General features: G+C 38.3%; 4 protein-coding genes and 2 long non-coding RNA genes across 12 annotated transcripts; 4 read left to right on the forward strand and 2 right to left on the reverse strand.

The window, feature by feature from the left end:
• Window positions 1-826: 826 nt before the first annotated feature.
• Window positions 827-21,834, reverse strand: ago1 (argonaute RISC component 1). Of its 2 annotated transcripts, XM_007553827.2 has the most exons (19): window positions 21,679-21,825; window positions 16,903-17,089; window positions 13,868-13,988; window positions 13,281-13,462; window positions 12,226-12,362; window positions 11,806-11,940; window positions 11,028-11,115; window positions 10,370-10,517; window positions 10,130-10,249; window positions 9,894-10,016; window positions 9,643-9,776; window positions 8,995-9,179; window positions 8,252-8,411; window positions 7,826-7,916; window positions 5,637-5,831; window positions 5,391-5,525; window positions 5,205-5,306; window positions 4,862-5,061; window positions 827-3,525 (listed from the first exon to the last, which is right to left on the reverse strand). In XM_007553827.2, exons 1-19 carry the CDS (start codon window positions 21,701-21,703, stop codon window positions 3,417-3,419), a joined length of 2,577 nt encoding a protein of 858 aa, XP_007553889.1. In that variant the 5' UTR covers window positions 21,704-21,825; the 3' UTR covers window positions 827-3,416. The 2 variants fall into 2 exon arrangements, with proteins under 2 accessions (XP_007553889.1, XP_016527848.1); XM_016672362.1 differs by having other exon boundaries at window positions 9,643-10,016; window positions 21,679-21,834.
• Window positions 21,835-26,071: 4,237 nt separating this feature from the next.
• Window positions 26,072-34,347, forward strand: dhdds (dehydrodolichyl diphosphate synthase). Its single transcript, XM_007553828.2, has 9 exons — window positions 26,072-26,207; window positions 26,465-26,545; window positions 28,320-28,436; window positions 28,535-28,677; window positions 29,754-29,870; window positions 29,961-30,062; window positions 30,185-30,299; window positions 32,429-32,536; window positions 33,832-34,347. Exons 2-9 carry the CDS (start codon window positions 26,483-26,485, stop codon window positions 34,072-34,074), a joined length of 1,008 nt encoding a protein of 335 aa, XP_007553890.1. The 5' UTR covers window positions 26,072-26,207; window positions 26,465-26,482; the 3' UTR covers window positions 34,075-34,347.
• Window positions 34,348-35,654: 1,307 nt separating this feature from the next.
• Window positions 35,655-38,749, forward strand: LOC103139285 (uncharacterized). Its single transcript, XR_476388.2, has 6 exons — window positions 35,655-35,855; window positions 37,163-37,180; window positions 37,328-37,357; window positions 37,563-37,610; window positions 37,741-37,797; window positions 38,064-38,749. It is a non-coding gene; the product is annotated as an uncharacterized LOC103139285 (long non-coding RNA).
• Window positions 38,750-41,278: 2,529 nt separating this feature from the next.
• LOC103139286 (uncharacterized) lies at window positions 41,279-50,556 on the forward strand. 3 transcript variants are annotated; one of them, XR_001662336.1, is made up of 5 exons: window positions 41,279-41,509; window positions 43,703-43,761; window positions 45,305-46,568; window positions 47,537-47,633; window positions 50,169-50,556. It is a non-coding gene; the product is annotated as an uncharacterized LOC103139286 (long non-coding RNA). The 3 variants fall into 3 exon arrangements; XR_001662337.1 differs by lacking the exon at window positions 45,305-46,568 and having other exon boundaries at window positions 41,316-41,509; XR_476389.2 differs by lacking the exons at window positions 43,703-43,761; window positions 45,305-46,568 and having other exon boundaries at window positions 41,341-41,509.
• A 14,149-nt stretch (window positions 50,557-64,705) lies between these two features.
• On the forward strand, window positions 64,706-69,330 carry LOC103139287 (testis development-related protein). Of its 3 annotated transcripts, none has more exons than XM_007553829.2 (6): window positions 64,706-64,887; window positions 65,059-65,192; window positions 65,345-65,927; window positions 67,320-67,397; window positions 67,602-67,708; window positions 68,062-69,330. In XM_007553829.2, exons 3-6 carry the CDS (start codon window positions 65,847-65,849, stop codon window positions 68,414-68,416), a joined length of 621 nt encoding a protein of 206 aa, XP_007553891.1. In that variant the 5' UTR covers window positions 64,706-64,887; window positions 65,059-65,192; window positions 65,345-65,846; the 3' UTR covers window positions 68,417-69,330. The 3 variants fall into 3 exon arrangements, with proteins under 3 accessions (XP_007553891.1, XP_007553892.1, XP_007553894.1); XM_007553830.2 differs by having other exon boundaries at window positions 65,360-65,927; XM_007553832.2 differs by having other exon boundaries at window positions 65,720-65,927.
• A 17,576-nt stretch (window positions 69,331-86,906) lies between these two features.
• fam110d (family with sequence similarity 110 member D) lies at window positions 86,907-106,218 on the reverse strand. 2 transcript variants are annotated; one of them, XR_001662351.1, is made up of 3 exons: window positions 106,080-106,218; window positions 87,970-91,284; window positions 86,907-87,928 (listed from the first exon to the last, which is right to left on the reverse strand). XR_001662351.1 is itself a non-coding variant. In XM_007553833.2 (2 exons), exon 2 carries the CDS (start codon window positions 90,576-90,578, stop codon window positions 89,253-89,255), a length of 1,326 nt encoding a protein of 441 aa, XP_007553895.1. In that variant the 5' UTR covers window positions 90,579-91,284; window positions 106,080-106,218; the 3' UTR covers window positions 86,907-89,252. The 2 variants fall into 2 exon arrangements, 1 of the variants encoding a protein (XP_007553895.1); XM_007553833.2 differs by having other exon boundaries at window positions 86,907-91,284.
• Window positions 106,219-123,322: the final 17,104 nt, after the last annotated feature.

A 123,322-nucleotide genomic window follows, 5' to 3' on the forward strand; every position in this document is an offset into this window, starting at 1 on the left:
TGCACGAAGTATTAAAGAGACTATTGGTCAGTGGAAATCAAACTCCCAGAGTCTATAGAAAAGATTTGACTGGAGCTGGTCTGCTGCAATATCAAGTTCAGTCAGTACAGTTGTGTATTAGGACATTTTAATACATTTGCCGTTTCCCTCCGTTGACAAACTTTATGGAAATGCTGATTTTATAGAAAAATGTGGCCGCTGTCCACACTGTCAAAAATACAAATGTTTAATTCTCCAGCAACCGTTCTTATTTTAAAGGGCATGCCATAATTCATTCAAAGAGGAGCACCAACCATGTTTCAGTGCATACATGAACAAACCTTTCACTGGCTGACATTTCTGTTCTAAATATGACTGTCATCTAATATAAAAATTTTTTGAGTGACTGAATTCATTATTTTATTAGCGATAATTCATAAAAATGAACACCAGAAATATTTCAGCTTGTGTGCCAAGTCTTTAAAATATAAATCTCCCATTTTTGAACTGAATTACTAAAATGAAATACATGTCCAATCAGTAAGATGTCAGACAAAATCATCCAGGAAAATTTAGGTGCAACTGAAGTGACTTCTTTTGCCGTAACATTGAAATCAAGGAGATTTCTTTTGGATTAATGTGGGGAAAATGTGTGGGGGTGAAATAGTGGATTGAGATTCACCCGACTAGAGTGAGAAATTGAGGAAAATGTTTGAGTCTCACTCGTGAAGAGTGATAATGACGACTGCAATACATTAGAATAAAAAGTAAAACTTTCCCAGCAAAAATGAAGAAATCTATTTACCTTTTTGTCTAAATTAAAATAAAGACATCAAATCACAAAACATTAAAAAAACAAATTTTATTTTCATTAAAAAATAACCCTCCCCAACAGAGTTCCAATACTATCACACACAGAGCCAAAATAATATGCTTCCATGTCATTTCATTCATATCTATTGGGAAGTGCTATGAGAAGGACTGTTCTTGATCAGTGGCTTCAATATTGCTTTGACAGACCGTGAGGCTGTGTGGAGAGGAACGGACTCTCCTGTGTCCACGATACATTTCTAGGGTGACTGCAAATTTTTGTGTCTCCCCTTTGCAAGGTGCTTTTGTGGCTTCGGCAAGTGAAGAACTGCATCTGGATTTAGTGGTGCCCGGGAAATATCCCCAGGCTGGTATTTGTCGAGTACAGAACAAGCAGTAAAACACTGGCCTCAAGAGTGAAAAGGCCCCACATGTGTTGGGCCAAAATATAACATGTAAATATTATATATTTATATATACAAATCACCTTGGACACAATGAAGGATCAGTAAAACGGCGTACAAAGGCATTCTGATTACGCAAGTTCATAAATACGATTTTAAAATCAAACTTGTCTGATCTCTTTTCTCACAATCCCTTTCGACGTCAAGAGGGCTCTGACCATCAGACAAGATTTGAGGCGTTTTAAGGGCAGCTGAGGTGGAATTTTGAGACCGTCTCCACAGTGCCCTCTTGAGGAAACACTGACAATAGTCACAATATTCATAATGACAAAAAATAGCAGTCTTTATAACCACTACACAATCGAGGCAAAACAATTAACAGGCAGTGGCGAGCACAAGGCTCCTACCTCTAAGAAAACCAAAGTAAGGTGGCTCAGAATATCCAGTCAATAAAAAATAATAATTACATGCATTTTTCCCCCCCTATAAATCCAGAGAACTACACGATGTAAAAGGCAGGGCATATTAAGTAGTAGTAATAGAGGCCCACCCTGTCCAATGAGCAATTCCCCGTCTGTGCCGCCCATGCACACAGAGCACCAATAGAAATTTGGCAAACACAGACTAGGGGACTGGGGCAGAGGATGCTGAATGTCTATAACGCCAAACAATTGGCAAGGAAGGAGTGACGGAAGAGGCCAATGCAGTGATAGTTTGGCCTGAATGGGACATGAGACAAGTGCATTGGCTTAGTTTTTTCTCTACAGGCCGAGACAGAAACCAAGAGCTCAGATATGTGTGCTTTTGTTTTCCAGGCAATGATATGTAAATGCCTGCAGTGGGAAGAGCAGGACAAATGGAAGATAGGTGTGTACAGGTATGACAAGAATGTTGTGATCCAAAGTGTTAGAATGCACTGTGTGGCTTCACTACCACCGATACGAGTAGGAATGATGATGTGCAGAACGATCAGAGCAAGGCCCCTGGCTGAAGGCGTGTTCAGCTTTGCAGCACTTGAGTGATCACAGACTTTGTTTGCCTGCTTTCAAATGTCCAGGATAGTTCAACATGCCAGGATAGTTGGCCTTGCATCTTGCCTTTGTTCTGAAAGCAATGAAAGTGTTGGAGTGAAAGTTTAAAGTAGTTTGTCAAGTTTCTAAGTTCATTTTGTAAAATAAAATCAGTAAGTAAACAAAAGTGCCTCATAAATCCTTAAAGAGCATTGAATACAGAAGTAAAAGATTATCTTCCTGTTTAAGTGCCCCTTTTTCATTGGTTGGCATCACTTTTGGCTGGTTAATAATGCTGGTTTAGGTGCATGGGGTGCAAGTATATTTGATACACTCTATGCAAATGGTCCCTCTAGTGTTACGCTACGCTTGCGTCTATAGGCTAAATCTCTAGGGACTAGCCAATCAGGACTGAGAGTGCAGCAGCATCTCTCTCCTGCATCTACAGTCGCTACACCCGCTCCTTCTGTTGGTGCCAATACAAAGACCAGAGGGCTAGCATCGCATGACTACCAAACTCTTTATGTGCAGGACTGGTGGCACCTACATGCTAACACTAAGTGCTAATGTACCATACTTCAGACTCTTCAAGGCCGTTTTTTTTAAACAATAAACATCATTTAAGAAAAAAAAAATCTAAAACATGAATGCAAGTCATGAAATAGTTAAAAATTATATGTGTGTGTGTGCATGCTCAGTACCGCCCAACTGGAGGATCCCCACTCTCAGGGGCTTGGAACACTGGCATCCGTCTTTCGGATGGGTAGAGGCAGCATTGTGGCGGTAGATAAAAAAAACAAAACAAAACAAAAAAGTTTAACCATTTTTTTTTGCCCTTCCTAGAGCCTATTTTTCCTCCCATCTCTATTGCATACTTACATTGATAGGAGTGTGAAGGTAGCGTACAATACAAATACATAATATCCACTTAAAAAAAATTCAACATAAAAAAAAAGCAACTGTCCTGATAACGTAAAAACAACAAAATGATATTCAAAACCTATCGAGTGCATGAGGCTGCAGACTCAGCCCGTAATTACAGGAGGACGTTGTGTTTTTTTGGATTGAAGAAGACTGGCTGGCAGGTCTGTGGAAGTGTGTGTAGTGGGTAGTTGCCAGGAGTAAGGGATGGGGATGAGGTGGGAGTGGGCTTTCCGCCCGCTCAGGTAAAAATGAGGTGGAAGGGAACAACGGTGACGATGGCTGGTGAAGCTCAGGCAAAGTACATGGTCCTCAGAGTGTCGTGGTGAATCTGAACAGCTTTGGCCAGCGCCTGGGGGTCCCGGCCATTACTCTGACCCGATACATGGCTGCCCTCCCCACTGCAAGGAGACAGAAAAGGAGAGAAGATGCAGCAAACAAACTAGCAACATGTGTACCTCAAAAAATAGTAGAAAAAGGTTGATTCTGTTATTCAATTAAAAAAGTGTGATATTTTCCAAGAATCTATTTCTTTTCATTTGAATCATTATGGCTTCCAGCTAATAAAAAGCCAACCTTCAGATTCTCTGAAAATTAAAAGATTACATAAGACCAATAAAAAAATATATTTTTTTATTTCAGAAATAGGATGGCTATTTTCAGCTTACAACTACTACTGATTTGAAAGATGTCCAGTAGTCGGCCACAGGCAGAGTAAGCCACAAAAGGTCACTGCTTAAGAAGCTAAAGCGCCATCTCCAGGCACATCACTGAAAGCTTAGTGGAAGAGAAATATTTGGTAGGAATGGCTGCACAAGCAAGTAAAATTTGCATTTAATTTGAAAATCAAGTTTCCAATGGCGAGAGGGGTGGAGAAGCTAAGTTGTTTGAGACCCAGTGTGATGTTTGAGAGGGAGTTATGAATTAGGGAACTATGTCATCTGATGTTGGTTCACTGTATTTAATCAAGCCCAAAGTCTACTAGCAGATTTAAAAACACTTGTTGCTTCAATCTTCAGTCAAACTTTACAGAGATTCTAATTTAATTTTGCCTACACTGCCAAGACTACCAAGAACTGGTTTAATTGTCATTATAACATTGTGTATGATTGAACAGCACAGATAATCTATTTAGTTTTATTAAAAAGAAAAAGACAACAGATGAGCTAAAATTAACTGTTAAAAGTAACCTGGACCTCAGCAGGGCCACAGGCTGATGGCCTCCATGCTACACTACAACAATGAGATCATACAAAAACCTCCCCAAGTAGTGCATGCATTTACTGTACAGCTCATTGACATACTTTTCAGTAAGTTGACATTTCCGTATTAAATTTTATTTTTTATTTCAAATTGGCCTTATATAATTTTCCAATGTCCAGAGAAACTAAATGCTTTACACTAGTTGTTAGCTATAATGATAAAAATAACAGAAATACACAATATTTGTTTTTAAACTATATAAGTTTTTCATTTTGAAACAAATAACTGAAGTTTACTTTTCAATGATATTGTAGTTTACCGAGATGTCCTCACTAAACTACAGATGCCTTTTCATTAAAATAAAAAGGCAACTAGATAATGCCCCAGTTTGATTTCCATCATAAGCAAAAAAATATGCCAAATATCTTTTTGATGTTGAACTGTACATAGTACATATATGATGAAGGAAATCTCTTTAGATATCCCATTGGTCTTCCCAAACTGAAATATGTCGTGCTCGCGTTACACACGAACCTGTCATGTTCTTTGTCCACCAGATGATAGCGGGCACGGAAGGCCACAAGCCGGGCATAGTAGGCCGGCGCAGGGATGGAGACTGAACGGGTACAACGAACGTACGTGTGGCACAACTGGTAGGTTAGAATCTGCAACTCATCTGCCGTGAAACGATTGTCGTCCCATAAGACGTAGTAATGAGACGGCCGGCTGGTGCCCTGGTGACACAGAGGAAACAGGAAATCAACTCAACATCTATGTTGTTTAAAAATGAGAGAGAAAAACAATTGGAAAATTCAAAAAGGGTTCAAAGAAGCTGAGGAAGTCAAAACGGGTAGAAAATATTTCTGCTAATCTTGACCTGTATGCCTGCGTGGCTGCACAGGTAGAAATCGAACTCAAAGGGATGAGTGATGCTGGTGTCCACTGTAGTCCCTGCAGGTATATTGCCACTCTTCCCAATCTGAGGCGGAAATCAGTAATTAATTATTTCTAAACAATAAATAAAACATTAAACTTTTTTTTGCCTAGAAAATGAAGAGCTCACTCTTTCAGATTTGTCAGCACAGAAGAGGCGTGTGTGGTGGCGTTTCTGGACCACGATGTAGGTGATACCAGGCTGGTAATCCTTCTCCAGCTTTATGCATGCGTCTCTGATGGCCAGGAGCTCATAGTGAAGAATCTGAACAGAAGGTACTTAATTAGGTCTAAAGTCGAAGAAAAAAAAAAATGAAATAATCATATAAAGTTAATCAAAAGAGAGTGGCTTCATGTCAAGCTGTTTTTTTTTAACCTGTGGCAGCTGTCCCTCTGGAACCCCGTCTCTGTAGAAAATAATCCTGGTGGGCTTGAAGCGCGTCGACTTGTAGAACTGGATGAGCAGCTCCCGCACCATGTAAGACAAATCTTCAATGATTTCCTGCCGGGGTCTCTGGACACGCACCGTGGCACAGTACCTGCTGGGATGGGCGTCCATACTGCCTACCACCTGGAAGAGGGAGCAGCAGGAGGAATAAAGACAGCTGCATGAGCCGTTATGAGGCACATTGTATCAACTCATCTATTAAGGAGAATATGAAGAGTGAAATTGATGTTAACTGAATAACGTGTTCAAATGTTCTCAAAAGGATTAAATGTTTAGTTATTTGAGAATGTAAGCATTTGTCTGCATTTCTAGACAATACAGAAAAATTCTTAAAACAAGTTTCCCTTTATTGAAAGCATTCATACAGCTTCAGTCCTGCTGTACTGAGTCATTTTTCCTTTTCCTTCCTATTTGCAATTGTATTTCTGAACATAAGCCTCCCCTAAAGGCCACACCTGGAATATGCAAGAGGCTCAGAATTAAACGTCATTTTCTATTGGCCAACGTTTACATCATAGTGATCCGTTTCTACAAGTTGTCTCCTTCTGCCGGATCACTCGGACGTACCCACTCACCTCTCCAATGTGCCGTCTGTGTGACTCAATCATTTGTCATTATTGCTAGGCAACAACCCAGCCAACCACAGCTGAGATGAGGTCAAGTGTGGACGAGGGTTGACGTCATTTCCTATGAACGTGAGTCAATGATGAGCCATTCGTTTCCCAGCTCCGCCCTTACTACTTTTTGCCTCCTTTTGTCAAAGATTACACAAAAACTCAGATTCATCTTAGACGATTGTCATGACATGGACAATAAAGTAAGTTTAACCATTTAATAGATCTAAAGATAACATTTTTCCTTTCTTTTTAAAATAAGCTAAAAGTGACCTTCATAATTCTATGATTAAGTTTTCAATGTAACAGCTAAGAAAAAAAAAATATTTTCTTTGTCTTGTAGACTAAAGGTACTGCAGCTGTTTTTACCTTTTAAAGCTGTTCTGCTCCAAACTGAGATACAGAGCGAAACAGCCATCTATAGTGTCACAGTTACCAAGCAACCACAATCGTGCGAGTTTTCATAGAGATCCTTAAGTCCTTTGCATGATTTGCATGTCCTTCCTACTTTTGTTTGACTATAAAAGAATCACTCTGGCATTACTGAAGCCAACACAGGACAAAGGAGGAACTTTGCAATGTGCTGGAAAACATTTAGAAATCATTAAACGTGACATTAGCTAAATTTATGGAACTGTGGCTATAAAATGCACATAAAACTAATTCAATGCTACAAATCTTTCAAATTGTTGGCTGCAGTCAGTTTCTTTTGTATCCAGCATTACATCGTTTTCCAACTTAAAACAATTCAAACTAAGTAATAAGTAGTAATAAATTTAGATGTTGGACAGTTACTTGTATCGGGGTCTCCCAAGGTTATCAAAAATGATGGTTTCTCGTTATAGCATTTCTACAATTTAAAGTCTCTTAAATAATATTCTAGAGTTTTCTTCAGCTGTAGGGAACAAAAAAAACAACGCTGCCCTCCTCCACCTGTTGCTGCACATTGCTGCTAGCTAATATATATATATATATATATATTTTTTTTTTTTTTTTTTCCCATTTGGACAGACAGTTATAGTGTAAAAAGCAAAGGAGCACCATCTATTGTACCTGGCAAGCCAAGTGCAGCATGTATGTTAACCTGCAGTCTCTTAATATTTACTTTGCCTGTAAAACAAAAACCTACTGCCAATTAATGAGCAAGTCTATCTTTTAAAATAGAAATGAATCTATGTTAACTGTAATGAATATATTATCATAATGGCAGTAGGCATAATGGTAAATTTATTAGACTTTACCATTATGCTATAATGGTAAAGTAAACCATTATATAATGGTAAAGTCATTATTATATTATATATTTTTGTTTTAGATTTGGATTTCAATATCATGAGACTGTAAAACACAGTTGTTATACTGGCTCAAGTCAACCAGTTACCAGAGCTTAACCAGAAAAGTTCACCCAAAGATGGGTTTAGCTCGCAGATTTCATGGAGAGCTTGGTTTTCCTTCTTTTTCTAGAGAAAATGTAAAAATCCCAACCAATATCCAGGGACTTACAGCAGTAATAGACGGCTTCTTGCCATCTCCAGCTGGAGGATGCGTGACATCTGCTCCCAGGAAGATAACCGGCTGCTGAAACACGGCAGACCTGCCGATGCACATGGGAGAGCAGATGCAAATTACGACTGCTAATCGAGGAAGGACGGGTTTGCTTTTTAGAGTTATTTCATAGGAGAAAACAGAAAAAAAATCTAACTTTCAAAAGATTTATACAGAGAAATCAACATTACATTTTATGAAATATGTAGACAATGATTTTATTTTCTTGATAGAAGAGGCAGACTATGCCCCAAGTAAGCTAATGTCCTGTGTAAACTATGGCAGCAGTAATACAAACATGAGTTGTTCACAGCAGATCTTAAGTTTTACTCATCTAATGCACCAAATGTAAACGTATAAAAACACACTCAAACAGAAGCTCACCTTTGGTGAGGAACCAGGATGTTGTTTATTCCTCCCAGCTTCACGTTGATCTTTAGGCAGAGGTTGGAGAGAGTCTGAGGCGATGTTTTTACGACATTTTTCACCTGGACACACTGCGTGGCCATGCCGAGCAGAGTGTCTCCCACACGCTTCACCTCCGCTAGAGAAGACAAGAGTTTGAACATTAGAAAGTCATTGCTGTGCTTGAAGAATGTGGGAACATCCTTTTGATGCATGCACTTAGTAATCTGATGCGTTTACAGCCTTTGGTGACTGCTGCTGCCCTGCTCCTTTAAATTAAGGGACATAAGTATTTACTCCATTACCGTTAGCCAGGTTGTCTTTCCCAGGAAAAAAAAAAATCATAAAAAGGGGTTTAAAGTGGAAAATAAAACTGAGTTATATTATATATATGCTGCTCCATATGTAAAGAAATATGTCCATGTTTAGAATAACATCCCATCATTTTTGCTCTTAAAAGCAGAATTTGAAAATTAAAACAGTGAATTTATTTCCTAACATTTTCCAGAGCCTCCTTTGTTCTATTTTTGCCTGTCATAATGAGTCAAATGTCCTGAGTGGGTGCTGAACAGGAGGCAGCTGGCTCTTTTCTTGGCTACTAACTTACTTGCCTTTGTAAAAATGAGAACACGATTTCACAACAACAGAGTGCACAAACATAAAAAAAAAGAAAAAAAAAAGGAACACAACAAAAGAGAAACAACCTGTCAGAAATGACATACCATAAACGGGAGTTTTCCCAGGTAGGATGACAATGATGAGCTGAAGTCCAGAATAGGTGTTTTTCAGGTGTCTGAACATGGGTTCCACGCTGTCGGCTCCCTGGGCGTACTTACAGAAACACGGCTGGCCCTGAATCGGCATCCCAGCATCCTTTGAGATCTTACGCAGCTGGTCTGTGAAGTTCCTGAGTTAAATCCAAAGTTTGGTTAGGAAAAAATTCAAAATAAAAACAGTGAAGGCAGATTACAGCAGCAGTGCTTTACAGTGGTATTCACCCACTTTTTATACATTTTGTAACGCTTCAACCGAAATAATGTTATTTTCCATGTACCTGCCCATAAGTATATTACAATGAAATAAAAACTGTGTGACATGCATTCGTTTTCAGCTCCCTTGACTGAGATGTGTTTTGCCAAAGATCTAAAGTTTAGAGTTTCTTTTCAACAGATATTATCGTCCTTAGCTTATGATGCCTTCACAGAAACATATTTATACTGAGTTTAAACTACACACGGTTGGACTTTATTTACTAACTAAATTGATTTTTTTTTTTTATCCAAGGTGATTTTCAGACGTTTGCTTGTCAAAAATTTGGAAAGCTACATATCCATGACTCATTTCACTTCGCACTGGAATAGTGCACTTACTTGAGCACCTCCTCTCTGCACTGCTTCTGGGGGGCAAAGCAGGCGATCGCCCAGACTTTGATCTCAATGCCGTTGTAAAACTGCTTCCCCCTCATGTCCCAAACTCCCTGGTTGGGAGTCGCGATAGCCCGGTTCTGTGGAAAAGAAGAAGAAAAAAAAAAACAAACAGCAGTCAACCAGGATTTAGTTTGTTGCATTTGGAAAACATCACCAAACGGTTGCATGGTTACTGATAAATGGGCTGCGTTTACCCGTCCGCCATACTGTAGAATGGGAGCTGGCAGCACCCTGCCTGTCACTTCAGCCATGTCGTCCTTCACCTTGATCCCAAACTCCTGGATGTATGGGTCTAGGTTGAAGTTAGCGTTCTTCATCTGTGGAGAGTGAAGGACATGCATCACATTTCACTGCCTGCACCACAAATCACTGAGACGCATTATCTCAGGTCACAAGCATTGGCCTCCACGAAGCGTTCTCCAGAACTCACCAGCCTGCTGATCTCCTCCTGCCTGTCGGGCGCAGAGCGAGCTGTGGCTTTAATCATAGTGGAGGTCTGATTATCCGTCAGCTTTTTAATGCACCGCTGACCCGCTACAATGTTACACACCTAGAAAGAGCAAATGCATAGAGTCAGTAAAACAACTTAAAAGTTTGCTGATGATTCACAAAAAGTACTAAAATATCATAATTTTATCCTTCAACCGGTCAGATTTCCATAAAGATTTACCTCCAGGGGCAGGTAGGTGTGTTTTTGCTCCTGCCCAACTTGTAAACAAGGTAGGTGGGGGTATTTAAGCTGCAAGTTGTACTTCTGCTTGAAGTACTGGGCCACTGTACATTCTACCGTCTGCCCACTTTCAAGCTGAAGGGGAAACCTAGACGTGAAAAGATTTGAATCAGTATTGCACCTGTATTGACAATTACTATTAAAAAAATGTGTGAAATTGTTTAAATCCATTTGGAAATTTTCCTTAAACATTAATGCATCTGACATCTCATTTTCTCAATTGTTTGCATCTGTTATAGCCATTTAGATGAAAATTGACAAAAATTTGTCAATAAATGTTATTTATTTTAAAGAATAATTTTATTCTTTTTAATTTACAAAAACATGTTAATCCCTTATAAAGCAGGTATACCATTTCCCAAGTAGAACTATGAGTTTAACTTTAGAGTTTCATAACACCACCATTCTTTATAATAAATCTAAATATACTTCAAAATCATGACACTCCAAAGTGGCTCTGTGCCAATTTAATTACCAAGATAAATTGATGATGTTGGAGTCATTAAAAGACAACAGATTCATCTACTTTGTTGTGGTTAACACTGGGGGCACAGAAGATAATGAGGTTGCAGGAGTAATGGGTCTAAAGAGCATTTACGTTTGATGGCTGGCAGGACGTCTGGTGACATTGCATACACGATATTTTCTCTTCATTTGCCCACAGTGCGTCACCTCGACCTTCAGGCCTACAAACAAAAAGGTTTGAGAACCACCGACATGAACAGACAACTAGGAGTAAAAAGAAATCAAATATAACATACATGTACATACCGCATCATTTCAAGGCCAAAGTTTCACATTTCTTAGATTATCTTTGTCATTTAACTATATCTAAGCCATAAACATAAAAAAACTTAAACATAAAAGCCAAAGTATTTTTTTTTTCGGTTCAAATTTCAAATTTTAAAACCACCTTATTATAAATTTGACCTTTAGTAAAAGTACATAAAAGGCATGAATAGAATATAAAATAAAAAAAGAATTTCAGTTAGAAGCAAATAGTAAAACTTTAGTCTGACCTGATTATTTTTAAGAATGTCAGATTTTTATCTTCAAGAAAAATGGGAGAGAGATACAACCTTGAAATAAATGAATGTTTATCAAAATTATTTAAACATAGAAATGACTATAATCAAGTTATATATTTCTCCAGACTTTAAAACTGTTTAGGAACCTTAAATGAAGGAAGGAAAATAAAACTAAAAGATAAAAAAAAAAAAAAAATCACACAGAAGTATTTTTGCAGTACATATTACCAACCACACAACATGGCCTCTAGGTTTTCCTACAATTAAATGGAGTCCTGAAATAATAAAGGTGAGAAAGTTTATTCCTTTATGATTTCTATTATGTTTTGGAGGTTCTTTCTCTCTCACCTTTAATTTCCTTTGTGAAGCGAACCCTCTGTGAGTCTGTGAGGGTCTTGGGCTGCTCATCAATGTTGCGAATGTCCAAAACCTCACACATGAACTCAATTACAGGCTGGGCTTTGTAGAAGGCCGTGGCAGACACTAGAGGGAGACAAAGAGCAACAAACATAAAATACTACCTGGAACATTTAAAGGCCTTTATCCAAGTATTTTGAATATCATTTTTTTAACAGAGAGAGAGAAGAAATGTAGACTTCACAAATAATGTTATGAACTGTTTAATGTTTTTCTCTCAGAGTGCATATTACATTTCTGTGACAGAGCAACTAGTCATGGCAGTGTTAGTAAAAGCCACTTAGAACACTGAATGGCAACACACACACACCTACACACACACACACACGAATGTTGTTGTCAGTGACTCACCATCAATGTTAAGCATCATCTTCCACATGGCGGGACGCACAGACTGATGGAAGCCAAACCAGACCTCCCTCCCCCCACCAAGTGGGTGGTAGTATCCTTCAGGTGGGGAGAAGAAGGACCGACCCACTGGAGTGTACCTAGTTGGAGGAGAAAATGATGAGTGTGCATATTTAGGCCATGAATACATCATGAGCTCATGTCCAGGAAAGGGGTTACTTCAGAGTGAGATAAGGCTTTCCAAAGAAAAACGGAGCAAACATGAACCGATCTTTGCCACAAAATCTGTTGTATCTAACTTAACTACAGTGTCTTGTAAACGTATTCATGCTTTTTTTTTTTTTACTTGTTCACATTTTGTAACATTACAACCACCGAGAGGTCAGACCACCACAAAATAGCATGAAACCAGATAAATGTTCTCACTAAGTTTTCTGGTATTTAGCAAATAGAATGTCGGTCATTCTAACTAACCTAAAACAAGATAAATTTGGTTTGATTTAACTTTAAGAAAAAAATGAGTATATGCATTTTCAGTATATCATACGTCTCTTCTAGCTTTGCACATTTAGAAAAATTCAAGCCCATTCTTCTGTGCTAAACAGCTAAATCTCACTCAGATTAACTCCAAACATCAGTTTAATACTTACCACAGACTCTCATTTGAATTTTGACTGAATCATTCTATTCAGTTTACATCTTGAAGTCAGCTATTTCATTGATCAGAATTGTTAAATACTTGTTAGGCAGTTTCAAAAAGATGAAGGCTAACTTTGTTGATTCAGGTCTAAAGCATGATTAACACAGAAGTCCACACACTGAGCCTGAACACATCTTAACTGTACTTTAGGTCATCAAAATAAAAAGCACAAAAAAAATAAGTACAATTTACAGTAAATCTGTAAAATTTACAACTAGTTAAACTACAGATGTACTTTCTAAAACATAAAAATACAAAAATAATTTCTAACTGATAATCTGACTGGACAGACGGACACCCCATGCATGTTTGGATCCGTTCCTTCCAACTGGAAGACAGAGGGTTTGCTATGGCGTACCTCATAGAGGCCAAGTGGCGCATGGCCACATCCAAGGCTTGAACTGAGTCGAGGGGGACTTGCAGTCGACCACTGACGAGAGTTTCCTGTAGCAGCCGCCATGACACTTTGGCCAACCAGCGGATGGAAACCTTAAAGATTCGATCTTTCCCCTCACCAGGGATAGTTACCTCAAAATCCACCTGGAATAGCAACGAGGTGGGGAGAACATGATTCATTAAAAAATATATATATATCACAGTTAAAGCTGCAGTATATAACTTTGTGACACTATGGTATGGAACAAAAAAAAAGGACTACTTTGCTTTCTCCCAGTGCCAACTAGAAACAACCAATCAGAGTTAAGAGGAGGTCCTTAGCGCTGTCAATCCTGCTGCCATCTCCTCCTCTCCAACTATATTGGTGGATAAACAGTTTTTCTATAAAAGTAAGTTGTTTCTCTGCCTTTAGTACACCGAGCAGCTTGTACACAAGCATGTTTGACAGCGCTAAACACCTGAAATTCCATCCAAACAAAATTAAAGATAAATTTAACAGATTCGTGAGAAGCTGATGGTAGTGGCATGGTAAAACAAAACTTAACTTACCTTTTCACTCCCAATAGGAAGTGCTAAGACGGTGTAAATATTCTTCTTGCCATCATACACTGGCTTCCTGTCACCAAAGAGCTGGGGCTTGAAATGTTGAACCATGTACTCCACCACCTCTCTGTAGGAATTAAGAATCATAGAATGAGCTTAAGAAGCAACAGAACACATAATAATCATATATTATTATGATATACAACTATATATCATAATAATATGATAACATCATCCCAGTGTGCCAGCAACCTCAACAAGAGGCTTCATTGTCACAGAGAGAGACAGTTCACAATGTGATCACGGTATTGATCAAACAGGATACAGCTGCTGGGTGCAACATGGTGGTCATTGGGGGGCAGCGGCAAGACAAAGAGTGAGAGAGTGCAGGTGGCAGTGGGGGGGCAATGTTCAACGCATTGGTTTTCATTATGAAGTGGGGGGCGAGGAGATATTCCTAAAAAGAAAAGGTCAAAGGCCTCAACCTTTGCATGCCTTCTTGGTTCCTTTGTGTTTCCTCTTCCAAAGAGACTAAACCAAGTTCTTTGGAAATTCGGAAGTGAATTTTATAGAATGTGCAGTTTCTAGGGATTATTCTACCAAAATTTAAGGGTTTTGAAGTGTCAAATATGATGTCTTCTTTAAAACCTACTTAATGGTTTAAATCTCTGCAAAAATATTACAGCTGGCAGATTTATACAATTCATTCATACGGAAGCTGTTATTCCGTTAAATAAACACAAGATATTGAAATCCTTTAAAGTGTAAAAGTAAATAACTTTCCATTTTTGCAAACATACATGTGATGTCAAACAGGCAAAACATTATCTCTGGCATTCCTCTAAGATAGTCTAAATGTATATTAGTAATTATCCAGAGCCCTGAGGCAATGATCAGAACACAGAGAATGAGACTCCGTCACAGCTCTGGGGTTAGCGCCAAACTGAATAAACAAGGTTATTGTATTTCTGCTAATAGCCAGCGCTGACACATGAGACAACTGGGAAGCTTGACAGACAATCAGATGGTGTCGACAGCCACCAAGCTTAGTTACAAGCATGATATAATTTCAGAGTGGTCACAAAAGTAAAGGATCATGAGCTAAAAAGAGACATCTTTCTATGACGGGTGAAGCGTCTTAGATCAAACATGAAGTAATGCCAGGCTGCCAATTGCACTGCACTGAAAAGCAGATGTCACATTTGTTTTTTTTTTTTAAGTTCACTCTCCAGAGAGATTCTTGTTCCCTTTACTCTCACAACTTTAATATTTATTTTTATTCCATACAGCAAAGTGATTAAAGTTTCATATGTGAAAAACGGTGAACATGGCAGGTCTTTTTCTTCCATTTTGTTTCTTAATGTGCTTTGGCAGGAAAAGAGTGCCGAGTCATTATAAATTATCATTACAGTAAAGGTCTGAGTGAAGTCTGTAAGAGTGGAACTGTTAAAAATAAAAAAGATGTATGCAGAAAATAGATAAACTGATTCAGTTACTAACCAACGATGTCAATCTCACACATATTAAGGGAAGAAAGTAATGATAAATCAAATACTGATGATGGTAAATGTGTCATTTAGTAACGTGTTCATCATAAAGACAAAAACATTTGGTAATGAGCAAAATTAAATTTTAATTTCTATTTTTTTTTTCTTTTGAGGTGGAAGCGAGGTTGCAAGTCAATCTTCCACCTCTGTGTTGTTATTTTATTCTAACCGACTTCTAATTTACACCTGTAAACAAACCATTTGGTATCCATGCATCCAAAGTATTCTTAATTTTGTTTTTTAGCAAAGCACTTTCATGAATTATGGAGACAGTCAATCATATAATTTTGATATCCGTGTTACTTTCTGAACATCTGTAAGACATTTGGGTTTTATTGATTTTGTTTCTGGCCCATGTTTGACTCAGATTACGGCCCCTCGTTAATGTGAAGTTATTTTGTTCCTGAAAAACTTTGCTGCTGGAAATCTACTTTATTGATTTGGTTTTATGGTTGTTTTCAGACCTTTGCAACCTCTGCACTCAGGTGGAGCCAGCTGATGAAAGCTCCCTGGAGCAGTGACAGGATTTTATAGTAATCCTATGAAGTCAATAAGAAACAAACTCTGCTAACCATTCCCTAAACAGTAGGCTAAACTTAGCAAGTAGGAGGGTTTTTTTCCAGTGTCTTGGGGGAAAAAAATCTCATCACATTACAACCATAAACCTCAGTGTATTTATTTAACTATAAATTAAAAGATTGTTTTCTCAATGTCTCATTTTCAGTTTACTTTACAGTTTTGGAGCACTTTTTGTTGGTCTACAACATAAGATCTTATTTTTGAAAAAGCATTTCTTAAGGCTAATAATAATGTAATAATGTTAAGGCCTATAAATAATGCAGCAAGTTACTTGCATCCAGTTCAGATGTTAAAAGTTAGTATTTTATTGATAAATTACAAAACTGTTAAAACAAACACCAACCAAAGTGAAACAATCCCATATGTTTGGACACATTTTTGAGTCTAGCATCCAGTTCAGCTGGTTGGACCCAGCAGCACAGGAACAGCAGTTTAATATTAAAGAAGCTCTTGCAGAAATATATCATTTTTATCCTTTCATTAAGCCAAACCCAAAGACACCAATGTTGATTTCAAAGCATAAAATCTTCCATTATTAAACATGGTATCCAGAATATGATTAAATATGGACTATTTGATAAAAGTTCTACACAAACCAGAAGTCACATTAGAATTTAGTAGAACAGATTTTCCCTCACATGATGCATTATGTTTTGCCTGCTAATAAAGTCAAGGTAAAGAACTGGATGGTGAGGAATCTTTTTCTGCCTCAGTTTTTATAAATTAACAGTTTTTATGCTTAATTTGCATAATTCACTGCTTTTTGAAAGACTGGAAACACAGGTAGGTATCCAATATTCAGTTTTAAGCATTACAACACAGCAAGTGTTTGCTTCTTGACATAAGACTTGAGAAGCAAGCTATAAAACGTGTATGAAAAAATACTTTGTAACCAGTCATTAGTTCTCCTATTACCTGTTGACTCGCCGTGGGCACTTGTCAGGCTTAATGTCCACCTCATAGTGATAGACGTCCATCTTTGGGATTTCCACTTCAAAGTAGTTGGCCAGCAGCTTAATGGGCTTGCCCACGGTGCCCATGCCCGGCCGCCGGGGGGCATGAAACACCTGCTGCAGGGGTGGGGGGAAGGCCCCCAAGGGCACTGGACAGACACATTACAGGGAGGCATCCACAAGAGCAGGAAACAGATAGAAAGAAGGTTAAAAACGAAAACAGACCGTGGAGAAAGTAGAAATTCACAGTAAGAAAATATTGGAGTTAATTAAATAAATGAGGAAAGCAGATCCACGAGCGGAAAAGGAGAGGAAGTTGCAACAAAAACGGTTAAAACAGAGAAAAGGGCAAACAGGACCACAAAAGTAGGTGTAAGGCAGGAAGGAAGCGTAGGCAGGGGCCAAAGTGAAATGATTAGTGGGCATGAGTCCCAGCAGCCGGGACAGGAAGGCAGGGAGAGGGACGATAGGAGAGACAAGAAACAATGTGAAAGAAAAAGTTACATCACAAATGAGTCAGAGTGAGGCAAGTTGTAAAATAAGAGGTAAACAAGGAAGATTTGATAACACATAAAGGACAAAACAAAGATTCAAGGGGGAGAAGAAGGGAAAGAAAAGAAAAGACAGAGGGAAGGGAAACAAATGATATTGTTTAGCAAAATATTTTTTAGATCAGAATTACAACAATTCTAATATATAAAGGTTTATTATTGAAGAAGTAGCATGACAAAAAACGTATCAAAAGAAAGCTAGGAACACATATAGGTGCAACTCAACAATTTAGAAAAGGTATATTGAACTAGGGAGACATCAAACAGTTACAGGAAGCCACCACTTAAGGACGGGAGTTGAATAACTCTGGTTTAGAGAATTAAAAAGTTTTGTTTTTTTCCTCTCTGCAAATGCTAAAGTGAAATTTATGGAGCTCAGTTAAAGCCAGATTCACCAGCCTGTACCTAAAGAGTTGATTTCTGGATATTTTTGATGATTATGGCTTAGCTAAAACAATTGAAATCCTTATAGTCTGCTTCTCAGAAATTTTAAACATTTCATCTGCATCCTATTCCTAGCAAATTATTGGAAGGTTAAGTGGAAGGAAAAAGTGTAGTTCAAAAAAGGTGCACAAGCCACAGGGACTACAGCATTAGCAGGATTGTGAAGCGAAGACCATTTAAAAGTTTGGGGGGAAATTCACAAAGCGTGGAGTGGACTCCAGCTGGAGTCAGGGTTTCGAAGCACACACCACTGTAATGTCATGGGGTTTCTGAACAAGATAACATCAGAAGCATCTTATGAGCTAAAAGTAAAAAAACTGGACTGCTGTTCAATGATCCAAAGTAATCTTTTCAGATGAAAAAAAACAACAAAAAAACCAAACAAGTTTACACTTCATTTGAAAATCAAGGTCAGGGTGTGGAGGAGGAGTAAAGAAGCAGAGAATCAAGGCTGCCTGGGGTCTAATGTGATGTTTCTAGTCGGTGATGACTTTTGTTGATGCCGATTTTATTTTCAAGCATGACGTGACACCAGTTCACACCGCCAAAAGTACCAGCATCTGGTTCACACTGCCAAAAAGTACAAGCATCTGGTTTCATGAGAGTTTTGTTACTGTGCATTATCCAGTACATCTGACCCACACGCCAACAGAGAAACTTAAAGTCACTATAGAGCAACCCGAGTTTCTTCAACATCTCAGCAGAGCTAAAAGCTTGTACCTGCCATCCAATCCTCCACTTATCTAGCACTTCATGTAAAAGTAGCCCCGACCAAAAACATATGCTGCACACTTTCAGCAGATTATAGATTTTATGCTTTATTAGATTTCTTTTTGTAGAAGTTCAACTTTGGGTTTTCATTAGTTTTACGCTATAATCATCCAAAATAACAAAAATAAACACAGATTTTAATATATTTATACAAAATGAGTTTCAGATTTTGATGAAACAACAAAGCTTTTCATTTATACTTTTGTTCGAATTTATGTTTTAAGGATATCACCCAAAAATAAAATAGTACATACATTTACAAATAGAGAACAGAGAACAAAAAACACAGCCTGGAAACCCATATAATTTTCAGATAACAGGGAATAATAAAGTCAAACTCTATAATTTTCAACACATCACTTTGTTTTACCTCCTAAAGAGAGAAAGTTGGTTTGAGTTAAGGTTTGGTTTGGAGGGGGGCCTGTGGGGGCTATAGGGGGGCATCCAAGACTGGGTCCTTGGTGTGAAGTTAGCTCTGACTCCTGCCTGAGAGGGGCCCACTGCCGTAACCTCTGGGTCCCCAGAGAGCAGCCCTCCTCCATCACAACAAAGACCCCAGCTGCCCTGCTCCTCCATCTCACACACAGAGATACAGGGCAGCATGACGGAGGGAGAGCGCTTGCTACTATGAACACACACACACACTCACACACACAGGAGGAACCTCCCCCCCCACCCTCCTCCCCTCTCCTACATTCCCAGCCTCACCATGGAGACACCACAGCAACACAGTATTGTCATGGATATCAGGGGACCTGTGTGTGTTCATGTGCAAGGCTGCTGGAAAAAATGTGGGAGGAGGCAGGGTGCCACTGTGATCACGCAGAAAAGACCTTGGCCTTTTTGGTCCCTCTGCATTAGCCTATTCCAAACTAGAAAAGCCCGACTTAAAATAGCTGCTATAGAAACGCTTGGTTTAAAAATACCACTTAATGTTTCGTTCACAAAGCCGCGAGTCAGGAAGAGTAGTAGTCCTAACGTGAAGAAGGATGCTCTGCCTACAGAGAGTGCACGTGTGTAGCATCACACGTCGAACAAACGCAGTAAACACAGATCCAAGACATGTGGTGAAGCGCGCAAACTCGGAGCTGGAGAGGATACATGTGTGTAAATGTGCGAGCACGTTGTGATTGCTGCCCACTAAGCGCACAAAGACGCACACTTCTCCCTCGTGCCAGTGAAGGCAGATGGTGAGAAGTGGAGCCAGTGCTCTCACATATCCCAACACAATAGCAGACTCTCCCGGGCGGCGAGACTTAAACCGGAGCCTCACAACACGAAGACGCTCGCCGCTTATTGTCTTTACAATGACGTAATGAGCAGCAAGACGGAGACACATTAGGACCGCTAATTTCAAGCCAGATCCTGCCATGTATCTGAGGATTTCTGAACTTTCCTCTAGTTCTTTGCTGCTCATTTGGTGAAGTAGCTTGCTGATGTTTTTGTTCAGACTGAATGAATTTATGAACTTTACATAATTTTTTTTTAAAAGTATTAAATTAAATACTGTTTTACATATTTGCATGTAGTTAAAATTTAAATAAATCTTATGAAAATGTAGAGAATCTGGGTAGTACTTTTCAAAATGTACCTCAGTCGGGATTTGAACCAATTTTTTTCTTGAGTAGCGATAAGCAGATAAAACACTAAATTTAAAAAAAATAAAATCTGATTTTTCTCTTGATTCATTAAATGTTTCAAAACTAAAAACTCCCACAATCACCACTCCATAAACTCATCAACAGACATTATGTAATATATATACATTTGACAGAGGTTGGGATAGACGGGACTAATAGGGTATTTTCAGCAGCATAATTTTTTCACCTTTTACATCTAATATTAACTTAGGGAACAAAACACAGTCCAAATAGGAATCAACAGTATAAGACAAGTTTGAGCAAACCAGTTCATTCTTGAGCCAGATAAAAACTTGTCTGACCAATCTGGGAAGACTGACAAATTGAATTGTCACACTTCAAACACAAAAGCAGAATATGAAATGGGGAGCCTTAGGGACCCTCCCCCCATTCTACAAATTAGCTCAAACTTAAAACAAGCTAAATTAGCTATAAGGACCAACTGTGTGTTCTTTATTTCTTTGATCTGGAAGCAGAAATAAACCCAGTTTTAAGTTATTTAAAGACAATTCCGAATAAGCAGTAAAACCCAAGTCATAAAATAAGTTACGAACTCAGACTAAGGAGTCAGCAGATTTAAAATTGGATTGATAGGTGCAGAGTGAACTATTTTCAATAATAAAACAAGCATTCGGAATGTCAGCTTCTTCCTATTTCTGTTTAATAGGAAACAAAAACAATCAATATTTAAATGTCTCCAAATAAAGACAGTTCCTATCATTCGTGAACACTGATTGCAAATCTGAAATATGCTATGTCAACGCCAGCATATACAAATCACAATTGTGTATTATTTTGGGATCTACGTTCATGAATAATTCACCCTTTGCTGCAGACGGTGGGCCTGAGTTGCTCTATAATGTTGCATACGAGTTGCTGGTGTTTAAACACCGTTTAAGAAAGCCACTTATGACGTGAGGAAGAAGTAGTGAGAAGGGTAGGCTGCTGTGTTGTGGATAAGCCTGCAAGAAGCAGCCAGCTGCTGCTGAAGGCGGGCTTCACCTCATTCCTCCTCACCACAGATTTCCCACGACCTCCATGCCCCCGCGCATGGCTCAGTGTTTTGTCAGCACTCGATAACACTTGTATTAAAATCTAAATTAACAGAAAACGTTATCTTGCTAGGCTGCAATATCTAAATCTCAGCGTCTCCTCTCTAAGCTACGGTGCAACGATGGAGGGGTTGTCACACCAAGCCTCCTTGTACATCCTCCCCCCCCTCCTAAAGCTGGGTCGGCTGCGGCGCCCAGCTTTTCCAACTGAAATGTGTATCTGCAGCTATTACTCTTACAGTCAAAGTGTATTTAATGTTAATGTAAAAATTCCACCTACCAGCGCCAGACGGTCCCGGCTCCATCCCATTCACTTCATTCACTTAGCCGCGAAGGTACAAGCTAGCTAGTCCGGGGCTGCTGTGGCCAAACCGCCGGCCCCTTCAGGCTGGAGGCGTCTCAGTCTTCCAGCCCCCTCCTCTCGGCGTGTCGTCTTCTGCTTGCTCGGTGTACCCCCGCCCCCTACCCCTTACGAGGAACCCCCCTCCAGATTCGTACGGGACTTAAGGCTAACGGTGATAGCCGCTGGCAGATGCTGCTTTGGCCGTTAACCTCGGACCTGCTGCTAACGGTGGAGCAGGAGGAAGATAACTTCTTGGTCCTAACGGCTTTTCTTCCACAGTTCCTCGTCAGTCCCTCCGTGCTGTGATTCGGGCGAAGAACCCACACCACAGTGATTTATCGTCCTCTCGCTGTTAGAGCAGGATTCTCCAGCGGAACAAAAAGGCCAGCACCTCAGCCCCCAAAGATCCAAAACTTCTTCAGTGCCATTAAAAAAAGTGCAAGCGAATTGATGATAAACCTGCTGTCACACCCCAGAGGCTGAAGGAGGAACTGCACTGCAGGTATGCTAATCACTGTCAGACTGAGACCAGCATTTCTCAAACTTTCATGCCAACTACCATCTTTAATAACATCACCATTCCAATTACCACCATTATGATGGATAATAATATAAATTACGCATACAAAGTAATATTCATATATGCTAAACGAGAAATCTGTCCAGACCACCTTTGTATGAATACACTATTTCATGTTTTATGTTCATTTTGCTTGTATCACTTTTCTTTTACAACTTTATCTAAAGTAAATAAAAGTTCCTTGAAAATAAGTGCAGCTTGGGTAACAATCATACATTCCTGCTGTTATATGGTATTATATAACAGCATATGACAGTTGTTTTATGCTGCTATATGCTGCATATATTGCTGTTATATATGCAATATATAACAGCATATAATAGCATATAACAGAACTTCTTTACAAGAAGTTTTACCACTTCTTGTAAATAATATGTTGCCTTTCATGCACATATATGCATATTTTGAAATTATTCACCCCCTTGGGTGCTTTACCCACTTTATTGCTTTTACAAATCAGCTTTTCTTGACAGAAAAAAAGATACCATAAAACCCTTCAATGTTTAAGTAAATTAATTTACTTACTTGATTTATACATAAGGGCAATTGAATAAGAAAAAAATAACATAACTCAAATGATTCCATAATTATTCACTCCCTTTAAAGTAACTGACATAATTCAGCAGAGGTCCAGCCAAGTCACACAGTGAGTGTAATGCAGTGCTTCTCATTTCCAGTCCTCAGGCCCCCCTGCTCTGCATGTTTTAGATGTGCCTCTATACCAGAACAGCTGATTCAAACAATTGCATGACCATCAAGTACTGCAGAAGCCTGTTAGTCACCCACATATTCAATCCAGATGTGTGAAAGAAGGGAAACACCTAAAACATGCAGGGCACGGGGGCCTGAGGACCAGAATTGAGAAACACTGGTGTAATGGAAATCACCTGAGTACAGTGCCTGTCTCTCAATGAACAGTTCAAGACACCTGTGTCTGGCAGCCATACAGCAAGAAGACAAAAGAAGATTCTCCTCAAATCAGAAAGAAAATGTTATTGAAAATGTTGTTGGGTTTTATTGTGGGTAAATTTTTTGCAATAATTGTAAAATATAGACATTTTAAATTAATACAAGTAAAGAATATATTACAAAACTTTAAAAAAATAAACAATTTTCCAAATATATATTTTTTTCCTCATAAAACTTGTGAAACTAATACTAAATATATAGATAATGATACAAAAGACTCAGCAGAGAGAGAGAAAACCATTAGAACAACAGAGGTTTTGTACAGGTCACATTTTTTTTCAAAACTGCGGGTGTGTATCTGCATCAGGTGCATTTTTGGTCAAAATGTGTTTGTTCTTTATTCAGTGAAGATGCTTGCAGTGGGTTGAATATCTGGAAATGTCACTCAAGTGGGAGTAGTAATACATCATAATCATATTTCTCAAATAAAAATATAGTATTATAAAACTTCTAAATGTTTTTTTAAGTCCCTGAAGTAAATGTAAATGGTTTCTATACACCTCTGCTCAAGACCTGTACTCTGTATCTAGCTTGACTTTTTTAGTGAACAAAACAATTAACATATTTAGTAAACCCTTAAATGTCAAAAAAATAAATAAAATCTGTTGTCATTCAAGCAAAATATACTGCAAGTAGTCTTGAACTACAAATTAACTTCACAACACACATTAAAAGAATTTAAAGTTGCTTATTTGATTTAGACCTCAATCCATTTTTGAATATCTTAGTTATGATTCTGAGAAAGAGTTGTGAAAATTTCATGCCATGATAATTTTGAGTCACTGTGAACATAAACAGTCAGTATAAATGTGCATAAAAAAACAGGCAACTGACTGTCACACTAGATAAAACATTTCTGTTAGTCACATTTAAGTTTTCAGATTACTTTGAAGTCTGTCAGATGAAACCAATAAAACCAATAATGTAAATTAAATTAACCCAACTTTAAATTGTAAATAATGTTGTTACTTTATACAAGAACTTTATATAAGATTTCTAAATTTTAAAATGTGTATTGTAAAATTTAAATATATTTAGCTTTGAAAAATTATTCAGGATTCAACCATCTATCTGGGTGTTGACAACACGTTTGTTTGCAAGTAACTTAATAGAGTTCAGCGTAAACTGCCCCCTACTGGCCAACAAGTCTAAGCTTACCAAAAACAGCTGGTGGGCAGTCAGTCTGACAGAAAATACATATCTACAATATGAGATCCTCACGTGTAGAAAGTAATAACATCAAATAATAACAAAAAGTAGAATAATTTAAGTTTTAACGTTTTGGTTTTTATCTTAGAAGAAAATTACAGTGAATTATCTGTCTAGTATTATCATCAATTGCTCTCATTTTAAAAATATTTCTACAGTACTTAATTGCTACTTACAATCTTTGCAACCAAAATAATAGTTTATGCTGATTAGTTGATCTATGTTTTAATTAATAGTGTTATTTTTTTTAAGGCTGCAGTGCAGTAAATGATAGCAAAGTGGAGTTTGTTTAGGTCAAATGAGGATGCCAGTGCATAGACGTTTCTCTTTAAAAAAGGATTGGGAAATACTAGATGAATGATGATGGAGCTGGGGAGGAAGACAGCCAAGGATGTTGACATAACTAAATTAGTTGAAGAAGCTGAGGATTTGCCACCTACCAAATTCCATGACAAAAGAAAGCAACTATTTTATAGGTGCAAAGAATCAGCTTCATTGTGCTGACTTGATTTTGTTAATTGTTCTGGCAGAATTTTATAACAAATTTTATGTATCATCACCAAGATCATTGATGATTCTTTATTCCACAAAGCACTGTGCAATAGAACTGCATCCAGTACCCATAGTATTTTCATCTTTTGGAAGGATGGAGCACTATTCTACGTTCAAGGTTAGGTCAGCCCAATTAAAAGTTACAACACTGATTAACTGTATCAGAAATGTTAGTTCTCAGACTCCCTCTGAGAAACCTTAGTGATAAGACTCAGAAAAGTAGGTAGAAGGTCTAGTAACAAGAGGTAGATTGAACAGACACTGAGCTGATCTCATATGTCTGCTTGCAAGAATTAATAAAGTGCTGTTTAAGTGAAATTCACAAATCTCTGCCTGGTCACTAAAAGTGAGAGTTCATTAGGGGAAAGTCTTTTTTTTATTTAATATTTTCTCTATTGTCAATGCTTTAACAAAAACAACTCTCAACTTTTTAATTACGCATAATCACTGTATAGCAAACATTAACATGGTGATATATTTGAGACAATTTAATGTAGACATTACAAAAAAAATGCTTATTAACGAGTTATTGCTTTTTAATCTTTGGATAATTTATTTTTGTAACTCTAATCACTCAACAAATGTGTTTATTGCATCTTTTGTCAGACAAAATTTCCGCCTTAACTTTGTTTATTTATCTCCCTTTAAGTGTAATACTGACTACACCCGGAAGTTCCAGTCAAAAATAACCACCGCGATATTGTCAAATGAGGGTGGTTAATGTGAAATTTCACATTCCTGCTCTTTTATTTAATTTAATATTGTTAAATGTTAAATAAAAAAAATCGTGCCTAAAAAGAAGTGCTACGTTGGAGGAAAACCTTTTTCATCTTATGGTAGTCAAAATTTTCAAGTTCAATTTTCACCCGTGTCGTTTTTTTGCTCATTATGTTTTATTCCGACTAGTCTGTCTTTTCGCTCATCTTTTTTTCACCCCCACAAAAGTCACGTGCTTACTGGGTCCATGCCCATATTCTGAAAATCTCCTACCGCGTGACAGGAAGTCGTCATTGAACTTCAGTGCGGAAGTGGTCGTCATCGTAAGAGCTTGTGAGTTGGAGGCTGAGCTGAGAAATGTGAGGAAACGGCCGCAGCTTTGGCAAAAGAACAACTTGTGCTTCGGATGTTTGAATGAAAGAAGGTGTCTCCACTAACGGTGAGTGCTTTCTGAAGGATATAGTCTGTATTTGTGCTTTTTTTAGCCCCTGTGCAGCTCAAATCATTGCATCTCCCCGGAGCTTGGCTGGCAGTTGACGGTCTGAAATCAAATCAGTGTCTGCATATGAAATATAATATCACAGTAAATTTGGTTCCTATATACGGTTCCTTAGTGACGTATTTTTAGCAGATTGAGCGGATTATATTTTGTTGATTCATTAATTGTTGAAAATGTTTTTATATTTAAATTTTCAGATCGTTTGAAACCTAAAAATGTCGTGGATACGAGAAGGTGAATTAAATCTCCTTGAAAAGATTTCTGCTAATATCCTCATGGTAAGTGTGTGTGCATCTGCTCAGTCTATGATTGTAACTCTCACACATTTTTCTCGTTTTTAATTTTTTTGAATAAAGTAAGCATAACCTACTTGCTTTATTCTAAAAGATTACACAGTCCTTTAGGGATCCCTGAAGATGTATATAATCCCTAATGAATTTTGGAAAACGTCTCGCGTTATGTTGTTTTACTTTGTTGAAGCTAGAAATGTCATGATTCACATACAAGTTTGGTAATCTAGAATAGAAATAATTGATCTAACTGTCCAGTATTTACTCCAGAATTAACATTGAATAAAGTTTATAGGGGGAAAAAAACTCCATACATTTTTAATTTTGCAATTCTCTTTTGAACATGAGACACTTTGAATGATTTTAAGTTACAAAACATGTGCAGACCATGACTACTGCTAGTACAGCTTTAGGGAAGAGATGTAATTTAATCTTTTGGTATCTTTACAATGACACGTTTGTTTTTACACAAAATGTGCTTTTGTCAGTCCAAGGAAAAGTCAGTAATTTAAACCAATTAGTTGCTATGGTATTCTCTCTCTGATCCATAAAATGGCAACAGCAAATATGTGTAACCCTGACTGAAGTATGAAAACACTTGTAGTAATAGCCTGGTAATGTCCAGGGCACATCATAAATAATGTAGGAAAGATTTAAAACTATTTCATTCAACAATTCTAAATACTTTGGTCACTACTAAGAGTATGGTTAAAATAGTTTCTTTTCCCTGTTTTCCCCCTTTTCTCTCTGCTTTTTGGTTCTGCCCTACATCCATGAAGCCTCTATTATAGGAATCTTTAGGAATTTGGGGTCATAGTTCAAGTGTTGTGCCAATCAGCAGCATCAGTTGTAAAATGAATATCCTGTTGCCATTATAACAACTGTCTAGAGATAAAAAGAAAAGAGTATTAAAAGAACATTTCATGCTGCACAGTATCCAAAATCAAAGGGAATAATTGTTCAAACATGCAACGACAAAAAGAACAAATCAAAACTAACATAGCAGAGTTACCCCAACATGCTGCCACCATGGGTGGTGCAATGCTATTAACTTAAATATATATTTCAATAATAGAATATAATAAGGTGAATTGAAGATGTCTTTTTTAAAATTTATTCATTTTTAGTTTTGCTTTTTCTTTATGAAAACCGTTTGTGTTTGCTTAATTTCCTTTTTTTTTTAACCAATTAGCCATTTCACATATTGCAATACTATGCAGGCTCGTATAGTTTGCCTTTGCTCCAGTAACACATTCTGCAAGACCTATCCCTAAGGACCTTTTGAACTTTGTGCAATATCTGTTTAAAAAAACAACAACAGATATTTCTGTCATAGTTAGAACAGACCCTCAACCTCAGAGCATTACTGAAATGAAAGGATTGGTTCATCCAAATGTCTAAATATCTCTGGGACCGTTTTTTTCCTTTTCTTTTTTAAGATTCTAAGATATCTAAGAAGGAACTCTTATTGAACTTTGTGACATTGGATTAAAAGTTTAGTTTTGTTTCATGTTTTTGGGTCAACAAAGAAAAATAACTTCCAGTTCAGTCAGTTCATATTTTTGCCAAATTAGATACTGATTTTTGCAAGTGTCAGGCAATTAACTCAAAAAAAAAAAAGAAAAAAAAAAATCATATTAGGCCATGAATAGACACTTGGTCCACATGAAATGTTCCTGGGGAAATTGGCTTATTTTCTACGGCAATGTGAATAAAATAGCAACGTTAAAATGATTCCACTGTTCCTCGTTGTGTTCCCCAGGCAGGACCAATGCCCAAACACGTGGCCTTCATTATGGACGGTAATCGACGTTTTGCACTTAAGAAAAAGCTGGAACGCCACGATGGCCATATGCAGGGATTCAACAAGCTGGCAGAGGTGGGTTTTTGTAGTTTATTTCAGAACGCACATTGCGTCAGCACATATTTAAATTGTTCATGCAAGTTTTACTCATTGCCAGTTATTTTCTGAACCAGACCTTACGTTGGTGCAAACACCTCAACATCCCAGAAGTGACGGTGTACGCCTTCAGCATCGAGAACTTCAAACGCTCTAAAGAGGAGGTGGATGGGCTGCTGGATCTGGCCAGACAGAAGTTCGAGAGGCTGTTGGAAGAACAGTGAGATGAAAACGAAACATTTCCACCGTGCTGTTAGTGACAGAGTGACATTAGGACATCATATGATTCACAGCTTCCTCAAAATACACTTAGATCAGTAGTGTGTCTTTTCAACCAAAGATTTTTCTGCTGTGTGTGTATTGTAATGCTCTCAGCCAAAATAAACTGGGTTAAATTAAATGAAATTCTAAGCGCTGAAATGGATTTGGATAAAAACGTGTTTCTCTGAAGCCAGAACTCACTCCTGCTGTGGGTGTTTCACAAGCTGAGGACTAATGTCAGGATGACCAAGACAAATATAGCTTGACTGAACATGGGGGCTGTTGTTGCCATTCACAGATATTGACTCTCACGTTGTTGCCAAATGCCAGAATGAGGGTTTGACCATTTTTCTAGCCTTTAGTCACTATAGATGGTTCATTTTTCATATTTCTCACTCTTTCAAAAAGCAGACCTTTTTATTCACTTCTATGATTCTTGTTAAATGTATTCATTTGTTCATTTTTTTATCAGCTTAGATGTTTTTCTTAAAGATCTTTGCATTTGTTCAGCAGAACATGAGTATCGTTTTAGAAATTAGTTCAATTAGCAATTGGAGAAATTAAAAACAATATTTGATATTTTGACTGCAGTCTTATGACAATAAAATTGGAAATACACCCATTATGGTGTGTGGAAAATTTCTATTCTTTCTTTTTTAATTATAATTATTTAATGGTTGGAACTGAAAATATGTTGCTAATAGTTTTGGTGCAAACTACTATTTGCATTGTAAATTGATTAATATTTCCTAGACCCACTGGCGTGTGTTTAGAGGGGCTTGTAGGTTGAAAAGTTTTAAGACATCTGATGTATTTTTTTACATTATGCTGATGTACCCTTTCTCTGACATTGTTCATTTTTATAATAATTTTATCAGCATTTTAAAAAATACCTACATAAAATTAACCAGCTTTTCACACGCGACATGTGACTGTGATATCCAGCCAGCCATTTCTGCTCTTTGTTTTAATCTTCTTGCTTCCTTTTTTTTTTTGTATCTTTCTCTCCTCTCAATGCCTCTTTTTGTCTTCCAGGGAAAATCTGGAAAAACACGGTGTTTGTATCCGGGTGCTGGGTGACTTGAATATGCTGCCGTTAGACCTTCAAGAAGTTATTGCCAAAGCTGTGGTAATGACAAAGAACCACAATAAGTATGCCTCAACTATTTCTACTTTATTATTAAATAACACTTTGTTAAAATGCTATAAATGACTTTGACAAATGACACTTTTGTTTTCCAGATGTTTTCTCAACGTGTGCTTTGCATATACGTCAAGATATGAAATCACCAATGCGGTCAGGGAAATGGCTTGGGGAGTGGAGCAGGGCCTGATCAAAGCAAGGTGAGCAATGCACCAGACACTTGTGGGTTAATCTTGTCAATACTACATGTTTAATAGCATTTGGAAAGATAATCCACGAAGCTGTGGCTTTAACAAGCTGCTTTTGTTTCTGTCATACTCAGCGATGTTTCGGAGGCGTTGCTAAGCGAGTGCCTGTACAGCAGTAACTCTCCCAATCCCGATTTGCTCATCCGCACCTCAGGAGAGGTGCGCCTCAGCGACTTCCTCCTGTGGCAGGTATGGGACAAAAGTGATCAGTATTCTATGGGTTTTTAGAAATTACGCAAGACACCTGAAATGACATGACGTAATTTAATCAATCAATCAATCAATCAATCAAATTTTATTTGCATAGCAAATTTCGGCAGCAAGGCATTTCAAAGTGCTTTATATAATTAAAGAAAAGAAAAAAAAATGAAGAACAGCCTTAACAAACTTAACAAAAAACTTAACAAAACTTAACAAACTTAACAAAAAACTTTTTTGTTAACAAACTTAACAAAAAACTGTACTGTTTATTGGTGCTGCTGAGTGAGAAAGTTGTAACCAGCAGTTAACAAACTTAACAAAAAACTGTACTGTTTATTGGTGCTGCTGAGTGAGAAAGTTGTAACCAGCAGTTAGGCATGTATTTCAGGTTCTGTAGCTGAAAACCTGTCTTCACAGGCAAACAAAATACAACATGAAGCGGCTGTTGCGTTCTGAATCAGACCTACTATTTTTTAAAGAGCTAAAATTAAAACATTTGTATAACATTTGGTGCCGGTGAGAAGTCATCATGGGCATAGTTATTTTATTTTGGATTTAAACACATATCTGAACCATTTTAGGGTGATTATACAACTACATGGAATTTAAAAAAAACTAGAATTAAACAAATTTGAATATATTGCGAACTTTCTTTAACCTCAACGGACAAAATTAAAAATGTCTATGATATGCATATTGCATAACATCCACTAAAATTTACTTAAAAGTCCTTCTGTAAGTTGTACCTCAACCTAATGCTTCTAGTAGCCATCAGGAAAAACTCTTGTTTGGGTTCCAGGAACAACACCAGCTTTTAGACATCGTCCAGAAACTTTCATTTGTTTTGAGAAGAATATTCCATAAACTTAATTGTAGCTTCCTTTTTTTTTTTTAAATCCATTCTTAAACACATTTTGGAAACATTTTTATGAGACAAACTTGAACAATTTAATGGTAGTCCAGGTTCTTTTTATTCAAAACAGCCCTGTAGCATGATGCTAACACCTCCCTTCTTCACAGTTGGTAGAATGTCCTCAGGTCTTAAAGTCTTATTTCGACTCCTCCAAATAGATTTCTTGTCATTTCGGGCAAACAGATTAATCTCTGTCTCATCTTACAATTAAACCTTTGTTTTGAAGACATATGCCTTGTTCATTTAGCCAGCTGCAAAATTCCAGTCCTATATAAAGATTTTGTTTTTGGAGAAGGTTCTAACTGCTTAGTCGATTTGTTTCCATTGAGATGATAAAATCGCCTCGTGGTGTGCAGATACACTTGTGTTGAAGCTTTTTCTAGTTTATGATATTGAACCTTGGTGGTTCCTGAATTGTTACTAATGATTCTTGTCAATTTCTTTTAATTGAGAATAACAGTTTAATTGATAATAACAGTTAAATCAATGTCTAAAACTTGGACACAATTGGGTAGTTCAATAAACAATTACAAATGATCTGGTCTAAACACATTTTAAATGGGGCTTTGTTGTTTGGTGGCTTCAGAATGTGTTATTCAGGTGACAAATATTAGAGGGTTTGTATTAACATGGTGATAAAGAGCAGGAATGTTATTTTGAGCTCCTAAGTATAATTCTGCATTGATTTGAGAAAATCCACAATAAATTAAAATCTCTTCAGTCATTTAAGTTGTTTTGTAATCATTACACCCTAAACATAGAGCAGTTCAGATGATCTTCAAAAGCTCTTAGTGAAATCAAAACCCATACAGCAATGGTGCAGTATGTTTTAAAAATATTTACTATGTTCAGGTAAGAGGTTTAGGCTTTATTATTTCTGAAGATGTAAATTAGTTGCCTTATTTAACGCTAGAAACATTTGAAACGCATTCAACTGAAACTGATTTTTTTTTTAACTACTCTTTAAATATAACCTGGAAAATCACCCAGGAAAGCAGTTTAAGGAATGTTACTCAACATCTTTAGATAGCAACAGTGAATGCTTTCTGTGCTGTATTGAAAGCATTCATTTCAGTTTAATGCTGCAAGCAAGCTTAGGTTTCATACCAAACGCCAAACAATATAACTTTTGAAACTGAGAAAGCATCAGTTGATGAACAATTTAAATGAATTACCTTCGTTTTTATGTTTCCCTTCTCTCCAGACATCCCATTCCTGCCTTGTGTTTCAGTCGGTTCTGTGGCCAGAATACTCCTTCTGGAACCTGTGTGAAGCTATAGTCCAGTACCAATTAAATCATAAATCCATCCAGGTAATTCCTCATGTTGCACACAATTTGTTTTTGACTTGATGAGAAATGTGGCTCTGAAACGAGTTTGCAGGAAGAGAAAGAACAGGGACATTTTGGTATTACAGAATTTCTGTTAAAGCATATTAACACCCGTCTGCCCCGGGTGATGTTGATGAAGTACTATTGCCAAGTGTCAGATAGTGGAGGTGGAACAATACCTGTCACATCACTTGGTGCCTAAGCAGATGGAGAGTTCAATAAGTCAGACCGACTCCTCTCTCATCAATGACAGTCTTCCAGCTTGTGTTCAGTCCCCTTGGTAACCACTTGCCGTATTTCTAGGTGTTGGTCATTTATGGTTCTTTTCACCACTTTCATTACTGCTTTGGGTTTTCACTCAAATATTCACCAGAGCATCAGGATTCAGGATTTGCATCTGACTCCCCACTTTGTTGGATGGATGGAATGATCTTTGTTGTCAGCTTGTGGCTGAATGCAGCAATGTGGTTAGAGAGTTTGTTTAAAATAAAAACAGCTGTCTAATACTCATGAGTTTATGTGCTCATATGTATTTATATGAGAGCAACATCACACAGAATGCTAGAGGTTCCTAGTAAGTTCTCTATCCATAAATCTGCTGTGGTGGAATAACCATCTGACTGGTAGTTTAACTCGTGTGTTGAATACCTTGTTTTAATATATATAACACCTGACCCTGCGCTTTTAATTATTCTTTTGTAATCTTTATTTATACAGACTCAAGGCTTGAGGTCTCATTTTCAAGAGATGTTTATACCATCATGCAGTATATTCTTAGACTCATTGAAAAGGGGCTTTGCAAACACGATTGCGATTTTCTAACATATTGTCGCATCTGAATTATAACCAAAATGACAGGCACCTTAAATTTATAATAAAAAGTGATGTTGAAATGTTCTATTTGCATATTTTACATTGTAAAAAGGTGATGAAACTGACTTAAACAACTTTGTGGTGCTAAATAGGAGGGTAATCTGTTATCAGACTATCTTGAAATGCATATTGAGACCTTTCTAATTCCTGAATGTTTTTTAGAAAAAAGTATGTAACTTGCTTATTTGCAGTGGAAACTATCACTCCCCCCCCCCATTTGATGTTTTATTTTCAAGCTATTTAATTTTGTACATGGAGACTGTCTACACTGCAATAATACTAGAGGCAGGTAAAAGATGACGACATTTGGCTCGTGACAGTTTGAAATGATTATTTTGAACTGGTCACTGAGGCAAATCCTACGTCTTTACTAAATCCAGGATTTTGTTTTTGATATGTTGCAGAAAGCCAGAGAGCTCCATCGAGACGAACAGGCCCTCCAGCAGCTGGAGGCAGATTGTGCCTGCATAGCAGAGCACCTGCAGCATCAGGGGAACGGAAAGCCAGCTGATGCCCAAAGAAGACAAGAGGCACTGCAACACTACACTGTCGCCCGGGAAGAACGAGTTCAGGACTTCCTGCAAGCACTGAAGCACAAGAGAGACACTTTCTTTACTAACTTATGCAGTGAAACCGTCCTGACCTAGGGAAGTTTTAAGGAACTAATCTACAGGTATAGTAGGAGTAAAACACCTCCAGTCGTTTTCCCAGAATCACTTCCGAGGACCAAGGAAGCGCAAACAGCGATTGGAGGTGGTTTTATGTTGTTGCTGAGTTGTATAAAACAAAAGGACAATGTTTACCCCTATGGGGCTGTAGACTAATGATTATATATTTATGATTGTAGATTTGCAAAAATCTAACATGCGGAAATGTCTGGTCAAGATGTAGTAAAATAGTTGTGCAAACTGTCTGTGAAATGCATGTCGTTGATTGAAAAGTCAAAGGTGAGTGGAAGCCACAGTTCTCTCCAGCACCTAATGCAGTTTGGTATTTTTGTTGCTGAAAGTGTTGTTTGTCGAGTGTGTTTTTTTAAAGACAACTATATTTTGACCAGCATTCTCAAACAATAAATCGAGAACTATATATGAGAAACTGATTATTTTATTTTAGGATTTAAGCCATTTTCCATTCTTTGTCAGCTTCATGTAATTATATTATTACAATTTGTTTTATGGATTTCAGAAAAATGAAGCAAGGTTGAAATACGCTCTCTTGCAATGCCTTGCAAAAGTATTCATTCCTTTTGGACTGTTTCCCATTTTGTCAAGTTACAACCATTTCAGTGTATTTGTCAACAGAAAGTAATGCATATTTGTGGATAGAAAAGAAAATGCAAGTCATGTCTAAACTTGTGGAGAGGAGTAGAGCAGGATAATATAAAACGATAATCCAGCCTTTCAACATCTAACAGAGGGAAATTCAACTGCAAATGTGGATCTCTGCAGCTCCTCCAGAGTTGAGCCCTCCACCAACCTGCAGTTCACGACTAAGAAATGTGGAAGAAATTGATCTGGTCAGATGAGACTGAAATTTAGTGTTTTATCTGGCTATAAAAATGCTGTGCATCACTTTGAACATACCACATCCACAGGAAAACTGGTGGCAGCAACATGCTGTATGAATAAATTTCTTCAGCAGGGATGGGAAGGATTGCCAGAATTGCTTAAAAGATGATAGATGCTTAAGAATTAGTAATATAAAAGACAACTAGAAAGACTAGAGTGGAACTGATGTTTGTCAAACAAAAAGGGCAACAAGAAGCAGAAGGAGCTGCAATGAAATAGTTTGACAGATTTTACAGAGAAAAATGTTTACAAATGTCAGTGTCTGGGCCCAGAGGAGACATAGCTCAAACGAAGAACAGCTGTATTCACAGAGATGGCTACATGCCTCACTTTTCAGTTTTTTTAAAGTTTTGAAAACCATTTTTTTTTTTGTATTGGTCTATGTCAAAAGTTCTCAATAACATACAATGAAGTTTTAATATAAAAGGCAGAATATAAGTGTATTTTTAAACCCGTAATTCATCAGCAACATGTAGTAAGCGCCATTTTCATTTTACGTTTATTTTTTTCTGAGAAGACCCTAATTCAGTCGAAACCATCGGCACAGCGCCCCCCTGAGGCGAAGGTCAGACTTTCACCAGTTCGCTTCCTGCCTCTTTAACAAGTGGGAGGTCCCTGGAACCACGTGTTACGTTTCTGTCCAATGACAAACGTCGAAATAGAAAACTGGTTCAAACCGGTTTCGTTCTTATATTTCACTGTATAAACTACAAAAACATTCGTTTCTATTATACATTCGCCATTTTACACTGAGACTGCACGGTCGACGTGTGACATCTCTTCGAAAAAAAGCTTATTTTTGCGGCTGTATTTTTTCAGCTTTCTTTTGACTTCCAGCCAATACCATGGGAAAAGCAAAGGTAGGATTTTTATTTTTATTGTATTTAGTTTTTTTGCGTCTTCTTGTAGGATTCGTGACGGTGTCTTGAGGTTAACGTTGGGCTGCATTTATTTTTTTCTGCATCAGAGGAACGTCATCATCTCTAACAAACGTTATAGCAATGGCGGACGGGCAGCAGAGACCTGTTCAAGTATCGTCTTAGTCGTCGAAAATTAAAGTGTTGGTCGTCGATAAATGCCTAAAATATTCACCAACTGGTTTTAAAACCTCAGACGGCGTAGATATAATTGATTTTACTTGTAGTCAGGCTCAGACTACATTCTCTTCTGACATTGCGCTGTGCTGATTAAATCCTGTCATCGTCTGCCTTTTTCCCTCTCTGTGGCAGTAGGCTGGGCAAAAAAAATTGACAGGTTGCACCCAAAGACCAACTTTTCATGCGTCGAGTTACGCTATTATTTCGTAATCACAACAATAGGAATCCAAGCGGTCAATATATATTTTTGCAAATTTACATTTTGGGTGGTTGGTTGAGTTTTAAGATGCTTTTAGCAACCTGCAAATTTGAGGAAGGAGTGGGGGAGGGTAAATGAAAATGATAAATTTTCATCTGTTTTGAATGATTAAATTGCCCTCCTATTCTTCATAGAAATTCAACAATGTTGTAAATTTTCATCTGTTAGTTGAATGTGATCAGCAATGTATGCAAATCATCAATTGCGCCCTTTATATTAGACAATGCGTATTAGTAATTTACGCAATTTTTTCTTTAAAGAACGTGTAGCAAAATATTGATCCAAATAAAGACGTAGTTTTGCTATTTTTATCTGAACTATGGAAAATTTTATGGTTTTCTTAAAAATATTTAATTTAATCGTCATAGTATGTTAATAACTACTTATGAGAACTACTAAGATTCGCGGTTAAAAACAATTTGTGGTTTGGTCTGCAGATTCGTTTTTCCTTGCATTTCTTGTGTAGCTGAAGATTAGTAAAGTAGTAATCTTATCAGTTTCCCCCTGCAGCTGTCCGTAGGCGCGCACTGATACAAAACAAAGGAAGCTGTCAGGGCGCCAAAGCGCTGTCATGGTGACAGGACAGCCCAAGTTTGAATTCAAAAATGCGCGGGAAGTCCTTTGTGACTTTCAAGTTCAGCAGCTCGTTACAAGTTAACTGTGTGCACTTTGATTTAAGTTTCCTCTGATTGTTTTTTTTTTTTGTCTGATAATAAAATTGATGTACAACTGGAGTTCATGGAGTTTAAATGTTTTTGCAGTCTGAATGTTAATACTTTGCTTTTGTTTCTTCTTTTTTTTTATGTTACAGCAAACCGTTCCCCCTGAGGTTTGTCTTTTCTACTTTATGCTTTATTTTAGTTTGTTTTATTGTTTTCTTTTTTGACAAACTTTTTGACTTTTCTTTGGTTTTCATATTTAAATGAATTAAAATTTCTTTATGTATTTAAACTTTAAATATATCTTTTGTCTGTAGCAAAGAAGAACCTCCCCACGACTGGCACTGGTAAGATTTTATCTTGGATAGCAGTTGTACCGCTTTTTTTTCTTGCACTTACTTTTTAAAGCTTTTGCACAAAATCACCTCTATGTAATGTCAAAATAGTAACAAGCTTTTTTATGGAATAATGGGAGCCTTCTGAAGGGCGACTGACTATATAAACTAGTTTGCCTTTCTTTCCAGTCATAATTATTATTTTTTTCTTATTCAGAAACCGAAGGCAGCCCCCGTGGAGACTAAGAAAAAAGCTGCTCCAAAGGTAAGTAATCTCATTGCAGATAGTTTTATTGAAGAAAGTAATAAGATGTCTTTGATTCAATTAATTTAAAGTGGGTTTTTTTTTATACAGTTGCTGTAAATGTAAATTTATTTGCTACTTTGTTTTGCAGAAGGCACCAAAAGCAAAGAAGGCCAAGCCAGCTGAGAATGGGAACACCAAGGCTGAGGTATGTTTCTGTTTTGAGAAATACCTATCCTAAATTTTATTATTGATTGACATTCTTTATACAATGCAGTTATTTTTTGGTTAAGATATTAATATGACCCACAAGATTTATTTTGAATTAATTTGCTCTTCAGATATTAACAGTTTCATGCACTGATTCCTATTGTCATCCCAGAAGTTGGAGTTTAATTGTTTTGTGGGACAAAGTTGTTTATTCTTGTTGTCTTTTCTTTTCTTTTTTTTTCTTTTTGTTTTGTTTTTCCTCAGGAGCCAAAGGCTGAAGCCACCGAAACCAAATAAATAATGGTTGAAGATGTGCTCACTCTGTGTACTTGGTGATTGTACAGTTTTAAATAAGTATTTTTTACCAAGTTTTATATTACAAATATGTCATTTATAGGTTTGTTCTGGGCTTGCACTCAATGTAACAAGACTTTGTTTTCACATTCATATCCATTTTTTTGTTATTTTTATCAACTTTAAAATGATTACCGTCCATATCTTGTAGGCGTGGCATTTTAGTTTGTCTAATCTTTGTTTTGTTTTTTTTGTTTTGTTTTTTTTAAACTGCTGATGGATAGATATTTTCAAGTCAGGTTTTGAATCTAATTTTAAACATAAGGCAGCTAAAATGTAGTAAAACTTACAGGAGAATAGGAACTTTACCTTTCATCTCCATGTATTTTAATGTTTGACTAATAAACAGTTGCTTACCAAATTATTTAAAGCGATGTATGTCAACGTAAGATCTAGTCAGTCATAATGCCACATAAATTTAGTGTATTAGGTCAAACGTTTGGTAGATCCCCAAAACATGTACCATGTAAATCTGGTCTTCAGATTGGGAAAAAACAGTTGTTAACTTATGTTTCTGTAAGGGGAAGTGGAAGGTTTTTTTTTCTGACTTCAGTGGTTGATCTAAATGTTCTTGAATAAAAAAACTTTAAAATGTTTGTTTGGTTTTCTTAGATGTGACTTTATTCATTTTAGGTGAATTGATTTGACAAAAACAACTGAACTACATTTCATGATGTGCAACTAAAACTGTATATTCAGTTTTCACAATATTGCAGTGAGAAAGTATATATACCGCCATTATTATGAGGTTATAACCACAGATATGTTACTGGATATTTTCATCCAGGCATGTGACAGGAATTTACAAAATGTTTTCAAACATTTAATGTTTCCATCATTTATAATAATTGATTCAGAATTTTTTTTTCTATTACTGATGTTTACTTTAATGATGAAATAAAAATAAATTCTGAACTGATGGAGAAAGCATAAAGAAATTAGACCAAATGTGGAAGAAAACTCTAACTACTAGAAGACACTTTTGAAAACTAATAATCCCATATTCCTGGTTTTAAAAAGCCAAATAGTAAAAATCAGAAACTGAAACAGAAGAAATATATCCATTCCTACTAAAGTGGATTACCCGAGTTCCCCTATCAAACCTTTGTGATGTGGCTGCGCTGTTTGTATTATTGTCTTACCTCGAGAAGGTTCTGGGTTGGGATCCACGTCCATCTTTCTGCAAGATTCCCAAGTCCATGTTTCTTTATGTCCTGTGATGAACTAACATAACTGTAATGTTATTTGGTGTTTTTTAAATTGTAATTAGCTATGAATTCATAACCATGGATGTTAGTCTTGTGTATCCTGGTCTGTGATCGCCTGTCCAGAGTATAACATGTCTCTACCCTGAGACTACTGGAGGTAGGCACAACCCTACAAGGATAACAGGACAGAGACAAGGATAGATGGATCTAAAACCTAAAAAAATGGTAGAAATTAGGTTTGAGCTAACATGTATTTTTGATGTATAGCAATGATGTTTCAAATGAAGGCAAGCACTTTTCATAGATGAGGTAAAATCTATTTGGGATGTGGTGTTTTATTCCCTAAAGTGAAGTTACAGTTGTTACTGTCAAATACAGATTGTGTGTTTACATGCAGATAACATACATTAGAAATCAAAATAGCTTCCCAGATGTTTCCTCACTTTTGGATTTGTGGTCTGCTAATCCTGAGTCCTGTTCTCGTCGCTTGTCACCAGCAGGGGGCAGTGTGCTACCACATAAAGCAGATGTTCTTTGTTTCTTCAGCGGGATTCCTCTGCTGGCTTCAGCCAAGCTTGAAAGTCGGTCAAATATGACGCGTTTGTTGTTTGCAAACACTTCGCTGAAATATGTTAAAGCAAATATAGTTTCCAAACGTGGCTCATTGAGTATTTTCTGTTATTTGCTGATTTTGAAGCGGGCTAAATTACGTGTTTGAAGGGCAGTAGAGACGTAGTGTCAGATTATTTAGTGGAAAAGAATACATACATAGGACCTGTTAGTCTTGGAACTTATCTTTAGGAGACTTAAACCAAAGCTGTCACTTTTGATTAAATGTATGGTGTGAATTCTGCTATATATGTTTGGGAACTCTTGTTTTTTATGTAAATGTCCATATAGTGCATCCTGTTACTGTTTTCTGTGCATTTGAACTCCCAGAAGAGATCTGTGTCAGCTATTTGCTACAGAGCTCCAGGGGGAAGAAAATAGTCATATTTTCACAAATCTGACCTTCACTGAAGAAAGGAAAGAAGAAAACCTTTGTTAAGAGAAAGTAACAGAAAGTTCAATTTGTTGTGCGGTAGGGGGCACTTCAACCTTGTGAAGAAGGAGGTTTAGTCAGATGAGACAAAAATAACATTTTTTTGGCATGCAAAAATGACTGGTAGAAAACTAACACCTCACATAAACATGAACACACCTTTGCCATCTTGAAATCTAGTGAGCTGAATATTGTAATCCTGTAAGAAAATCTGTTTAAAGTTCACCTTCCAGCACGATGATCTTAAACAGAGCTGTAATGCACTGGTTCAGATGAAAACATTTGTATGTGTCAGTCAAAGTCCAACGTTCATTAAAAGTGAGAATGTTCAGCTAAATTTGTCAAATGCTGTTAATGGACTTTAAACTGACCGAGTTTGAGCTATTTTACAAGGAAGATGACAATATTTTTTTCAGTCTCATAGGAAGACCATTTTGCAGATTACCTCAAGCTATGGTCAGACATACTGTAATTAAAATGTCTTGCAGCTTTAAGCTGTAATAAGGTGCATCAACTGACTAAATGAAGTTGCAAGTAAAATAAAATGTGAAATTCAAGTTCAAGGCACTGCACACTTGTAAATTCATTCTGAGAAAAAAAAAGGGTTAAACTTGGTGCTTTTTAGTTTCCAAAGTTAGGACTGACACTTAGTAGAAGTTAAAACCCAGATAAAGTTAGAATTGCATTACTTCCATGAAAACACAGAGTCCGCACATCTCTCTCCTTGTTCACTTGTTTCATATTTAAACCTAAACACACCCCGGAGCGCCTGCTATCTAGAGGACACGTCACACGTGCGCGTATTTCTTCCACAGTATTTCACGCAAAGACAAAATGTTCCTCCGCACGCGGAGGTAGCGAGCCAGCATTAAACGCGGACGAGCCCATTTCTCCTGTGCTGCGGGGATCTGCGTGGGTCCGTATGAACAGAGGCATGTCTGAGCGCTCGCAGTGCCCCTCCCCTCTCGCTTCTGCCACACGCAACATGCATACCCAGCTTCCTATAAAAATCTTTTCAAAGCGAACACAGTGTACCATTTAAGCGCAGGCTGGCCGAGCCCACAGCTGTTCCCCTGCACACACGCCCTACCCCCGAACAGCTGCAGGTAAGCGCCCATCTTTTGCGGGACAGGATGGACGGGGAGGACAGAGACATGACTGATGAGTCTTCGGGAGTCTGCAGCGCTAAGTTTAAAACAGCTCAGTGGACTCCGCGTCCTGCTTTCTAGCTGCGCCAAAAAAGTTCTGTTATTTTATCCCAAAGTTTTATTAAACGCGCTCTGATTTTTTTAACCGCAGTTCGTTTGTTTCAGAATAAACCCGACGGTATTTGTTTTTTTTTTTTGCAATTTTTTAATAAGAAGGAATCAGCATCTTAATGTGTGTGTTTTTTTTAAGTGGAAAGTGTTGCTCTCAGCTGGATTTAATCTGAGATGAGTTCATCAGTGGGAATCATTCCAGATATGGACATTTAAATGGGGAGGATATTTCCAAAAGTGCAGGATATAGCTTGAAAAAAAAAAACCCTACATGACATGTTGTTTTTTCTTACAGTGATAAAAGTTTGATTTGAAGAAGCAAAGTTAAACTTATGATTTGGTTTTGTTCAGTGTTTTCCAAAACAAGTTGTGCACTAAAGGCTTTGTTTCTGTCTCTCATCAGAAAACTATTAAAAGCATCCTACTCTGAAATTTACAGGTAGAAGAACAAAAACGTTTCATACTTTAAAAAAAGTCAGCAAACTTTTTTGGTAAGATGTTTTTTGTCCTAAATTGCTATAATTTGAGTAAATGTTTCCTGGTTTTAACTTTTCTGATAGCAGGATTATTTTTATGCACATTGCATGTCTTTGCAATTTACACTTTGTTCCTTCCCACTCCGGCTCACTAGCTGTAGGGGAATTTTTTTTTGGGAGGTTTTGCTTCCTAGAGTTCAAACTGACATGCATAAAAATAATTTAGGTTTGGTGACATTTTTTTTATGCTGATTTAAACTGACAGTTTAGAACAAAAAAAAAATCTCCTTTAGATGTTCCTTAAAATTTAATCACTGGCTGGATTTACAAAGGTTAAAACCTTTGGTCATCTATTCTCCCTTTAAGTGGATTAAGACTTGTGTGTGTGTGTGTGTGTGTGTGTGTGTGTGTGTGTGTGTGTGTCAGCTTTGAGAGTCACTTTAGAGTAGCTTAAAACACTTTAACTCATGGCTCAGCTCCTCTTTGTTCTGACCTAAGCCTGCCACAGTATTCCGTCAGTTAGGGACCAAAATAAAATGTTTGTCGTTTGATTGACATAAATTCCCAGACTTTGACTGGAACATGCAGGGAAATGCCTTATTTCTACAAACCAATAAACTTTCATAGTGTCGTTGTCTCCAGAATCTCAGTTTATGCTGGATCTCTTGGGTTTACTCCAAGGTATTTCTGCTGCAACTGAAATACGTTAACATTTATTTTTGTGATAATGTAATTGTGATCATGGTTTGAAACATAAGCAGAAGCAGAGTGCAATTTTTTTTGGGTACTATTTTCCATTTTTATCCCAAACTATTTTTTTTAGAATCCAATTAGATGACCTGTTTATTGCAGTCCCAATGACTTTGTATTGGTCTCACAGCACATTGTTTCCAAGTGTTCGGGTTTCTAAAGGTGTGGCTGGAATTTAATGAGTTTGGTTTTCAAATGAACATGAACAGGTATGATGGGTTTATTAGTCACTACAGGTTCACTTCACAAGAACTTGCACACATTAACTAATTGACTCTGACACCAGGGCGACAATAGTGGCGTGCCATTGTCATGACTGTGGAGGATGTCCAGTCTCTGAGCTGCTCCTGTGGTGAGGCAGGCAGATTAACGGCGCTGATGTTACACTGAGGCTCTTTGTGCTGCAGGAGGTTGTTTTAGTTGGTCAATGGTTCTGCTACGGTTGCAGATGGGTCCATCTTTCACATGGCTGCTCGCTACAGGGAGCTGGGGGCTGAGATGGGCGGGATGGAGGAGGGGATTGAAAGTGACACAACAAGGCGGGACCAAGATAGGAGGAAAGGGCTGACGGTGGAATTTCATTGGTTGTTTTGCAGAAAGTACAGCGTGTACCAAGGCGAAGGAAATACTTATGTACCCGATAGATGGCCGACTATAGCTTTCGAGGCATATTGACAACCACAAGCGCTAAAAAGCTCATCCCAAAAATGGCTTGGGAAGCCTGTCAGATTTTAGTGCAATTTGAACACATCTGTTTACTTCTGAATCCAATATTCTTGTGTGCTTTGACCATAACCACAATCAATTTTCCCAGCTTCCCCTCAGATCTGTAGCTGGACTCGCTGGCAGTTGAGGAGTTTTGCACAGCCACAGGTGATGCATGCATGGGGAAACGCCCTCCAGCTTTCATGTTGATCCCTAACCGTAACATGAATAGTTCACAGATGATTCACTCGGACTCTTTCCTACACATGATGTTGACCTCTCCCTATTTCTGACTCAGCTTGGCCTCTTACACGAAATTCCTGACAGTGTCAATGGGTGTTTGAGAAGCAGCCGTAAACATCTGAAGAATTTGATCTACTCGGCTAATTTAAATGGGCTGGCCAGTTTGGTTTCAGACCGTACTACTTCCTGTACAATTATCACCCAACTTATTCATAAACATTAATCATGTTTTATATGTTTGCTTCAATTAGATCTCATAAAGAAAGGTTAAAGTGCCATAATCTATTAGTATGTGGCAGTAATAACGGTACCCTCTATAAACAATTTGATAATTTTTAAACAAAATATAAAGTAAGTTTTGACTTGAAATTACCAATATTTTAGTAAGATTTTTTTCTATGTATTATTATTAATGCAAGATTTCACAAAGTCAGAAGTGTATTATTGGACAATGAAAGTATTGCAGTAATGTGCATGCACGAGTGATCTGGAGGAGTAACCTCTGGCTTCTCAGGAAGAACATTTCATTTTTATTGCCAACATCAGCAACATGGCACTATGGCGTTTTAGTATTTCCTGATTTAGCAACTTTACTGCTTAGCTTCAGATGTTAACATTAACATTTTTTTAAATCCCAATTTAACTCAGACTTCTTGCTATTTTGGTTACTTTTGTTTCAGTAAAGTATCTCAAGTGTTGAAATGCACATACTGCAGGACTTCCTTTTAATGAGGTCATTCACAAACATGCCTCTAAATCTAAAAATGTCCCCTATGTAAACCAAGGTTGTGTTTATTTAGTGTCTGTAAAACTATTTCCAGGCATTTGACATGCAAGTGAAATCTCAAGTAAAATTAGCAGGCTTCTCCTTTAAGAGAACAAGATACATAGCACAGTGGATACTTTAGTGTAAGAATACTTATTCACTATTGCCCGATATCTCTTATTTGATCATGAATAGGAATGATGAGAGATTCAAGAACATTTTAAGAACCTAATCTAAGATTTTTTTTGTTTGACCAAAGAATTAGAAATTGTCTCTCCTCTATTATATTATCTGTAGAAAGACATTCACAGTGAAAAAGACTTTTTGATTGTTTCAGCTCTCTGTCTTGTTACTTGTGCTGTTTTTAAGATTTTAGAAGCAAATCTTTAAGTTTCTTTGCTCTAAGTTTTGTTTACGCTCACTTAGCTTGAACCAGACTGAAACAAGTTATCAGCCAAATTATCGACAAGTCCTATCAAAACAAAACATGCTTATGTTAGCATAGCATTTCATTCCTCATAGAAAATGTTGACTGGAAGATGATTTTTCATCTTCTTTTTCTTCACATGTTCTCATATTGAACCACAAGAGTCTTATTCGTAATTCTTCTTTTAAGATACTCTGCTTAGTTTGATCTTGGTTTAACCTTTTTCCTTAATCAGAACAGCCTTATTTATTTATTTATTTATTTTTGTGGTGTAGATTCAAGGTGTCGGAAACATTCTTCAGAGATTTTGGTTCACTTTAACAACACAGCATCTGCAGATTTGTCTACACCTGAATCTCCCATTCCACAAAATCCCAAAGGTGCTCTTTTAAGTTTTAAAACCCTTCTATGAGAACTCGAGAGATGGTTGTTTGAAAATCCCAGCAGATAAGCAATTTCTAAAATACCAACAACCATTTCAAGTTCAGAGTCACTCATGTTCACCACTTTAAATCAGTTTTTACGTCTACAAACCATCATCACCACGTCTAGATGCCAAAAGGCATACAGTTGCTGAAAAGGGATTGGCTGCTTTGTGCTAACGATTGCAATAAAGTGGGTGTTGGAGTATTAGGTGTAGGTAGCTGTAAGACATGCTGGGTGTTGCATTTCTTAAACTCTCTGTCACGGAGCTCCATTAACATGCTTGCACTATCATTAGTGCTGGTGCGGTTTATTCACAAAATGTTTGTAGTGTTTGGGTAAGGTGTGATTTGAGATAGCTCATACAGTTTCATGCAGAGCTTCTCGCTGTTAGAAAGTGAGCTGATGTTTTGTGTTAGCTGCATGACGTCAGATCCACAGGTTGCAGAAACATTTTCGTGCCTTCTGGACCTCATGCAGGGAGCTCAGGTTGCATGATATTAAGTGCAGTTTTGACTCTGCAGAACTTTGTGAAATGTAGTTTTATAATCAACTACATGATTTACAAAAAAAGACCCCACAACATTATTGGTAAATTTTAAGAAGCTTAAGTAGTTATTCTTTTTACCCACTTGTCGACAGTTGTGGGGTCAACTAGATTTCTGACCCAAACTGAGATTAAATGTGCACATCATGCTGGTTATGTAACTCAATACGCTGAAATCTCAGCCCAAATAATTCTTCTCTTTATTTTGCTGTTTATTTCCCTTATTCTGCCCAAGTGAGCACGTTATATCTGACATTTTTTTGTTTTTGGAAGGAGGAGGCAGTAGGCATTTTGGAAGCGACCCACTGAGAGTAATGAATTTGGACACCGGAGTGTATGTGTTGCTGAAGTGGGCGTGTGTCGCAGGCGAGCCTGAAGATCTGGTTGGGTGAGAGCTGAGCTGTATAAAAAGGCGGAGCGGAGCGCAGCGCAGACGCTCTCTCTCTGGTTCAGGTTCTTCTCTGTTTGGCCTCTGTTAGGAGTTTCTTCTGTCATTTTTTCCCCCGTTTGTGGAAGCAGAAGATCCCATTGTTGGGACTGGAGTGGTCCTTTCTTCCTTTTTGCAGACGGTGAGAAGTCCATCTGTTTTCATAATCAGCTCTTGACTTGAGGAGTAACTATACAAAACTTGGAATCACTATTTTTTTTTTTCCATAAAGGTTGTAACTCCACAGGTTGGTGTATTATTGCTTCACATGTTATGCATCCTCTTCGGTGATTGTGCTTCCTTTTTTTTCTGGAACATGGATCCCAGGATTAACATAAGTTTTCAGTATCAAGCCCAACATCTTTTTTCACAAGCCATTGCACATAATTATGCTTGGACAGGTTTTTTTTAATTTTTTCTTCTTTTTTTTTGTTTTTTTTAATTTTTTCTTTCTTTATTTATTTTTTTTTTATGAGATGAGCTCATTCCGTCTCCTGTTTTTACCATCAACGCATTTAATTTTTTTATTTTTTTTACAGTTTGCGCCTCTGTCACAGTGGGACTGAAAACCATCCCTTTGTCTTTCTTCCTTTCATCTAGTTAGAATCTCGCTGTCCAGTTGTGTAACGCAAAGCCACGTGATCACTAAAGTTATAACTCCATTTGTCTTTATACATGAAAATGACTTTAGTTCTGCAGTGTCAGTTCATGACGCAGCATGAATACAGTCTCTGTTGCTCTGACCCAGATCTCGTTCAGACATGATGATTTAATAACTCAGAACTGAGGGGAGGGCAAAGGGTGGCGGATTTGGGGGCTTCCCGTCTTTGAACGTGCAGAATGAACAGAACTTGTGGCAAAAGAGACAAATCGGAAATAGTTCCGGATAATATTTTCGATCACACATGTTCTGCACACGTGTGCAGTTTTGTGCCACAGCTTCAGGCAAAGGATGTTCCTTCCTCATGTTTTAGTTTATTTGCAAGCCAGCACAAAGCAGTACCCTCCTATTTTTGATCTGACTTCAAAAGCTTAGTTTCGCTTCTTTGTATGTATTGTTTGTTTGAAACACATAACCTACATTTACACTTTTCATTTATTTGCCTGCAGGTCTTGAACCACCCCGGGGGTTCACTGATCCATCATTTTAGGAAACATGATCATCAGACTGGGCAGGCTTACACCTGGATACTTTCGCCTTCTCCAGGTATTCGGCATGAATATAAGCATGAGTCAGTGTACGCTGAGCCTAACTACAGAGCTTTCACTGCATCATTGTATGAAGACAGGGTAATCATCTTATTGATCATCACAATCACTTTTTTTTTTTGGACTCATAAGCTCAAATAAAAATGTGGAATTAAGCACCCATTAAATGTTACGTTAAATTGAATTGAACCTTCTTGCTATCTCAAGCTGATTTGAGCAGGTTAATTAGTCGGATCTTGCCCGCTCTTGTGTTGGCTTTTTATCAGAAGCGTTAGTTGTAGTCTGACCAACTTTAGTTTTGAAACAAGATTACCTTAATAAGGGTGATGCAATGCACCTTTGTTTTTGTCTGTCGTAATCAGAAATATTTCTTAAAAGCCCAATTTGTCTCTCTTGTAACCAAGGGAAAAATGTTATAGCCTTCTTTAAGCCAGCTAATCTTCAGTGCGCAGCAACAGGTGGTCAGAGTCATATCCTTAGGAGGTTATAAGAGGTTTCTTCATCACAATGTAATTGGGGGAGCTTATGATTGTCATCTCCTTTGTTTCTTTTGTCATTGTAATCCTCTGTGGGGGTGGAGGGGTGGGGGGGAACATATGTCTCCTCCATTGTACATCAATTCTAATTCGGCCATTTTCACTAATTCACAAACAAGGAGCGTTTCTGGATGGCTTTAAGAAAACAAAAGAAAGTGACTAGCTTTTAATTTATATCTGGCCCTGTAGTGAGGTTATGATAATATTTCTAATGTACAGGCTGGTTGTTAGTTTAATGATTTCAGACAATTATATGCTTCAGTGAGCGCATTGTTCAATATTCTTTCAAATGAATTTTACTGGAAAACATCAGTAAGACTGGAAATTAGGACTAGGGTTATGTCATCCTCAAATACGTTCTTATTGACAAAAACCCCCCCCCAAACATTATGCTTTTTGTAGCATAATGTGTTTTTTTTTTATTTTTTTTTATCATTTTGCTGAAAAATGCAGCCGAGCCTTATTGAATACATAGATCTCACTTTATCTTTTTGAACAACTCATTCCATAAATGAGCTGTTATCTCACAGTGTGGGCGGCTCAAATACCTGATCTGCATGTAGAAAAGGGTGGAGCTCCACCTGGAGACAAAATACATTGGAAGGCATCCCTGTGCACAGGACACTCTTCCCCTTTAATAAAGTATCATGCTAAATCTTTAATGGCTGTTTCTGCTTGGGCACATAGGGAAGATTTCTAAAATTAATCTTAAGCTTTTCAGAAGAGAACCTGTCTGGACATGCAGATGCATCTCAAAAAACTGAAAAGTTATTTCTATAATTCTAGTCAAAAAAGCGAATCATGTGTATCTCCAGGGGTGTCAAACTCCAGTCCTCAAGGGCCGCTGTCCTGCAGTGTTTAGATGTGCCACAGGTAAAAAACAGTGGAATGAAATGGCTTAATTACCTCCTCCCTGTGTAGATCGGTTCTCCTGAGCCTTGCTAATGGCCTAATTATTCTTTTCAGGTGTGGTGCAGCAGAGGCACATCTAAAAGTTGCAGGACAGCGGCCCTCGAGGACTGGAGTTTGACACCCCTGATTCTAGACTGTTGTACTAATGTGCATTTCTGCTAAAAGCTATGATGTTCCAATATTTAACATCTTCTTAAGACATTAGAGTATTAAGGGAATATATAATATGCCTTTCGGTGTATTAATTTAGTGATATGGGGAAGACCGATGACTCAACTGGTGTCCAGCAGAAACTCACTGACACCGTCCACAAGGAGGGTAACCCACAAAAAGCCATGGCTTAAACAGATGTCTGTCCAGATTTGTGTTTCAAAGAATATTAATGGAAAGTTAGGTGGAAGAAAAAAGTGCAATTAATGAAGTGCAATATACCCAGTAACAATTTGGGGAGGAATCCATTCTGCTGTTAGTCCGTTGTGTGTTTTTATTTTATCTTTTTCCAAGTTCAAGTCAGTTTTCTGACAGAAAAGCTTTATCCCTCGGCTGTCAAAGATTTATGAAGATGCTGATTTAATTTCCTGCCAGAAACTGGCATCTGGGCTTACTGCCAAAGGTAACTAAAGCAGGTTTATTGCCCATAGCATAGTTGTTTATTTGGCCTCTACTCTGCCCTGATCTAATTTGAAGATGAAGATGAAAGACATCAGAGCCAGAGCAGCTAAAGGCAGCTGTTGGTGCAAGCTGAGCTTCCTTAACACCTCAGCAGAACCACAGGCTCATCACCTCCAAGTCAAGCTACATTGACGCTCATTGTGATTGATGCAAAGTAAGTCTTGACATGGACATAATCTTCAGCAGGCTGACATTTCGGTATTAAAAACAGACTTTTAAAATTCTCATTAGCGATTTTTCAACATATACTGAAAAATGCTTGAAATAATTGTTTTCATATAATTTGAGCTTAACTTTTTCATCTTAGTTAACATTCTAATAATATTTTAATTTGAGACACATGTGTAAGTACCATATAAGTTCATGGTGTCCAACCAGTAACCTTTGTCTCATTTTCTTTTCTGTCTCTGCAGAGGCAGGTCGCTGGTGAGGTCCAGACGCAGCCGCATGACCGCACCGTCAACCAGATCGCCATGATGCTGGCCATCATGGGTCTGAGTCTGTCCTACTACAGTGCCAAACAGATGACAGAGAAGGTCCAAGTCCGGCCTGCAGCCTGAAGAGGCTCTGTCGCTCCAGAATCTGGAGATGACAGATGAGCCAATGAGAACCAGAGGGAGAAACGGAGGTAAAGGGAGGAAGAAAGGCACAGCGGTGTGTGTCGGGACAGCACTTTTCTCACCTTAGTCGTTGATCACGCTCTTCCACTGACTTCCTGGGATCCTTCACACATCACCAGCAGAACTTTTCAGGGTCAAATAAAAAAAAAAAAATCCCATTTTCTGGTGCCAGGACCTTCAACAATTTGAGAGATTTGCTTATCTGGGGTCATGGGGAGAACTGGTTTTAGTGTGTGGAAACCAGCTCACTGCCAAACGGGTCTGAGCATTAGTCATTGTGCAGGATGCCATCAGTGCTATAAAAAGGAGAAAAACTTTCACTGTGAATCAAATTTAGTCCAAAAAAGGGTTCTGTTTTCTGAATTCTCCTTTATAAGGGATGGCTGACTGATTGGTGCCTCCTGATGAAGTGATGGCAGACCCAGAACAAGACTAAAAGGGGATCAGATGTTACCTTTAATTATTTAGACTTTTTTTTTTTTGCTTGTTTGTTTTTTTTGTTCCTCCTCCAGAATTTTGTAGAGCCTCACAACAGATCAGAATCTGTGATCCTTCGGTCTACATGCCAGCTGTGTCTGTCAGTAAATATTTGCACAAAGCTATCGAAACCTTTTGAAATGCTGAAGTGGAATCTGCAGGGGGACTCCAAAGTACTCGCTGTTTAATGTGTGTTTTCATTGTTTTTAACAATTCACAAGTCCTCTCTGTGTTCGACTGTTGATGAGAGCCTTTTCTTGCAGGATCTACAAATGTTAGTGCAATTGTGAAATGTTAGTGAAATGCATGAACATGTAGGAACGTAATCTTTGCAATCTTCACGAGTCTTGTTTTTTTTTTGTTTGTTTGTTTTTTAATTGATGAATGAATGTATCACTTTATTTTTGCAATGATTTAATAAAACTGTGAATATTTTAAGAGATTCCGAGCGGATGTTTGATAACGGAAGAGTCTCGAGGTTGGCACATTGAGCTGCAGCGTGACATTGTTTCCTGCGTCTGAGAATCTGTGGTGTCATCCGCACGCAACAGGATGCGGTTGGCCCGACTCGCGTGTTATGTTTCTTAAGTGAGACTGCATTTTAATTTTTTTTTTGTTTTTTCATATCCTGCTGGTGCCCCATTTGCAAATGCAAGTCCTAATGTATAGCTAGCTGCAAACATGTGATTTTGGAGGATGCAAAATGATCTTTAGGATGTATGTTATGGGAAAAAGCCATTTAAGCAGATTTTTTTTTGTCACAGAATATTAATGCAGCCTCCAATACATGGACATAAAGCATAGAAATTCAACAGAAATGGTCGACAGCTACTCTGTTTTCCTGGTTATTTTGCAGGGCGTGGAGTTGTTCCGTGTTTGCATGGCTGCTCCAGGCTGATGTGATGCCCTGTGACAGTCCGAGTTCTCGTTGGGTGCCACGTGACCCTCCCGAAACCTCTGCCCACGCCACTAGCTCCTCCCCATTCGCTCTCTGTCTTGCATATCACTGGGTAAAAATCTCACTTCGCCATCTACGTGATGATGGCATGAGGACAGAACCCCAAATGAAGAGTGACCATTGGTTGACCGCTGATGCGTCACGATAATCGGCCTGGTTCTGTGGCGGAGAGACAAAAGGATGCGGATTAGGTCACTGGTGGGGATTGTGGGTGGGATTAGCATTCAATGTTTAGATTACAGGTTATAATTCACAAAAAAATATATGCGTTTACAACACATATCCAAAATCTCAGAGTGAGAGGTTTGTTAAATTTGTTTTGAGGAAGAAGACGGTTTGAGTAAGTAGTCTAAGAAAGATATAAATCTTTCTCAGATATAAATTCAATCAATTAAATTAAATCAGACTGTAAAGCTGTTCCTGATCTAATTTTTATCTTTAAATAAACAAATGCCGACATCAGGATCCTTGACAAACATAAATGTTGACAAATGGGGCTTACAGTTATTATCAATGGGAGAGTTGCTTGTTTTTGTACCATGTGTGTTGGTTGTTTTAAACGGATGCATATTTACCCAGATGATGAATGTAAAGCATTTGAAGCACTTTTAGATCAAGAGGCACTGAATAATTTTGATTATTCAGTGTCTTTATTCATTTGAAATAAAGACTTTACATCTGATGCAAGACCCATTTCTTGGCACCGTTTATGTAAAAAGTCTGCAGATAAATCCTGGTTTTATTGCAGTAACTTGATCTAATGATGATTTTGGAAAAAATCCAACCTTCAACTTGAGAAGGGGAAACCATTATTGTTTCCCTTACTCCTAATACTTTTTATATTAGTAGTACTTTTGATTTTCTTTGTATGAACTCATATTTGCTTTGAGATGTGCTTTGAACACATCAGCTCACATTTAACCCTCCCTACTGCAGTCGGGCTGAGGAGACGGCAGCATGCACGTGCCAGGTTCCAGCATGTTGCCGGACTCGGGGGGTGCGCAGGGGCAGCACGCAGGGGGTGGGTCTCTCTGGGTTAGTTTCTGCATGGGGAGCCGCTGATGTGGTTGCCGTCAAACGTGCAGACTGCAGAGAACACAGTGTCTCTGAGATCCTGGACTGTCCCGCCCTGCGGCACAATCAGCAGCATCCATTTTTATCTGCTGAAGCCAAGCCAATCAAACAATATAGATTTATTGAAAATACTCTGTACTATAAACATCGCCTTTTTATTAAAAAGAAATAAAGTTGTGCTCATCAGTCTGCTCTGTTGGTGATGTGTAGCTGCGTTCTCTGTCTCTTAATCTGTTTTTTCTCCCTGTGGCTTTCATTTTGTTGGGATTAACCACAAAGCTGCTTATCTCTGATTTAAGAGCATTTTTCCCCAACAGAGTTTTTTTTTTTCTGCTAATGACTTCCAGATGATGTCATCCAGACTCAATGGAATTAATAATTGATATTGACAATAACCAGGCTTGAAATAAAAGCGGACAATGGGAGCTAATTTTCATTTTAAACGTTTCCTGGAGATTTCCACTACGACAATCTAAGTTATTCTGACCACATATGGCAAACTACACATTAAAGCTGCAGTGCGTAACTTTTAAAAAAAAGTATATATTTTTTTACATATTTGTTGAAACTGTCACTCTGTCATGACAGTATAGTATAAAACAGATAATCTGTGAAAAAAAATCCTCTGCCTTCTCCTCGTGTTCCCTTTGCTAACTAGACACAACCAATCACTCAGGACAAGGGTGTTAGCGTTGTCAATCATGTTAGTATATGTGCCACTCAAACTTACCCATATTCATTGCAATAAGAAGTTTTTAATCAATGAGACTCACAAACAAGCATGACAGGTTTTCATGTTTATGCCGTAACTCTGCGCTGATAAGAACGATGATAAAGGAAGAAGGAAAAAAAAAACTGCCAGGAAATTAATTTTCTTTCCTGCTGTTACAAACAGAAACATGTAGCAGTTGTTAAATAATACAAGGAATTTATCTTGGAATCATACTTTTGTCAGAGTAAGACTGAAGGCTAAAATTTTCAGCCGTAATTACTTAAAATGGATTTGATGTGGAAAAAGAAAAGATTTTGTCAAACAGCATCTCATGCCATGTTTACCCAAAAATTACATATGATGTGCTATGGAGTCTCTCTCTGGCTTTCTTCAAAAAGTTCCTGGGAGCTTTGTCAAAGAAAATGACATGTTTATCTGTCCAATGTATGAATTAATTCTACAGAAAATTCTGGTGACTTGTTCAAGAAAACTACAAATGTGTCATTGCTCAATTTTTCTCCAGGATCTAACCAGCATCGAATATAGAGTTCTTAGATTGTTTCTAGAATTATTTTAGTTTTTTCTTTTTTTTTTTTGTTGCTTCTATTATTTTTAATTTATAATCATTTATCATGGCTGTTATGAATTCTTGACATACAGAAAAGTACTTGTTTAAGTTCAGTATACACTATATATTGTAAATATATATAAATTGGTGAATAAATAATATTGATTTATGGAATGTGTCCCATGTTCAAAAGGTGACAGAGCAATTTCAGCAAAATATTTGGAGATCCTAACAATAGTTCTTGCAGACCACTTATCATTTTGTGCAGCAAAAAAATTAAAGATAATTCATGTTAACTTTGACTTTTTTTTTGTTGCTAGTTTCATAGTTTATTTAAGCTAAGTTTCATAATCCTGAAATCATTTCTGCTTTTTTATCTTGCACAAAGCTACTTCCCAGTTGTCCTTCCCCTCTCAACATTTACTTTATCAGTAAATAAGTTTAACCATTTCATATTAAAATTGTTAATTCAAAAATCATAGATTTTCCTGCTCCGGTATTTTTGAATTGTCTCCAGTCTGTATGTTTAGACTGTCCTACTGAATTGTATTAGGTTGAGTAAATGGACATTTGAAGATGTTCTATAAACAAAATAACACTAACTAGAAAAGCTTTTCCTCATTGTTTAACCCCCAGTTATGAAAGCACTCATTCTGATTCAGACAGTTCCCTTTGTTAATTAAGATCCACATCCTGAGATTGTTGTTTCAATCCCCTCATGGTTTTGATGGGCACGGCTTTCATTGAGCCGCTGTACAAACGAAGCACAGACTCTGATTTCCTGACTCTGCTGCTGGGGAATGCTTTAAAAACACCAGCGGCTGTGGGAGCCAGAGTTGGAAATAGGCAGTGGTTTGGGAATTATAGACTCTCTCTCCCTGCCTTTTAAATGCTTCGTATTCTCTTCTATGCTGCCCCTTGACAGTTATTTCTGTCATTAAAAGTAGCATAAAATGTCACTTAGGACCATAAAAAGCATTTGCTGAGGTTTTTCTTTTTATTTGAAAGTAGATAGCCTTGACCAGTTTACCACTTTTTATGTGCAGAAATATTTACCAAAGGCTTCTGGAATTTTGTCTGTTTATTTCATTTTTGATTGCATGTTGCTTCTTATCTTTGCCTTTAACTTAGTCCTAAAGTTAGCAAACTTAAAGTCAGTAAGTTCTTAGGAATATCACCTCTCTTATCTTGTTTGGACTTAATGTGCTGTCCCCCTCAAAATAACATATCTATAGATCCAGTGACATAATTCTCAGGTACATTTACATTTATAGTGAGATTAAAATGCGCACAATTGGACTGTTTATTCTATGTATTACATCAAATACAGCGTCTTCACAATAAATGCCTGAAAGATATGTTTAAATGTGTGTTATTTGTTTAAAGCCATGTTGTTTTTTTGAAGATGTGACGCCTAACGGTTACGTTTGTGCATTGCTCTGTTCATCAACCTAAATTTTCATGTCTGCCTAAACTTTTAAAGTAGGCTCGGTGATTTAAGGTGAGCTAATATTTCGCCTTTATGTTGGCGATACTACATAATGCATTTTCTACATGCCGTCTGCTTGTACCTGCACATTTTTTTGGCTTTATTGTGTGAGCTTGCATGCTGGACTCTGTATTGAGTGTACACATCATATTCAAAAACAGTCCTTTTAACTTGGCTTACATTAAACACATGCCTGGATAGCGCCACATATGTTGATCAGACCCCAATAGCAGTTGCTCTGCTCTGTTTACCAATTCCCCTTTTGACACCCTTTTCTCCATTTCCTTTTCTATCACGGCTGCATCGTGCAGCACCTGATCATGTTCCAGCTACACCATGTTGTCAATCTGGAGTTCCACACCCAAAGCTGCTATAGAGAGAGAGTCCTGAGCTGAATGATAGATCCCAGGCAGTTTCTAATCCCTTCATGTCATCTCTTGGCCCATCAGAATCTCTGCATCTAATCTTTCCTTGGCAGCAGCCTTGGTCGCTTTTTTACAGAGGCAAATGAGGCCAGCGTAGGTTAATTTTGGATCAAACATTTGAAGACAGGTGTGAGTAGACACTGGAGAGCAGAGACACGTGGGGATTCGTATGAATGTAGGCCGTAAACTCAGTGGCTTTTTACTCAGCACTTGAAAATTTACTGCCACTGCAGTCTTGTGAAATAGCTTCCGAACAAAATTGGCTCCTCATTGAAAGGAGAAGCCGTCAGTTCAGAAGTTAGGGCGTAATCCCCAGTATTATGGATGAACGAGGCTCCAGCTCATATGTTAAGTAAGTAAATCGTATTTGCACAGAAAAACAAAATCCAAAACTTCAGCTATAAGGACTTATTTGTGTAAATTCTGGTCCAATATTCTTATATGTAAACAAATGAACTCTTGCACAGCAAATACAGATAAAGTGGGAAGATCAGCTTTCATGTTGACATGCCAGTCCATTCATATTTCAAAGACTAGGAAGCTGAACTAGAGAAGTCGCTTCTAATTACAGGATTTTATCTGACTCATTAAGTTCATGAGGTAAAAATATAGTTTATCACAGTAATGATCTGGTGTTTTAAATCCGTTAAAGGTCGACAGTTGTGTTTTTGACTGTTTTTAGGTGCCATATTTCTGTGGTTGGTTGAGAACGCGGTCAAGGATGGAAACACTGAGAAGTCACACCCTGGCTTTGTTCTCAGTCGGGCTTGTATGCCTTTTCATTAGCCAACCCTGGTGTTTAGCATAGCTCAAGAGGAAGTTGGGGCGAGGATTTTTCTTCTCCAACACGTGTGTGTATTCGGGCATATCTGAGTTTCGCAGGGAATGTTTGTACGTCTGTGATTCTTAGGCGACAAAAAATACAAATTTACACTAGAAAAGATTCAGCATCAGCTTACACTGCTTTACTGCAGCAGACGCTTTCACAGCAGAAGTAGCAAACATAATCAATCCTACACCAGTGTTTCTCAGTTCCGGTCCTCAGGGACCGCTGCCCTGCATGTTTTAGGTGTTTCTCTTCTGCCACATACCTGACTTGAATAAGTGGGTGACTAACAGGCTTCTTCAACACTTGATGGCATGCAGAGGCGGTCATCTAATCATTTGAATCAGCTGTTCTGGAACAGAGACACATAACCCATGCAGGGCAGTGGTCCATCATGACTGCAGTTGAGAAACACTGATCTACACCAACAAGGTTAGGATCAAGGTTAACGCTGGTGATTTTGTGACTGGTGCAAATGTAAACAAGCCAAACACCAAAGAAGATGCTCACATATCTTCACAAACTGACCTTTTCTTTGTTGCTCTTCTCCAGAGCTTTCTGTCTTTTCTGAGCATGCTCAAATTGTTTTATGCTGTGTAACACCTGAGTTTTTTTTTAACTGTCAAAAGATCAGTGTCAGAACGAGAGTGTCCAGGTGTTATTCTGAGTCTTTTAAGCCAGCAAGGTTTTTATTTTCTTCATTAGAAATCTACTGTGTGACTGTGTGTTTTTTTCCCCTCTTGATTCTGAACTTTAGAATCCTGTTGAGCAAAATGGCAGGCCTTGTGGTTGGGGAAGCGCCTCCAGCTGCGCTGAATGTAACCACGTAGCCGGTTTGAACAGGTTTACAGTCGGGAGGAAAAGACATGTTCTGCACACAGAATATGAAAGGATGGGGTTGGGACTTGAAAGCACTGTTGCTACCCAGCAATAGTGACCTTGCAGTCTTGTAACCAAATAAATGCATATGCATATCAGCAGACAAGCTCTCAGGTGCATTAAAAAAAAAACATTCATGGTGTTTTTTTTTTTGTTTTTTTAATTTTGTGTGTGTGGCCGCTAAAATCAAATGCGTTACTTGCCAAGTCCTGTGACTGCTGATTCCTCTCACTAAAATAAACAAATTGTGTCACATTGCCAAATGTTCCTCCTCTTACCAGGGATACTTCACAACAAGGAGACTATTCTTGCACGCAGGCATGATTCTAAGATCTTGTTGTGACTAAAAGTAGATCTGAAAACAAATGAGAACAAACCACTCCGGTGGAAAACAGAGGTTTACTTATCAGTTGCACAATGTACCAGTGTACCATTCATTTCTATCTTATGCTCCATGTACAGGCACAGAAAAAGAGACCATCGTCTCTTTGTCCTTCATAGGTGATGTTGGCTAGTGAGACTTTACTTTGAAGAGCGTTTTTATAAGTACAATCCAGTCATGTTGCATTTCTTGCCCCATCCAATAACATTTCTCTGTACTCTTTTATGTCATTAAAAGAAGTTGGCTCTAATAACTGTGAGAGTTCCTTTGTAGAACCGGAGCCTGAAGCCGGTTTGATGATGGAAATGTGACAGCAGTAAAATCCTGCTCTGAAAGGTAAGCGGAGATGCTTTTTGTGTTACACAATCATTGGCATGATGGAATAGGACTGTGCTGAAACTCAAGAGCCTTATTAAATAAGAGGGAACATGGAAAAATATGTATAAGCAGAAGAGTTTATGCAACAGGATGTCACAAAAATAGATTTATGGTCATTCACATGTGTGCAGACATGGATGTTTGTAGTCCTTTGCTTACAAGATTTATTTGTCTCTCAGGGTCCCAGAAATTTGCTATACCTTAGACGTGTTCTTGATCTTTTTGGGTGACTGAAGTGATCAGGACCAAACTAGTTTTATAATATCTTTTTTGTTTTTTGCTTACCGGCCTTCTTCGTTCTTGTTGCAGCTTATCTCACCATTCCAACTACACTTTCATTGCCTTATGGGTCAATTATTGCCCCAATTTTGCATTCATTAACATTACATCCCTTACATTACCTTAACCCTTTCATGCATAGTGAAAGGGTTAAGATTGCACTATGCATGAAACCTTAACCCTTAACCCTAAAAGCCACTTTCTTGTGCTTCTTGCAGATTTTTATGTTATAAGTGCACACAGACCACTAAAGTGGACACTAATGCATCATAAAAAATACACTATCAACTGCTGGCCATCAGATGCAAATGCAATAAATTATTTTTGTTAAATCCAATATGGCCGACAGACAAAAAAGCATGCCAACCGACCCGGTCCCTCCTCCTACTGTAGACGACTCTTGTAGGTAAAAAAAATTTTTTGACATCAGATAACCCTTAAAGAACAATACTATTGATGTATTTTTCAAATAACTTTGTATTTGGAGATTACATTTGATCACCTAAAAAGAATAAAATATTTATATATATTTATTTTTTTTTTTTTACAAATTTTTTTTCCTACCATTTTTGTATGCTTTAAGAAAATAAAAAAAAACCTGGAAAAAAGTCCTGACACAAAGGATCATAATTCATGCATAAAAGGGTTAAGTTGTTGTTAGCATCCCATTCTACACTCATCTAACTAAGCCATGAGAGTTCTTTTTATTTTTAAGTTTTATAATTAACCATTTTCAGCACATCCTGAAGCACAGCTGAACTTCACAGTAAAGTCAAAGCAAAACAAGGTAAGTTCAGGAACAGGAGAATCAAGGTGCTTTACATGATAAGACAAAAACAACAAACAGGCAACACACATTCAGTTCTCAAATGTCCTCAGAAGTCATTATAAAACAATATAATTAAAATGTTGCAGTTATTAATCACAGGAATCTCAAACAGTTTTAGTTTTAGTCTTGATCTAAAACAAATCAGTGTTTCAGCATTGCTGTAGTTTTCTGGAAGTTTTTCCAGATTGTTTTTTTTCTAGCAGTTTGACAGCTGCACTTTTTAAAGCTTTGAGGGGGGACATCTCAAAGGAGGAATGAGCTCACTATTTAAATCAGATCAGGTGCAATGAAAGACAGAACCTTCAGAACCTTCTTAACCCTTGTGCGTGCGGCAAATGATACAAATTTTACATGTGTGGGGTCGGTTGGACCCCATTTCCACATACAAGGGTTATGGAAATTTGATGTTGAACATCAAATCTATATTTGATATCCTGTTAGAAAACTTTTTTTTTTTTAGAATTTTCTCAGAAAAGAAGTTAGCAAATTAGTTGCAGAATCCAGTGGAGCATAGTCCAAATGCCACAGTCAAATTGGGTTGATTGTAAATCTTTCAACCTTTTAATCAATGTTTTTATTAATATATAATATAATAATTCTTTTTCATCTGTTATTAGAAAATTTGAACGTAAAGTGGTAGGTAATGTCAGCTAAAAACCTTATGCATGTATCAGTTTTTTTTCTGTATCCTCTGTTTTTTTTTCTCCCCACAGTCCAGAAAGCATGCTTGTTAGGTTAATTGGTTGCTCTAAATCGGTCGTAGGTGGGAGTGTGGGCTTGCATGGTGATTTCTTCCTTTGTTAACCATCCAAAGGACTGACAAGCAGAGAGCAGCCAATGTCACGCCCCTTTGACACCCTGTCGGGCCTTTACTCCAAACAAGACAAAGGGTGCTCAGAAAATGAAGTAAGTGAGAATTTGTTTTAAATCAGTCCAAGGGCCTCCAACTCCAGCGCTTTGGAGTTATTGTCCTGTAGCTTTTAGATGAATCCCTGCTCCAACACACCTGAATCAAATGACTCGATTATCTCCTCAGTGTGACATCAAGTTCTGCAGAGGCCTGGTAATTAGCTATTTGATTCAGGAATATTGAAGCAAGAATTCACCTTAAAGTTGCAGGACGGTAGCTCCTGATGATCAGAGTTGAGAAAATGATTTATCCGTTTGATTAATTTATTACATTTAAGCTAACTGATGCCTTCAAAACTCTGTTTTCAGCCACATCAACTTCAGTACTTTTTAAAAACCGGAGCTAATTTTAGGTGTCATAGCTCAGAGTTAGCTTAGCCTAGCAACTGTAAAGGCTCCAATTACAACTGAAGAAAATATGTCTAACTGAACCCAAAGTCATCCACAAAAAGAAAAATACATCATAAAGTAGCTGGTCATGGGAGAAAATGTTTTGAAGACTGGCTACACAACATAACTACCAATACCACTTCTGAATGTCCTGCTTTGTAAGGTAAAAGAGTCCCTCTCCTAGTATTCCTTTACCATACCTTTAGCTCTCCTTCCAGCTTTTTATAATTTTGATCCCACTAAACTGCTCTTCAAAAAAGGAAACAAGTCGTTTGAAGTCGCTGGTGTATTATATTCTTTAAAAAAAAAAAAAAAGTTATTCTTTATTGTAGTAATGCAAAATGGCTGTTATAGCCATTATCTTGGCTATAACAGCTGACCTGCTTACTTGGGTTTCCCTGCATCAATAATGTCATCAGCATTTGCAGTTTGAAAGAGAAAAAAACATTTATTTCAATCTGACATTTAGCATCGTCAGGGCCTTGACCTTCTCTATCATATTTTTATCATGCAGGTATTTCTAATACAGGACCTGGCACCAGATACTGGAGCAAAACGCAACGGGGTTCATTTCACACCCTTCACCTATTAAACACAAGTCTCATCCTGTCTTCGTGTTCTCAAATGAGTGTCTTTACATTCACATCTATTTTGGTGTGGAACATCCAGAGTGTAATTCTGACCATGCATCAGCTCTATGAAAGTTTTAACCCTCCCTTCACACGTAGACTAAGTTAACAAGTTCTTGGAAGCGGTTATGTGGATACTAGTTGGAGGGAGGAGGTGACAAAATCCTGCAAACAGGGCGCTTAGATGGATGAGGGCAGATTTATCATGCCATGTGTTCTGATAATACACCTGCACCCACTTTGACAGAAATGAGATACAGAATGATTTTTATTTTCATTTTATAGTGTGTATTATTTTTGATTTTTAAGGCACAGCTGTTTGTAAAGTTAAAGGTAAAGTTGATTTGTACTGTAAAGCAGAGAATAATGGTCAAAGCAGGACTGCATCTGTGAGGCTGCAAAGTGTGAGAACAAATATCCAGACATAGAAACTATAACAAAATATGTAAACGTATGGAAAATTTGTTTTCAGTGTTGAACAAACCTCAGAGGGTGAGATGTTCTTATCACCAGTGTGTGATGGCAGAAAGCCCGGCAAAATTTCTGCTCTTCAGAATGTGTTTATGACTTGTCATCAAATCTAGTTTCTCCTGTCACACAGGACCTTATAAATATAACCTAGTTCTTTCTCAGATTTAATAAGTGGTGAAAGACAACACGGCATCTACTGACTACGAGGAACTACAATGTTTTTATTTACTTTTTTTTAAAGATTTTTTTTGGCTCTAGTGGCCCCTATTTGATAGTTAATTGACAGGAAAGTGGGCAAGGAACTACTATTTTAACTCCAGATTCATGCTCTTTGCTACATTTCAGAGTAGGATGTACTTTTGAAACTTTTCCCCCCCTTTTTTTATGCTTAGTCAAACACGCATAGACGTATTTATTTTATTGAGATTTTATGTAACAGATCAACTGAAAGTAGTGCATTATGGTATGTTGCATAGAGGAATAAAAATGAGTCATGATTTTCACATTTTATAACAAAACAAAAAATTAGCAGCCTCTTGATATGCGATGCTGGTAGACACAGCAAAAATCTTTTGCAGGAAAAAGGTTTCTGAGGAACAAATGCAAGGCATGAGTTTGAAAAAAAAAATGCTTTTGTCACATTTATTCATTCTTGCACAAAAAATTGAAGTCAAATGGGCTAAATTGGTGTTTATTAATGGTGCACAAAAACAAAGTTTCCTTAATTTTTTTTGCAAATTTTGCAAACATGATTATATATTGTTACTCAAACAAGCCTTTATCATACTTTGAATAGCCTTCGGTATGGTATAGAGGAATTTTTCTGCCATGAAATCCTGCTTTCAGACTGAAACGTGTGCTCTTGGATTATGGCAGAAAAATTCCTCCATACTTCGGTTCTTAATTTCCTTATTTCCATGAATTTTGGTGATAATTCTTCCATCTGTCGCATCAAGTTTATTGTCATAATTTAGTTTGCTGAACGTTAACAGAAGGAACCAGTTTGACTCTCTTGCTTCTGTTTAGCCCTCTGGCCATATTTCCAGCTGCTCTATTGAATTTGTCGACAATGAAAGTTCTTCCCTCCTTTAATGTCCGTCTCAAATGCTTTGAAGGTTTGAGGTCTGTTTAGCAAAAATGAATTCATCAAATACATCTTGAAGTTTAACTTTAGTCATGTTTTGGTTTTGGTCCCATTTTCCTCTTGGAAAACAGAACTTTACTTTCCCTCGTAAGTGAAATGCAAACCTTACATTTTATAGCATTTAATCTGGGAAGGATAACACAAATTTGAATAACATTTGATTATTTTGAGTCATGCATGCGATACTGTGGCATGCAGATGTATGTGAAAATGTTTTCTCTGTTTTGTACATTCTGTTCCACATCTCTTAAGTAACACTCCAGAGGATGGGAGTGTTTTACTGTCGCCACCCTCTGGTGGTAAAGAGAACAGTGATGACAAGTCTACAGCAAAAGAATCAACTACCTACAGAAAACACAAAAAGTGCATCTACAAAAATATGTTATTTTAAAAATAGCATTGTATTTGTTTAGATTTAAGTAGAATTGGGTCGTTCTCATTCTTAAGTCATTCAAAGTTTCTTGCCAAAAGTTTGCAGTTTCAAAACAAGATAAGACTTAACAGTCAAGAACTATTGATTAGATCTGTTGTGAGGAGCTTCTGCAGAAACACGTCTTGTTGAAAATGAAAATATTTAGTTGAAACATGCAATTTGAAAAACTTATTTAAACATTCACAGCAAACATCAAGAAAGATGCTTTTGTATCCCTAAAGATATTTGGCCTGAGGTCCAAAACTGGATTTTCTTGACTGTGACAATAAAAGTAATAATAAAAAAAGAGAATAAACTATAAGACGGTTACAGAATTAAGATGATCAACTTGTGATAAATGTGTTCAAGAAATAAAATTAGATTATGTAAATACTGGTCGTCAGACTTTAGCAGCTGCATGTTCAAGCTGAATTTTAAGCTAAGGCAACAAGATTTGTGCAGTATTTAAATTATGACCCCCCCACCCCCTCCAAAAATAGTGATGCTTTCTCTTTCAACATCACCAAATCCAATATGAACGTGTCAAAAATCTCTGGAGCCATCTGGTGGCCGTCTGAGTCTCTTCGTGTTTAATCTAGAAAACAAAAGAGCTGTGGAAAGAAAATATAAAATAAATATTTATTTCCTTTCTGTTTAGATGTTGTAGTACGTACTGTTGAAACGGTAACTACTGATGAAATTGTCCTTTTATAGCATGAAAAGCATAAGAAGGCCTTATGTTGACAATAAAAATGTCAACATGCTGTTCAGTAACCAATAAACTTTGACGATGACCCATCATGAACAACTTTCTTGTGAAAGAAGTACATTTTTAACAAATCCATATTAAGTTCAGAACATCTCAAACTTTAGATTATTTTTTTTTTACTTTAAAGAATGCAAGCACTTCCATAAGTACTTCATGAGCTGGTGTTTTTAGGGGACTTTAAGTCCCCTAAAAATATAAGTAGGCCATCCACCAAACCACTCTGCACTGTCCTGTGTGTCGGCTCTGCTAAATCATTGGGTGTGACCTTTATTTGCTGAGTGAAACCTGAGCAGCCCCAGCAAATTGGCTCCCCTCCAAAGAAGCAACAGATATTGGTGTTGAAGTAGTTGCGTTGTTTACTCACTTGAATGTATTATTCATTTTCAAATGATGGATCTGTTTGACTTAACAGCTTCATCCCTGCTAATCTGTTAACAAGAGCAAGACAGCAACACAAGCTAGATCCCATTTCTTTGCTGCGTAATCAAGGCTATAATCAGTCCTTTCTTTTGGTAAGTAACAGGAGGATAAATTTATTAGTTTTTACCACAACAAATACAAGATTTAAGTTTAACACAAAAATATTCGTTAATCAGGATGAATTGAGTCAAAAAAGCAAAACTTTGCTTAGTTCTAGTGAAACACAATCATTGGTCAGAGCTTTATGCATCTTTATCTAACAGCAGCAGACAGCCATCTCAGGTGGCCAGGTGTCAGAGTGAGAAAAAACAAAAAAAACAAACTCACTGCACACCTGAATCTCATCTGTGAAAAGGATGATGAGGAAGTGGCCATGTAACAGAAACACAACGTGAAGGTGAGTTTCCATAAATACACACAACTCAGACTCAAGTTAAACACTAAAAGATTTAGTAAAAACAGAACTAGGACAAGTCAAGAATCCACATGAAATTGAAATAAAAGAACATTTCAGGTTGTCTTTACTAACGTACCCATGTCTGTAATTAGCTCGTGTGTGTGCAGGAGCCGTCCTACCAAAGTTGGCAAACAATACAGCTCTGGCTCTGCAAAAAGAGACCCTCTAAAATATAAATGAGGAAATCCACACCTGTTTCCAAGTAACCAAGGCAGGTATAATGTAGTGTGACGAATGCCAGTGCATGTGCATTCACACTTGTTGTTTGGCTTCATGCACGAGCAACACGATTTCCTAGTTTTACCTGTGCAAGACGCCGTGTTGGAACGGCAGCTGCCGCTGACCTGTTTGTCCTGAAGAAATAGACCAAATCTGATCAAAGGGAGAGTATGAGAATACTCCAACGTTCATTCTGAAGAGGTTTTCTGTGTTTGCCGCCCGCTGAACGTTTTCCCACATGGAAACAGGTCTGCTGAGGCCCAACTGAGACGTCCTGAAGCTGGAAGCAGAGACTCGGTGGAGGGTGGGCGACTTGGAGCGGCAGAGGTCTTCACAGGTGTTTCCTCTGAGCGTTGAGCATCAGTTTGTGCAAACATGAATCCCATGTGGAAGGTTTATAAAGGCAAAGTGATGAAGACTCTGAATCCTGAGTATGAGGAGGATACTGCAGAGGAGGTAAAGGATTTACACACAACTACGAGATAAACGATCAAATCTGAGAAAGCTCACTTGATTGACACCAAGATCGGGTCACTTGCTTTATTTTTTTATTTTTGTAATATTTGAAACAAAGTTGGCTACAACTTGCAGGATGATGTCCTTTCTATGTGAAAGAAACTTGATGAAAGATGTTATCATCTTGTGCATTTTAACTCATTTATGTGTTGAATATAGTCTGAGACTTCAGACATGGAAATATTAGTTTAGAAATACTAATTATATTTTTACATCATTGCTTTTTGAGTTGTCTACTGGGGTTGAATGAAATTCATATTTTGTAACTAGGAAAAAAAAACTGAACACAAGATAAGCTTAAGCAAGAAAAAAAATTATCTCTAAAACCATTTGAGGAAATGAATATATATATTTTTTTAACTTCTAACCATCAATTCATCTACAGGAGCTAAACTCTGAGGCTATGGACACTACTTCTCGCAAAATGGCTACAACAATCAAATTTCCAAAGCATCTTTGGCACTTTTTCAAGATAATATTTTTCGAACAGAGTTTTTTTATATTTTGAAGAACAAAAATGCTTGTCTATTTCCAACTGCAGCAGGTTTAGTTCTTGCTGGAATTGCTGCCGCTGAAACAGACGGTGCTGTGCTGACCCAGTTCGCTGCAGAGCAGAGAAATTCGATCTCGGGATGGAGCTGAGCTGGCGGATTAGTTGGCCTTCCAGTGCTTGACTGACAGGGGATGAGACAAATAGCCAACTCTTCAGCGCACACTCGGATCGGATCAGATCAGCTGACATCTTCAACTTGTGCTCTCGTTGAAATGCTAGAGTTCCTGTTAGGACAAAATGATGCATTGCACGTGTGGAGAAGGTTAATGGTTAGATCCTATTGCTTAGCAAGTCAGTTTAGGGAAGGTAAGGCACATTTTCAGCCACAAGGCAGTTCAGAGTGCTTTGCATGAATTGGAAGGAAATACAAACAAAACAACAAAACTAAAAGACAAGAAAATAAAAGTATAAAACTAAATATTAGTTCCCCATGTTTAATAAGATTAAGTCCATAATTTATAAACTAATAGAGGTTTCTCTGGATCTATTTTTGTCACATTTAAACAACTTTTAAATTATTTTGCAAGGTAATGGAGCAATAGATAAAAGAAAACAATGTATTTTTTTCCAAAGTGTCACACAATGAAATGTATATTCTCGGAAGGCAACAATTAATGAGATCTTCTAATAAGAGTTTACCACAATTTCTGCAGGTTGCAGTATTCAGAACGCACACTAGATGGCGGTATCTTTACAGAAACTCTGGTCTACGGCATTAATTGAACACTGGAAGGTGAAAAGGTGAAGTTGACCATTCATTTTGTCCAATGCTGTTGCAGGTCACAGAGGTAGAACATGACATGAGTCCAATACAGGAGGATGAAGGGCCCAACGCCGTCTCTCAGCTGGCCAGAAAGGTATGCCATCAGTCGACCTGAGCACCGATAAATGTCAACATACAATGACAAGTCAGTCCAATACCTGCGTTGACAGTGAATGCAATTAAAGCTCCTCTTTTGAGTTTCTAAGCAAAGAGGTCTTTGTTTTTTTTTGTTTTTTTTAGAAAAACATACATATATCCTATTATATGAACTTTGACCTTTGCGTGTCTGCTTTTTCAGATGCAGGGGGCCGGCGCTAAGAGCTGGAACAGGTTTTCGTCTCTCTTCAACAAAGAGGATGAGCACCAGCTTCTGGAGGAGACCGAGTGCCCACCTGTCGCTGACCAGTGAGTCCAGAGCGGATTTACATTCCAGCTTATTGGTGTCAAAATCAGAGGCATTTTTTTTGCACAACTGGTTTAAATTTATTGATGTAAAATCTGTAAGACCTTTGTATAAAATGTTTCTCAGAGGCCCTAAAATACAGTAATTTTATCATTGACAGAAAATCTCAGGAGAACTTCATCATCTTTATCCCAAATATATCTAGTTCAGTTCGTCTGCTTCGAGATTGAGCATTTCTCATCAAACTGAATAATTTTGATTATATCCACGTTTAAAAAAAAAAATAATAATCTAAATTGGGATACATTATTGAAGCACAAGGTCAATAACACCCATGACTTTCCTGAACTGTCAGCCCTCTCGCAGCAAAACCTGAAGAACCTCCTCGACCGACCAGGCGCAGTGGATTCTGGGATAGTTTCGCAACCAACTTTGCTGCAAAGAAGCAGGCCGAAGCTGCTGCTGCAGCAGCTGCAGCAGCAAACGAGGGTGTGGCAGAGTCAGGTGAGGAAGGAGCGACTCAGGCCGCAGGGGAGGAGCAGCAGGTCGGCCTGGCTGAGGAGACGGAAGCAGGAAGCAGCAGCAACAACAGCTTCTCTAAATATGTGACGCTGGGAGGGAGCGGCGAGGACGCCTCCTTTAAGTGGAACTTTGTTACCAGCAAGCTGGCAGAGCTGAAAACCAAGGGCATGGTGAATAAGACCAACTGATCGCTACAAAGGTGTCTCCTAACATTCTTACAAAATGTTACAGCAAATCGTATTTAGTTTAACTTTATTTCATTATAATCTCATTTGATTGTTTTCAGGTCTTAAAGGTAAAAAGACATTAAAACTTTTTTTTTTTATTTCAATCAATGAACCATGAAAGGTGGGACGTGGTGTGTATAGACATTGATCCTGGACTAAATTTTAAACTGTGGATTACTTCTACTTGCAGAATAAATGTTGAGACTACACATATAAAAAAAAAAAAAGCCTAAATGTTAATCTTGCAACAATTGAATTTGTGTCTCAGTAACAGGGCAGGAGAAGTGTGCATTCCTCTCTCCTAGTTTCGATAAAGTGCTGCTTGCACCGTTCCATGATGTGAGCTAAGCGGAGGTTTATTGTTGTTTTCAGAAACGCTTGAAAACTTTAAAATGGAGTTTGTGTGCGGTCAGATTTTCCACCACAGTGCTTCTTCAAACAAAAGGGGCCCATCTACCTTTCAACAAATCTAACCTAATCCGTAGTTTAGGAGAAAACTGGATTAAAAGATTAAAGGCAACGTTAGCTGGATTAGCCGAGGATCAGATCACTTAACCTGTTCACAGAGAGAATTACAGCTAAAAGGTCTTTAATTCTGGTGAGACCCTTTATATGGGCACGCACTTTCTAAGAACTTCTTCCTTTGTGATGTGACATGAAAGACTAAATTGTGTGTTTAGTCATAAAATCTGAAACCATGACTTGAATTTTCTAATCTTTGACTGAGACTGGAATGTGCAATGTGTGAATTGTTTTGTTTGTGACGGGGGGGGAAATTGGCTGATGTTCTTACTTTGGTGTCTTTTGGGTTTTGACTTGTATGTTTCTTTTGTTTTTGGTCCTGATATGACAAAATAAAGACCGTTTTCCCTGAAGGTTTTGCGGTCTCATTTAAAAAGATCTCTAAAGCACAACAGTGCAAAATTTACTTGGATGTTTTGTGACTAAAGCAAAGTGGTGCATAAATGTGAAGTGGAAGATTCACAATTAAGTCTCATCAACTTTGCACATGTAAAGAAATTTTGCAACATGTTGCAAACCTACAGTGTGACCATCAAATCCTTGACATAAACCTTTTGAAATCTAACCTCTGACAGCTGGACGTTTGATCCTTCTAAATGTCTTACACCCAATCTGTTGCCTCTATAAAATATTTAAGTCAAATGTACCTAAATGCAAATTCCTGTAAACTTTACAGCATATCTGCAGCTCTTTTTCCAGTTTAACTTTCTTTTAAATTAGATGTTAAATAGTTCAAATTCTTTTTTCAGTTATTTTCCCATATCTCAAATATTCAATAAAAAAAAAGGACTCCACAGTTAAAAAGTTACTACCATTGACCAGCAGGGGCCGCTATTCTCTTCGGAATGGAAAAACCTTGATCAACTCTTTGTTTTCGCTGCGTTTTCCTCCACCACCACTAGAAACGTATGTTTTATTATGAACTTTTCATACAAACCATTGTACTCAATTTCCGTTAGATATCAAAGTATTTTTTTTTATTTGAAACTGATTGTATTGTGAGTCAGAAATAGCTTCCCTCATTTCCTGTTTCCTTCCATTGTATTTCCTGTTTTTATTAACCCCCATTTCCTCCCTAACTGTAAGGTGTTGACTCAGATAAAACACAGCTTCCTTTTCCCTATTTGGGACCTCCAGGTTTCCATTTGAATTTGATATCTCACCTTTTAAAATAAAAGATAAATAATTTCAGCAAATGCACCAGGAGCCCAGGCTGGTCTTTTTTTTTTATCCATCTCCAGCATCAGTCAGATTTGAAGCTGTCATCATGGATTCTGTGAGACTCACTGAGTCGCAGTAGCTCTGTCCACACTTCCCTACAGTTGTCAGTCCCACTTTGAATCACAACAGATCTTTCTCTGCTTTCAGTTAAGCAACATGTTCTGCATTTGGAACTTCTTTTTTTTTATTAAGTACTTATATAATGAGGTTAGAGGAGAATCAATTCCCCCAAATATTGTGTGGAACTATATATTTTAGAGATATTACATTTCGCACAAAATATCTTAAAAGTTCAACATAGAAAAAAATTAAAACATGAAAAATCCTCTTCGTTAGTCTTTTCTAGCAGCATCCGAGACAACATCTTGACTATTCTATCAACTTTAAATTCATTTGAATAACAAAAGATATTTGTGCAATGTGTTGCACCCAATTTGAAATTTAGATGAAATGCATGTGTTTGACTGTTTATTGTGTGAATGGAAAGTTGAACTTGTGTAAAATGTCAACAAAAACGTATGCTTAATATGAAGGAAGCAAAATCAAAGTTTAACTGTAGTGCAAAGAGAACAGAAGAGCAATAACAAGAGCAGCTCCACACCACTCATAGTTTCCTAAGGGTTTTGGAGATTGTGAAAATGAAGAAAACTGATACAGATCAAGTTTAGGTTTTATTAAGTTTCTCTTGTTTTGCTTGTTCTTTTGCTTCTGTTCTTCAATGTTGCGTGTTTCTCGGTTGATTTGTTTTTCTGCTGCCTGAACACTGGGTTTCATTTTACTAATTACCAAACCTGAATTCCTTTGGTCGTTATTATCCACAGAGCTCTCAGTCTGGTCTTTGTTTTTTGGGGTTTTTTCCTGCCCAGTTTTCTCCTTGGATTCCCCACTAGTGAGTCACATCTTATTCATGTGGAAAGTGAGCTCAGCAGTTCAGCACACCTGCTGCCTCTGGAGCCACTGTTTGAAAGAGCAACACCACTTGAAGGGTAGAGTTGACTCGATCACTGCAACTGTGGTACATGGGCAGCGCACTGACTAAAATCATTTATGCTGCTGGATAATGTATTAAGTTATTTCAGAGTTCGTTAAGAAAAACAGGCCATGCCGCTGACATGGTCGCCATCTAACCTAAACAAATGATGCAAGGAGGGATTGTGCAGCATATGTCTGCTTTGATTTAATTTGTTTTGTGAAAAATAATTTCCATAATTGTACCTTTTGGGCTTTTGATGTGTGGCGTAGATATTCGTGGAAGTTGCTTCTATCTTTTTTCATTTAGCCTTTGAAAAATCTATCGTTAACATACACTATGTTGACCCAAAACAATTGAATTCAGTCACCAGCTACAGCCCTCAGGCCTCATGTGGGCTCCAGATTAGCTCCAGATCTGTGCATAGAAAACCTTTTGGAAAGGGTTTCACTGTCTAAGCAGTTGCATCCAAGCCTTATGATGTGATGCAAAGTGTAAACTTTGCAGCAAAGAAGAGTTAGAGTGTGTGGGACTAATTTTCAGGGGTTGGGCTCAACACCTAAGTTGCAATGAACAAACGGTTCCTGTTATAACATAATAGTGAATCAGTGCACAAAGTAACTCCATAAGGATGTGGTAGAGAAGAACTGAACTGATCAGAGTCCTGACTTCAACCTGACTGAGCTCTTTTGGGATGAGCAACCTTCACTTCCAACATTAGTGTCTGATGTTCCAAAATGTTATTCTGGAAGAAGGGTCAGAAATTTTAACAAATACGCTTCTAAATTTACAGACAGTCTTCCTGACTGAAAGATTCATAGCCTTGACATCCAAAACTGGATGTCAAAGTCTAATTTCAGTATGAAAGAAAATTCCCAAATAGCTTTAGAAATGTACACTACATTAGGAAGTGGCAGGAAAATAAAAGAGAGGCTGCTTTACCACCTAATATTAAATTCACTTGAGGATAACAGGATTGGGAATAAGTTTTAACTTTGTTTTTTTGGCAGATAGTATATGGATGGATGATGTAACAGGGAAAACTGAGATCCAACTGAGATGACGCAAAATTTCACTTTAGTTGCACACACTTACAGTAGACAGGTCATGTTTCTAACTCAGTTTTACAGTCCTGTGAGAAAGATATGTTAGGGCCCAAATTTCTCTCCAAAGAGTTTATTTTTTTTTATTATTTTGTTACTGTCTGTTCTCTGTGCACAGACATTTCCCTTTTCACAGAAACGGTACATACAGCTTTCTTAATCTCACAAAAGGCATTTTTGTCATGCATTTAACGAGGTGAGAAATGCAAACAATCCTTGTTTATTTTTTCTGTCCTCAGACTTGTTTTGTCTCTAAAATTTGAGACGAGAAGTTAGTCGGAGAGATGATTTATAGGTAGAATTATGGAAATGTCTTTAAAAATCAAAGCTGCTTCCATCACTGAGCCCCACAGGCATGTCTGGCTTCACTCAGGTGTGACATCGTTGCGGTGGGCGTCTCAACAGACACGGTGACTCACAGATTGGAGCACCGGTTGCATCTGGAAGAGAACTTGCAGCAGCAAAGATCTTTTCACAAAAACTATGTTGGGAGATTCATTATAGTGACCTACATGCAACTTTCCCACCTGTTCCAGGCGAGAGGGAGGAAACACGTCTGGGGGAAAGCCCTCAAACGCTCAGTGTATTCACTGTGTAGTCTAAAAGCACATAAGGATGGTGAAACACATCTCGCTTGTTGCATACCAGAGGGAAAATTAAAGGTTTCATGAACATTATACAAAATAATCAACACAGGGTAAAAGAGAACGCAGACAAATCCGTTCCAGCATTGTATCTTACTTATTTCTGTGATTGGGAAGCCCAGTTAGTTTGTTTTTAAAACTCTGCAACACTTTGGTACCCAATTGGTACCCAAAATGTGCCTAAAATCTTCTTTATGTTTGACCAGAGATGTCTACTGCATACCTGGTTGTACTGAGTGGTTTTTGGGACAAACATTGCTTTTCTAACTGACACTAACAAGACATTTTTTGTATACACAACTGCGTCTCATTTTTTTTAAAACAATTTTCTGCAAATCTGAGCATCTATTCCTACACCTCTCCCAATCAGTCCCAACAGACTAGCGGCAGCAGCAATTGGCAAACACCTGATGGAACTTCATGTCTGCTGAGCTAAACATACAAAATACTTTGCATTTGCTCCTAAGTATAGTTGCAAATGGCATAATGAGAAGCATCGTTGTGATGAAGTGCAGAAGTGTCGGAAGGAGTAGGAGCTTCTTAAAGAGACAGAGGCCCAATTTCAAGGTAGCAAATTGCACCGTCAAATTTCTTTTAAGTTAAGTACAACATTTTTGTAACAACTGAAGGTGGCATAGATACTTGATTGCGCTACAGAATGGAAAATACATGATACAACCTTTTAAATGTTTTTTTCTATTTACAGCAATAACTCTAAAATCACAAAAATATGTTAACATAAATGCTTCAGAAACAAATCCAGACTAAAAGATAGCTTTGAACTGATAGTTTTATCATCTGAAAGCAGGAGGTCAACCTAACAAACATGCAAGAAAAACAGGATTTTTTGCAGGATTTAACTGAGCTGCAGAGATAAGAAGTAGACAATGTGATTTCTGAAGTGGGACTGACCCTCTCCTGGATAACCACGACCCCTCTCTTTCAACCTGCAACACACGGTAATCCTCAGGTGATAATGTGAGGACAACTCAGGAACAATATTATTCCAGTGGCAGCGGACAGACAGCTTGTCATTGATTTAGATTTTTAAAGTAGCATTTAAACTTTTGCAATGTTTTCCAGATGAAATGGGTTGGGAGAGAGGTGTATTCTCCATCCACCGTATCACAAGAAGTTCACACATTATGTTTCATTACTGTGATCTACCGGCTCATTCACAGAATTTAAAAGAAAACTTGCTCCTTTTTCCCAGCAGAGGGTTAATCCCTCCAAATCTACCCCTGTGGCCACACCACAATCCACAGAAAATAACTAAAACACACAGACACAGTGGTGACCTGTCGGCTATCTGTATGATGCGAAATCTGATCCCCACTCGCAGCTCTGCCTCCGAATCTGCTGTAAATGCGCGGATTTTTCTTCACTCATTGATTCTACTAAAAGCTCGGAGTGTAAACAATTGTCTAGTGAACACAAGTCGATTCATTTTGTCGGAATGAGTGTGTTTTTGACTTCGTTCATGTTTGAATCAGTTGAGTCTGCTGGTTGTTTTCACACGGTGGCGACCACCTACAACCAGGAGTCTTGAGAATGGCAAATATGAACCCTGATTCCTGTCTGAGACAGATTTCTTTATCAACATGAGGGCAAATGAGGGAGTTTCAGGTCATCATGCTTTTGTGCTGGTTCATGTAACATTTTGACGCTGTTGCTTGTTTTCGCTGCTGGGATCCAGTGTAATTCTTCCATCTTCCCCCCCAAATCTGAAAGGCTCAGGTTACTGTTTCTTCAGCTGTTTAGGGTTGTTGTTCTTTGGCTTTGCTCCCAACCTGCTGATAAAACCTCTAAGTCAAAACACACACCCTCCCCACACACACACAGACACAAACGCAAGCACACAAAGTGTGAGAACTACCCGATAAAAGGGTGGGAATTCAAACAAATCCATACAGAAAAGCAGGATTTTTCTGACTCACTCAAATAAAAACTCTTCTCTTCATTGCTGAATTTGATATCTGTACAGTATTTGCTGTCTGGTCGTAAAAGCATCTAAAAGTGCTAATCCTAAGCATTAAATGAATCATACCACCAATAAAAAAGAACATAAAACACCCTTGAAACAATGTTAAAATAACATTGTTTGTATTTTTTTTACCTGTAACTGCGGGGTTACATTTCACAAGACAATTTTTTTCTTTCCATCTATAGTTTTAAATTAAGCTTCTTTAATATTTTTTAACTAAATCCCTCCACTGAAAAACAAACTACAAAAAATAAATAAATAAATTCCAGCTTTCCCACCACTTCTGAAGCAGCCTTCATGCACATGGCAAACCGGTCATGCTTCCTTGCCCAGGAAATCGAGCCTGAGGGGAAAGGTGACCCTTATCGGAATGAACAAGTCAGAAATCACACACCGATGCACAACTGGAAATTTCACTACTTCTGTTTCTTGTCGTGGTAGAGCAGTGCACGTTTAGAGACACTGAGTCACAGCTATACAAACCCACACACATGTCCTGACAACCTGCTCTTCTTCTTCTTAAAGGGCCGCAGCCCCCCTTCTCCCATCCAGCCTTTCATCAGGACATCATTAAAGATCCCTTCTTCCCTCCATCTGCTAGTCAGACCTCTAAAAAAAAAAATCCCCCCACTCTAAGTGTCTTCTTTGAGTCCCTTTTCTCTTCCTGTCTGTCTCTATTTCTGACATGTTAGTCTGTGGTGTCACAGCCTGTCTGGCAGCAGAGGAGGGAGGGAGGACCTTGATAAGGCACTTGATGGAGGCTGTCAGGAGGTAAAGCCATTGTGGGACAAAAGCCGTTGTTAGAATGTGGCATTTACAAAGACTGTGTTCACAGAAAGAAAAACAAAACAAAACAACAACAACCACCATGCAGTCAGTCAAAAGCAACCATCATCATGTTGCAATTATAAGAAGAGCATTGCAATTTTGTCTGCTCTGGGTCCATTTTTCTTAACTCGTGCCACTTAAGCAATTTAAAATCACCGTAATATAGGTTGTTACGGTTGTTTCTGGAACAGAATCCTGACAGACAGATTGCATTTAAAGTAAAAAGTCTTTCACAAATGACAGAACCTGTCTGCTTCCTTTGACATTTAATTGGCATATGGATGCCACTGCAACATAAAAAGTCAAATCAACAATTGTCTCTATACGCTTCTCCTTACAGGGTCATGGGGAGCTCATGCTTATCTCCATCTGTCATTGGGCAAGAGGTCACCAGCCCATTTCACAGTTCACATTATACATTGTTTAACGCAAACCTGAAAAGTACACCATTGCCATCAGCCCTCCTACCAATGGTACAACTCTACCAATTTTGCACATCTACAATTTTTGGTTGATTGCTTAGTAGTTTAAGCTGGATCACATCAGATCAGATGATCTACAGAAATAGGTCAGCCTTGCTACAGATTCTTAATGCTCTCCTTACTCAACCTGTCAGTTCAGAAGGATGACCAGTTCTCAGTGGTCTCACTGGTCATCCAATAATATATCATTATTTGTTCGTTGCAGGTTGCCCTGTCCAGCTGATGCTGTCTTAACTCTTCTGACACAATTGAAAAAAGCTTTCGGACTCCTGAGGTCATCCTAAAAATCAGAGAAGAACTGCAGAGTATCGGCAAATGGACACTAATCTGGACGAGGCTGAATGGGGAAGAACTGTCATAGTTATTACAACATTACTCTTTGTTTGGTCTCTCATGCAAAATCACAATGAAACACATTGAAATACGGGTTTGTAACATGACAAAATGTGAAAAATGTCAAGGACAAATACTGCTGAAAGGAACGAGAAGCTTAAAGCTCAGTTTTCTTCAAAAGCTTTTCAATCTTTTTTTTTTTTATCTCTGCAGTTTTCAGTCTGTGGGCAGCATTGGTGCCGAATAAAACAACATCACAACCGGGATAATCCTTTCACTCAGCACCTGTAGCAATCATGAACGCTTCCTTCAGAGTAACTGTGCTGTAAGAAGCTCTTTAGACCTGAGTGAGTGCCCCTCTGTTTTCCAATTAGACACCTGGATGCCGCACACCTGGACTTCAACACAGCTCCAAAAAAACACATAAGAGACCCAGAAGAAAAGCACAAAGGAAACAAAATGATAGTTTAGGTCAATGTATCTCCTGCTATTGTTTAACACATCAGATGAGCGGATGTGTTAAGATGGAACTTTGAGTTTTGTTCGTTATTATGTTCTTTCAGAGTCATATCTGATTAAAAGGATGAGCAAAAGTCAGAAATGGACTCAATATTTCTATCTGTTTTTCAGTTTATGGCACCATTGGTATGCAGGTCAGATAATCTGCTAGATTTGCATCTGAGGGCTACATTCCTGAGCTCAAAAATGTTGACAAGTCATGAAAGATCCTTGCAGCGAACCAAAGGATGTAATTAAAGGACTTATACATGATTATACCTCAGTAGGTCAACGTATAACATGACAAATTTGTTTTCCAAACTGCAGTTCTGCGTGTATTTATCAGCCTTTGGGACTTACACCTTGAAAAGTCGCTCAAGATTCAAACGAGAATTGTTTTTATATTTTAAATTGTTGACTAGTTTATTTGACTTTATTGGTATTATATTTTTATTTTTTAAATTTTCCTACTATTACAATGACTAAAAATTAACATATGAAATGTTAACTTCTCTAGGTGTCAATCAAAGAGAAGTTGTAGATATTTAATATTATTTTCAGTAAGGATTAATAATAATAAATAAAAACAACAACAACAACAACAAAAAAAAAACAAACTGTAACCATCAATTACAGACAAGACATTAGAGGAACCAAGAGAAGAAAAAAAAAAAATCTTCCAAATTTGGTCATGACTGACATCTGCTTTCCTGAACAGGATCCTGCAATTAAATCCCTTCAGAGGACGATACATCAGGTGTGGATCTCCCGTGGTTTTGGAGGGTTGTCAAAAGTGGAATCCTCTGGGGAGGTCCTGCCCAGCACGGCGCCACGCTGAGGGGCCTTCCTCTGCCCTGGCGACCAGACTGGGGTTAAATTGGGAATAGCAAACCCAGAGCTGTGGTGAAGACCAGGGCGAGGTCAAGTGCCTTGGTCTGCTTTGATGATGGTTGAAGTCGGAGCAAACAGGCGCTCTGCATCTGCAGCCAACAGATGATGGACCAGCTGCTGCTGTAGCTGCTTCTGCGTCTTTGTATGTTATTTATTTCAAACGTATCATATCAGGGACATAAAGCAATGTTACATTAAAAGGGGAACTATTGTCCTGCCTGTAAGCTCTCTATGGCTGTTTCTGAATGTAAAACTTTCACTTCTTGTTTTTACAAGAACATCACTGGCTTTAAAACTGATTTGTCATTATGACTGTTTCATCTGACATTCATGTTTCTCTCCACTGTGTTTATTCTGTTTTATTTACAAGAGCGCTTCGTGGTGAAATGATATCTGCAGCTACTTGTGTGAGAACAAACTGCAGCAAATCAATGACAGGAGTGTTCATTTAGAATCCATAGTTGTTATGGATCCCAGGAACGTCTTGCCTACGATTGGATCATACAAAGTAGGTTCATTTTTTTATATATATATTAAAAATTTATGTACTCCTATCCCAAAGCCATAAAGTTTTTCAAGTCGGTGGAGAAGCAGAAAACCTGGAGTTTCTCTTTACTCTCTCAGGATTTGAACAAGGTTTTGATTTTGCGCTTTTATCACACCAAAGCTGTAAAACACCTTAAAACGATCTCCCCAGTTCCAGCACTGAGAACAGCCTATGGCACCCGTGGGACTATGGGATGTACTCAGGGAGAGATGTTGAAGTTTTGGCAGTATTTCTTCATCATGGGAAGCAGAAAAGAACAAGGTGTCATTAATGGATCTGTTCTGTGTTTCAACTCCTCTGGCAGTGGATGCATAATGCATACAAATCTGCATTAAATCTGCCTGTTTATTTCCGTACTGTGATCATCTGATCTTTCTTTGTACAAACAATTTAATTTCTTTTTTTACTTTGTAAAGCATATAATTACATTGCAATACAAATAATAAAAAAAAAATAAAAAAAAAATATTAACTTTGCAACTCTTAATGTTTTGGATCCAAGAAGCTCATCCAAATTGACTTTGATCTAAAATATTTTTGAAAACTAGTTAAAAGGTTTTTCACATCCTCCATAAAATATTTCAGATGTTAACAATGAAAACCAGCAAATTGTGTTGCAGCATGTTATAGCCAAAGTTGAATTTACATTTTCCACAATAATAAAAAAGTTGCAGGACTGACCTCTAAAAGAGAAGCATATTGATACCGCCTGCATGCACTCTGTGTAAACTGCAGGATTCTCAAACACTGTGAAATTCTGCCGTCTCTGCTTTTAGCTGAAAGGAAACCTTTAAAGCTGGGTGAATATCCCTTCAGACATCCACAAGGTAAAACTGGAGGCAGCTGGGGGAAGCTGTTTGAAGCTCAGTCCAATTCTTTTTTTTTTCCCCCCCTTTCCTTCTGAAGTGAATAAATTTTCCCGGACAAATTTAACCAGCTATGGAAAAAAGCCAGAACTGCCTCCTAAAAGGAGAAGATCCTGTCACTGGCTGTAGCTGGGTCATGTTGTGAAACATGCAGTCTCAGGAGATGCTTTGGGAGGAAAGACAACAGCTAAGAGTGAAAGAGGATGCGATGAAGTTGCCTATAAAGACTCCATGATGGAGTTTAGATGATCAGCAGAGTTCTCATGGGAATCAAATATCAAAGAGAGCAAGACTTTTATTATAAATGCAGACGAGGAGCGAGGGCCAGCTGTCGACCTGATGTTCCCGTCTTCCCACACGACCAGGAATAGATTCGACTGTGTGACGAGGCTGTTTTCTCACCACAGTGTGGCCATAAAGGTTGACTCAGAAAGGAAGACAATGCATGGTGTCACGGTGATCGATGATACTCAATTAGATTTCAAAAGTGCAAACATAATGAATGAAGTTTTATATATAAAAAAAGAGACACTCTGGTAAATGTTCACTTTTTTATATATCGATGTGCATATTTTTACATCTGTTAAAGCTAAATAATTGGATTTTAAAAAATTGTTTCACTTGTTAGACAAAATATACCAAGAAGTTCCTACTTTGCGCACTCACAGCAGCGTTCATGGTGGATCGCACCATGGAGGACTGGCCAGGTACTTGTGCAGCAGTTAATCCTCAAATTGTGATGCTTTAAGCTTCTATATTTCAAAGTTTGTATGAGTTTCTTTTCCTGGAATCCTTTATTTGGTTTATGCCAAAAACATTGGTTATTAAAATGTCCAAATGATTCATTTTTAAGACAATCTTTTCAGAAGTCCTGATCTTTTTCCTTAGTCTCACTGGAAAACTTTTAATCTAGACTTTATGTTTTTATTAGAGAGCACACCTCCCATGAAACGTGTGTGGCCTCATCTGATTTTAGAGGAATGTGTTTACATATCAACAGTTTAAGAGGCTGTGTGATGACACATAAGTGTTTTTATTGGTGTCCTGTGGTCTGTTTTCAGTGTAAATTTATTTGGACAGGCAGACCTGGGTATGTTGAATGTTGTTTTGAATGTTCTCTGCTTTTAGACTCTTTTCTGTGCAGTCCAATGGCTTACTTCCAGTTTTCTTTTGGACTTCTTTCTTCAGGCTCTCATAGGGGTTTATAAGGTTTTCACATAACTACGTATTTATTTGTTGAAGATGGCAGACAAAGCTTTCTGCCACGGCTTCCAAATGGTGTTTTAGTGTGAGTCGCCTTGAACGTCTAAACACCTTACATTTCATAACGTTCGCTGCTGAAAATAATAAATAAATACCTCTCTGGAGATGTGAGAAAACAACAGAATTTTGAATGTCAAATCAAATCTTTTTTTTATTTTTTTTATTTCTACAGCAATAATTACTGGCTAGAACATATTTAAATCTGATCGTTGCTCATCCTTGCCACCCTGTTCACTAACATCATCGTCCAACTGGTGAAAGTTATAATTTGGCTCATCTTTGATTTATTTTCATGTTTTTTGTTTTTTTTTCTAAATCTGTCTACTTCTTGTGTTTATGGCCATCTGCTCTCAAAATGCAGATGGCCAACTCCAAAAGCCAGAAGTTAACCATGACTGCAACAAGACATGGCTCTGAGGGTTATTTTTTTTGTTTTGTTTTGTTTTGTTTTGTTTTACAAAATTGCAAAATGTGTGTTTATTATAATTGGCCCTGTTTACTTTAATATCCTTAAATAGAACTCAGTGCAACAAATTATGTTCATAAATCACCTGATCAGTTAATAGAGTACATTTTTGTATAAATGTGTCTCAGGATTAAGTACTTTGAGTTATATTTTTGCCTCCAGCTACAAATTTCTCATTATTTCCTTCATGTCTAACGGAGAGAAAGAACCAGGCATTCAGACTGTAGCAGAGACAAACAGCTTTTAAGATTTTCAGCGACTTGCCACATTGACAGAAAAGTTGCTGAAACCAAGACTAAAATAATCTCCAGCTGAGAAAGAACAACTTGCAGAGCAGTAGTCAAACACACCACCCGGTCTAGCTGTTGCTCCTTTTGTCCAATTCTGTGATCACAAATGTTTTCTGCTGGACCTCTCTCTTATGTTTCTGCAAAAGGATTTGTTCACATTAAAAAAAAAAAAACTTTTAGCAGCAATTAAAGAGATTTATAAAATTGTGCATGAGACTGATTTTTAGACAAAAAAAAAAAAAGGTCAATAGTGTAAATAATGAACTTTTCAACTTCATCTGTCAACACCTCTTATGAGAGGCAGCCATGTTTGCTCTTTGGTCCCTGACTTTCTTGGTTGGCATTATTATTTTGGAGGGGACATAAGTTAATTTTTACATAATTTCTTATACAAATTTGCGAGTTTGCACAAGACTTCAAACTGGAATGCCACATGTAACTGAATTTGTTCATAGTAAATATTATCTTATCACTGGCTGCAAACTAACTGTGCTCTTAGTAACACTGTACATTTAAAAAAAAAAAGAGAGAGAAAAGGTTGCTTTGTAATGTTTCCATCACAGGAATCTTTTGTTGAATTTTTAGGATATTAAAGTTTCCTCTCTGCTGTCACAAGCATCAGTCTTGGATGTGAAGAGTTAAAATGATGCTTGAGTTTGTGGTCAGCTGAGAAACCATTTTTAGGAAGCGCTTCAGAATCCCTTTATACTTATTAGTATAAGCATAAACAAATACCAACACATTCTGGTACGTCAAAGATATCATTCACTTTTTCCCTAAACTTAAAAATGCACCTTTTCATTTGTGTTTTTCCTGTATTACTGATTCCCTGCATATAGGATTTACTTTTAAAGCTGAACAGAAGTTGAAAGAATCTAAACTAAACAACACCCAGATCAAGTAACAGGAAATGAAAACAAAGTAAAAGGAAGTCAATATCCTTTTCAGTGGGAAGATGTTGTTCTTTTACAATAGTGAAGGTCAACAAATGTTTTTGGGGTTTTTTCCTCACTGAAACACATAAAGCATCTTCCTCCCCTTCATTTATGTTTCAGGTGGGTCGGAGGCCTTCAGGCGGCCCTTTCTGACGTCACTCTGTTATTTGAGGAGACTCTGCTCAGGTTTCCCACGAGGCACAGACTCCTCTCTTCTCCCTGACCCCCCAGGAAGCAGGGGTCACGCATCAGAGAGGGGAATGAAAAGGACTCTGATTTATGACCCACTGTAGATACCTTCAGCTCAAGAGAGGGTCTTGTTACAGAAGTTGCAGCGGCTTCTCAAAATGTGAAGCTCTGACAGTTTGGAGGAGAAGTAGACATCCTGAGCTGTGAGGCATGTTACTGAAAGTTAAAAACAGCCTTTTGAATGTCTTTGTTCTGTGTCAGGACAAAAACCAGGTACAGTACAGTGGATATTTTCACTGCATTCCTGGATATAAACCACCACTTAAACCAAAATCGAATAGCAGATTTAGCTAATATATTTTGATCGTTTCTGTCATTCCTAAACTTCGTCTTAAAAGATTTTATCTCAGTCCGTCAAAAAACATTTCAGTTTAAAAACTATATCTGGATTAACTCAAACTGTTTGGATTCAGTGCCTCAGCTGTTATTCATAATTTCCTGCCACAGATTGTGACATTTATTTAAAAAAATAAAACAATCCACTTATTTCTACTTTTTGAGATCATATTAAGCCCTAAAATCTGTCAAACAGAAGCAGTTGCCTATATGTTTTCTAATCCTTTTTCTTTCACCACTCACTGTTTCATGGATTAGTGGTTTAGGCAGCACAAATTCATGGATATGGACTCTAAGCAGTTTCATTTCAGTGAGGAAAATATTTGAGTTTGTTTTAAACAGTGTCACAACCCCTATTCGCCTTGTCACGGTTTAGTATTCGAGATTAGGTCAAAGGCTGAAGCGTCCGCTTTTCTTGTGGAATGTATTTCCTAATTATTTGCAGAAAATCTTGCAGATTTATTTTTTTCATAAAACCTATGTAAAATATTTCAAAGGAAGTACAGCTTGGAAAGTTGAAACACCTTGATGCATATATAATCACCAAATTAAATCTTTCATTTAGCCGTTGGGCCTGTTCAGACCGTACATCAACAAGTGCTCAAGCTGATTCAGATGTAAGTGGACAAGCTGAACAACAACCATTCACATCTGGAATTAAAATCCTCCTCACTGAAAAGATTTCTCTGTAAAGGCAATACATTGTTTCCTCTTTTCATACAATCTCTAGTTATGACTAAATTACTACGTTGATTTATGTTTGTTTTTCCCCAAAGCACGATTTAGAGATTTTGACTCAACAGTGCACAAAACCACTCCTGCTGCAACAGACAGTCTCACCTAGGTGTACTTTTTAGATGTTTTGAGAACGTCTTTCATTAAATTTGCACTCGCTAATGAATAGTTCTGTCTGGATGTTTCATGTTTGAGTCCCTGAGTCATGAACCAAGCTCCTCACTCACATGGGCAGTCTGCTGCAGCTGCTGATGCAGAAGAACTAGGCCAGATTTGACACACTTCACAACCCATGCTAACTCTGACACACATTACTGCTGCTCAGGGCACAGAGGAAAAAAAAAAAAAAATCAAAAGCTACAAATGTCATCGCAACAGGAAGTCCCTCAGACACACACACATAAAAAATCTGGATTCGACCTGAGCCCTTTGATTTTTGGGGGCTTAAAAAGTTAGCACAAGTGTCAAACTGCTGTAAAGAAATTTTACTAAAATGATTGTGTAACAAATTAGAAGTGGGTGAAAACTTTTTTGGTGAACAAAAGTGCAGAGTCAAAGCCTGTGTGAGAGGAAAAACAACAACAACAACAACAAAAGCATCTGCGGCTTCAAAGCTCAGACTCCCGCTAGTTTGCCATCCTCTTTTCAAACGACCAGACCATTTTTTTTTTCTACTTGCAAACACACTGAGTCATAAACAGGTACACCCGACTCGACTTCCTCCCACCCACCCCACAAAAACTTTGCTTGCTCAGCACCAGACTGATGTAAACCACGTCGGCTGTGTAGCAGTCAGACCCGAGTAGCTCCCTGCCAGCTGTTATCTGTTTATTTCCAGTGCAGACAGAGGGAGAGGAGGCCCAGCTCAAAACACGACCATATGCTTAAAGCTTGTCCCGTGAACCCAAAACAGGATGTCACAGCAGGCCCTCTGGTCAGAGTAAGTGACTGAGACTCAGCCACACAGGAGGGATTTGGCTTTATTCTGTGTGTGGGAAGACAATGCAGCACAAAGGAAACACTGTGTTCATGGTTAAATGTGAAGTTTTTGTAGTTATTACAAGCTTGCAAAGTATTGTACAGCCAGCAGCCTGAAGTGGTGCTATGAGATGTCTTTGAACTACTTTGTGTGTCGGTTAATGAAAAGTTTCAGAATGTGATCAAGTCTCTCCTCTGAGCTGTTCTGCTAAAGGCTACATGTTATTAGTATTTTGAATTATTAATACTGCTTCTTTGGTTGTCAGATTAATAAAAAGTATTATTCTATTTCCATTTTGTGAAGAATTTAAAAGCTTGACTGCTACAAGACCAGAGGTGTGTAACGTTCTTGAAAGTAAAAAATGAATTTTGTTTGAAATTAATATGCAAAATTGGGATTTTTTTTTTCTTGTTTTACCAAATTACCATGAGCAAAACATACAAATATTTTAAGTTACCAGGCAAAGTAAATCATCTAGACGTCATTTCTTTCAGGGAAGACCCTGCATTTTTCAACAAGATAATGCCAGACCACATTCTGCAGCAATAACAACATCATGGCTATGTAAGAGAAGGATCCAGGTACTGAAATGTCCAGCCTGCAGTCCAGATCTTTCACCTATAGAGAACATTTGGTGCATCATAAAGAGGAAGGTGCGACAAAGAAGGACCAAGACGATCGAACAGTTAGAGGCCTGTATTAGACATGAATGGAGAGCATTCCTATTTCTAAACTTGAGAAACTGGTCTCCTCTGTCCCCAGACGTCTGTTGAGTGTTGTAAGAAGAAGGGGAGATACCACACAGTGGTAAAAATGACCTTGTCCCAACTTTTTTGGGATTTATTGACGTCATGAAATTTTGAAACAACATATTTTCCTTTAAAATGATAAATTCTCTCAGTTTAAACTTTTGATCTGTGATTTGTGTTCTATTGTGAATATTAGATGTTGGCACCTCCACATCATTGCATTCAGTTTGTATTCACAATTTGTTTAGTGTCCCAACTTTTTTGGAATCCGGTTAGTACATTGTATTAACATGATCATTTATTGTGCTAACATCAAAAAAATATTGTTATAATAATGTACTTTGATTTTAGATTGTTTTTTTTTTTTTTTTACATTGGGAGGCAGGTAACCAAATATTATGTTCTAACAAAAAAAAAAACAACATATTTTAATGTGAAAACGTTGCTCAAAACAAAAGACAGTTTTCATGTTTGTACAATGGATTATCTCATTGCAACATTAAACATTTATTGTAAGAACATTTTTTTTCTCTCTTTAAGAGTTGTATAAATACATTTCACAGGCAACAGGATCCACTTGCTAATGTTTCACTTTTCATTTTTTAGATCTCAAAATCAAAATGAAACAAAAGGGACGATCAGATATACCTCCTAAGATTTCTAGCCGGCCACATTGAGCTGGAATGTCTGAAAACAACGGCTGACTCAGAGAGGGGACAAAGAGTGTCAGGAGGAGGCTGCAGACAAGGTGGAGGGTTTGCTCCCAGATGTAGCATCAGGCCACACACAGGACTCCTTGTCTTCCAGGTCAACCTGCTGCAGCTCTCCAAACACCATGCTATGCAGGGAATGCTAAACGGATTAGCGCCCAGCCTGGTGAGACAATGTGAAAAATAAAATTTTATGAAGCGGTTTGAAGGCCTGGGAAAGAGTCAAGGGTGAGACGATGTTACGCAAGACTGAGCTGAGATAACGTGTGCATGTCGATAATTGTGCCAGTGTGATTAACTAGATGTGAAAATAAAAGTGTATGATATGCAAAACACTTTTTTGTTGACATGTGACGTACAAATAAGCATGTGCTGATATTTCTCAAAAAGTTTTAAGATTGTGTAAAAGTGCTAGATTTCTTGCCAGTCATCCAGAAAGTGAAACAGTAATTTGATACAGATTAATTACAAATAGACAAAAATATTTCAAGCTTTTATTTTTACAATTTTGACGATTATCATGTCTATGTTAAGAAAACCCAAAATTCAGTGTCTCCGAAAATCAGAAAATCACTTTAGTCCAATAAAGAATTCACGTTTTAAGCACAAATGTCAGGCTTCCACGAACTAAATACTTAGTTTGGCCTCCGCTTGACTTTGGGCACCACTGATATACGTAGAATATGAGCTTCACTGAGGTGATGGGTAAGAAATATTGCATTTTTCACAATATTATAGTTTTTAGATGTGATGCCCATGTGAAACTGTAAAGCTTAAAGTTTCATAGTGTGGATTTTGCTCTATAACGCCTGTGAAATAAATGTAAGCGACAACAGTGGAAAACAACACAATTGGTTTCTCTTTTCTGCTTTTATTAGATGTGTACATCATACACAAAACTGTTTTTGAATAAAAAACAAATCTCTCTCATATACACCAAATTTTAGAGCCACTTTGTAAACATGCAATAAAAATAGGTCTATGTAAAAGCCGCTTCAGAAGTGTGTCGTGCTCGTGACAAATACAGAAAAACATCAAGGCTGCAAGTTTTAATTTATGACATGTATAAATAAACTAAGCCCATCATTTTTGGTTAGCGCTCAGCACACGAGTCCTCGCAGGCTAACCTCCACATACTTTAACAGATTGCAGTGGCATCCTCCAGGGCAAGAAATGGGAATGACCTTTCAGGGAGATAAAGTGTGAAGCAGTGAGAAATGGATGGAGTGAGGTAGGATGTGTGCTTAGCAGTGGGAGGAAAGTTGGTTCATCCTCCCCTGCATGCTTTCATGGACCAGCTGCATGGGTTAAACATCTGTAAACTAACAGATGGTGAAAGTGACTCCCTTCAACATTTAACAACTTCTGCCTCTTTTCAAACAGAGTTGAACATATTAGTTTGAAGGATTCCAGTTCAAAGTCCTTACAGGATGGGATATTAACCCAGGTTTTCCATGTGTATCGTGGTTTGTGAATCAGAAACTTACACAATAGTCACTAGACCGGCGTAAAATGAAATGCAATGACCTCAACTTTAAATAATTTTCTTGACCTTTGTAAGCAGTTCAAAAAAATGAAGTAAAAAAATATTAATTTGGCCAAATATTGTTTATAGTTGTTCTGGATGCTGATGTTCTTCTGAATCCAGCTCAGTGTTAAACATCCTGCTGATTTTTACACTCTCTAATTTCCTCTATCTGTCCAGTTCAGTGCAATCACACACCCCACAGGAGCGTCTCACGAGTTTATTCCAACGCCTGCGTTCAAGGACTAAAATTGCAAGAGAAAAAAGAAGGAAAGAGAAACAAACTCAACTGGGACAGATTCAAATGAGGTACACAGTTCACTTCACTCTCACACACACCCCGTTTACCTTTTTTAAAAACCAAAATTTTTAACCAAATTTTTTTATACAAAGAAAAATATAGCTTAGTGGTTTTTAAATTACTCAGTACGAGGGTGCATTACTGTCAAAAGTAACAACCTTTAAGCATGTTTCAAACCTCTATGTGCCTTTTGAGGGGTTTCATGGGGAATTCAAGTCTGCTCAGAATCCAGTTCTGCCAAAAACAATTTAAAAAATACTGAAAAGAAACTTGACATGTAAAGCATAATGTCCACATCACTCACCCACTGATGCTATCAAGCTACACTTGGAGAGTAAGGACAGTTCACACTCACACAAAATAGTCGCTAGGTTCTATAAATACAACATTTAAATCTGACAAGGTGAAACTATCAGCTGTTCTACAGTAAAGGAACTAAAGGTAACTATGTGCCATGGAATGCCAGTAACACTGATTTTAGTTAAATGAAAGTACAAAGCAGATACATGAAGGCCGTAGTTTTGCATTATGAAGCTCTAGGAACTTCATTTGAACAGACGTGTATTTCAAAATCTTCTAAGAAACATGTAAAAGTCCTACAAATTCCAGACATAAGACTTGTTAAATGCATCAACCTTTGAGCTAATCATCAACTACGTGCTAAATTTTAAGCTTGCAATAATTATACAAAAGCTGTTGTTAGTGTTAATGAGTAAATACTAAAGAACCGGTAGGTGGTTCTTTAGTATTTACCACACAACTTAAGAAAAAAACAAAAAAAAACAAACAGTACATATACACGTAATACAAGAAACACATTAGCATTTGGTGTTGGAAAAGTTATCAGTCAGCTCAATGTTAATCTAATCCTCTGCTGTATGGATCCTGTTTTAATGCCTGAAAACTGTTCAAATTGAAAACTGGTACGCTTTGTCCCTTTACCTCTGGTTTATAGACTGATGAGCAAAACTAGATCCTTCATCTGTTGAATTTACTAATTAGTTTAATTGGTACTTTTAAGAATGCACTTAAACACTGGCTTACAGTTTATGTGAAAAGAAACGTTAAGCATTCCATGGCACATACAGTTGAAACCAGATGTTTTGATACACTGCATAAAGAGATATTTTATGTTTATCTTCACTGTTTGACATGAAATCATACAAAACTTTTCCAGTTTTATGTCAATTAGGGTTGATGTAAGCAAGGGAGCCAACAAAAATGACCCAGTGACACCAGTTCTGTCAGGAGGAATGGGCCAAACATCCAGCAAAATATTGGGAGAATACAAATCAAATGTTGGGGAAATATAAAGACTGTGTACAGTGTATGCAAACTTCTGGTTCCAACTGCAAATCTTCAATCCTCATACTATACAGTTGACTCTTTGGGTCCTTCCTGAGCTGCATTCTTGCACCCATACAGCCACTTAATGACGCGGGCATTTCTCTCGATGATGGACACGCCAGTGGGAAGCTGCTCTGCCAGTTCTTCCTGAAACAGTCCGTCTCCTGAGTGACGGGAAAACTCGCTGGGCTCTGAGCCGCCACAGCCGTCCCCTCCTACGCTCCGCAGAGCCAAGGAAAGCGTGTCTATTGAGCTGGCGTAAGAGAGGAAGTTCTCCCGGCCCAGACGCTCTATCATGTCCATGTCCAGTCCACAGAAGTCAAAGAAATGCTCCTGCTCTGACAAAGCTACCGAACAGCGCAACCGCAGGTCTGACTTGGAGCGCAGCAGCTCTCCAAACTGCCTTCTCTGTGGCATCGGGAAAGCACGCTTCCATGGATCACTCTCATCATCGTGCCTAATGTCTGTTTGGTCGGTGGCGCCATTAATAAAACCATTCTTTGTGTTTTCTAACGTGCAGTTAAAACCTGGACTTTGGATAGACTCTGGGGTGCGTTCTTGGTCTGTCTTGCTTGACCTTCGACTCATTGGTCCTCCATCTGTGACATCTTTGTCGTTGGTCCAAGACATTCTAGAGTCCCCATCCCGTGAGGGTGCTTTCTCGTCACCTATCACCATCTTCTGAACTCTTTCTCCTCCGCCGCTCTTTTCTCTCATTGAACCCTGGAAGAGGCGACGTACAAAACTATATCCCTTCAACTCCATGTTATTGTTCTCTCCCAGTGTGGAGCTGTTGGGGCTTTTGCACTCTTTCTTCTGCCTGTATATTAACAGGGAGTCTGGCCTCAGCATGCGCTTGCCTGTACTCCTTCTGAGAACTGGGGCACTGTGTGGCGCTACCAGGCCGTTGATTCCAGGCGTCCTGGGACTTGGAGGCATAACTTTGCTCACGTTGCTCCTGTTGTGTGTTTTGATGTCAGTAGAAGTCTGTCTGTTCTCCTTTCTGGCATCATCATTTTCATTTTCGTCTTTTGAGGTGAAGGAGCCAGAGAGAGTGGAGAAGGGGGTGTTGGACCGCCGCGGGGAAGAGCGAGGGGTCAAGCTACCGGGGACAGAGATGGCTCTCCGAGGCTGCGGTGGTGGCGTGGCACAGGGCACAAGCACAGGTTCTTGTTTGGTGTTGATCACCTGTTGACTCTTGACGTATTTGGCTTTGTCAGCCTCAAGCCTCTCCACAGCGCTGACCGAACGGCCGTGACCCCCACCGTCGATCTGCCTGCGCAGGTAATCCGGACCCTTGTTCAGCAGCCTGAGAGGAGAGGGGGACCCAATTGGAGTGAGGGGTTTCATGTTACCTTACTGAGCTGGGAAAGACATCAAAACTGCAGCTTCTAAACTGGCTCTGAGCTTCCGGTCCCCACAGTGAGCTGCTGTTGGCTTTGGAGAAGTTTCTAAAAGTGAAAAATCGCAGCGACTCTCATTCCTGTTTCTCACAGCTCTCAAAACTTTCTGAAAGGGTTATGAAGAAGTGGTAATTCAAGTGACCGCAAAGTCCAAGTTTGTTGCTATGTTTTCTATAGATAGCTCACAGTCTCTTTGTTGGGCGGTGGAAGAACTCAGACTAATTGATATCTCTATCTAGCATTTACCCAGGCATCTGACCAGGCAGGCAACGGGGAAGTGCTTTTTTTGTCAGCCAGCAGAGCTCCCAAATAAGATGCTCCCTGCCCACAGCGTGGCAGAAATAGGCAGGGGTGCACTTTGGAAGGGTTACTTCTTCCTCCCCCTCTCTTCGCTTCTCTCGTTTCGTCTCTTAAATGCACCCTTCACTGTTGATCTTCTTGGTGGTGGCTGCCCGGTGAAATGAGATACAATGGCCCCAAATATTTGTTTAGCGCAGGTCTTCTCAGGGGCGGCAGGTCAAGACTTATTGTTTTGGCACCTGTCCCCGATGAGACGACCCGAGGGTGGCCGGCACCAGGGCACTCGGTCCAATGATGGGCAGGTGGAGAAGAAGCGGATCGCGTCCTCGTCCTAACCTCAGCTGCGGAGACCCCTGGGAGAGACGGGGAGAGAGAAAGAGTGGTTTTAGTTTGATGTGCTGCTCTCCAGGGCAGGCAGCGGAGACCAGATGGCTGCAAAGACAGCGGTCCCTTTAGCTCTGCTCAGACTGTACCCATTTAAAACCAGAAGGAGCTGCATGACTGCAGCAGGCAGAGATATGAAGCTGACATAATTGAGCCTTTAATTACTATTGGGTTTGTATATAAATAAAATCTAAAATGTCCTTGCAAGTCTCCCTCAACGCAGGATGAATTGTGACTGAAAATAAACCGTATACGGACTCTGTTGTCCAGAAGGGATGATGGCATGTCTGCTTCTATCTTTTCTCTCTCTTTTTTTTGCACAGGAAGAGAGCCAGACCTTTTCTTATTCTGAGGAGTTATTTGTTTTAGCTATTTTTATCTTTAGTACTGAGACAATCTGTTTTGGCACCAATTCAGCTGCTTGCTACAGTTAATAGACTAAAATAAACTTTACAGGCAGAGATATTTCCAAACAATATATTACATTTTGAAACAAGTCTGATCAACTGATGTCTTAAAAATCAGATCAGAAAACTATAGTCAGACTGCTGTAATTCAAAGCCACTAAATGCTTCTAAATGAAGCTATACACCTCCAAAGTACCAACTGTTTCACACTGAACGCTCTTCATTTTAACCAGTTATTGCAAAAGTTAAATGGGACACTAAAACAAACAGACCATGCTGTTTCCATAAAAGTTACCACATTTAGCACTATTATATTTTACATCAAGTTCATGCTGCTTCTGCATTTGAGAGGGTAAGAAGCGGGTTGCACATGCTTATAACAGGCTGGACTCTGCAGAAGGAGTATATTTAGCTAGAAAACACTCAAACACGGTTATCAGGTGTCTGTACATGTGCGTGTATGTCTGGATGTGCATGCAGCTATGGGTATTTGCATGTCTGCTCTAGTTTTTCACCTGAGTTGTGTGCATGTGTCTGCATGTGTGCATGTGTGAGTGTGTGTGTGTCAGCTCAAGGCAAAAAGACCATTTTATAAGTGGTAGTGTCTGGAAACCAGAACCCCAAATTCACAGGTGGTTTATGGTCCAAATAGGGAGGAAAGTGCTCATTGTTTTCCGCAAGACAGCGGGAAGGCCGTTATTGTTGGGTTTAAATTTCCTTAGGTCAGCTTCAAGTGTTATCAGCAGCTATTTTAGTTTTTCCTTCCCAACAAATGAAACAAAAACAGTAAGGAAAATGATTTATATTTCATTGTTATAATAATCTACATGACACATCTGACAGGAAAGCGTGGAAGTCTTGTTGACAACACCCCCGTCTCAAAGTCAGAATTTCTTAGGTATCAAGATATGTGTCAAACTGAGGAAGCACAGAGCTGCCACTTCAAGAAAAACAGAACCATATCATGTCGTAAAGTATTGTACCAACGAAGCTTTGCACATCAGGCCTGTAAAGTGTTTTTTCTGCTTTTTCATGTGTAATTCAGCATTTGTGCTTCCTGACTCTGTGAATACCTTTTACTCAAAGGATTAAATCTGAATCAATTTCTGTCTGAAGTGGGATAATTTCTTCTTATATGTTGTTAATCTTCACAAATTTGTGCAACAAATTGAGGCAGCAGTTAACGCAAACTGTGTATGGGTTGTGTTGTTAGGTCCAATGCCATATTACGGAAAGAAGAAAAGCAAAAAACCTTTAATGACCAATGAAACACACACCAATCAGATCGCTGGGTTAGATTTCTTATGTTTGATTGTTGCATAGCTTTGACAGGCTGACACTGACTTTAGCTGATTCCCCTTAAAGTAGAACATCACTGGCTTTAAAGAAATGCAGCATGTGCTCAATGATGCATGATTCACACATCTTATGTAAAACACATTTAAATTAATCACAGCTGCCTGGAGAAACTGCAGCCTTTATTTGTTTTCAGAATAATTGAGTTGCATCTGCATACTTACGACAGAAAACTATTTCAAACTGTTTCATATTTATCACCAATTGAAAACAAAGGACAGGTAATTGCACCACAGCTACCAAACCTTTCATATCAGTGCTGAATTTCTTTTATTTTGTTCATACATAAAACAAACCCTAAAAATTAAAATATAACCAGCCTGCTGAAATAGTCACACTTCCATATGAAAAGCTTGCTATATCTAACTGTTTTGTGTATAACTACTCTTCAGCTACCACTAAATAATAAGTGCTGCTGAAACTTTAGAAGAAGAGCTTAAGTTTCACCATAATCTACTTCATTCAGCCTCCACGCCCCTTGCAGAGCTTGTCAAATGGCATGCCACTGTAAATTACCTGAGGAATGGGGGGCCCTGGCATGCTGGTTAGCTTTTCCAGATGTTGGAGCTCGGGAAAGCCAGCCATTGTTTAGGCAGAGTTCCGGGAGAAATTTCTCACGACAGGTGTGGAGGTAAAAAAGGAGACAGGGCTTGGCATGAGGCAAGAAAAATGAGTGGAAAACGGGGAGGAAGTGGGACTGGGGTTACAGTTCAAGTTTTGGGTGTTGGGGGGTATTGATGAATGGATTTTCCCTTGGTACATTCTGTTCCCCATCTGAGGCTAAAGATACAACGCCACAACTGATTTTCATCTGATGGCATCAAAACACAAGCCTGAGCAGAGTCTTAAGTTGTGTTGCCAACTTTACTGTAAAGGACTAAAAATGTAAACGCATACAACTTATAAATACTGGAAGTAGCAGACATAAATAAATCATTCAGTGATCATTTGAAAATAACCTTTTGATAACAAAAAAAACCTTAATAATCCTGCCAGGTCCTGTAGCCAGTGGTAATGTGGCAGTATTGCTTAATTCAACTAAATTAAGATAATATCTGCCACCTAAAATGAAGAAGCTTCAACATTTCTGGTTAAATCAGTACTTGCACCAATTCCAATGAATATCTTTGCTGTATTTGTAATGCAAATGACAATCAGTGAATCTGACATGAAGGGCGTTAAGGGAATCCATCACATTTAGATGCCGTTGCTTGTTGAAAGTGCTAACTTTCTAATCATACATTTAACTCTTACTGAAAACTGTTAATTAACGGACATGTTAACAGACAGATGTTTCCAGAAAATACTGATTAAATGCTGCAACAAAAACACTCAGTACACACACACACACGCGCGCACACACACAAATGGAGAACAATGGGGCCCCATTAGCTCCATTGACCGTAATGAGCCAAATTAGTACCCAGCCCATTCTCTTGTGATCTGAAAGCTTGTGAAAAGCGTGAGACTTCTTTTGAATTTCTCTTGTGCTCCATGACCTCCTTTGTCTCCCGCTGTAGGTTGTCATTAACCTCTGAACCCTTTCCTTCTACTCTCATCTCTACAGTGAACACCGCCCCCATCTTTTCCTCCATAATACCACCCCAGCTTCTTTTCCCTGCACTCTCCTACCGTCTCTACCCTCTCATTTCCCTCGCTTCTTGTAAACACATGCCTGAACTCTCTCTGAATCTGTTTCCCTGTCTGGCTCCTTTTACCGTTACTCCCTGTATCTGAAGTAAATCTTAAAAAGCTTTTGTCCCAACATGTATTGTGTTAAAAGTGTTTTATGTATCGGGGCTACATCTGTTTAAACTCTGGATATGCTCACTTATTTTTTTTTCTTTTTTAGCAACCGACTTCCTGATGAGTCAGGAGGTTGTTAGGGTCATAGTGTGATCAACAAAACACAAATACTCTCTCTATTTTAAAAAAACAACAAAAGAAGATCAACAAATGAACAGAGTTTGTATATGGATGAGAACTGTAGGGAAGAGCATATTTCAGAAACAGACCTGAACAAGAGCATAAGTCTGAATAGAACAGTATCTGATACCAAAATTAAATCCTACACTGCTGTTGCTATCACCAGTGTCTCTCTTTTCTAGTTTGAAGCGGTTTTTGTAAGGCTCCTTGCCCTCTTTTAAGACTTTCTTTCCATTTATGTGATTCTATTGCTTTAATAAATTGTACAATCTGTCACAGGGGACAGAACAGTAGCATCTCTGTTACTATTTTAATGGCTGCTGGCGACAGTTGTCGCTGCATCTGAACAATAAAAAGTCACATCCATTACTGACAACTTAAACTTTAAATAATCTTAGTAGTAAAAAAAACAACAAAAAAACATACATCACGAAAAAATTGTGAATTCTGCATTTCATAGTGATCTGTGTTGTTTGTGAAAATAAGTTGCAGTCAGATTCCATTGAACAGGTTGAATATCCCACTGGCATCCATTGTGCATTTCTGATAACTTAAAATAATAAACAACAAATATTACACTCTAAACAGTCCTTCCCAAAGTTATTATTGTGCACACTTCAGTTGTAAGCTTGATAATCGCTTTTCAATTCACGTTTCAGTAGATTTACCAGATGCAGGTCACAAAATTACACTTTCCCATCACGTTAGTTAAATGTATAAAAATACAATAAATGATACCGTTTGCCAGACAATAAGATAGTATTTCAGGACAAACAAAGAAATTCCTAAATTGATAAAAATCTGGTGTACATTGGTCAGCTAAAAGCCAAAAGCATCTCTCAACAGCTTGTTCTGTTCTGTTCTTCGCTGGAGTTTATTCTAGAACTGGACGTAAACTGACAGTCCTGCAAGAAAGCATTTGGTGATTTCTACTGTACAACTTGGTAATTATTTGATAAATAAGGTCTCCGAGCCTAAAGTCATCTCCAAACTAACAAACCCCTGAATCTCCAGCAACAATCAGTTGAACTTACAACCTTTTTCCGCTAGTTAAACTGCACTGTCCATCTCCGTCTGTCTTTCCTCTCTTCTTGTCCTCTCTGCTTTGGCCCAGTCCCCAGGGAAGGCTTATACCTACCTCCAGTGCAGCTTAAGAAGAAACAGATGTTTTTTGTCATCCCACATCAAGGAGCCCAGACGGCTCCAACAGAGACGTGTAAAGGGAAGGGAGGTTGGCCTTTCAGCTTTATCAGCTGCATTGTTTGTGCCACGTAGATTTGATCCAAGAGGAAGCACAAGGGCTGTGTTTAGATTCTGTCGTGAGTTATGCTGCCAGGTATAAGCAGGCAGATCATTTCTTGTGAAAAATTAGACAATCACAGGAAAATCCAGGAAGTGTTTGTTTTACGAGAGGAGAACCTGTAAATAAGCTTGCTGGGCATTCCCAGAGGAAAGACAGTTGACCTGTGAGGAAAAGGTCGATGAAAGTTCTTCTGCCAGGTTGGTAAATTCGTAACTTTCCATCTGAACTGACATAAATTTGTGAGAAAAGTTTGGAATACACACACACACACACACACACACACACAAAGGTTCACGCCGACAAATGTGAAATGAGAAATTGGCCACCAGAGTGGGAGGTGGAGGAAGTGAACATGGAGGATGTTGCAGAGGCCCAAGAAGAGGTAGCATTTTGATTTTCTTGTTGAATTAGACTTTCTTTAGGAGTAGGGAATGGAATCTTTTCATGTATAATAGTTTATGGGTCTTTTAGTATCCACTGACAAAATGTCTTAATCCGTGGACGAGTAAAATAAAAACATGGTAAAGTTCATCTCATATAAATCTGTTTAAATCTATTGTTTTAAGATGTTTATGGATGTCTTTTTGTGTCTTCTTGTGGGAAACCAGAATGTTTGGATATGGAGCAATTCGTTCAAATTGTCCTTAATTCCCAAGTAATTCCCAGAAACTTCCCAATAAAAATTCACAATAAAAGTTTCAAGCTTTTGAGTTTCAAAATCTTTGGCAACATCCTGATTGCCTTTTCACTCTGACAAACATTCCCCACTAACATAATGGAATAAAGACACTGAGCTTAAGAAACTCTGCAAAGGAGTACGTTGAAGAAAAAGAGACGGCGTCATCTTCTGTGGCCGCTTTTTTTCTCCATTATTAATGACCAAGAACAACGGTCGTCCTCCATGTTCAGAGTTAAGTGATCTGGCTTCTCTGCCTCATTAGTCAGGTAGTGAAAAGGACAACATGGTGACAATTAAAGCTAAAGAGATGGAACCATGGGGGTACATAAGCTACTCTCTCCCCTCAGACACAAAGGCTCCATTAGCCACTGGGTCTTCGGCTCCACACTCATGTGGAGCAGCAGGAGGGCCACCTGGGAGGACTTAACAGACCCCCGATCTGAATAGACCTCCTTCTGAAACCGTAAAATCGACAAGATGGGCTCTTAACTCACTGCGGCTGCTCTTTTGTCATTCAGATCAAATCATCATTGTGACAGCTGAGGTTTCAGTGGACCAAACATTTCTACTCTGACATGCTGACAGCATGGATAGCTAAATCTGAGCTGGAAAAAGACGACGCAGTGAACAAATCCATATTTTCTACTTACAACCGCAGAAAAAATAAAAATAATAATGTTTTGGGTTCATGCAAAAAAACACTTAGCTTTTAAAAGTTAGCATAATAAATAAAATAAATACTTTGTATCCTGATCTGCAGCTGCAGTCCACTAAACTAATATCTACTAAAAAATTCGACTTCAGATGTCATCAGCCTTAAGCTTTACAGCTAACCTTACTGATGCTGTAGCACCACACCACTGCTTGTTCTGATAAGCTTTTTGATAAAGTGTCCATGTTTATTCTTGCTTTTATTGCCAGGCCAAGTTTGTCCTTACTTCAAGGCTTAGGAAGGGTGGTGTTACTGTCGATTACTGAACAGTCTGGTCCTGGCGGATAAAGTTTTATTAGTCAGTGTTTGTTTTTCCACCGAAAAGCTTTCTAGAAGAAAAGTCACAGTGTTCAAGCTTTGCACGCCAATGTTTCCAAATTAACGACCGGCTTAATGCCACTTTTACGTAACGGCATGGCATCTTAAGTTGATGCAAATAAAATCGAAAATGACGTAATTAACATATGAGGTTCAGAGGCTTTACAAAGTTGAAGCAAGCGACCGATTTATCTCTCCTCGAAGATCTGCATGTAAGCAGTTCTGTCAGCCTCAACGCGCCTCCATATCTTTATGATTCTGTGCTGACCTCACTAAAAATGAGTGAACAACCAAATGCTCGGGCAATTCAACAGATTATGAAAGTAGAATACTTAGTTTTGTACAAAGATTTATGACTGCTAACATGGCTTATCTAATACAGAAGGCCTATTTAGGCCTTGCAAGTGTCTTTAAAAAAGATGACTGAACAGCATTCTCTTTTACATAATTGAAGACTGCGGCAAAAACTCAGTGCTTTCAGTCAAGCAAAACGTCATCTGAAATGTAAATATTGAACCAGAATAATGATTTTAAATACATATAGATACTAAAATATATATAAAGAATTGTTCCATAATTAAACTTGAGCTTGAGGGAAGCGAACGTAAAACATGTCTGAATTTCATTCTTTTTAACAATGAGGTTTCCAGATTTAAGCAAATATTTTTGCTGCACTACTAAAGCTGTGAAGCACAAAAGTTTATTTTTGAATTCCCAACCGTTTTAACAGAGGTTGTGTTTTAAATACAGAGGTTCTTCTTCAGTACACATGCAGACATGGAACCTGTGCTTGATAACTTTTCAATACTGAATAAAAACTTCATATAAAATCAAACAGATAAATATGCCAACACATCATTAATAAGCAACTAGTGAAAGAAAAGTCCGTAAGTTGCTACTTTTAGAGCTTTGCCCGCACAGGCCATTGTGAGAAATTTGGTGTTCCTTCTGCATGGAGCTCTCTTCTCATGTCCACATGAGGTTAACTAAATAATTGAGTGTGTGGGCTCAGGCAAAACTTAAAAGTGTGGCACACTCCCAGTCTGGAGAATGGTGTTCGTGACACTTGTGTGTGGGAAGAGACTGTGTGGTAAGAGGGGAACAAAGTGCAGCGAGGCGGAGCTAAGTTTGTACACAGCACATCCAAATCTGACTCACAACAAGCAGGCGCAGCAGCTCTAGACAGCATTGTTTTGGAAATTACGACCACGGCCACTTCTACCCCCAACTCGCCCCCACCGCTCCCCCAGCATGCCAGCCTGGCTTATGTGACCAACAATAAAAGCCACAGTGATCACAGTGTGTGTGTGTGTGTGTCTATGTGTGACCGTGAATTCACTGTCCTGAGGTTGTTTATAGAGAGCAGTGGAGAGGCATACATCCAGGCGCATCCCTCAATCTGCCAGAGTCTTAAATTATGAAGCTCTGTTCTCACACACACTCATTAAGGTCTGCTGGTGTGAGTCCTTGAGAGAGACGGCGCTGTCTGGCATGCAGCCAGATGTTTTATTTCACACATTCAGAACATTTTTCACACTTTTTCCACTCGCGTCAGACTCAACAGAGTCCTAAAAGATGCTAAAGCAGGACGCCCGCTTGCAGCAAGCAGCAGCAGACTGTAGTCAGCGGTGCTAAAGCATACACCTGTTCCTCTCTATCAAAGCGAGTAATAGCAGAAAACGTCTCATTCACGCAAACACGCCAAAAGGAAACCTACACTACTTTTGGCGCATTATTCTGAACACGTGTCAGTGTTGCAGGTTGTAAAAAAAGTTTAGCACTAACTTGTGAGTGTTTGTGATAGAGCTTGTTTGGAGAAACTCAGGGGATAAAGCTGCTCCAGTTGTGTCTCCAAACTCTGCGACTACCCTGCTGAAGCCCGTCCAGCCCCTCCCTCTGTGGAACAACACTCCACCACTTTAAATGTGTCAGCATTGATTCAGCATCCACTCAACAGAGCAGTTCTAAAAGGCTTGACTTCAGAGTTCATAAAATGTTCCACTTATCTTTTTACATGAAAAAGTTTCCCAAATATACTTAATTGGAGGCGCAAAGTTGCAGCTAGTCAATCAAGATTTGTCAGTAAAAAAACCATGCATTTTAAAAAGTGCAGTGGATTTTTTTTGTGTGTGGCATATTTATAGTCTTTTAAGCCTGGCTTTTACATTTTTAATGATTCTCCGAGACATGAAATAATCATAACTAAATAATTATGATGCACCGGTTAAGCTTGGTTATTAATTATTAAAAGCATAGCAGAGAAAAGACTAATGCAGCTGATGTGCTGCATCAGCAGTGAACGGGTACTATTTGACTTAATTCATCTGACACAGCTGAAAGTTTAAGTAAACAGAACCATGACTATTCACATTTTACAGGAATGTTCTGTCTCCTGAACACTGCTGAGGAATCTGCTTGAAAATAAAACAACACAATAATAGTCACGTACAGGATGAGACATTTACTGCAGAACATTAAGTTCACTGCAGGACATAAACGTCAAGTTCCAGGGGCTCTAAAAGATAGCTAAAAATGTTAGAAAAAAGTAAACTTACCTCAAATGAATAAAGCAAATATTTGTGGCTGACATTATTATGTTTCCCAAATTTAGCTTTATGCTTTACAGTCTCGGTTGTTGTGAGTTAGTTTAGACTGCTGCTGTGCCCAGCAGGAGGTGGGATCATGAAACTCCAATTCTAGGTCAATCATTCATTCAGAAGAAACTATGAAAGTCTTAAAATAGTCTTAAAATTACTTAAAATTATCTTAAAATTTACAATATTTCTTACAAATTAATTAATAAATATGTGTATTTGATATCTTCACATCCTTCTGTTCTCTTTTTCTTCCCATAGAAAGTACACCTGGACAAATGCCTCCGTTTCTGCCCGTTCCTGTCTTGGACCTCAAACAAGTTTGCTGCTCCAATTGTGCCTGGTTCTGATGGAGATTTTTTTTTTTTTTTTCTAAAAAGGATCAAAGGAATTTGTTCTGCTCCACTGTCGCCACAGGCTTGCACAGGATGAAGGATTATTCAAAAGTCACAATGACTATTGTGGATGTTTTTGTCATCAATACACTGTTTTTAAGGAGTTTATCAGCAATGTTTGTATAGTTCATCCAAGTTAAGGATCCATAGTTATATCTATGTTCAGGTTATTTTGAGGGCCAGATGTTTGAGAAACATCGGTTTAGACACCAACACTGGATAAAGTCTCAACATTGATCATCATTTAGGTTAAAATCAGCCTTGTTTATGCAGTAAATGATGCATAAACATATGGGAAATGCCTTCTATAAGTTTCAGAGTTATTCTGGAATATTTGCATTGCAGTAAAACAATAAATATTCAAAGATAATAAGAAGATACAGGTAGTAAAAAATATGCAAAGTAAGACTCTTCAAAATAAAATAAAAAAAATCTACACTTATGCTTCTTTTTATGGTCCCAAACTTTATCTTCCTAAGACAACCCTAACCACTTCAAAAAATCTTCAACAGCAACCAAATAAACACATCCAGAAACTCCAACAGAGAGACCCTAAACCGAGCTCTCCTCCTCTTCCTCGCTGCCATTTACGCTTAGCCGTTAGCCTCCACTGAACCAGCCAGCTGTCTTCTCTCATTACCAATCAGCCGACCTGCTTTGCCTCAAACTGCACCAAGTGCAGCCGAGAGAGAACCCTCCATTCGTCCCCTTCTCCTCCCTTTGCTTCTGTCAGAATCCGAAAACACATGGATGAATCAGTGAAGTCGCATCCACGGGCTCATCCTCCGTGGAAGAGGATGTCCAGCTCGGTGCCATCTTCCTCACGGATGAATGGACGCAGCATGCCACGGCTGGGATTGATGGGACGTGGCAGAGCAACAGAGGTGGCCGGTCAGGCTGTGAACAATTACAAAGATGTGAGAGCAGCGGCGAGAAGGGCTGCTCTCACAGCTGTCAGCCACTCACATGGAGGCTGTCAGGAGATGGAGATCTGTCAGATCATGTTTCATGATTTTCTTGACTACAATGAATTATGGATTGAGTCATAAGCCCATGAGGGAATGGAACTAATGCAATAATAGCAGCTGGGCTTAATGTCTAAAATATTTACAAGATAATACAATGAACCAGCCAAGTAACTATAGTAATTTTGGAGGAGCTCCAGAGAGCCACAGCTCAGGTTGGCTATTAGTCAGGCACTCGGCAACTCTGAATCTGGTTTTTATGAGGAAGAGTCAAGAAAGACAGCCGAGATATATCCCAGTTTTTTTGCACATCACCTTGAACGTTCACATGTCACCATACTGCTACCATCAGAAGAGAAAGTAAAGTCATTTGAGTTGGAAAAAAGCTGGATGGACCTAAAAACAAGAACCCGTTAAAGACTGAAAACGACTAAATGCTGCAGGATACTGCCTCTCATTGATACACGTTAGAATGGCCTAGTCAAAGTCCAAACCAGTTCAGTAGCAACAAGAATTGAAAATTACTGCTCAAGAGGCTCTCCATCAAACCTGGCTGAGTTTGAGCTATTTCACAAAGAATAAAGGAGAAGAGATAGATTTTGACAAGTAGAGGTGAACATTATATTAAATTGCAACTATTATCACAATGTCACTGTGTGCAATATCCCAATCAACACAAAATAGACTCATTATTTGACAGGATGCTACATTTCAGGTGTAATGCATCCATGATGAAATGTTTGGCCAACTATGTGGACTGTATCTTCCTTCAAAGCCAACAGATGATGTTAAAGCTCATGGAGGGCAGAGGAATAATCATATTTTTTCATGTCGTCACGGCTATGTTCAGGAATATTATCGAGTCTGCATATTTTCCTGAAACTGTGCAATAAAATCAATCAGATTCTCAAAGTTAGGTTCAAACATTTAACCCTAATTTTAGCTTCTGGAAGCAAACTAGCAAGCAGTAATGGTAAATCTTCCAACAAAGACAAAGCCACATGAAAGTTTATATTCAAAAAGTATTTTAATAACTTTTGAGGGGGAAGAAGAAAAAAAAAATCTTTGCTCTTCAAATTGTTACTTGAGTGAAGAAGATTCCACACCCCGATGTTTACAAAATAGAAGAAATGCCAGTTTATGAAATAGATGGCAGGTCTTGCTGGAGCGTGCAACCAGCTGTCCTTCGTGACAGTGGCTATTACTTTAACATATAGTGTCTGCCTAAATGCATGGATGCAGACTGTAACTGTGGAGCTCAAGTTTTAATAATTTCTTGCTCTTTTTCCAATAGTCCCCCCCTCCTTACAGTTGTTAGAACGTTCCCACAAACTTTTAGCACAATGGGCGACAAGAAGCTGTAAATTCAAATTATATGACTGGTGGGTTTGTTTTATTCTGTAAGTGTTTGAAGTTTTACACTGCACTGAATGTCAAGTGTCTCAAACCAGCTGCTCATCTGAAACACACACACACACACACACACACACACAAACAAACACACTCTGTATACCCAGAGGGAAGATGATGTCATTAGCAGTGTACATTTTCCCCCTTTAATTAGAAACTCGAGCTTCCCACCATAACTTGGAGATCTTTACATGTAACCGAGAGGGCTAACAAAGCGAATGTTTAATGTTTCCGTTAAAGAGCAGTGTTCAAACGGAAGGCACATACAAAATCTTAATAGCTGCCGTGGTGGAGCTGACTGACATTTAACTGATAAAAAGCACGAGTGACCAAGTGAAAACTAAAACCAGACAATGTTCTGCAGTTTCTGCTTGCTCTTTGCAGCAGGCATTGATGTGGTTCAAACAAATCAGATTAAAAATGTACTCAACAGCACAAACAAAACAAAACAAAACAAAAAAATGGTAAAATTGAATTAAAAGGATTTAAATTGGGGCATTCCTTTGCAAGCAGTAGATCGTGTGGTCTTTGACAAGTTTATTTATTAGCTCTTTGTCTGATTATTAAGGTACAAAATACCGGGTAAGCAAAGCAAGCAAATGCATGGTGTAAAGGGTCATAAAATCAACATGTTTCTGCAGGTTTTTCTTAGTACTGTCTTGCATCCCTAACATCATCATCAACGCTCCCTCTGGTGCTGTAAATCAAGCAAAAAGGCATAAATAGCATTTTATTTAGCCATGATAATGATGTTAGGACTCCCATCGACGACTCAGATGAAAACTGCAGCGAATGGCTCTCTGCATTTGGCCTCTCCCCCAGGGAGATAGACGATGTGTTGTTGCTCTGCAGGAATCAGACATATTACTGCTTCGAAACCAGTAACATGAGGGATTTAAGTCTCACTGCTTATTATTTGTTTTTCACATATAATTTTTCATTTCCTTGCATTAATATTTGTTCAACTTTTTTCAAATTCTCAACCTCAAACCTTGGCATTTGATGAGATGCACACAAACTAGTGAAAAATTGTTAAAAGAGGTTGGAGAAAAAAGGCTGAACCGTGTGGCATCCACTTGTATTCACCCCCCTGAAATCAGACCAAATAAAAATGCACTCGACCGGAAAATTTGTCGAGAAAAATGGTATGCATATTTCTGCAAGGCACTGTAATGTCAGTCAAATTTACAGAGTTAAAAGTTAAGAGCAAAGAGATCAAAATAAATCTGTCTCCAGACAAATCACCCTAACAAGAGCCTGAAAATTGATTAACCTGAAAAGAAAATAACACAATTTACATTTAAAGCTGTCACTTAAGTCTTTAAAGTTGTCAAAAAAAAGTAGGTTAACTCATCTGCTGAGAAAAATCCCTTGATGTGTTCAAAAGCTCTTGAGCAGCTGCTGTGAGAACCTTGTGGAGAGATTATTGCTGCGTCAGTCTTTATTTTTTACTACAGAAGTGTCTCTCAGCACAACTAAAAGATCATCTCTCCCTCAAGAAAGTGAGAATAAAGCACTCCCAGCAGATGATCTGCATGAAACAGAATTACATAGTCGATCAAAACGACACATGCTCACCTATTAAAGTCAGGATAAATTTATTTAGAGACACGTGTGGTTTGTTTAGTCTGGCCTCTAAGTTGTTTATGCTCCTGATCCCACTCAAACCAACTCTTGACACTCATTCAAAATAAAGTCTGCATACGATGGGTTGAGATGGGTCACACACTGGACCCCGGAGGCCACATGGTTCTGTCCTTGGAGGAGAATCTGTTCACTTTGAAGTGTGTAGATTGCATAACAGCCATACCTATTTTCCTTCTGTTGTTTTAAACTTCAGCTTCTAGTCTTCTGTTTGGGAAACAACATGCATTATTTAGTTCTTTATCTGCATGAACGCAAGTAAAGAACTAAAAAAAAAAAGTAGTAAAGTCAGCAGATACCCACAGTGGAGGTTTGGAAAACAGATGGATATATTTCAGGTCAAACCTACAAAGCTGTGAACCTACTGCCTCATGTCATCTGTATTTGCCCTAATGAGAGCGCAGGGGTCAGTCAGCTACCCCATTCTCTTCATACCAGCCAGCTAAACTGGGCGTCAAGGTCTGTGGATTGGTTTACACCGCACAAGATGCATTGATGCACTTGTCAATTTTTCAGAAAAAAAAAATCTGTTTGGCTCAAGTCGAAGTCCTGCTCTTGTGTTTATGGACAACATGCACAGCCAGAAACCAATCACAGTCATCCTGACCGGGAGAAATGACTTTACAGGGCACGAACTGTATGACTTTATGGCTTGTTCGTTGCTTCACAGGCACAAGCCATAAAGATGTCAGACAACCCATGCAAAGACAAACATTCTTTAAAGAAGGAAAAACAAGTAAAATAAAAAAATATATAATTCATTAACACTTAAATGACCTCCAGCAGGGAGGTCGTTGTGTTATCAGCATATAGAGTTCATATCATTAATTATATTTCTGACGAAAATACAGTGTACAAATCACAAACCAGAACAAGCAAAGAGTAAAAAAAAAAAAAAAAAGAGAAAATTAATGACCCAGATTTCCCGATCACGGATCAATTCATCCCACCATGTGATCGCTTTCCCGAACTTCCCAATTAAAATATCTCCCAAATGAGCCCCGATTCAAACCTACCCGCGTCAAGTTTAACAAGACGGACCTGCCTGCACTCACCTTATACACCCAGGTCATCCACTTTGTTTGATTCCCAAATCCAGAAAACGTGTAGAGATCCGTGTGTAATGTCAGACGTTGAGCGTGGCGCTCCGCTCCGCTGCTGCATCTGTAGCACCACTGAGCAGCGGAGAGGGAGTCCCGACTCCGACCTCCCCGCTCTGAGGAGGGAGGGAGGGCGGGCAGGTAGGAGGAAGTTGCCGTAAAACATTAACACCAATAATTAGGTTTATTTAACCTGATAAAGACTAAAACTGTGGGTGTTCATTTCTCAGAGACATATTTTTCACCATGATATTCTTACATTTCTGAATGCCAGAATTCCAAACTGCATGTTTTAATCAAGGCGAACGAATCTTTCAAAAGAACAACAGCAAGAAGAAAGTCATCGTTGGAAAAGAAAAAAGAATGAAAAGAAAACAAACGAGAAAAAAAAAACATAAGTTCACTTCTATATATCCATAGAATTAAAGCTACATCATTCTGATCACAACATCGCTACTGTGATGCATGGGGCGGAGACAAGGGTTGGGCCAGAACAAGCAGTTCCCCTCCAAAACAGTTGGTGGCAGCAGAGATGTATGCTTACACAGCATATATAAATATAAAATATATAATATAGGCACAAATTTGTCCAATTCCAGAAAATTTTTTATGCCTTTGTTGAATTATTTAGAAAATACAGATGTGCTCCATCGATCTGTTGTAGGTCAGTCACCCTTGAGGGAGCAATGTCTCAGTCAAACATTTGAAAACTGATGTTCACAGAGTCTCTCCTTCCAACCTGACAGAGCTTGAGTCATTTTGCTAATCAGTCAGGATCCCGCAGTTGGATCCAGACATTTGAAGCAAATTTTGATTTCTGGGAACAAAACAGTAAGCAGTCATTGTAAATCTTCCAGCAAAGACAAGCCACATGAAAGTTTGAATAAAAAAAAAGAAAAACTTTAAAAGTGATTTCTTTTTTGCAAAAATGTCTCTACTCAACAAACTGTTCCTTCAGTGAAGAAACCACACCCAAATGTTTCCAGAACTGCAGAAATGTCAGCCTCTGAATAGTTTCTACATCTGCACCACAGAAAGATATACCAGAGAAAGCAGACAAGGAGGAACTGAAGGAAAATGCATGCCACAGTTTTCTTATTTTTAATTGAGGCATGTTAAAAACTACACAGATTGCTTGAGAAACTTCTGTTATGATAGCTACAACAATAAAGCAAAGTTTGCAGCAAGACCAATATTGAAAACTGGACCCTCTTCACTTCTACGATGATTATTTTCCAAAAGCATTGCTGCATGCACAATCAATAAAAGGATTATTATCAGTTTTAAGGCATTTCATAGAATGTCTTAGGTTGTCAAGTTTGAGGTTTGTTTCATGAACTTAGTTTACAGAGAATAAGATATTTGACTAAAGCTCAGATGAAGCAGCATAGTCTACATTTTCCAGGAAATCATCAAAAACAGAGACAAGTCAGAAGGTCTCTGCTTATACTGAGTTGGCTAAATTAAGGGAGGATATTTTCCTACTTGTATGTGAAGTGATAGATGCTAAAGGGGGGAAACATGAATCAGACTTTGGCTGATTTCAGGGGAAATTAAGTTGGGAGTGTTGGGAAGTCGATTGCAGGACTCTCATGTAGGTCAAAGCAGTTCTAGAATGAACATAGTTGGTGTGGCTTTTTAAACTGCAACTTCCAGCATGGTGCAGTTCTCATTAGTTCTCATTTTGATCAGCTGATGTTGCTTTAGAGAAAACCAACCTCCATTCGATAACAAAAGAAACTAAAAGAAGTAACATTATCACCCAACAGTATTACTTTTAGGCAGCTTTGGAATTCATAGAAAATTGTGCAATTTTCACAACCTTAAAAATCTTAAAAATCTGGAAATCTGCAACTATAAATTAAAACATTCCTGATCTTCAGGTGCTGTAAAGATCAGAGGCATACATTCAGTTTTGTTTTGTTTTTTAGGTGTACTGGACACACTCCAGGATGTCTGTGGAAGTTGGATATATTTTCATCATAATCTCATCAAATGGCCAACACAATTGCTCAACTTGCATGATGTTTTTTCTCTTGTTCTGTAAGCTGCAGTTTAATTAACCGATCTCTGAAGAGTCATGCTAATTGTTGCACTTTAAATATTGAGTGACAGACCTTAAACTGGCCACTTCCCTCATTCCATTCATTGATTTTTAGCTTTCAAAGCATCACCATCAGCACTTAGCAGGCTTGACTGAAATCCATGATTCAAACAAATAATCAAAGGTCCACAGAGCTTGAAAAAAACCTCTTCACACCATTTGTCAGCTTTACTATACATTTATTACGTCATGGTTTTTGTGGCACTTGACCTTTCACATCTCCTTATGGCTGTTTTTGTTGGGTTACTGTGAATAAATGTGGGCTTATCTTCTGTTGCTCTTTCACTTTCCTACACTTTTTTTCTCTCTGTTCACACTCCCACCTCTGCCATCTTTGTCAAAACAAAACTCTGTGGCTCAGCTAGGCCAGAGAAAAGAGAGGGAGGGCGAGATAAAGGAGCAGGCACACCTGTTTCTCATTCGGTTGCTCATCGCTTCTGACAGCCCAGAGGAACTGGTGAGAAAGCACGGTGCAAGAGAGCCACTGAAAATATGTTACAGAGAGCATAAACAGACTCCAAGTGCTCCGGCCTACATGAGTCGTATTGTTCATAAATCAAGCGCAACCTGAACTCTGGCTCCATATTTTCTACAGTAGAACGCAGCTGGATGCTTCCAGCACAACGATAAGGTTCTATTGCTAGATGGAGATGATTTAAAAATGTAAATCTTGAAAGTACAAACTCAACGAAGGCTTAAAAGAGCGAACGTCTGAACAAAAGAAATCCAGTCCCTACCTGCAGAAAAATGTTATTTCTCACAATAGTAATCCCAGAGTAACGTCTGAGCAGGACGTCGCGCTGCATTGAGGGCCGCCCCAGGCTGGAGCCATGGTCGTCCTCTGCCACATCTGCTCTTTATTTATTCACCTCTGCCCTCCCAGCCCTGACACAAGGAAGCCACGTTTCCTGCTGTGAGAAGTGGACCGTAGCTACTAGCTTGTTTGATGCCATCTCTACCCCCTGTAAGGCCCAACCTTCATTCCTCCACATTTGCAACAATGAGGCTATGGTTGGGTTGACGTGACAGGTGTCTAATTCCTCACTCAATTTCTGGTGCCAGTCAGCTATTTAAGACCCTGTTAACTCAAGGTGATAATCTTGCAAAACCCGTGAAACATCACGTACAAGAAGATGACAGAGATGACAGGGTTATATTCAGTATGGTGTGTTGCCTTTTAAATTAAGTGGCATGTTCAGAAAATACTGCTGGGTTTAATCCTGGGTCTGGTAGAAACAGTTGGATATCACTGAAAATAAGTGACTTCCTCACCATTGATCTGCAGGGATCTGAGTATCTGAAAGCCTGAGATTTTAATGCAATCTTTCTGTTTGCATTTATGTATGGAATAATACAAAAGTATCATCAGTTAGAACCTAGAATATTGCTAAAAATGTTGTTCTTTCTATCCATTTTTCCAATGCAGGTTACTAATAATCCGGACTTGGAACAGCAAAACCGAAGGCCCAAAAACAACATAAGGAGTTTTTGTCATAATGCAAATGAAGACTAGCATTATGACCTCGGATAAGCGAAGTGAATCACTGCTTATCTTCTAATAATTTATACTATTAGTAGATTTTATATATTTGGCAGCAAGGACAATAATCTATCTCCTCCGAATTGATGACATAAGGGCTAGAACAAATCCAAACTACCTGTAGGGAGTTCTCAGTCTGCAGTGGTCGATATTCACCAAAAAATGGTCCAGGAAAAGAGCGGTCATAAACAAAAGACAGGGTCATGGTTTATTTAAACAAGGCTTATTTAAACAAGATCTGATCCAAAAGGCAAGCTGCTGTACCGCTTGTTCTGATAGAAATATCTCAGGATAAAAAGTGGATCACAAGTTGTTGCATATGAGGCTTCTAATTTGTAGATCAGTCAGGAAGTGATCCACAAACAAGTCTGCTCCATAGAAGCCCCATCTAACGATATACTGGATTTAAAGGATCTCCTGTGAACATCTTGGTCCCAGAAAACACCTTAATGATATAATGCATAGTTTATATTGTCCCAGCAGAGAAATGTTGCTCAGTGAGTGAACTCATAACACGAGCCATTTACATAATCTTGTAAAAAAAAGAAAAGCCAAAACTAATCAAGAAAGACATAAAATCTCCATCAGACACATTCAGCCACAGGCAACATAAAACCAGAATGAACAACATTCTTTGCAGCTCATGTATGGCTTCTCTGCATACAACTTTATTGTGCGCAAAGATATCCAAGATATAGCTGAAAAAATAACCAAAAACAATAAATTCATAACAAATTCATCAAGAGCCAGGTGGAGTTCAGGTCTCGACAGATCAGGATTGTTTTAGCAGCAAAAGTGAGATCAGGGGCAGATCAGAGAATGATAACTACAATTGGAAAGCCACGAAGAACACAGACTTGCAACCTATGACGACATCTAATACTGTATGCTAGCTTAAAATTAATAAGTATATTGTACATATAACAATAACTGGGAGCATCAGTGGAGTGTCTGTTATATTACATAAAACCGTTTTGATCGAAAGTTTTGTACATAACAAAACTTGATACCACGAAAAGTCAAGAAGGTATTAAATGTAAGGATGTCTGAATGTTTTCCTTCTCACAATACTTTCTTTTCATGAGAATGAACGCTCCTTAAGTACATGAATAACCAAATACACTTGAAAAGGACTTTAAAGGCTATAACAGATTCAAAAGAAGGAGAAATTCAAATTAGTCTTCACAATGAGAGCAGCACAAATGCGCACACACACATACACACACCTCACACAGGCTTTTGGATTACTGGCACTTCAAAGGGAGGAAACCCCTCTCGGGCCAACTTCCTGCCCCGTCCCACCTTGAACCATTTGCTGGCATGGCCTTGCCTGATGAGCAGGCTTTGTGAGCCATGTGGTGCCTATTTGGAGGCACATAGGTAATCATCTGAAGTGCCCTCTGATGGAGCTGCACTTTGTCTTTAGGTAAGTAAGTTCAATAGCATTGGGGGTGGGGGGAGTTAGGTCCTCTTGGTTCAAATTTGATAAAACGGTTGTTCGCTTTGTCTGGATTTAATTATGTAAGGAGTCTGTTTTCCTGGGTATGAATCATTTCTTCAACCTTATTCGTGTCTTGGGATTTTCCTAAATATAGGTGTCGCAAACATATTTTGCAATCAGGCAGAGATAAACACATTGTTAACATCTTGCAGTGAGCTTATTGTTTATTTATTTGAACCTTTTTTATTTTTTCTTTCCAATGGTCTCCAGTTTGTAGAAAATTGTTCCCAGCCTCTCCGCGCTGACAACGTTTATTGTCTTTACAACTTGAAACCTGTTACATTATGTAACCTTATAATTTACTTTTAAATATACTTTCTACATTTCTGAGAACTGGGAATTTGTTATTACATAACATTTTTTTCTTATTGAAGTTTTGAGCTGCTCACCCATCTTTGATGGTTTTTGTGAGGTGATTGTGTCCTTGATGTTTCAAATATAGTTTACTTTTCAAAAACAGATCAATCTCCTGTGCAATCGACAACATGTGCTCTACGTTGTTAAAGGTGTCTTGAATCACTGGAGTGACTGACTGTTCTTTTCAGAAATCAGTGGGACATTTACGGTTGCATATCATCAATCTTATAGACATGACGCGTTATATTGATAGCCTTTGCAATTTTTGACATTGTTAATGTCTTATATAATAATCTGCAGAAACATAGACTCATACCGACATAGAGCATGTTTTATCATCTTCAGGTTATTTCCAGAAAACTCAGCAAAATGTCTGTGCAAACTCCATAGACAATGTTCTACTTCCTTATGACACCACTGATTACTGCTGAACGTCACATGCCTCAAAATAATATTTATTCAAACTCCCTCAATCAGTATTTTTCATTATAGGTCTGAAAAGATCAAAGTTAATTGAAATTTGCATCCAGGTGTTGTTTGAAAGGTTCTCGGAGAGAATGCATACACGGGGAAACTGAGTACAGAAATCTTAAGGCCCGGATTCGAACCCAAAACTTTATAGCTGCAAAAAAAACAGTGCTAACAACTGCCCTGCTATTAGCTCCGTGTATTTTTCTAATCAAGTATGCTTGTGAAGAACTGATAGATACTGTCCAGTTTATTACGCTACATTAAATAAAGCCTGTAACCTTTTCACCTATGGAAAAGCTTCCAATTTTGCCTAAGATGAGGGCCTTATTCTTTTCTCAGAGTTATCTCAATTGCACTAATAAATATTTACTTAAGGTCCTACGTGGTTGTCGTTTCCTGTCATCTTTGGATTTCTTCTCACATTTCGTGGCTGAAGGCCGAACCGTTGACCTCAGCATCCTCACGCTGCTGTGTCCTGGGCTGTTTGCTTTGCCCTTTGTGCTGACCTCCAACCCTCTCCCCACCACTCTCCTGTCAGATACAACAGCCTTTGTTTGGGGTTTACATCTGCTGGAGGAACCCAGCACCCTGGCTTTGTTTTTGCTTTAATGGTCACAGACTTTCTCTGAGAACAAGAAAGAAAAGAAGATGCTCATGAAGTCTTGCGCATGTCGAAATTTCTGACTCTGCCCAGTTGTTTGGATGAACATGAAGTTTTGTTGTGATTAAGCTTCAACATGCCACTGGTCTGATGGATGAAACCTAAATCCTGGCAGGATGTGAAATCCAGGGACGTAGATCTCAGCCATCTGCTGGCATGTCTCTGCAGGGCATGTTTGCTTGAGAGAACAGCCACGAAGTGTTAGACCTGAGCCGAAGAATTACAATGTGAACAGCATTTCACATTATTAAAGACCAAGATTCGCGTAATGACATTGGCACATTCTCGAGGTAGTTATAACTGGCTTGGAAATTCGTAACCTCTGGCAGAACATCTAAAAATCCTCCCTGGTGTTGAAAGGTCTCACTAGAGAATAAAGTTGGCACTTTGAGGAGAAATGCGGTCATGAAAACCGAGAGGTCAGTTCAGCCCAAAGATTTCAACATTAATGATCCAAAGCAACATTTTGAGGCTTATTATTAAAATAAATGCTGGAAAGACTGGGGTTATTTCTTGCATGGCAGTCGTTCAGCCTCCTGTTCTATCTCTGAGCTACACCATATTCGTGGGTTACCTTAAACAGATGCCTTGCAGATTGAATTAATTCCCAATCTAACCTCACAAACCAAGACAAGGTCTTATTTAAGGTAAGTTACGGTCTAATAACACGTCCTATTGTTATTCAGCTGCGGGTGAAGTAAACGAGGATGTTGTTCCTCTCACCACAGCCTGATAGTTCTCTGGTTTGCTCAGCAGGAAGACGGAGGTCTCATCATCGGATCCCTTTGTCCCCTCGGGGCTAGTCGTCTGACCTTTTCTTTGTGCTTGTCCCTCAACAGGAAACACAGGTATTTGAGCATGTGAGGGTTCAGCCTGTGAGGACATGTGGGGCTTCACTCTTACCTTATTCAAACAGTGGCGCTGCTCTTTGAACAGTAAGGTGGTCGGATGTGAGCACCTGCAGCCTGCCAGCACCTATCTTGTCCCAAAACACGGAGCTAAGTGGATGCACCTTGTAGGGACATGAACTGTGGTGATGTGGCACGGGTTCACTGCTGTCTCGTTTGTTACCGATCAGGCTCGCACACAAAGACGTTTCATGTTCTTGATTTAAACTCAAACTGATAATTCACAGCAGAGCAATGATTTTTTTTTTTTGAAGTACAAGATAGAAAGTAAGCTTTATGATATAATTTGAAACATGTGGTGCTGTTGAAAGAGGTTAAAACTTTAATGAATAAGATTTTGCAACCGTTTGGATCAGCCATGTGTTTACCACACGTAGCCCCATTTTATGAGCGCTGGAGCACAGGAGCTTGTCCACAGGCCAAACACTTCACACCCAGGTGCCAAACTGGTCTTTGCCTGTTGGATGATGGTAATAACAGGGAAACAGCATCTGTCCCAAGTCAGTGGTGGTAACACAACTAGTCCAAATTGCCATAAAACCACAAGTAATAAAAACTTGGATTTGAAAACCTTCAAACCTTGAAAGAATGGAATAAATCACAACCAACTTTTCTCTAGTTACATTTGCCTGACACAGATTTTTTAGTGAACCTTTCAAAACTAATTATTTAGCACCATAAATGGATGAAGTGCAAGTGTTTGTAACTTTTCTTGAACTAAAATACTTTTCTGAATGTAATACATTGGATGGAGGTGTGGCTGCTTTTTGTCAACTTAAGAAGGGAGTGAGCACTATTGTCACAAATATCAACACTAAAAAAGCTTCTCTGCTAGGATAATTATGATGATTATTATTAAGGAATAATTACAACATTGGATCCAAAGCTGTGAGCAGTTTAAAGACAAAGAATGAGACAACACAGCTTGTCATAGTTACTACAGTTAGCTTGAGCAAAGAATTGTCTGCTTGATCGTACCTATGGGATAATGCATCTTTTAACTGGTTTTTCATGCGTCCTATTTCAATCCAAAACATTTGCCAACAGGGGTCTCTTTAGAAAATAACTCAATGTCCTCCCTTCAAATGTTCCTCCTACATGGTTATCAATGAAAATTAGCTGCTGCAGTTAGTTTTTTTTTTCTTTGTGACTGAGCCAAGTGAAGGTGTTCAGATGCAGTTGCTGTCTGGTTGTATATCATTATGTTATATTTCTTTCCAACCCAAAACTATGTAGCAGTTGCTTGAAATTCCTTTTTTTTTTTCCTGAGAATCCTAACCAGTGTACACACTGACATCGAAATAATCTTTTGACAGCTGCTTTTCCTCAGTGTTGTTAAATACTGACGGAAAGTGAGGCTTGCATAATCACTGCATGGCTTCCTGATAAAATATTTGGCAACACATTTGTGTGGAGAAAGAAGATCACACAAGCATAATGAGGCTTGTGTGATCCTAAGAACTGCAGCAGCAATGTAGCCTGAATGCAGACAGAATATTACTTCATACAGCTTTTGTTGCAAACGCTCATTCAACGCTGCTTTTAAATCTCTCTGTGCTGTGCTGGTCTGTTGGGTCTCCAAGCTCATGTTGACAATCTTTCTGCTGACTGACTCCTCCCCAATCAATACATGATCATTTAAATCTCAACTTTTAAAGTGATTAGCAATCACTTTTTTTTTTTTTATCTTGGGTGGCCATTGTGCTGAACACTAAAGCACGAGTTTGGCATTCCAAACATAACTTCATTGTTTTGGTTGCATTCTTGGCTTCCCATTTTTCACTTTTTTCTTTCGTTCTTCTTTATTTTTATTGAAAAGAAAAAGCTACAAATTTGAGGACATGTGCTCTTAAATGTAATTCTCCTTTAATTGGTTGAGCCTGATTTTAAATGACAACCATTTATCAAACACACAATCCAAATTTTCAGCTTTATGTGATGTTAATCCCTCTGAGAGAATCTCTGCTGCTAATGAGTTTGTGGCCCCGGGCAAATAAATTTACAGTCTTTTTTGAAAGACGTGCCCCCACCCTAACAAATGTTTCATGTTAACTTGTTCAATTTGCATCTGGGTCTGGAGAGGAGAGTTTTTCATTATGTCCCCCATCTGGGAATTTGGAGATTGTGTGTCTGTGTGTATGTGTGCGTGTGTGTGGACCCTCGCAGGAGTTCATTATGCTCACAGATTTCTGATGCTGTTTATTTGATAAATGTGATCCTGATGCTTGCATTCAGTGAGCCCTTCAATGCTTTGTGGTTGGGTTGTCAGTCACAAAGGTGGTCCATACTATTAACTCCGTGCTGTTTTGAAGCGAGAGGTTTTTCCCAGTACCATCGACCTTAATCAAAATCACATTCCCTGAAATCTAAATGAAAATTTGGAGAATTACTCTAAATTCTACTTTGATTGGGTTGGCTCTATTTTCAGCTCTTTGATCTGCTGAATTTCTTGCAGCAATCTCCAGCACCCCTAATCAACAGCTTGAGAACCAGCTCAAGCTTCCCTAAGGGTGCAGAAAGAGAGGACTGGCCCACACTGTGAGCAACTAAGGAGTGAGACCAAAGAACGGGGTAAACAGGGACTGGTGGGCAGATTCCAAGTCTGGCTCCAGACACAGATAACCTCGGGGTACTACCATGCCTAATGTCACACAGCCATTAAATCAAGAAGTCTGCGTTAAACTGGACACAACTGCTTTTGACGCCAGGATCTGACGCGCTCACACCCTTTATGAGCCCATTAAGAGGACCACTGCCTGGTGCGCAGTTGTTGACGTACAGGGGAAGTTTCAACAATGCTTAGAGGGAGTGATAAACCTTTAAAAAAAACACAGTTTAACTGGTGCAACCTTGCGTACTTTGACTGTCTCCTGCAGAGTGGAAATCTTCCCCAACAGCTGCAGCAAAATGTAGATATAAAATGGAATTTTAAAGTCGGAAATCATGACTTAATTATCAGATATCAACATTAAAGTTGCACAGCTGCATATCTTCTTCAGTCTTTAAAAACCTGCAGTCGTGTGAATGCATCCACTCAGTCGTTGATCTCACATTTCACATGTGCAGCTCGTGTTCTCTGTTTTCCAAGTGGGGAAAAATGTGGGATATGCTCATTTGCAAACATGCGCCAATTATTCATAACCTTCTTCTCTCCTGAGTCTCTGCAGTGATTTATCAACGTGGGCTTTTAGTGACACACTTCTCGAAACATGTGGACAACATGTGTTAGGTTCGAGTGTGAAAACACCGTCTTACTCACAATCTAAACAAGACGAGTCCCTTGTGTCACATTTTAGCACTGTCTAGTCATTTAATACAACTGGTAAATCTTATTAGTTTTCTAATTTGTAACTAGAAATTCATTGATCTGAATCTCATGCTGTTTCTGAGATCCAACTTCAGATTTAAGATGCAAGTAGCGACTGGCACTTATCCGTTCACTTCGTGAGTAGCATTTCTCTGAAGCAAATCCGTATTTATACGGATTTTACAGTATTTATATCGCAAAATTCTGGCATCCACAGCCACCGGTATTTTACTGTAAATTAGAGACTTTTTTTTTTTTCCACAAGACATTCCATTCAGAAGGGTGTTTGGGATGCTTATGCTGTTGAAAGTTCAAAATGTGGAGGTAATCCTCCTTCACTTTGCGTTATATGCAACAGAACCACTGGCAGCAAAAAAGACCCTAACCATGTTGCTGGCAATGTTTTTTTAATAAGTTGGAAGGCCTCACTTTGACACCTTCAAACATTTTTTTTTGTCTTTGTGGCCAAGAGTTTGATCTTTTTTTTTTTATTCTGACCATAAAACTTTTCCCCTGTCAGCATTTGACTCATATGGCCAAATGTACAATTTGATCTCGAAAGAGGTTCAGTTTTGAAGCAAGAGCCTCTTTCTTTGTTGACAATGTTTCAGTTCATGTTGATATGAAATCACATCTCTGTGAATGCTGACACTGGCATTTTGTCGTCTTCCAGCTTATGAAAGATGACAAAACACTTGTCTTCTTTCAGATAGATGACAAGGTTGTTCCAGGAACAACCTGGAAAAAGTCCAGGTTGTTCCTGGACTTTTCTGAACATCCTAAACAACTGTATTTTTTATCTGTGGGTGACAGCTTGGGTCTTGACTGTTTAAACTTGAATACAGTTTTGCGAGACTGATTCAACAAGTAGGATTAAAGAAAATCACAAAGTCCTGTGGTTAAAATTCACAACTACACACTTCCATTACAAAGAACCCAGCTGTAAATCCTGATTGTTTATCAAGAAAGCCTCTCATCTTGTTGGAAGCCAAAAAGAAGGCCCTTGGATGGTGACATGGGACCTTTTTGCCCTCAAAACAATGTGAAATGAAGCTTGACCCTGTTTTCTCCCCATTGGCTCAGACCTCCCACTAACATGTTGTCTTCAAAAAGGTCACAAGACTGATTGGGTCAATGTTTTCTGCCATTCTCTAAGAGCTTCAACTTAAATGACCCGTACTGCATTATGACTCAAACTGACAGCTCTTTTTCATCATTAATCTATTTCTGACAACATTGGTCAAAAACATCCTGTTTATACACCAAATAAATATGCATAAACCTTAACAGCATACAAACCTACAGGATTTCCAAAGTGCTCTGCAGAAACTGACTAACTGCTGACATCAGAAGGCAATTAACTGTCCTTCATGTTCAGTATGATATCTGACAACATCTGTGACGGTGTACCCCCCTCACTGGATTGATGATACTCATGTGTGTGCATGTCTGCATATTTACACCACAGACGGGTTTTTGATGTGACTCATCTTTAAGTCAACATTTTTTACAAGGAAATCCATGGTTTACTTCAGCAGTCCAGCGCCAGACCTCGTTCTGTCTGACTCTATGCTACATGGCTTCGTGGACGCAGAGTGTGCATGCTTGACTGGGCTGCCTGGAGTCTGGTTCTGTCTCTCATTGAAAATGCATGAAGCATCACAAACAGAGTGTGGTCTCCACTGCGTACTGTTGCACAGCTGAAATGTGGTATTCAGCAAGAATTAAAACAGATCTGTTTTTGTTTGTTTTTGTTGTTTGTTTTTTTTAACTGTTTCAGTCCAGCAGCTTTAAGACTCCAAGATAATTAAGAAAAATAGAGAGTGTAACAATAAAAAAAAGGCCGGCCTCTAATTTCTATAATGTAATATGCTAAACAAATGCTTAAACTAAATAATAAATTAAATATCTAAGGTTTTTTTTTCAAACATATTTCTATTTTTTTTCTTCAAAAATTCATTTTTTTTGTCCTGTGACTCTGGTTTTCTGGTGCATGTAATCTCATTTATTTTATTTCCAACAATTTTTTGTTTGGCTTTTACTAATGTATAACATAAATACATTACATCGTATAAACCTGGCCCGCCACAGCGAATAGTTTCCAGAACACAAGTAGCACCGTGTTTACAGATTACATTACAAGATTACTCCTCTGATATCTCTAATAAGAGATTAGTTGTGGGAGATCTCCACTCTATTTTCTAATCAGTTTGTCCTATTTGTTTTTCTTAACCCTTTTGGGTGCTGCTTTTATCAGTTGGGGGTTTGCGTGGCGTCTCCTGAGACAAAGCATTAGCAGCAGCGAGACTATAAACAGGAAGGAGGGACTGTCTCTACTTTTGTCCCATCACTCCAAAATGAGACAGCCTCGTTTTCAGTGACTGAACGACAAAACCCAGAACGCACCAGAGGTTTCCATTAAGAGCCTGTTTTTATTTACCAACTTGACAAGTCAATCCTCCACTTCTCAGGACAGCCAAACCTTCACAGCCAAATTGCTCTACATTTATCTAATTTATCACTCAGTCCACACACAGACTGCATGAGTGGGCGTCCAGCCCGACTGGACAGCAGCTGTTTCAGCAAGAGGTTAAAAAAAAAAACTAAAAGACAGAAAAACACAACAAAAAGAGAAGGAGTTTCTGTTGCCTGACCACCTTGTTCATTAATTTGACATAAAACATCTGAGCAAATAAAGGTTTGTGTATTGAATGCTTTTGTTTTGACACTTATGTTAGATTTTGTTTGAATCAGTGTCTATTCTCTGAATGTGAAGTATTTGCAGGTTGGAAACAAACAGGACAAATGCAGCTGAATGATGAATTGCTCAGAGCAACTCAATGCTTCCCAATGTGAGCGAGACTCTGGTCATCTTCAGATTTCATAACTGATGATTCTCTTGACCATGAGGCTTTATTGTTTTCTTCACACATTTCATTTTTTTCATCTTCAACTTGACATTCATCCCTTTGCAAAGCTGTTTTAAATCATCTAAAGTGGTTTTCTGAATTGGTCTGATAAAGTTTTTATCTTATCTTTATAGTGTTAAACAACATATCTCTGGCACTTGACTCACTGCTTGTATGGCCACATTTATCACCATGAGTCAAGCATTTGAGTGGAAAAATCATTCCAGGCAAGCAAACACTCCTTTGGCATAGTTTGTCGTTCATTATAAAATTTAACATCACTATACACTACACATACTTTGGATGGGAGTTGCTCAAATTGCAGCACTGCACAAAGGAACCAAATGAGGGTAAAATTCTCCCACATGCTTAAAATTAAGTTGAGTATCATAAATCAGAGGGGATGAACCATAAATTGTTTTTAATATTAAGAAAAATGGTCTCACTCTTTGAAGTTTTCTTAGTGCAAAGATAAAAAATAACGTAAATCTGGCATGCATAGAAAAGAAGACAAATTAAACTCTTCTCTGCATTCCTATGATCCTATGAACTCCAATGAAAGGACATGTCGATATCATCGAATATTAATTGAAAAAAATATATAAATTTTGGTCAAACTAAATGATTAGTTTAAACCTAAGTCTGCCAGGGACATGAATCATTTTTGGCAATGTACACAAGAAGTAAAGTCTGAAAACATAAAATGTTTTATTCCGTCAAATATCTTTGATATTATTAAAAGTTTTACTAGAAGCTGTGGATAAAATGCTAGTATAAATTTGGATATCTTTTAGATAAATGGAGATTTTATGAACCATGGCATACATTGTATTCAGTGGAATTTTCTGTTTAATTTGTACATAAACTACCAGAATAAAATCCCAATAAAATTGTTAATTGATTTAGACTTGCACATACAAGAATAAATACTCATAAAATTGAAATATATAATTTTAAAAAATGCTAAATTATTAGACTGATACTTTCTAAAAAATTATCCAATGCCTGTTGTATAATATGTAGACTTTTTTCAGGTGTTAAAGGGTAAAATCTCAACAAATGAACAAAGTTCTTTTTCTGCCAGACTTGCATTTTAAATCTCTACATAAAATGAGGCTTTAAATGAACCAATGTGCAATGCACTGCTGTTATTGTAAAGATTTCGCAATAGGTTAGAGCATGTTAATAAATTACACATTCTGGCACTCAAATCAACATCACCACGCAAGGAAATCCTACCATATGCAGCATGAAATAATCTCAAAGTGCAGACTCACTGAGTTTTGCTCTACAGAAACAAAGGGCCAGCAATGTTCTTCGGATTTATCGAACCCAAAATTAGCCCGTTAAGTTGCTTTAATGCTTCTTTTTTTTATTATAATATGGCCCATATTAAGTACAAATGCCTTTTCATATAAAAAAAAAAAAATATGTGAGAAAAACAAAAATGACTTGTTCTACCCACCAAAGAGCAAACACATGCGAATGCACCACATCACAAGATCCTTGTGTTTTCTTCAGAATTTGGGTCTGCGGTTTAATGTCCCCCGATGAGCAGCATGACATGTCTGTGATCACTGACATAGAGCATCGCCACAATCTCCTCCAAAAACAGTGCAGTTGTTGTTTTCCTGCCATCCTCCTTTGTTGTTGCTGTTGCTTTGACCAAGAGACAGAGGACAATGGCTCATTCTTTGAGTGCCTGCCCTTGTGTTCAGACACAGATGCTGTGGCCTAGACAAGAGAAGGGTTTCTGTGTTGCAGCAGCAGACACTCAACACATCTGGTTAGACCTGGTTTATTTTTCCAAAGGCAGCGAGTAACACATGAGCGTTCTTAGTGACGTCACCTTATGTCGGAAGGGTTACACAACTACACCTTCACTGTGCCTGAGGCATGAAAGGTGTGCGTTCTTGCACAGGATGATTCAGTAGGGACCACTCCAATAAAAGAAAAAAAAAACATTATCTTCTTTCCTATCCTTTAGGCAACATTTTCACTCAAAGTTTCTGTCACGGCATTTTCCACACACACTTTAGCCGGAATCCATCTGTGGGCAGGGCTGATTGTCTATTGTGCCTGCTCACACACTTGGCTTTTCAGTTGGCATTGTGACTCAAATTAATATTCAGCAAAGTGTTTTCTATTCTAAATGTTTGTCGTGTGTGTGTGTGACTAACCCTGCTGTGGTTAATGTTCAAAGGTGCAGCAGGTTGAGCTTTGGTCAGGTGTTTTGTGTTCATTTGTTGGATGATGATTAGCAGGGAAACTGGATGAGCCTGAGGCCAAAATGTGTTTGACCCTGCCGTCTATTCTTCTCTCCGTTACTATAAGATGAAATAGTGAGCTGAAAAAAAAAAACACTGCTACTGTGAGGGCTCTTCTTTTTTTCCTTTTTTTTTTTGTCACACTTACATTGCTTGAGATCTTCAAACTACTTTCATATTCTGTCAAAAAAATAACCTGAGTGAATATTTAATAAAAGGCTGTTTTTAACCAACCAGGCCTTATGTGCAACAGCAACAGCCTCTCATACTGATTAATGATTGCTCCACCTTTGCCTGCTACAGATTTAGATGTTATTCTGATTTCTTTTGGAACCTCCTGGATGAGCTGTCGATGCTTTCTTCAAGTAATTTTGATAGACTGGTTACTCCTGGGAAGTTTAACTAATGTTCCATGTTTTCTTCATTTTTAGATGACTCTCACTGCGATTGGCCAGAGTCCTAAAGCTTCAGAAGGACTTTGGAATCCTTTGCAGACTGATAGATGTAAAAGTACATTGTAACTCATCTTTCTTGAATATTTTAGTGTGATATGTTGCTTTTTGAAATCTTTTCATCTAATTCATGTTGTCATACAGGTTATATTTAAGTGATTTATTGATTCTACAGTCCGGGCAGTAATTGGGCTCAAGTGTGGCTGGTTGAACCAAAAGAAATGTAGTTAATCACCATTAATTTATGATTAAAGAAGCAAGACGGTTATATTGTTACAACATGGTACTGTTGGTTTTAATATCCCTTTTTAACTTAAATTATTAGTTAATAATGCTTTCTGCATTTACCCAGGTTACCTTTATTCGCCAAAACATTTTGTTGCCAAAGAAAAAAAAAATACAGAAAAAAGCAAATACTGTATTGTTTGCATTTTGATCTTCGTTTACTTTATTATGGGTCCAAATAACACCAATGTATGCTTTCATTCCTCCAGGAAATCCTAACATCTCACTGATTTTAACATGCGGATCTGAACACTGCTGTACTCCCCCGCCCATCTCTCCTCTTTATTCACTGGGTTTTGTGGTTTTGGGCTTGCTTCGTCGTGCTGCTCTGTGGTGAGCCACTGCTTACACAGGCAAAAAAACAGAAGTTCAGTTTATCTCTCCGTTCCTCACAGCAGCAGCAGCACCTATCTAATATGTCATCGCATTTCCACAA

The sequence above is a fragment of the Poecilia formosa genome, unplaced genomic scaffold (genome assembly GCF_000485575.1).
Source record: "Poecilia formosa unplaced genomic scaffold, Poecilia_formosa-5.1.2 Scaffold59, whole genome shotgun sequence".
Lineage (NCBI taxonomy): Eukaryota > Metazoa > Chordata > Actinopteri > Cyprinodontiformes > Poeciliidae > Poecilia > Poecilia formosa.

Coding starts and splice junctions, on each gene's coding strand:
- fam110d (XM_007553833.2), bottom strand. CDS start 90,578: ATGAAACCCCTCACTCCAATTGGGTCCCCCTCTCCTCTCAGGCTGCTG.
- dhdds (XM_007553828.2), top strand. CDS start 26,483: ATGTCGTGGATACGAGAAGGTGAATTAAATCTCCTTGAAAAGATTTCT. Junction 28,678..29,753: donor GAGAGGCTGTTGGAAGAACA/GTGAGATGAAAA, acceptor TTTGTCTTCCAG/GGAAAATCTGGAAAAACACG. Junction 30,300..32,428: donor GCGACTTCCTCCTGTGGCAG/GTATGGGACAAA, acceptor CCTTCTCTCCAG/ACATCCCATTCCTGCCTTGT.
- LOC103139287 (XM_007553829.2), top strand. CDS start 65,847: ATGAATCCCATGTGGAAGGTTTATAAAGGCAAAGTGATGAAGACTCTG. Junction 65,928..67,319: donor AGGAGGATACTGCAGAGGAG/GTAAAGGATTTA, acceptor ATGCTGTTGCAG/GTCACAGAGGTAGAACATGA. Junction 67,398..67,601: donor TCTCTCAGCTGGCCAGAAAG/GTATGCCATCAG, acceptor CTGCTTTTTCAG/ATGCAGGGGGCCGGCGCTAA.
- ago1 (XM_016672362.1), bottom strand. CDS start 21,703: ATGGAGCCGGGACCGTCTGGCGCTG. Junction 11,941..12,225: donor GATGATGCTTAACATTGATG/GTGAGTCACTGA, acceptor GTCTCCCTCTAG/TGTCTGCCACGGCCTTCTAC. Junction 10,518..11,027: donor CGTCCTGCCAGCCATCAAAC/GTAAATGCTCTT, acceptor TTTCACGTCTAG/GTTTCCCCTTCAGCTTGAAA.